This window comes from Carassius gibelio, chromosome B4, assembly GCF_023724105.1.
Source record: "Carassius gibelio isolate Cgi1373 ecotype wild population from Czech Republic chromosome B4, carGib1.2-hapl.c, whole genome shotgun sequence".
Lineage (NCBI taxonomy): Eukaryota > Metazoa > Chordata > Actinopteri > Cypriniformes > Cyprinidae > Carassius > Carassius gibelio.
In genome coordinates, this window is record NC_068399.1 from 9074012 (window position 1) to 9195619 (window position 121608).

At 37.6% G+C, this 121608-nt stretch overlaps 4 protein-coding genes and 1 long non-coding RNA gene across 10 annotated transcripts; 2 read left to right on the top strand and 3 right to left on the bottom strand.

Moving 5' to 3' along the window:
- Positions 1 to 3886: 3886 nt before the first annotated feature.
- Positions 3887 to 57906, bottom strand: LOC127956426 (PHD finger protein 21B-like). Of its 4 annotated transcripts, XM_052554303.1 has the most exons (14): positions 57755 to 57906; positions 57504 to 57678; positions 27073 to 27294; positions 19272 to 19364; positions 18455 to 18799; positions 17875 to 18000; positions 17213 to 17264; positions 15067 to 15143; positions 14923 to 14977; positions 14600 to 14622; positions 13337 to 13495; positions 10385 to 10451; positions 10179 to 10282; positions 3887 to 7126 (listed from the first exon to the last, which is right to left on the bottom strand). In XM_052554303.1, exons 2-14 carry the CDS (start codon positions 57564 to 57566, stop codon positions 6863 to 6865), a joined length of 1650 nt encoding a protein of 549 aa, XP_052410263.1. In that variant the 5' UTR covers positions 57567 to 57678; positions 57755 to 57906; the 3' UTR covers positions 3887 to 6862. The 4 variants fall into 4 exon arrangements, with proteins under 4 accessions (XP_052410263.1, XP_052410265.1, XP_052410264.1 ...); XM_052554305.1 differs by lacking the exons at positions 57504 to 57678; positions 57755 to 57906 and adding an exon at positions 49849 to 50242 and having other exon boundaries at positions 27073 to 27291; XM_052554304.1 differs by lacking the exons at positions 57504 to 57678; positions 57755 to 57906 and adding an exon at positions 49849 to 50241.
- A 422-nt stretch (positions 57907 to 58328) lies between these two features.
- On the top strand, positions 58329 to 68275 carry LOC127956427 (nuclear pore complex protein Nup50-like). The gene is made up of 8 exons (XM_052554307.1): positions 58329 to 58496; positions 59086 to 59164; positions 59629 to 59712; positions 59804 to 59996; positions 64740 to 65357; positions 66717 to 66798; positions 66880 to 66998; positions 67181 to 68275. Exons 2-8 carry the CDS (start codon positions 59096 to 59098, stop codon positions 67378 to 67380), a joined length of 1365 nt encoding a protein of 454 aa, XP_052410267.1. The 5' UTR covers positions 58329 to 58496; positions 59086 to 59095; the 3' UTR covers positions 67381 to 68275.
- A 710-nt stretch (positions 68276 to 68985) lies between these two features.
- On the bottom strand, positions 68986 to 82105 carry LOC127956428 (uncharacterized protein KIAA0930 homolog). The gene is made up of 10 exons (XM_052554308.1): positions 81839 to 82105; positions 77887 to 78035; positions 76643 to 76747; positions 76406 to 76483; positions 74818 to 74919; positions 73445 to 73585; positions 73181 to 73369; positions 72860 to 73019; positions 70953 to 71108; positions 68986 to 70867 (listed from the first exon to the last, which is right to left on the bottom strand). The coding sequence occupies exons 1-10, from the start codon at positions 81978 to 81980 to the stop codon at positions 70827 to 70829; spliced, it is 1263 nt and encodes a 420-aa protein (XP_052410268.1). The 5' UTR covers positions 81981 to 82105; the 3' UTR covers positions 68986 to 70826.
- LOC127956430 (uncharacterized) lies at positions 81506 to 92024 on the top strand. Its single transcript, XR_008153563.1, has 3 exons — positions 81506 to 81810; positions 91342 to 91416; positions 91882 to 92024. It is a non-coding gene; the product is annotated as an uncharacterized LOC127956430 (long non-coding RNA).
- LOC127956425 (xylosyl- and glucuronyltransferase LARGE1) lies at positions 83323 to 119880 on the bottom strand. Of its 3 annotated transcripts, none has more exons than XM_052554301.1 (16): positions 119612 to 119880; positions 119451 to 119493; positions 117602 to 117785; positions 112195 to 112499; positions 110455 to 110537; positions 108722 to 108845; positions 106939 to 107110; positions 106291 to 106395; positions 106027 to 106139; positions 104140 to 104265; positions 103805 to 103960; positions 103523 to 103686; positions 92646 to 92924; positions 91891 to 92037; positions 91472 to 91667; positions 83323 to 87201 (listed from the first exon to the last, which is right to left on the bottom strand). In XM_052554301.1, the coding sequence occupies exons 3-16, from the start codon at positions 117705 to 117707 to the stop codon at positions 87004 to 87006; spliced, it is 2274 nt and encodes a 757-aa protein (XP_052410261.1). In that variant the 5' UTR covers positions 117708 to 117785; positions 119451 to 119493; positions 119612 to 119880; the 3' UTR covers positions 83323 to 87003. The 3 variants fall into 3 exon arrangements, with proteins under 3 accessions (XP_052410261.1, XP_052410262.1, XP_052410260.1); XM_052554302.1 differs by adding an exon at positions 91326 to 91410 and having other exon boundaries at positions 119451 to 119880; XM_052554300.1 differs by having other exon boundaries at positions 119451 to 119880.
- Between the last annotated feature and the right edge of the window lie 1728 nt (positions 119881 to 121608).

The following is a 121608-nucleotide window of genomic DNA, read 5'->3' on the forward strand; positions in this document are numbered from 1 at the left end:
TATTCTGGGGTCTAGAGGCATCTACCATTTGCTTTCCTCTTTTATAAACAGCAAGGTCTCTGTTAGTGCTCAATGCGGCCTGCCTGAATTCCCACGGTGCACTAAATGTACATGAGGAATTGCCTAGCCCCGTGTCTGTGCTTATTATAACTTGATTATTCATATCCGAGCCGTGTTAGATCCATATGACTAATAATAACTGATTCTGTTTACATGAGCAACACTACACAAAAATAAAACCTGATGCATTTCCATTCATTTAAAATTCTTCGGCCTTTTCTTTTGTAAAACTTTCAAAACAAAGTAAAAATTGAAAAGGAAGATAATAAGAAATATATATATTAAGAATCTATATTTAAGGCTATAAATAGCACAAGAAATACAGTCTTTCCAAAATTGCATTATTAAAATTACATAAAGAAAAATACTTCAAACCTAATCCTAAAAGTGTCAAGTTCTCCAATAATTTTTTATATTTTCAGAATAAAATGTACAAAAGTTGTCACTGCAGTACCCTTTCAAAAAGTACACCTTTGTACCATATTTACCCCATATTAGTAACTTAAAGATACATGATAGTACTTTAAGAGTACATATTAGTACCTTATGAAAGAGCACCGCCGAAGGGACAGCTTGTAATAGTGTAATAGTGTGCAAAAAGATGATGAAATCATATGTCAGATAATCTTTTATGATTCGAGGTACATCACTTTGCATAGGTATAATATAATGCTTTCCTACCCATATAACGCAAAAACAAATTATGTCCTAGATTTTTAAAGCTTACCAATGTTTCTTTAAACATATACAGCTAATTTTGACTTTGATAAAAACATCTGCATATGTTGATGCTGTGACAGCTTAAAATGCGACCCCTAGTTTCTCTGCAAAATGGAGTGAAGTAATACCATGCTTTGAAATTTCCCCTTTATTCAACATGACATAATATTGCAATGATCGTATATGGTTTATAATCAGTAAGTCTTGGCCACCAGCTTTTAAAATGGTAAATGTTTAAAGATAGCATAATTATTAATAATGACTTTGACATTTGTTCTTTTATGAGTGGAAATCACCACAGTGTTTGGTTGCACATTATTTTAAGGTGTCCTTGTTACAGTGTAATTAAACATTTAAGTACTGAGTATAATTAATAAACTGCTGTATGGTTTAGGATTAGGTTTTGGCTTAGGGTTACTTGCATGTAATTATGCATAATTAATTGTCATTATAACAGTAAGTACATTTATCATTTGTAACAAGGACACCTTAAAATAACGTGTTACCCAGTGTTCTTATAGTTACTCTGCTTCAATAGCGTAATACAGTGTTTACCAAATCATTACACTGTTAATGAATACATTTTATTAAAGACTAATTTGCAACAGACTGAAATGCTTTTGCTCGTCACCTTCTTTCCATTATTTCCTGAAGACAAACTACGAAGCTACCAAAGCTCCAATATTTCCTTTTGTTATTAAGACGCGTGCATCTGGTGTGGTCACTGATATTAGGGAAACTCCGAGGGCTTATGTGAGCCTCGGCGCCATTAACTGCAGCTGTTGTACGTCTTCAGATCTGGATTCAAGCGTTTGGAGCAGCAGTCGGAAACATTCAGAAGCCACATGAAGCGGATCAACATCACAACGGCCAGATCTGAGGCTCACGAGCTCTTCTGCGCTGTGATTGGCTGTGCTGCATCAGTCACCATCCGGCCGTGGAGTCCTCTAATCAGAAGCGCAGAAGGAGGTGCTCTCGTGTGTTGCTGGGAGGCAATTGTTCATTTTGGGTTGTCACAGTGAAGTGGGTTTGTTGTTTTTGTTTGTGCATTTTTTTTGTGATATTTTGGAAATCGATGATGCAAAATGTGAGTGTCATGTAAATGCAAATTGGATAGAAAAATGAGGGTTTCAGTTAAAGCTCATTAGAATTTGTCCTTATTGATTACTTAAGATGACCCCCCCCCCCCCCCACTTAATTTTTTTTTTTCTCTTGCTCACAGATGATGGCATTTCAGCGTATTTCCAATTGTCTTAGTACAATACACACAAAGTATCACTACCAAAAATTAATGTGTCATCTATACAAATGTTTCTTTCACAGTAACTGCCTTTCATACAGCTCTTACCATCAGACTTTTCATATGCATGTCTTGTCATGCATATGAAAATGCATTTGTCTGTTATTTAGTCTAACTCCTCTCAGTGGTTAATCAGTGAATCATTTGGTGCATATATAGATATAGATTCAGTAGATATACTTTCTGTAACCCACCAAATTATTGTAACATCAATGAATGAATGAAGCCAGAGAATATCAGAATATCAACATGCCTAATAATTATACACCCAGTGTATTTGTAATATACTTTCACTGGAGGAGGTTTTATTAACTCTTGATGTAATTATTTGATGTAAAAAAGGAACACTGACTTTTACAGTGCCTGAAGGTCAAAGATAGACAGTGTAACTGTTCCAGGAGTGTCACATGATTTCTTGAAATACAGAAACTGTGTTTAGTTTGGTAGACTGATCAACTTAAACATTTTTAAATGCTTCCCATGTTTTGTTTGATGTCAAAGTTCCTGTGTCCAAACCATAGACTGTAAAAAAATATGGACGTAGTGTCCGTGACGTCATTAACTGTAGTTTAATTGCACATTTCTTATACATTTTTCATTCAACAGATTACGGTTACCTTTACTTTTGATTAAATTACGTAATTTTGTTACATGTAACACTCCCCAACAATGTTTTTTACTGTGTCGATATGCGTTTGATAAGGATTAAGCCATTTTAGTGTATTAGTACGCATTCGCCAGGGGTTGTAGGTGGTTGCTAGGGTGCAGCAATATTCGCTAAGGGTTTCTGTGTGGTTTTGGCACTGTGTGGTTACTAGTTTTCCGAGTGCATGACCAATCATTGCTACGGTGTTCTGGACAGATGCTAGATGGCTGGGTTACACTTTATTTTAAGGTGTCCCTTGTTAGTCTAATTATACATTTATTTACTGAGTAGTGTACTTACTATATGGTTAGGGTTACTTGCATGTAATCATGCATAATTATTTGTTATTATAATAGTAAGTACATATAATTTACCAGGACACCTTAAAATAAAAAGTTACGGATGGTTGTTTACCGGCTCATATAGCCTCTAGACATGGCTCGGGACCCTCCTATAGTGCAAGTCTGTGGAACTGTTTTTGTTTAAATTCAGTTATTTAATTGTTCACCGGATGAACACTGTAAAGTAGCAGCAATATCCACAATAAGCTTGTGATTTGTTCAAATCGCTAATAGTAATACTCTAGGTCCTAAAGCTGCAGTAGGTAACTTTTGTAAAAATATATTTTTTACATATTTGTTAAACCTGTCATTATGTCCTGACAGTAGAATATGAGACAGATAATCTGTGAAAAAATCAAGCTCCTCTGGCTCCTCCCAGTGGTGCTATTGCCATTTGCAGAAATACATCGCTCCCATTAAGAAACAACCAATCAGAGCTGTGGTCTGTAACTTTGTTTGTGTTCAAAATGTAGAAAAATGTATATAATAAGCGAGTACACCATGAATCCATTTTCCAAACCGTGTTTTTAGCTTGTCCTGAATCACTAGGGTGCACCTATAATAAGTGTTTATATTCGGACTATTTTAGATTGCTTCGGGGGTACCACAGCGGAGTAACCCAGTACCGTTGTGATTCTCCATTGACATAAACAGAGAGAAGTAGTTCCGGCTACAATTTTCTTCCGCAAGACGGTTCTTAACAGTTCTGTTTATTAACCGCTGGAGCATCAAAAGTTACCGACTCCAGCTTTAACTGTAATACAATTGACACAGTATATTTTCAAGAAGCACAAAAAGTGAGGCAAGTCTTACAATTGATGAACTTCCATCAATCAACTTTAATAGATCATAAGATGATGTAAAAACTACATTGGCATATGTAAGACAAACACTCTTCTATAATGTACTATCCACTGGACAGTCCCCTTCACAATGACAAAGAAAAACACAGTCCAAAGACATCTAGCTAAACACCTCCGTGTGAGTTATCTACTTCGCTTTGCTTCCTTCTCCGTTGCAAAAGGACACGTCACATATTGCAAGCTAAGTCAAAATGCATAATTAGCAAACGATAATAAAAGAAAAAAATCATTTTTTTGTCTTCCCTCATTTGTTCATTGATAAAAGAATATAATTCGATTTTTGTTCAACATAGTGTTGAGTGTAGTAAAATAGATCTGTATAAGCACTGCACAGTTTCTCCCGGAGAGGATATCTGGAACACGGGCGACAACGGGTGAACCGAAATCAGGGACGAGCCGCAATGGAGATGGAAGTGATATGAACAGAGCACAGATATACTTACGAAAAAAAGGAAACACAAGATAAATAAAAAACAATAATAAATAAATCTATAATATTCATGGAAAGGGCTGATATTAACATCACATCCCACTGCCCTGCCTTATGCTGTCATTTTCTCTTTGTTTTCCAATAATAATAAATATTAATAATAATAATACATTATAAATTAAATTAAATAATAAAACATGTAAACATCTGTAGAGTAAGACTAATTTCCTTAAAAAAAAAGCTATTTTAGAAATTGTTATTTACTTAATTTCCAGATATTATTTTCTGAAAAGTATTAAGTAAATCAGTGATGTTTACTATTATATATATATATATATATATATATATATATATATTTATTTTTTATTTTTTTTACTGATCTCAATGCAGTACTTTCCAGGAACAGCTGTTATGAAACAATATATGATATGCATTAAGTTACATTCTGAATATGATAATACAGGACCTGAAAAAAAACAACACTTTATGACGTCTGTATAAATAATGCTTCGTTTATATGTAAAACATACAACACATACTTATGGTTATAGCTTTTAAATATCTAACACAATATAAAAATGTCCTTGATTTCATTTTAATGTGTTGTACTGAGCATTAATAAGTATTAGAATATTATAAGTGGTCATATTAATTTATTTATTATAAAATAATTTGACAATAACAGTTTTTACAACATTTATCAATCTTGGTTGGTTTTAAATTTCTAACATGTACTAGGAAAAAAAAATCATATATGAAAATTCTTAATTTTAGATTATTAGAGTCTACAAATGAGTTTAATTCCGGAAATAACATTAGGAACTAACATGAGTTAACAATGAACAATTATATATTTACAAAGATTAATAAATGCTGTAATAATACTGTTAATTGTAAGATTTTTTAAAGTTAATACAATAGCATATGTTAACATTTATAAAATTACATTACATATACAGACTTCATAGAAGATGTTACACAAAAAACAATTTACAGATGCTACCGAATGTAACGCCTGATTTGAGCTGGATATAAATTCAGTAGATATTTCTTTTAAACGGAAGAAAGAAAAAACTAACTTTACTCCAAATGTGGTTAAATACAAGTCTGTTAGCCCTTAAAGGTATACATATATAATGATGGTATTTCTTATTTAAAACTAATGTTTGTTTTTAAATGGAATAGACTTTGTTGGGAACGATGCTGTAGTTAACCATGTGCGACTTATTCCTTTTGCATTTTGTATTAACTCCATCAGGGAAGTGGCGTTTGTTTCTCGAACCACACAGGAAGACAAACCATTCAAATGAACATGCTATACTTTCCCTCTAAAAAGTACCATTCAAATCATTTCCTATTTTACTCCATTTACTTGTTTAGATATGAATTCTTCACTTTTATTCATCAGGCAGTGTTCACTTCTAACATTTAAAAAATACGAATAAAAAGAATAATAATAATAATGCAACTTCTGATGATCCTGAAGTGATGTGAAAAAATACATAAAATAAAAACATAAAACACTTCAGAGAAAACAAAAAACGGACAAGAGAGCAAGATGAGATGAAAACATGAAACAGTTAACGGTACAAAAACACTCAAGGGTTTTTGGCATATTTGATATATTTTAGTGGGGAGACAAAACATAGTTTTTGGATTCCGGGATCAGGCACTCGGAGAACTCAAATGGCCTTTTCGTTTGTGTTGTTGGGACAGCCGAAATAAAAGAAAAATCATATATGTACAAAGATCCCTCTCTCCAATACTTCTTTGAAATCATTAACAGGCATCAGGATGAAAATACTAAATTCTTCACTAAAAAGGCTAAATTCTGTTGTTATCTTAAATACTTTGTTCTTTTCTCTCTATTAATACTGAAAAATTATTACATGTTGTTTTTTATGTTTGTATGCTCGCAGCTTCACACAAAATGAACAAAACAAAAACATTTCCCTGTCTCGCTTTAACCTGAATTATTATGGCAAACATTTTTCATCAAAAACTGAAAACGAACGTTTATTCCGATATATCAATGAATGTACAGTGCTCTCCCTTTCTTCAGCTATAACTACGCTGACCTTCTCAATAACTAAATGCGAACGATTATTCCCCCGATACGCACAGACACCAAACCCCAGTAAAAAAACACAAAGCATAAAAAGAAATGTTTCTACATTAACTATGCAGAATACTTATTTCATATATTTCCAACAGCATCGTAATCTATTAATAAATACATTAAGGCCAAGAAAAATAATACATTAAAAAACTGTGAATTAAAAAAAAAATTCTTGTGAGCACTGTGTGTTGCCGTAAAAAATACTTATGAATTGAGTGACACTCATAATTGCTTTTTAGTTTTTTTTTTCCTCAAACTTTCCCATTATTTTATGGTAAGACGTTACCAGGAGAAAATGCACGTTGGTTGGATATCACTGTCTGTGTCTCTTTACAAAGGCGTTCGGTGGTCTTGTAGAGAGCTGTTCTGCATGTTTGTGTGGGTTAGTTGTTGCCTTGCGGCTGAAGCGTGGTTTTGTGCAGTACTGCGGAGGAGCCAGCTGTGGGCGCCATGGTGCTGGTGCTGCTGCCCGTGGCTTTGATCCACGGCAGCGAGAGCAGCGACGCTCCGGTGGTGGTGGTGGCCGTCATAGTTACTTGGATCATCTGGTCACGCTGGATGAGTCGGATCAGAGTCTTGAGACGCTCAAGGGACGTCTGAGTCTCCCGCTGCTGACCCAAAAGACGCTCCTTCAGCTCAATGCATTTCTGTTGAACAGAGGTTTAAAAATGTATGACAGAGCAATGTCAGACACAGACGCAGTTTAAATGTTCTTCTATGTTCATCTTTTTTTCAGTTGCTTGGTTTAAAAATTAATGGACCAGTTCTCAGGTTATGCATTAAAGGGGTTAGTTCATCGAAAAATCTAAATTATGTCATTAATGACTCGCCCTCATGTTGTTCCAAACCCGTGAGACATCATTGAAAGGTAAAGTAGTCCATGTGACATCAGAGGGTCAGTTAGAATTTTTTGAAGCATCGAAAATACATTTTGGTCCAAAAATAGCAAAAACGACGACTTTATTCAGCATTGTCTTCTCTTCGTGTCTGTTGTGTTGTGAGAAAGAGTTCAAATCAAAGCAGTCTGGAAATCCAGTTCGTGAACGAATCATTCAGTTCACCAAATCAAACTGAATCATTTTAAACGGTTCGTGTCTCCAATATGCATTAATCCACAAATGACTTAAGCTGTTAACTTGTTTAATGTAGCTGACAGTTAAAACAAACCAATATCCCGGAGTAATTCATTTACTCAAACAGTACACTGACTGAACTGCTGTGAAGAGAGAACTGAAGATGAACTGAAGACGAGCCAAGCCGAAAATGTATTTTTGATGCTTCAAAAAATTCTAACCGACCCTCTGATGTCACATGGACTACTTTGATGATGTTTTTCTTACCTTTCTGGACATGGACAGTGTACCGTACACACAGCTTCAATGGAGGGACTGAGAGCTCTCGGACTAAATCTAAAATATCTTAAACTGTGTTATGAAGATAAACGGAGGTCTTACTGGTTTGGATAATAATGTATATTAATAATAATATATTCCAAAAGCTGTAAAATATAAGGGTTGCAACGATAGCACTTTTTCAGAACCGATCTGATCTGATACCAAAAATTTGCAGTATCTGTCGATACCGATACAGATACCGATACCTGTGCAGGTTTTTTTTTTTTTTTTTATTAATATAAAATTTTTGTACTTTTGTTTGTTGACCTCACTGTTACTCTTGGTGTGTTAAACACAACTTCATCTTAATGAAAATAACAAATGAAAAAATTAGTGCTGTCAATCGTTTAAAAAAAATTAACTAATTAATCGCACAATTTTTTTAAATTAATCGCGATTAATCTCGATTAATCGCAATTAAAAGACTGAAACTTTTTGGATATGTAAATGTAAAATGTAAATAATTAATGTAAACTCTAGACAAAGAAACTATTTAAATTCAAAATATGATTGTTTATTGGAATTTTTGTTTAACTTGTAACACAGATTTTCTCATGTAAACAACATACCTGCAATAAACCATCAATATCCTCCAAATTAACTGTTGGCTTGAAAGCCATATTTATTACAGAAATAAAAACACAGGCATGTAAGTACCATTTGAATTTCAAAACAATCAATGCCAATAAAAAACAAAAATGATTTCCATGTTGAATTCTAAGTGGACTGCAAAAAAATTCCAAATTATAGTCATTGCCAGTGCTTTAAGTGGGCCAGTACGCACCGGTACTCAGTACCGCCACTTCCAAATATAGCTCTTGAGTGTACCGCCACCTCTCCGTGCGCCCAGAACGTGCTTGTAGCGTACCGGTACGCTCATTTGGACATCTGTTTTAATAGAGGTTTTAATCTTTTACCTGCACTGCCGATTTTCAGAGCGCCCTTCACAATGCAAGCTTCCTAATTCATCCCACCCAGAGCAGAAACTACAAAGACAATATGATCTTTTTGTCCCCTTTTTGTTTTAAAGCTTGATGAAGAGAGAGAGCGCAAGTTGCTGCAGCTGCGAGGAGGAGAGTGATGCACGCGTACAGGAGTGATTGACAGTTCGCGGCACTGTGTACAAAAAATACTCCGCTACACAATTATTTCGTTATTTTCGTTTAAGCTTATTAACGTTAGCGTTACAGAAAGGTCTGATTTACGCACTGTTACAGTCATTGTTTTTTGTTTTTTTTTAAACAATGACATTTGAGTTCATGATTTTAATGTTGCTGTTTCTTGTGGCAGACTAAATGAAGAGTAATGTTTCTTGTGGCAGACTGAAGAGTAATCCGGCAAAGTTTTATACTGAAACTTTCCGTCTAAAAGTCCTTCCTTGGTCTTATCCATATTTCTTTGCACGTTGAACACACATAGGCCACAACTGGAAATAAAAAAAACTGCAACCGCGTTAATTGCGTTATTTTTTTTTAACGCGTTAAATATTTCAAATTAATCGAATGCGTTAACGCGCTAATTTTGACAGCACTAGAAAAAATATATAAACATGATTTATGACAAATATACTATTATAATCTAGGTAAGTGGCAGCAGCAAAAGATACTCAAAAAAATTTAACAACTTTATTTAGTGGGGAAAAACTAAAAGTTAACAAGTGTAGGAGTAATTCTGGTAAAATGTTACAGTAGCTCTTTGTATTGTTGTAAAATACATTCATGAAAAAGTAAATATATTTATATATAAAAATATATTATAAAATTGAAATAAATCTCACTGTAACGAAGGAAGCAACATATGATAGATAGGACAGAACAACAAAGACTATTAATAAATAATCTTCCATTGCGTAAAAGTCTTATAATACAAAGGCTCCATACAAAGCTACACAAAGTCATGATCACAGAGTCTCAGCATGCAGCGTTCTGCATAGAAAAGTTCAAAGAACAAAGGGAAGAGCTATAGTTGGAGGATGACAGACAGCCGCAGCGGAGAGAAAAGTTTACGTCAACTTGAATCTGTACCTTACAACGAACTATGGAACAGCTTCAGAATACTTGAATTATAGCACACAAAAACCTTATGGAGCATTGTAATGTTTTTGTGCCTTTCGTAGAGCTTAACAACAACACAATAGTATATGCACAATATCGGATTTGGATCGGTCTTGTCTGACCGATACCAGATCTGGCAGAAAATCTTACAAAACCTAAACTTTATTATATAATCAAGAATCAACAGGAAATCAAGATTAAAATTAGGTAGTCTATATTTCAAACTTGCCCTATTAAGCACAGTTTCTTACCGAGAGAGAATCACAGAGTCTCTTGTCCTCTTCACTCAGATGTTCACACTCAAGTTTCAGCTCAGTGTTTCTCCTCATAAGCTTCCTGCGTTCCTCCTCTCTCACTGTACAAACATACACATCATCACCATCATCGTGATCTTCATCATCACTGAGAATCAAGTCCTGAGGAGTGCTAGTGCATTTAAATGTGTTTGACAGCTCACCTGTTTTATGTGTAACATACGACTGGATGAAGTTCTGTGGCCAAGACAAGTTTTCTTTGTTCAAAACCTTCAAACAAGAAAACAGAACAGAAAATGAGCTAACTCTGTTTGTCCTCTTTACATGAACAAATCCTAAAGACCTGTGCACTATAGCTCTGCATTTTTAGCTTTTGTATGAATTAATAATTCACCAAGAAAACAAACAACACTTTTAACTTATATATATATTATATATATATTAAAACCTGTAGCACTTTATTGTAAAAAATTATGCTTAAAAATAAAAAGTAGTTCCATATGTTTACGGAGCCCCTAAAGGACATGGTGGTGGAAAAAAATGGGGTTGGAGGAAAATATATATTTTGCGTTCTCTTGCAATTTTTTTTTAATTTTATTGATTTCCTTCGAGAAACTTTTCATTCCCTCACAAAACTTTTGCATTCTCTTGCAAAACCAGTTCGGACAAACACTTTCTATTTAATATACAGCTTGCAGTGGTTCATTAAATGCTTTTCGCGGCTTGAAGTGAAGTTGATAAAAAAAAGACCAAATATGCTATATTATGCATCAAAAATAAGTACCGTGTAAATGGAAGCAGTTGAGCTCAAAATATGAGCTGACATGCATAAGCGTTTTCTCCCCCATTGAAAAGCGCACTTAATGTGGCTTAATATAAAAATCTGTGATTAAGACCACATTTTATTAAAAATAGCATATACACTATGTAAAGAAAAGCAATGTGCTACTTTTTTTGTCTGTGGTGGTGAAAACACGTGAAACTGCACGTTCCATTCTGTGCTAATCTGCTTTTCTGTGTGTAACATAAACTGAAAACAGATTTGGGATTTTTCTGGTACTTTGGTACTCATTTTGTTCATTAGCCCACCTTAGATGTTTTCTATGCGTGAGATAAAGCTTAACATGCAGAGCGTTACTGTTCATATTCTGGGCTATTCTGCTTTATTAATAGTAATATTATTAATGAGGTTATTAACCCTTTAACTGCCTGCTCAACCAAATGGTTGATTTGTCACTTTATGGTAAACGTAGAAAAGCTAAGCTAATGTTTTCAGATAATCCTTTCTGCTGTCAGAATGTACTATTTGCTGAGAAATATAACTTTCTGATCATTCATTATAGTTCATATTTTCTGATTTCCATAGTATGTGTATGAATTCCGGTACTTTTGCCAAAAAGTGACATATCAACCATTTGGTAGAGGCCGATATTTTAAAAATTATGGGACGTGTTGAAAACAAATACATTGAGTGTGGTAACTAATGACATAAGGAGATAAGAAATGCAAACAAAAAAATTTTCAAATGCTTTTTTCTTGGTGGGGCAGTTAAAGGGTTAATATTAGCCTAATAATGATATCAATATTTATTATTATCGAATTTAGTCCTCCAAAGTCACTGTTTTAAAACATTAAGCCACATTAAGTGTTTTAGAATGTCCCAAAACCGTCCCTTGAACTAAGGACTGACTTTATTTCTTTATACTTGAGTTCAAAATAAAACGATATAAACCGCTCCACTGTGAACATACAGAGCTGTATGAACCACTGCATGCTGTAAAGTAAACAGGAAATGTTTGTTTGAAGTCAACTGGTTTTGCTAGAGAACAAACATTTTGCGAGGGACAACAAATATCTTTGCGAGAGAACGCAAACGTTTTGTGAGAGAATGCAAATATCTTTGTGAGAGATTACAGTTATGGCCAAAGGTTTCGGCAGTGACATAAATGTTGTGTTTTGCAAAGTTTGCTGCTTCGGTTTTTGTAGATCATTTTTCCACATGTTTCTATGCTATACTGAAAAACAATGCTACTCATATCATACGTTTAAAAGGCTTTTATTGGCAAAAAATATAACGAGTCAATATTTAGAGTGTTGAATTTTGTTCTTCATAACCTCTGCAGTTAGCTCTGGCAGGCTGGATATCAGCTTCTGGGTGTTAGCTTCTCGCCTCTTGAGGAAGGACCGCAGGTTCTCTAAAGGATTGAGATCTGGGGAGTTTCCTGGCCACGGATCCAAAATTTAAATGTAATGATCTTTGAGCCACTTCTTTATCACTCTTATTCGGATTATCACCAAATTACCAATGGCTCATTGGAAGAAGTCCCTCTTGCAGGACGTTTTGTTACCATTCTTTATTCCTGGCGGTGTTTTTGGGCAGAATTATGAGAGAGCCCACTCCCTTGGTTAAAAAGCAACCCCACACATGGATGGTCTCAGGATACTTTACTGTTGACATTACAGTAGCGTTCACCTTTTCTTCTCCGAACAATCGATTTTACAGATGTCCCAAACAGTCTTCTGCTGTCCAATCCTTGAACTTCCTGTGCAATTTCAGTCGGTCCTTGATATTTTTCTTGGAGAGAAGTGGCTTCTTTGCTGCCCTTCTTGACACCAGGCAAGACACAAAATTTATGTCACTGCCAAAACTTTTGGCCATGTCTGTTTGTGTACGATCAGGGGTAAGGCAACTAAATTTAATAATGTTGACCCAATTACAGCTTTTAAATGTAGAAAATTGTAATATTTTTTATTCTAAAATGACTAACCATTTACAGTAAAGAACATAATTATTCCCAAACGCTTTTCCCCTAAATGATGTATTTGTAACAGAAGGTCATTTTTATCAATATAACTGTGGCACTTTCATCAGAAATATAAAATTTATGTTATCATTACAACATAAAAAGAGGACAGCTATATATATATATATATATATATATATATATATATATATATATATATATATATATATATATATATATATATATATATATAGTAATTGCATTAGACAAAAATTTAGTTTGTATCCACGCAGATTATTACATTGTCCAGATGAAATGAAAAAACAAAAAAAACAAATCAAATCTCCTACAGACATCCTTGTGCTGTTGGAGTTTTTATAATGTGTGTGTTCAGAGCAAAGAGGAACATACTTTCTTCTGGCACTTGGGGCACATCCATATGCCCCTGGTGGCAGTTTTGAGAGGTGGATGCAGGCAGTCGGGGTGGTAGGCGCGGGTACAAGTGTGGCATGGATGAAGATCTCCTTCCTGTTTACACACTGCACAGTGATCATCATGCTGCAGCTCCTCCTGTATCACACACACACACACATTTACAGAAACACCCCACACAACAGTCTGTCGGCAATGCTTCAGATACACTTTAAATATTATGTAACCCTTTTAACAAGAAAAAATTATCTGTAAAAGAAAGATTAGGTAACACTTTATTTTAAGGTATCCTTGTTACAAGTACTTACTATTATAATAACGGTTCACTGTATTTTACAGTATGTTTACTAACATGTACTTATAGTGTACCTACAGTGTATTTATCTAAGAAAGTTCTGGTAACACAAGGTAACTACATGGGATAGGTTTAGGTTTAGGGGTAGGTTCAGGGTTAGTACCTAGTTATTACATAGTTATTGAAATTACTATAATAAGTACATAGTATGTAAATGGGGAACAGGACTGTAAAATAAAGTGCTACCATACTGTAATTACATGTAAGTAACTTTAACACAAACCCTAATCCTCACACTAACCATACAAATACATGCAGTTAATGAATATTACTCAGTACGTAAATGTATAATTACACTGTAACATGGACACCTTAAAATAAAGTGTGACCAAATGTTAAATAATTAACATTTTAAATATTCTGAGCCCCCTTTGAGATTTCTTTAAGAAGTAAATTATTTTCGAACACGTCACATTACTATTTCCATAGCAATGAATCAAATTGGGTCACATGAAACTGTACAGACACAATACTGCTATTTCACTAATATGCTAGTTGTGTTTATTTTTTATTATATTTTATTATAATAACCATGTTAGTTGATCGTTAGGTTATAATGGGCTAGGGGTGTCACAGTGTTGGTTTATGATAGAACACATTCAGAAACATTGAAAGGTTTTTCATTTTTATTTTTGCCTTTTCAAAAAACGTTTGGGCTTTAGCAAAAGCGGATTTTGACCAAAGCTGTAAGAACTTCAGTTGTAATTTACTTAAAATGTATTTCAATTTTACTTAATTTCTAAAGTACTTCACGCCGATTACTGAATATTGTAATTTTACTCAAATGGGAAAGCACTGTAACTGTACATTTTGTATGTATGGTCCATAAAAAAAGTCATACAGGTTTGTATATTCTTCACAAACACAGAATGATGTTAAAGTCGTACCTTCCAGCAGAGCTCCTCAGAGTCTAGCGTGTGAGTAAAAGCATACAGTAGGTTAGTAGCGGTCACGCGGACAAAACTGAGTTATTAGAGTTAAACAGCAATGCTAGCGTGTAATCAGCAGGTTTAGCAATTAGCATTTGGCTTCATGAGGTCAACCTTTCATGTTAAAGTCACTGACAGTCACTGGTTAAAGAACTATTAAAACATGAGCACTTACGATGAATGTGTGAGTTTAATTTATTCTGTTCAAACATGTTTCTGTGCATTTCATGCATCATTTTTCAGCTCAACATTATGTTGACAGAAGTAGAAATCTATTTTACCTCTCGCTGACAGAAACATCGCACTGTTCAGGTAATTGGAAGCAAGCCTTTTGCGCTGAAAAGCAAGATGTAAGATGTTTACAAGTGAACATAGCAATAAAATGAACATTATTTAAAGAAACTATGACAGCCAGACAGACAGACCTCTGGTTCAAACAGTCCACTGTACGCAGGGTTAGCTGTGCTTCGCCTTTTTCTCTCCTGCCGTTTACTCTGGATCTCTGACAGAAATTAAAACATGAACTTCTTTTACTCTGGATCTCTGACAGAAATTAACTCACATTAAATACTTTTCTTATATTTTGTTTGATAATTTGCTAAATTGTTTAAAGTTGTGCAGAAATGAGAATAATTGTCTCCTTTCAAGTGTTAATTTGAATGTAACTGGTCACAATACACAGGATGTTGAATGGAATTTTGAATTTGAAATAATAACAATTTCAAACAATTCAACACAGTCATGTGCCAACACGTTTGGCAAATGCATTCATTTAGTCCCCGGGCGCCGCAGCATAAATGGCTGCCCACTGCTCCAGGTGTGTGTTCACTGCTGTGTGTGTGCACTTCGCATGGGTTAAATGCAGAGCACAAATACTAAGTATGGGTCACCATACTTGGCTGAATGTCACGTCACTCACTTTTTTTTTTTTATTCGCTGATACGTATAATGTATGGAAGCCCTGACTTCTGACTTTTTTTCTCAGAATTGTGATATAAACTAGCATTGCGAGTTATAAAGTCAGAATTGCGTGATATAAACTCACAATTTCAAGTTATAAATTTAGAACTGCAAGATATAAAGTCACATTTGCGAGGTAAAATCTTGCAATTCTGACTTTTTTTTATCACAATTCCGAGTTAAGACTCAAAATTAACTCAAAATTGTGAGTTTATATCACACAATTCTGAGAAAAAAAAGTCAGAATTGCATGTATTGCATGTTCAGATATTCATACAAACAAAATATTTTGGGGGCCATGAAATTTTTTTGAAAATCGTCAAAAAATGCTGGTGGGGAAAGAGTTAATATGTCCAAAATTTACTGGAAATAGCTTATAGATGTATTTCATTCCATTTTAATTATACTAAACTGAATTTAGATTATAATTACAATTCAGCATCTTGTTTGATACTTCAATTCAAATTCAGGAACTAAAATGGTATTCGTTTGGCACTTCTCATACAGTGTGCAACCCTCTTTATGCTTTGTTTTGTTAATATTGGATTCTCCTGATTGGAGGACATCATTTACGAATCTTAACCTGTCAAACTGGCTATTGAGTTGATGGACCCTATTTTAACGATCTAAACGCAAAGTGTAAAGCGCACGGCGCAGGTGCACTCAGGGCGTGTCCAAATCCACTTTTGCTATTTTAACGATGGAAAAACGGTCCGTGTGCCGGGCAGCATTTTTGGAATGGGTTGTCCCTATTCTCTTAATGAGTAATGTGCATAACGTTCAATACACTAATCAGAGAGTCATCTCCCATTCCCTTTAAGAGTGAGATGTGCACGCACTATGGCGAATCACTATTTACATGGAGGAATTTGTTGGCGGAAAAGATGAACACTTCTCAAGCGAAGAAACTGATCTGTTAAAGCGCGCGAGCAGATCATCTGCGGGACTAGCAGGAATCCACCAAAGCTCAGCGCGATGAGTCAGTTAATATATATGTGTGTGTATTGGCATGATTGTTCAATTCATTTCTCAATAGTTCAAGCCAATTTCATTCATCATTATAAGTAGTAATAAAATGCAAATAGGTAGCCTAATTCTAATACATGCAATGACTATACATCCTTAAATTTTTATATTTAAGTAGCCTACACAATAATATTCTTTTACAATGTAATCCTTTTTTTTTATATATTTGGCATGTTTGTGTGATTAGCATCCCTGTGTGCAATAAGCAAAATCAGCGTGCTCTGTGGACATGCCCAGAGGCGTATTTTCTACCAACGCGCTCTTTAAATAACAAAAAAATATTGACTTTAGACTTTATACCAGGTTTGAGTTGGTCTATGGCGCAATCTATTTTCAGCTCCTTAAAATAGCAATGCGCCAGCAATGCACCTGAACAGACCTCTTTTAGACCAGCATGCCCATGGGCGCACAAATGGGCGCAAATGCATTTGATAATTAAACGACGTGGCGCTGGACTGAAACTAGCAAAAACTAGCCAGGTGTATAATAGGGCCTGATATTTGTGTTCCCACCATGGCTGACTTCCCTCCGGATCTACTGTAGTGGGTTGCCAAGTGTTAGTTTCAAACCCTGAATGCAACTCACCTTCCAACTGTTCTGTAGTGACCAGGCCTATTGCGACCATGAAGGCAATTTTCTGCAGGACAGAAGGTTAATAAAGTGAATACATTCAACATTGAAATACATTTGATGTTAACATAACTCTTCAGAACTAATTTTACTTGAAAACACTTCCAAACACCGGCAGCAGTTTATGGCCGAACCAGTCACTCAATTTGACAAATTTTGAAGATAAAGGCAAATCCTGTTTTTTGTTTGAGTCATTAGTAATAAGATGTCCTCAACTATATATTTCACACGCATTAACTGTGATTCTATGATGGACTAGCCCTATATTGAGGTTATTTCTCTGCCAATGACCCAAGACATGGGATAGGCTCTAATTAGAGATGTAGAATATGGTCATGCAGAATATATGCTTCATAAATACTAATAAACAGCCAATATGTTAATAAGCAACTAGTTAATAGTGAGAATTGATCCCTATACTAAAGTGTTACCTAATTCAGTGTTGTAGTACTCAAGTCCAGACAACACCAAACTCAGACTCAAGTCCTCCACAAGTTCAAGTACTACAACACTGCTGTAATTAGTCAATGTCATGCCAACTGGATGGTCTCTTCCTGTCAAAGAACACTGGTCATGTCAACAAAGTTTATAATAGCCAAGACTAGTTGTGAGTGTACCTCTGGATCCTCCTCCTTTTTGGCTGGGGTTGAGGGGACAGGGCTCGGCTCCTTCACAGGACTGTTACTTTGTGAGGCCGGAGAGCTCTTGGAGTTGCTGGGAATCTGGGGCTGAATGATTATAACCTGGATACACACATTAAGGGCCAGTTTTACAGTTTTAAAATGTATAATAAGTATAAAATTTATTTTATAAAAACACCATATATATATATTAGAACCTGCTTCACCGTTTAAGTGGACGTTACCACAAAAGCCCAAATGGCGGCACACTTCAGCTTTGTACTACAAACCAGGAACAGGGACTATTCTTTAATCCTCCATTACTAGCAGCGAATAACGATATCAATGCTAGCATTTCCTGTTACTCTCACTGTCGTTCAGAGATGAAGACTGCCATCTAGCAGTCAGGAGGTAAACTCAAAATGAAACAACTGCCATGAATCTTGTATGATTTTTAAAAATATCGATATTCCATTTTTGAGAATCGATAGAGTATCGGCAAACAAAATATTGCGATACTCACATGCATCGATATTTCGTGTTTATTAGGTAAGTAGGTGATGAAAGATCTTCTGACCTTGCTGTCAGGGCTGAAAATCAGCGGTTGCACCTTAATGGCCTCGGTTAGTCCTGACACCCCGTGGGCTGTGGGCGAGGCTGCTGAGATGATGGCGTAAGCCACCCCTGGACTTGTGGAGGTTGTGGACGTGCTCTGAGCAGATGAGGGCGAAGAGGAACTCTCTTCCTGCCCGTTGGACAGTCTCTCGTGACTGAAGGTGCTGTTGGCAGTTGGCAAGGATGCGCCTTGGCTCTTTGGGCTAACCACAGCCATGCTCTGCGGCACAGCCATCGTTCGACCGGGCTGCTTCTCTTGGCATGGGCTGTGGGGAAGGCTGTCTGGAATAAGAGTCTTTGGCCTGACCTAAAAAGACACAGAACACAAAGTTTATCCCCCTATGCAGCAGATGTTTCTTGGCTTTGGCTTCAAATATATTGACCTCTTAAACAAAATCGTTCAATCTTTCAGGTCAAGTTTCTATCAGATTTGATTAACATTTGCTTATTTGCAGGTTACTTTTGATGAAGTTTAGCTTGTTTATGATCTCTTTTAATCTCAGATGTTTATGTGCTTATAGAATATGTATACAATTCTATATGAGCAAAAGTTTTCAAAAAATGTAATTTAAAGCAAAGAATAAAGTAGTGATAAAAAGCAATAAAATAAACAAAAGAGCGCTTTGAATCTCTCTCATACTCACAGTTAGCTGCTCCTGTTAGGGGTCACTACAGTGGATTATCTACGCTTGCTGTGTCTGTGCCTTCTATGAAAATTAGTTGTAAACAATAAGGTTTCATGAATCCAGGTTTGAGTGTTTCCTAATGTTGTGTATCACCTGAGGTAGCACACTGGGTGAGTGTCCTGCCAGCCGCTGCAGAGAGCTGATGTGAGGCACCTTTATCGGGATCGCAGTGAGGGCTCCCAACATCTGTCAGACAGAAACCAAACACACGATGAGACGGCAAAAGCAATCATTTCAGATGTCAGGAGGGCAGAATGACGAAAAACATACATAATTACGTAGGTACTTCATTTACTGTTCATTCTAAACAGCCCAACAGGACAGAAGAGCCGGATTCGTTTTCAAGAAGCGGTTCTTCTACAGTAATTGTGCTTTTTTAGTGAACTGAAACAAAAACTGGTACCAAACTCTTGGGATTGACTCATTTCAGGGCTCATTTTGAGTCAGTCATTAAGTAGTGATTCAGGAGATGACTTTTGATTTACATTTACATGTGATTTGAAAGCTTTAGTTTGCTGTAGATGCTGTAATGTCATCCCTGGCCGCAGTGAGCACCGTCACAGGGGTCTTATATAAGCAGAAGAATGCAAGACAGAAGAGTTTGAGACGTAGTGCTTTAAAATCCCTCTCAGTCACTCGTCTCAGTCTAATGTGCAGTAGTGAACCGACATGAGGAGGTGGGGCGGCCTGCGGCCTGTTCCCATGACAACGGTCCGGATGAAATGTCTTGCTCCGTCAGGGCTGTGATTTTAGTAATTGCTGAATCCCAGCAGAGAGAGAGAGAGAGAGAGAGAGAGACAGCAGTAACCTTGAGCTGCGGCATTCAGCTTGTATTTTCTGAAAGTACTAAATTAAACAGCAGGCCTGCAGTGAATTACCCATCAGCCCCTGCAGCTGCCATAAGAACGAAATGTCAGGTGAACGCTAACAATTCTGCTCTTTCCTGGAACGTCACGGACCGTTTGAGGATCCGGAGGCCCGATTAGACCTGAGTAGGAGTGAGACGAGTGTAAAAGACTCCTCACACAATGACTGAAGCATTTCCAGCAGGAGTTCATGAACAGTCAGAAGCAATAAAGCTTATTCTGGCCCGGAGCCCCATTATGTTTCGTAATGCTAAACTGAAGCACTTATTTTTAGCGGTTTAGCAGAACATTTCGAATGCAATAGTCTATTTCTGTGGTCCACAAAAGAAATGAAGTCATTTAGGTTTGGTGAGTTGTCATAGATCTTATGGCTGTTTTAAACTACTGCTGTAGTCACTGACAAACACATCAGATATTTTTATAATACTGTATGAAACATGCTGTGTGGTCTTTATTAATTTATTTATATTAATATTTATGTTATGAAAACAAAACACTTTAAGTATTTTTATGTACTTTGTTCGTTTTCCAGTAAAATAACTTAAAATCTTTAAGATTCATTTACTTGTCAAGCAACACCGCAGAAGATATTAAGCTTTGTTTAAGTTCAAAACATACCACCAAATTAATTCAAGAAAATTCTGATTCTACAATTCATCAAATCAATAAAAAATGCAAGCCTTCCCATAGAGGTTTTAGCAAAATTCTGTTGTAAAAATGTATTTATATTAACACGTTTTTCCTTGTTCAGCTGTTAAAATATCTACTGAAAACTGTTTTATGACAGAATATTTGTTCACTACTTTTATCACATAACAAGCAATATAAAAAGAAATAGCCAAAAAAAAAATGTGCATGACGAAACCAAATTAGCTCTTAACACAGAAGCTCTTATGATAAAACTTTCACATATAGAAAATAAATAAAAAGACTTGTATATCCTCTCTCGCCAGTGGTCCAATACCAGAAAACACCACATGGAGGCGCTGTGAGCAGTTATGGAAATGACACTTACGGATGAGTGTTTTATAGACAGAGTTGAAAAACTACAGTTACAGTTGGAACAAAATCATATATATTATATTTGTTTTTCCACAGATTTAAATAAGCCCTCTACTAAAAAAGGACAGTTGACTTCAACCATGGAGATAGACAAACAACCAACCTTAAAGTAACATTAATCTAACATCTATTATTTCACCGTATTATAAAAAACCGTAGCCTTACATGTTAGCTGAACCAGGATAGTAATATTCTTTTGGAAATGAAATGAAGCATTCAAAATGTGTCACCAGAACAACTCTCCGCACACGTAGACGCTGTGCAATTCAATTAACACTTGACACTTGCCGTGTCACTGGTGTGTGGGAGTTATTAGTGATGCTTTTTGGAACGGCGTGTGCTACTGTGGCTGTTTGTAGCATAGCACCCCATTGCTGACTTATCAGTGGGGCATAAATATCGGCACAGAGCCCATCTCCATTTAGGTGGCTCCACTGTAAGGCTACACTAGATACAACTGATGGTGTACACTGGGAGCTGCAGATCATGTTAAAAATGTACTATCACTAATGAATGGAAAAGTGTTTTAACATAAGTTTTAAATTTGAACTTTAAATTTGACAGCGTCTTATAGACGTGGGGCCCTATAATACACTACACGCAGCGCAAGTGTGTTTGCTAGTTTCAGTCCGGCGCTGTTCACATTTTCCCATTTTCGTATTTTTAGTGCAATGCTATTTTAAGGAGCTCAAAATAGACTGTGCCATAGACCAACTCAAACCTGGTCTAAAGTCTGGCGCGATGTTTTTTTAGTTTTGTTAAAGAGCGTACACGCTGCTTATTAAACACAGGGACGCACAGAAGCACACAAACATGGCAAATATTACAAATTAAAGGATTGCAATGCATAAGACAAAAAACAAGTCTACATAAAAAAAAAACTGAATGCAGTGGAGGGAAACACAAAAATGCATTTTGTGTGAACCAAACATAAAACTTTGCATGGTTAAAATATTTTACAGTTTAATAAGATTCTCTTTCCTTGTCCCCGTCTATTTAAAAATATAATTAATATATAAAATGACTTACAATACACCTTATGTCACTGATATTTTGCATATTTAAGCGTGTCAAATCAAAGTCACATGGTGCAAAATACAGAATACAAAAACCCATAATAAACATAGAGGACCCTCATGGGCCGAGTTTAGGACCTGGAGAGTTTAGATCCTAGCCCGGTCAAACACATGACAGTTATTTTCATATAATCCTGAAGATTTCGGTAAAGTTGTTTAAACTTTTTTATTATTGTTGGACACTGACAATGCAAAACTGTGGATGTCGAGGGCTTGATCATTTGCTTGCTCACCCCTGCTTATGATGGTGTGTCAAGTTCAATTACATAATTTAAACTTTTTTTATGACAAAGCAAGGTTATTTCAGATTGTTAAATTGTCATGTTGTGACTCGCCAAATATTTCTGATATTAATAAATAATACATTATATTCAAACACAATATTCTTTACACTGAAAAAAAAAGATTATCATATTGGTTTGTTTTAACTCAGAGGGAGTGTCAGCCACATTAAAAAAGTTAACAGCTTAAGTCATTTGTGGATTAATGGGTATTAGAGACGAGAACCGTTTCAAATGATTCAGTTCGATTTGGTGAACTGGTTCAAAAAGATCCGGTTACATCGAATGATTCGTTCGTGAACCGGATATCATTAAACTGCTTTGTTTTGAACTCTCTCACAACAGACACGGAAGAGAAGACAATGCTGAATAAAGTAGTAGTTTTTGCTATTTTTGGACCAAAATGTATTTTCGATGCTTCAAAAAATTCTAACGGACCCTCTGATGTCACATGGACTACTTTGATGATGTTTTTCTTACCTTTCTGGACATGGACAGTAGACCGTACACACAGTTTCAATGGAGGGACTGAGAGCTCTCGGACTAAATCTAAAATATCTTAAACTGAGTTCCGAAGATAAACGAAGGTCTCATGGGTTTGGAACGACATTAGGGTGAGTTATTAATGACATAAAATTTCATTTTTCGGTGAACTAACCCTATAAAAATGAGGAATACAGCAAGTGTTTCATCTCAAGGAGGTGATAAAATGAGAAGTGCTCAAAAACATTGACCAGAACAATTGAAATTATAACGGGGAAGGAAATAACTCTGTCTTACTCTGGCAGACTTTAAAAGGACCTAATATATATGCACACAAGTGAACATGAACAAGTGATTTTATGCCATTCTTCGAGTCACAAAATTGTATGTTTCAACAATGGTAATTAAATCTCTTCAACTGATTCCTGGAAACCGAAAGGCAAGAATTTCCACTCGAAATAAGTCTCTTTTGTTTGGCATTGACATCTCTCTGGGAAACAGCAGAGAAATACTTCTGACTGCTGCCTAACAAAAGTAAAGACATCTGCAGAGGCACAGTGAGGGGGAGGTTGTAAATAAGCAGACAGAAAAACGACCTTTCTGATAGATGTGCTGCTGGACTCCATTTTTATGGACTCTGTAAATAATGAACCCAATCTCTGAGCTCAATCTGTTGCCTAATATTCCTCTTTTGTGTTTCCTGTGTTAAAATACATGTTGCCTCCTGAAGCAACCATATCTCATTTGCACATGGACACTAGTAATCATGTTATTAAATGCATTATTTGAGGTCTAATTTAATAATACACGTACATATTCTTCATTCATTGTTTTACAGGCGAATAACAGGAAAAGAAACCCTAATAATAAGAATAAGTTATAACACTCCAGTTTTGTTATATACAAATTGATGTAATGATGATTTTATATAACATTTACTGTATGCTTTTTATTTGCATTTATGCAGCAAATGCTACTATCCAAATCATCTTACATGGTATTCAAGGTACACATTTCTAGCTTTCTCTCTGAATTGAACCCTTAACCTTGATATTTGATTGTGAACATGCACTGCTGTTTGGGCTACAGGAAATCCTGTTTGGTTTCATCCGTTACATAATTTGATATGCCATTCTAGATCTATGATTCAAGCAGAAATATTTGACTAAATGCTTTCGCCATCAAATTTTTCATTATGGCAAGCTATTTTTTTATCTTTAACAAAAATATTACAGCAATAATAAAACTTTTTTTTTTCATATTCCATGCAATCTTTAACTATCCAGTTCTACAAACTTTTTTTTTTTCGATTAAAAAAAAAAAATTCTTACTTGTCTAAAGCCATTTTATCCTTAAAAAAGGTATATCATTCAAAAGACTCTCAACAATTATGCTACATAAATGCTACAGCAAAATTAAATATATGTCAGGAGTGGACATGAAGACATGCAACAGTCCAATCATATAAACTTTGGTAAAGATGTTGCTAATTCTAATAACAAAACTTTAAAAATCCTCACCAACTACAACTACTGGATGTTTTACCCTTGTTGTTTTTGTAGTTTGTAAAACCGGACCACAATCCACTTATTATCCGGCTCCAAATGACTGGCCAGGTGGTCTGAGGTGCCCCCCCCCCCACCTCTCATATTCATCAACGAAACAAAAAGACTGTGACTGGTTCTCCTCCTCCAGTCTGATGGGTGTTTTAAGGTTTGAATCAGTGGGCAGCTGGGAGAGCTGAAAACAGCTTCACTCTCCCAAACAATACAGCCATAAAAGGCAGTAAAACAATCCCAGCGTTCCAGCATGAAGGAGGGGGAAGGGAGAGAGCAGGGGGAGGAAGAGTGAAAGAAGCAGTGGAGGGGGTGACTACTCATGCGAATGAAGACTCTTTTCTGTTGGGAAGGTCTTTGCTATTATTTATGAAAGACCTGCACCGGGACACATACCAACCAGAGCAGACAATCTTTTCTGATATAAACAACGAGGCAACGGGTGACTGTAAAATAGGTTTGAACATCGTACCTGTTCAACCAAACCATGAAAATATTGTTTTGTTTACTGAAGTTTGCGAACCGATTATTTCAGCGTTCCTATGGTTGACCCTTTTTATAAGTGTTTGCAGCAAAAGTACACTTTGAGTGTGTCCGGTGTTGTATGATCTCGAAGTAAATAAATCACTGAAAATATAGAGATTTTTTTTTGTTCGTAGAAGTTTGTGGACAAACATATGTTTAGTGTTTGGTTGGCGGAGCATAATACAACCAAAAACAAAAGACGACAGTACTGTAAGTGAGTGGAGAACAATACTCATCATACAGTCATACCTTTGGGTTCACAAGGGCTGCAGTTTTCAAAAAGACACATCTTCCCAAACTTGTTATGTGAAGTGTTTAATAACCCGTTTTAGCACTTAGAAATTTGTAATAAACCTCATAGAATCCAAATGATCATACTTTTGGATGAAAACGGATGTTTAGAGGATGACTCTGAGAAATGTAGAGGATATTTTTTTCTCATTGGATGTACTAGAGGCTCACATTTCATATTTCAGACATGGATGCCTGAACTCCTGACAGAAAGTAAGAAATTGTTGTCGTATAGGCCTAGTTTATAAAAATATAATATTTATAACAAAACATTAAATGCCTTTTCCCACTGACCAAAAAAAATTGGCGCGAATGTTCGGCACAATTGTGCTTTGAAATGAAACAACAGATCCCTATGGGGCTATTCACACTAGACGCAAACATTCGCGTTGCGAAAAAGCATGGATTTTTTTGTATTCGTCCCTTGTGTTTTTTTTTTTTTTTTTAAGTTAAATTGGCCATCCAATTAGATTTGAGCTAAGATCACGTGCCTGGAGAAGCAGTTCTTGCGCAAAAAGGCGAGAGGGCTGGCGCGGTTTCGAAAACCAGTGTAAAAAAACCCAGAAGAAGAGTAGACTATTCTGATAGTGGATGCCGAGTTCATGTTATCATTGGTATCTGAGAACAGATTTATTCTCGCATGCTCTTAATATCATTTCTATAAATTCTCCACTGAATTATGTGATCTGGAGAGCACTGTCCGTTTTGTGACAAATGACAAGCAGTGTATCGTTTTTAATCAACTACAAATTTTTACAAAATCACTCGATGATGGTTTTAAGAGGGTTTTAAGCAAACACTTTATATAATTATAATATAATTATATATGTATAATTACATACATTTTCAAGTGTAGCTTGATGCTTATTGTACCTCTAATTATATTTTAGGATGTATTCCTGTAAGCATCACACATATTCTAGTGTAGAACCAAACTTTATTTATCTTAATTTAATGCTGTATATTAAACAGCAGACGATGTTAAATCCGTATACCCAGTACCTATCTGAGGAAAAAAGTTTTAAGTCACATCAGCATACATTTACATTAGATTTTACATTTATCAGACGCTTTTATACAAAGTGACTTACAGTGTATTCAGGCTATATATATACTTTTACCAGTATGTGTGTTCCCTGGGAATTGAACCCACAACCTTTTGCGCTGAAAATGCAATGTTTCATTGAGCCACCGGAACTACTAGCTAACAACTAGCATGCAGGATTGAATTAGGAGAAGGCGATAGATTGTTTCGCGCTAGTTGTGAAAGCACTGTTCGTTGGCGATTCTCTTCGCTTTTTTGCCACGCTCTCAGTTTGAAACAGCCTTTAGAACATTATTATGGTTATTATAGTTATAGGACCCTCCATGTTAACAGATACAAGTTTTCTGCTAAGTATTAATTATTAATAATAATAAATAGCCCTAGTGCAGCCCTAGTGTGTGGACAGATGAATGACCAACACACTAAACACATAAGTGCAATTTTGAAAAAGTCATAGCTCGACTTTCAGATGTGTCAAATTACCCATCATCCACTCTGACTTAAGTGCACACTTTACACAGGGGGACAGTACTTCCAGGCACAACTCCCTAACATAGAGAACGCCACATGGCTGAATGTATCATTTGTCACTGCATGATGCTGTGCATTACTATAATAGTTTTGTGTTCCCGTTTCATGCCGTAGCTGTTCTATATATGTGTGGATGGATTTATTGTACCTGTGGCTGGCTGATGTTAGTATAGTGTACCTGTGAGCGGCTGATGTGCTGTCCAGCGGGTGTTTGGAGGTTGACGGGGGACGACTGGAGCGTCTCAGAACTCAACGCCTTTTGTCCATTAATGTGTGCCGTCACCATGGAAACGGGAGTCTTTGCCGGCACCACAGAGATGGCGATGCTCTGGCTGGGCGGCTTGATGAGGGCGAGGGGTTTGGCGGCCGTCCCCACAGGACAACTTCTGACGGCGAGCTTCTGTCACACAAAACACACAAACAGCAGCAGGTCATTAACCCTAAAAACACCGATAACCTATAGACCTCCAACTCTGGATTCAAACGTTAAATGGTAGATCTGACAGGAGTTTTCTTTTTGAACCAGCGCCATTCACGTCAGCTGTGTACAGGCACGCTAATTACCATGAATAATCAAAGTATTCGCCCAATTTCCAGCACACAGCAGCTTGTACATAAAGAAGAGATTAAATATACAATGCGGGGCTGCTTTGATTCTTGTTCCTGCTTTTGCATCAGCTCAAGTTCAGGGACTCGGATTTAAGCGTGCACTTTAATGCAAGTGTGTTTATTTGTTGTTCAAAGTCTTCTTCCATTTCCTCTCATTTACCGTGGGAAATAATACGGCAGATGATCAAACAGTCTTTAAAAGGCAAAAGTAGAGCAGCATTCAATTTTATCTGTGTGTGTTTGTGTAGAGTCGAGCACACTGCAAACTAAATTCTTAATCAGTGTTTTTGTCGTCTGCATGTAAAAACAACCCTAAAACAAGATAAACTGAGATATTAATAAAGATATTAAGATTCGTTTTAGAGAAAATATGTAGCTTTTGTTAACCCTTTGGTATGTGTGTAAACTTGATATATGTGCTATTTTCAAATTATCTTGAAGTTAATTCAACAACTTTTGCTTTTTACGAATTCTAGGGAAACAAGTACAAGCTTGAATTAAGCACAAGCATAAATCATATGCTTATACCATAAATACTATTATAATAATATTAATGCTTCAAAAATGTTTCCTTTTAAAAAAATATGATTTTAATTATTACAATTACAATATTACATATATTTTCTGGTATCAAATCTTACCATCTTACATAATTCTGCTTCCGATAAATGTATCTTGTTTGAAGGACACTTGAATATTTGACTGGAAGACAAGACTAAATTGATTTTTGACAGTGCGGATTATACAATCTGACGGTGCATGAGAAAGTGTCATCATCGGCCCACACACAGAAAGCCTCTTTTGCTCCGATCAGCACAGTTCACACTATAAGCGCTCTGAATATTTCATATTCCATTCCTGTTCTCATTTCTGAACTGCTTTTACGGTTTTCTTAGGACTGTGAGGGGGAAGGGAGCATATGAAAGAGAAAGATAGGTCTTTCATATTCAAAGGCTGTCTATCTGTAAAGGAGCATTTTCAATAAGTTCTTCACATGTGAGCACCTACAGCCAATAAACCCTGACTGACACGTATATTCATAAATGTATATTCAGTTTGAAGTGTGATGTGTTTGGACAAGACACACCATCAAGATTTGTTTTCAGTCATAGTCAAAGGTGCAAAACTGAAGGAAAGATCGATTGCACTTAAACTTACAATTACCCGTGACACATCGACAACCATGTTAATAAGGAATAAGGTGTTAGAGATATACGGGAGAGGATGGGGTATAGAGAAGATGGAGTGGTTCATTTTTACAAAATCCACTCAAATTAACAAATGTTAATGCAGGAGGAACACATCAGGGTGCACACTCACTTTATTTATTTTTTGTTTGGTGAAATGGGTTAACAATATATTGAATGAAATACAGTTGTTGTCGCTTGCTGATGTGGCTGTAAGCAGCCAATTTATTCTTCGATCACATAGTATGTAAACTTTTCTCAAAACCTGATTTTAATATCACACTTTTGGTGTTCAGTGTTTTGTCAGTTTGCTGTTAAATGCACAGCATTGTCACTAGGTTATTATATTGAAAAAATAAAAATGCTAAATCTGCTGTGTCGTTATAGTATTTCGAATTGTTTTGGTGTTGAAAATAGTTTTAATACATTGCTTTTATCCAAAACTTCTATAATATAATAATTTTATCAAAGATTCTGCTTTGGGACTGAATCTCCTACACTGTTATTTTTGTCATGTTTTCATGTTACACGTTACGTTTAGTTTTGTTGCAAACAAAAACTATTTCCAAATGATAATATCTTGATTATCTTTTAATACGAGTAGTTTGACTGTGAAAAGTAGGGGTGGGTGATATGACCAAAATCTTTTATCAGTATTTGAGTAATTTTCTATCATAATAACGATATATATCACAATAGTTATTTTTTATTTAATTTTTTTTTATGATATTCAAATCTCTTGATACACGGTTACACACTGTTAAACATGGACTTTCTTTTGCAACTTCTCACGTTCCCTTAAGACCTAAATGACTGTGTTTATGAGGATACTTGCAAAACCGTGCATTTGGACACACATAAGTGTTTATGCAATCGTTCAATTGTTCAAAGCCACATTACGTCATCACGCAACACCAATCAGGATTGGCTTAGTTTCATTCATACTTCAGAGGCGCTACGCTCAGGGGCTTCCCCCAAAGTGTCATTCGACGGCAGTTCAATGTTTCCTTGAAGGGGAACTGATGCCATATTTCCTAAAAATGTTTCCAAGGTGTAGTAAATAAATAATAAAAGAGGAACACCAGCTGTAACTGGTGAAACATATGATCTAAAATGTTTAAGTTGAACAAATTGAGTGTGCCCAGAGATATAAGATCTGAACCAACTAAGAAGGACACTGGTTAAATAATCAATTTAAATAAACTCAATTTAAATAGAGTAGAATAAGTATAGTTAAAAGTCCAGATTCGGCTGACGTCAGCAGATCACTAACATCTTTTACCATAGCAGTCTCTGTACTATACAAAGGACGGAACCCAGATTGGAATTTTTCAAACAGGCTATTGTTTAAAAGATTGGAATGAACCAGAGATGAAACAACTTTTTCCCAAAAAAAATTAGAGAATGGACAAATTCTCTCAAATTGGGAAACTGGGCGAAGATTTTCAAAATTATTAGTGTTAGCTCCTGGTTTCTTAAGGCTTGGAGGTATAACAGCAACCTTAAAAGATGAAGGATGCACACCAGAGGTGAGAGATGAGTGTATAATATCAGTTACTATACCAGATAGAGAAAATAAACAAGCTAACTGACAAGTGGAAGACTTAAAATCTATTGATTTCATCAATAGTTGGAAGTTCAAAACTGTAAAATAGAGAAAAATGAGAATCACGGGAAGGTAAATAGGACAGATCAGATGGCACATTATTTTCAGAAGTTACTTGTTGATGAATATTTCCTATTTAAGTATTAAAAAAGGTAATTTAATTATCACACAGATCACTAGAATATAGATGAGAAGGAAGGGTATCAGGGGGCTGTAGGATATAATTTAATGTATTAAACAAGGACCTTGTATTCCCTTCACCTAACCCAATCATATTAGAGTAGTAATCAGACTTGGCAGTTAAAAGGGAATTCTTGTAAGAGATCATATGATCTGTGTACATATCTAAATGATCTAAAGTTAAAAATTCACCAATAAGGACAGGGTGTAGAACTTTATAAACTTCCCCTTATTATGACAAAGAAACAGCACAGGTGCAGCAAAAGTAGTTTAAAATCACCACAAATGCCCACCAATGCAGTGTGAATAAGTGAGATTCTTCTTGTGTTATTCATTAATTCCCTCACAATGCACGAGGTGAGCTCTATTGTTTCTGTGGATCAATGTAATCCACAGGAAACCTCACAACCGGCATCTGGACACAACCTTTCACTGCTGTCTCATTCACCTTAAGACACCGCTGATTGTCCCAAATGTCACCATATGAACCATTTCCACCCCCACCCCACCCCACCTCTCAAAAACACAAGGAACATAGGTAAAAGAAGATAAAAACTGTTTTATGCAAGATCCATCAGTATAAAATGATGCTTTTTATTAACATGCTTTTGAAAAGTGTTTAGTATGTCAAAAATGGTGGTGTGATGTTGTGTTTGGAACTGTAGTTACCAAGTTAGTCAAATAAATTACCACTAATACAACCACCACACAACACAAAACACTGCTATCAAATGTATATAGAATTAAATTATTAAAATAGTCCTATAAAATTAAGGGTATCACACAAATATAAATACCACAAAGATGCCTGTGATTCATGTAAATCTAAACAAACTGATTCACTTAAATGAATCAGACACAAACCAGTGTAGCATTTTGTCACGCTATACTGCAGCATAAAAAAAAAATGAGTCCATTACACTATTTTTAAGAACACTTGACTACTCTCATGCTTCTGGCTGACGTTATTACGACAAATGAGCAACATCACCTCCTGAAGGCAAATCTGGAGATCAGTTAAATGTCTCAATCCGTTCATAAAATACAGTTACAATGTTTGACCTAAAAATGACAATAGTAGTGCGATGTGTATATGTATATAACATGTATTATATTTCATATACAAGGGTTATTTAACAGCAGCAGTGAGTTGACAGACAGGGGTTGGTTGACGGTCTGACATATGCACACATTAAAGACTTTTACAGCACTATAATGAAGCGCTCGGACCTCTCTTGCCTTAGGCTAAACAAATCAGCCACGTCTCTCATGTCAACACTGAGCTTCCAGTTTCATTGTTCCTGGTGAATAGAAACGCTCTCTGATATTAGACACCTTTAAGGGAGTCAATTTAATGCTCTTCTCTTTGCCAGCATCATGATTCCTGTCAGAAAACCTTTAAATTAATCAATATCCCACTGTGCTTCAAAGATTGCAATGATTTGATCTTCTAATGCCTATTCAAAACTCTTAAGACATCAGTGGTTTCTGTGTAAAGACCTTCAGGTTTTATGGTCAAAACAGTTCTGGTCTGGGTAACAGAACCCTTTTAGTGGAAAGGGGCTTAATTTGGCTTCAAACTCTTTTTGGAGAAGTTCAAAGTCCATGATTTATGGAGCCAGAGAGCCGTTGAAGATGTAGAGTAGGTTCCATCTGAACGACCTGAGCACCTCCTCCCCTCACATGGTGATCCCACTGGAGAATGGGATAATCCGGGTCGGTCTCATGCTGTGTGATTTGGCCTCAACACCAGCACCCTTCTGCCAAACAACAGGCCATGAGCCAATCCTCCACTCTCTGTGATGATAAGACTGTGTGGACATCAATCAACACATCAGAAGACACAAACCCCTCAGTAAGAGCTTTAAGATGCTTTCTCATTTTAGCTCAGAGCCTTCAAGCCACGACTATCGCATTAAATCTGGTCCACACCACATCTTATTCTAACCAAGAGCTGCCCACTTGGGCAGAAAATACAACTGAACCATAGTTTACAGTAGTGCTGCAACAACGCGTCGACGTCATTGATTACGTCGACTACAAAAATACGTCGACGTGCGTGAAATGCGTTGATGCGTCACACTGTTTGTTTACATCTCGCGTAATGGCATACTGGGAATGGAGAAAGTTGCATTCTATCACAAAAACAGAGACCACTGTTATCAAAAGTATGGGAATACTTTAAACATAGGACAACTAAAATGGCCCTTTGTTCCTTTTGCAAAACCGATATGGTGTACCACGGCAGCACAACTGCGATGCGCGAGCACCTCAGAGGAAAACATCTTGGCGCTCTCCGGTGTTACGGTTTAACTGGTTACCGTGTGATCTGGTGACCAACTTCCTGGTTCAAGTCTGATATTCTTGTGCTTGCGGCATTCTGAAAAGTTGAGATGTTTTTAACTCGATGCGGTGCGGACACGCCTGGAAAAAACTAGTGCGTCGCACCGCGTGCGCGTCGCTACTGCGTCGCCTCCATTATGAGCGCGTTTATTGCACGCCTACATTGGAAATAACGAACTTGAGCGCGCAAAAGACGTGATATGTGAATGGCCCCTTAAAAGACAGCGCGCCGCGAGACAACAGTCACAAACCACCGAGCCACCCCGAATCAGCTCCAGATCTCTGGAAACCATGCTAAACCATAGCAGAACCCTGACTACATTTTATGGTTTGTGATGCTAAAGAACATTTCATGACGTCTCAGACTACTGTAAATTTATGGCTACTGTGGTTTAATTATAAACGCTATCATAAACTCATATTTACCATAGTAAACTAATTTTATTTGCCTCTTTATTATTTTATACTGTAAAAACTTCAACCACATTGGTTGAAAATGAATAAAGGTTGAAATATTATATTAGAAGTTGTACTTATATATTTTTTTTGTAAAGTTATCCACAGGATTCATTAGCTAATTAAAAAAAGAACATTAGATTAATTATTTATTGTAATAAAAATAATTGTTAGATTAGTCGACTAATCGAAAAAATAATCGTTAGATTAGTCGACAGAAAAAATAATCGTTAGTTGCAGCTCTAGTTTACAGTTTTTAATGTTGAGGTAAAGGTAAATTCGCACCATAATAATACACAGATATACATTAACAGTTTGTGTCAAAGAATATCTGTTCAATTATTGAAAAATTTCGAGATAGGCGAATGAATAATGACCCAACAGCTCATCAGAATCTAGCATGTTTTATATTATTAGTAGCAGAATTAGCCTACTATTAGTATTATTATCTTTTCAGTATTATTGTTTTTTAGCTTATCTGAAGCATTACTACAAGCTCATAAGTTCTGTTAATATGTTAATGTCTTAAAAAAAATATACTATGGAAGTCAGTGACTTCTATCAACTATTTGGTTAAATATATTATTCAAAATATATTTTTTAGTGTTCAGCAGAAGAAAGATTCTCATACAGGTTTGGAACAAGTGGAGGGTGAGTAAATTACAGTTTTATTTTTGTTTATACTGTCACTTTAACACAACACAAGAACATATTCAATAAACAAATCAAAGTCTTTCAACTGCCTCCATTTCACTGATCTGAAATACCGAAAACTCATTTCTTTCATCACGTTTGATGAAAGCACAGCTCTCTTTAGTTTCTCAGCACAATAAAAATCAGTATCGTACTTGTATTCAGAAACTGATTCTTTCCTTGCTTTAATAAAGCTGCAGATCAATATTCAGACAGCTGCCTATGCTTCTGCATTCTGCCTGTGAGATTCACCAAGGCACTTCATCTCACTGTGACTCACTATTTCATTACACGCACACAAATGAAATGCCATATGTGAGCTCCAGCAGCCTCTATGACTGCTGGAGAAATCAATCTTTACTGAACTATCGCAGGCGTTCGCGTGTGAATGTGACGAGTGAAACTACGTCTTGTTTCTTTTATTGTGTGTGGTGGAGCACGACAGCCTGAGTTCAGTTCAGTTGGACTCTTCTGTTTGCCGTATAACAAATGGCTTGCATCATTTCAAGTGTCATTTTCCAGGTGAAAATGTGCCATACACATAACATTTCCTCAATGTTTGCTAACATTTATTTCCACTAGAAGGTACATGAAATCTTGATTGGATTTCTTTCCTAGGAAAACGGTCTTTACATTGTGAGGGGGAAAACGGTTCAAAAATATAATTCTTTCAAAAACATTTCTGCATCGACCCACATAAAAAAATTATAACTGGAATTTTACTTATGAATAATTCTGGTAACAACACATACGGTGCATTTGAAATCATGTATATACCATAAAAAGTGATGAGAAAAAAAAGGTTAAATAAACTACTTTCTGCTTTATAAAAATAAATGAATTTACACAGGACTCACAGACTGTCTAACACTTGGAAGTTGATCATTATTTCACATATTGATAGAAAAAAAAGAGTGCATGTCTTGATATCAACAAAGATTGATGCAACATTTCATCTTCAAGGAAACAGCAGTTGTAGATCTGCATCTGATTCAAGGTTATTATAAATAATGACACTAGCGTCTATTAACATTATTCTACAGCAGAATCGGAACTGTCTGTTCCACAATTGTTTTATTTCTGTGAAGCTGCTCTGACACAATCTGCATTGTATAAAGCGCTATAGAAATAAAGGTGAATTTTCTATACTCAATTTTTATTGACAGGTCAGAACAGGCACATTATTTTATCACAACACAACTTTAATTCTTTAACTAGTAGAGAGTTGGACCATTTCAAAGGTGTGTCCCTGAGAGGAGTGGGCGAAATTACCAAAATCTTATTTTATGGTTTGTATTTTATAAGATACAATATTATCTTTAATCAATGTAATCATTTTAGTTATTTTATTTTAGTTATTAGAAATAGAACAAAGTAAATAATCATCATGCTGAAGAGATTTTTCTTTCTTGTTTTCCTGTCTTTCTATGTTTGTGAATAATCCACACGATGAGGCTACATATCTTTTATGACTAAATCTAACTCATAACTGATTCATGAGATGTTAAAAACACGGTCATGCTCTTATTCAATGTTTTGTTTTCAGCTTATGGTGTTAAATAATGTTAATGGATCCCAGATCAGGATGTGACAGGTAAAACGCACATCCATAGGAAACACATCAGCCAGACAAAGCTTTCTATTTCTCCAGATGGATTATTCTCTTTAATCTTATGGTGTCTGTGCTCAGTTCGTCTTGGTAACAATTTAGAATAGAGAACACATTCACTATTAACTAATTTGCTGTTTATTAACAGTTAGTAATGTAGCTGTTAAGTTTGGGTATGAGAATGATTAAGTGATCTAAAACATGGTCATGCAGAATTAGGAGCCGTTCATATATGGCCATATGGCGTCTTTTGCGCGCGCAAGTTAGTTATTTCCAATGTAGGCACATGGTATGCGCGCTTATAATGGAAGCGACGCGCCCGTTTTTTCCAGGCGCGTTCCGCACCGCATCGAGTTAAAAACATCTCAACTTTTCAGAATACCGCAAGTGCACCGCGGGTCATGTGACAAGAGCTAACCAATCAGCTTCATCCTTTCCCATAACAACGTTGAAAGCTCAGCCAAGATGAAGGAAAAGGTGACCATAGCTGTATATGGATTGCCATTTTGAAATAAATTTAGTAGCAGAGCTACTGCAAGCGATTTTTAGAGCTGCAAATCGTTTTATTCTTTGCTAAAATTTCCGCGTCTTCATGGAGAGAGCACGTCATGGTTGCTTAGCAAAGGCAGCCACCTCAGGGGCGCAACTGCCCGAGTGCTTTGGAAGGAGAAAGCGGCGCGCCTATCGTTTTCCACGTGTTTTTAGGCGCGATATGTGAACGGCCCCTAAGACATTAATATGTGGCTCATAAATAATAATAAAAAGCCAATATGCTAGTAGTATGTATGCTAATAAACAACTCGGTAATAGTTAGAATAGGTTCTTAAAATAAAGTCTTACCGATTTGATCACACTTTATTTTAATGTGCCTTTGTTACACAAATAAATAGTAGGGCTGCACGATTAATTGAATGCGATTGTCATGCGCATCTTGTCAGTAAAACCAGTTCTGTAATCAGCAGTAAATCTCCATCGCGTGTTTTCAGATGGAGGAGTATTTACTACACAGAGCTGTAGTTCACTGACAAGCTATGCAAAATCGCGTTCAGAATCGCGTTGTGTGTTTATTAGTCACACTGAATTGTCGTTATTAGTCAGAAGTGAAATCTTCTGTTTATTCAGCAACCCCTCTTGGGATTTCCTGGTGTTCTTCTGCGGGGCGTATTTGAATATTGATCTCAATGTTGATCTCAATGTCTCCTACACGGTTTCTTTATTTGTTCTTAACAGCTAAATTTATATTTATCCATTAATCCGTCAATGCACACGCACAGTCCTTTCAGTTTTGTGGTTCAATCCGATCAAGTTTTTACATGAACTTTTAATTGTATTAGAAGAGGAATAAACCCTTCAATCCCCTTCAAATTTCATTCTGATCGAGCTCAATCGGATCGACTGAGGTGTTTACATGACGGCTTTTCAGTCCGATTGAGCCGTCAATCTGATTACAAACAGATTATTTAGTTCCATTTAAAAGTAGCCACTGTAGCCAACTCAAGATCATGATGTTGCAATGACCTTGTCAGAAAAAAAACTAAGTCTAATTCATTACAATGGGCGGCTCTTTGTTCGCTCAAGGACAGCCTCTCTGTCCTCATCTGTTTTACTGCCACCCTACGAAGACAGATCGTGACACTGGAGCTTTACAAGACACAAGCAACACCATGACTACTTTAAAGCAGTTCAACTACAGCTACTTTTCTCTGAGGGGTCTGGTGTCACCTGAGCGCTCAGAAGGAAAACGCATCTGACGGGTCGAGCTGATCTCACTTTTGATTACCACAGTTAACATGGTCAGATTACTATGGTTTAAAGAATCCTTACAGATTCCGAAGCTTCCTGGGAATTCTCCGGGGATCTGAGAGGAAGTCCAATAACCATCCACATGAGACGCCGACATCCACCGAATGCTGATCAATGAAAACGATCACATCACCCTTCAGTTGCACTGTTTTAAAAAGTGGTTTATTTTTGGCCTTGCATCACATTGCAAGTTTTGAACTTCAGCTCCGACTATCAATTCCAGTACCACCGCCATCATATCGGGATATGATTACATTTCTGTGTCTGTAATGAAGACGTTACTGTTCGTTTAAAGGTCTTCCGTCACACTTTAACCGCCATGAGCAGGGGCATGTGGCGTTTTAAGGATTAAGTGAAGTTAGATCTGCAGGCAGGAGATGTGAAGTGTCTTTGAGAGCTTGTGAGGCTCTCTTTATTTACAGTGAGTCACTCGAGCACTCTCGCGACTCTTTCCTGGAGGGCGGTGTGTGTTTAAACTGTCCTCCAGCTATTAATAGCTCTGCTGCTTCATCTGTGCATGCTGAATATGAAGTGTGCCACCTTCCGGCTACTGCACGCCAGCGACACCAGGAGAAGAATGGCATGCACCCTAAATCTGCACATTTGTTCCTTTCAAGCCGGTCACCCTTTTTTATTGTTAGTTTATATATTTTGCCTATTTCAGTTAGATTTTTAGTGCTAAAAATGACTACATCACACAAATCTATTGGACATATCTCATGTCGTTCCAACCCTGTATGACCTCGTTCATCTTCAAAACACAAATGAAGGATCCTTACATGATCATGGCTCAAAAACGCTGCAAAAATATTTACAAAAAAATCCATGTGACATCAGTGGTTCAACCGTAATTTTACAAAGCTAGTTATGAGAATACTTCTCTATTTTCAGTTTCTCTATAAAAGCAAGACAGCTTTACTAAACGTGATCAACTGCTGTTCCATCTGTTATGATACTTTGTAGTGAACTGTGTTTAATATGTGATAAACAACTCACACACATCACTCTGTTATCACCCTCACATCACTTTAAAACCTATAGTGAAGACATGATGCATAAATACATAATTCATTCATTCATGAGAAAACTGTATTTATTAGTGTTAGTGATGTAACAACCAATAACATGAATATGCAAGTGTTTCTTAGAAATGACTTGCAGTACTGCTTCTAGTTATTTATGTATTCAGACAGTATGGATCCTGAATATGTGAGCAGTTCAGCATTTTATTTAACTATTTATTAATTATATTATTATATAAAAAATATATATTTTTATTATCCCTCTCATTTTTTTTAATTTAATAAACATGTTGTAGAATATGAATCACTGCGTAATAAATGGAGTTCAGTAAAGCTGCATTACTTGGATTTATAATTAGTTTGACTTCCCAGGAATATTAGTGACAGAATGTGAAATATGAATCAGCAGTCAAGCCTTTACTTTACTAGAATAAAATCAATTCCCTGAACACTTTGTTCCGTGCAGTGAAAACTCAAATGCTGCATGTTTTCTCCAGAAATGAACCTTCATTATTGTTCATTTACTCTCAACAGAGCTTTTCTATAAGAACAATTTCCGATAGAAAAACATGCTGAGCATTTGAATACCAACGTAAGTAAGACTTTGCCATCAAAAATGTTGTACTTCCATCCCATAATACTCCAATAACCTTGACAAGAATGTTTCTGCTCTGTATATAAATCATAATGTTTTAATGGCCTTCAGAGCCACTGCTCCTCCACTTGGATACAGATGTTTTGATGCTTACTATGATTAGTCAAGTCAAGTTACCTTTATTTATATAGCGCTTTAAACTAAATACATTGTGTCAAAGCAACTGAACAACATTCATTAGGAAAACAGTGTATCAATAATGCAAAATGACAGTTAAAGGCAGTTCATCATTGAATTCAGTGATGTCATCATCTCAGTTCAGTTTAAATAGTGTCTGTGCATTTATTTGCAATCAAGTCAACGATATCGCTGTAGATGAAGTGTCCCCAACTAAGCAAGCCAGAGGCGACAGCGGCAAGGAACCGAAACTCCATCGGTGACAGAATGGAGAAAAAACCTTGGGAGAAACCAGGCTCAGTTGGGGGGTCAGTTCTCCTCTGACCAGACGCACCTGTCAGCTGATGGAGGTGGAACTTATAGCGATCGCCATTTTTCTTTATTTGTTTAATTTTTGAACAGTTATATTATACAATTCTTTGGTCAAGCTAGAGAAGAGGCCTGGTGGGGACCACAGCATACTACCATCTCATGCTAGCTGAAAACCCTTCTGAATCAAAATAAGACCACTAAAAGACCATATATTTTCATGGACTTCACAAACACATGAAAGCAAAGGCCACAAGATCAACAGCATAAGTTAAAGGCCGTGTTGCAAGGTTAATTTTTTAAAGAATATGTGCAATTTGCTTGTTGGTAATAAACATTTAAACTGTTATCCATTGTAGTTTATGTTGTTAGGTATCAAAAAACGGAATATAATACGAAAAAGTAGGTACTATCTTACAGCGGTCTCCTTTCCCCCACAATGCATTGCATCACGTCACGTTGGGGAGAGAATTTACCAAAGCCGCCTTGAGAGCATTGAGAGTGACTAGAGAGACGAGAGTATTCAGATAGCGCAGAACGCAGATTATAGATAAATAGATAAATACATATATATAGACTAGATACAGTATATAGATAGATAGACAGACAGATAGATAGAGAGATAGCGACCCAAACGCACTCACTTCCCTACAGCACAAGCTTTCTAACGCAGTTTACATGGGACGGCACCCACACAAGCACCTGCCAAACACAGCGACACACACGCGGCTACGTTTGCAACAACATTTTCACCGGAGGACGAGATAAACGCTTAGAAACGTCCATATAGCTAGCATGATGCCTTTTATTTCTAGATGACAAAGACAAAATTTACCAGTTCTACGACACTATGACAAAGGTTACCGGTACTTCTCTGAACTAACCTCATGATCACTGCCACTAGATATAAAGAAAACATAGATTTTTCACTCTGTGCTATTCAATGACAGTAAAAAATAAATAAAATCATATATGTGTGTGTGTGTGTCGTTATTGTGCACTGCTGCTCGTAAACTAGCTCCAGTGCTCATTGCTGCGATGCTAAATGATAGCAACTCACCAGGACACTTCACCAACTCTCCACTCATTCTCCTCGGACCATGCATAGGCTTTAACGGACATCAGTTCTTGCCAATTCATCATTTGCCCTCTCACGGCTGGCTCGATCGAAAATACACAGCTGCGGGCCATCATACATGTTGGCTCTTACCACCTCTTCCTCATCCCAGTCATTCGCTATAGTTCTGATGCTGCGTTCCAGGCAGGTATTGGAGCTCGTAATCACTATTTCATACCACTACTAACGACTTTGTACAGTTCCAGGCAAGTTACGCCAAACTTTCTGAGCGCAAGGAATTGTAACTAGATTATTTATTTTATTGCAACGTTGACCTAAAATCGTTTTTTCAGCGTGTACTACTTGCCTAAACACTGCATCCGCAGGCAGTATTATTTGTAGGGGCTGTCATCATTGTTTCGCGTGCTGTGTGACCTCGGAACTCGGAGGACATCGATCTAGTATGAGACACGAGTTCACGGGTGGGAAGTCACGGGTTTGATTGTCGTTCCAGTGCACTTTCATGGGTTTAAGGTTGGAAAAACACGGGTTACGGGTTGCCTGAAACGCTGCATCATACTAGACTGAGGCAACCTTTCCTCGACTTCTCCCCAACATGACGTCATCACCGAGTTGCGTAAAAAAAAACGTTTATACCAAAAACTTAAAAAAATAGGTATTTAAGCCCATTTTTGAGACATTTTAAAAATGATACACATATCTTGAGTGATTTATGTACCCATTAATCGAAAGTGGTGTTTAACCTGCAACACGGCCTTTAAGGCACACAATCCACAGAAAACAACAGAACAAATTTAATCTCGACAAACTATGTATCATTATAAAGATCTTAGCCTCAAGCATCGACGACAGATCGCTGTTTATCAATGGAAAGCTTATAAAGACTGTATTTGCTAGATTTGTGTTAGCAGTACACATAAAAACATGAACATTAGAAACGCAGTACATACCAGATTCGTCGTAATAACGAGTCATAAACACATCCACAGCTGTAAATCCCATTTTAGCTTGGAAGGTAAGGGTCCACTGAACGACATCTCATAGAGCACTTTTAGTCCAACAAAATAATAACATTGTAATATGGATGATAATTCCTTTGTTTACGTTTCAGTTCTTCAGCGACAGAACTGTAACTCATGCTCAGAAACTGTGTCTTGGTAGTAAAAAAAAACAGTATGGTTTTGTAGCGTACAGTGGCACAAACAGAATGAGACGATCCACCAAAATAAACAAAAACAAAGTGAAAGACAGATGGAAGATTGTTTATTTGAATTCTGCCACTCTCTCTTGAGGGCTCGTGATGCGCTCTGATGCACCTGTCAGCTGATGGAGGCGGAACTTATAGAGATCGCCATTTTTTCTTTATTTGTTTTATTTTTGAACAGTTTTCATATATGTGTGAGTGTGTTTTATGTTGAATGTGACTGTATCTGCATGATTAACATCTGTTTGAGTGCAAATCAGCGGTTTTATGAATCACTTATATGATGGCTAAGTTTCTGTCTATTGTTTTATAATTGAAAAACCTATGCAGTAAAAACATAATAGTGTAAGTATGTTTAATGACTAAAATAGTTTTTAGAAGCCTTCAATACAGTTGGTAAATATTTTTATATTTGTGTGGGGGGGGGGGGGGTTACTAGACATAGTCTCGGAAAAATGGTTGCAGGAATCTCATTTTCCATGGTATCTTCTTCAGATTTGAAATAGAAATGAGACATGACTTTGTAACTTTACTAGATTGCTCCAGGACTGATTTTTTTTTTATATCAAATTAAAAAACAATACAAATAATTTCAAAGGCACTTCAGTGTCTATAACTTTTAATATTTTTGAGCATTAAGTCCATTAAACCCAAAGGGTCTTCTTTTTAAAGACCCTTAAAATAATAAAAAATTGTGTGTGTAACACACTGAAGTAAGAAATTAGAATTTTAAGTTAGGTAAGGCACTTTCAGCTGCGAGTCCCATAATGGGCGGTGCTGGCTAACAGGTTAATACAGTATGGCAACTGCATGCATGTTTAATGCTTCTCATATACATTCCAAAAATAACAAAAAATATGACTTTATTTAGCATTAGCCACTTTTCCACTGACGGGCCAGTGCGAGTCAGGGCTTAAAACGGGCTGGGCAGGGCTAATAGCCTCGGGGCCAAAACAAGGTTTGGAAAATGGATTCATGGTGTACTCACTTATTATATAAATTGTGTCAATTTTGCAATTAACAACACGCAAATAACAAAGGACACAAAATCCGTACGCATGCCAAACTGAAAGACCAGAAAATTTTCAGTACAAACAAATTCGGAAAAATTAGTCACATGTACAATTTCTTTTTTTTTTTTTAGAAAGGCTCTTTTTTGGACTAGAAAGGACATTTTGAGCACCACACGTTGCTCAAAGCCTGTGTTTTATTTCATTAAGATCAATAAAATCAGTTTTTCATGGTATGACTCAAGAGCTGAATCAGCACTTCAGAAGGAAATAAGCTGATAGACTGCAGCAGAAGCAGTCGTTTTATTTTAAAGAAAGTCTGTGGCCAGTAGTAAACACTTGGACACATGTGGAAACTGTATCAACCTTTGGTGAGTGACCTACTAAAGCACTGCCCTGCCGCCCCAATAACACTAGAGGCAGCATCACAGAAGCGTAACGACACAACCTTATCTCATCAATCTTTAAACAGTCTTTATGTATTTTAAGGGCACTTCAATAATGCATCCACTACGGACGGCCTAGAAAAGCATGCAGATTAGAAGGCAGAAGAGGGTGGGACATTTGACAAGACACGCCCTCTCCTGAAATGTACACAAAAACCATCCAATGTGTGGCTAATCTGTAACTAACTGAATATTGCATGTTCAACCTTGTTCATACTCTTTAATGGAATAAACGGAATTTTTCGCCATGACCAGATTTATTCTGATTCTAAGCAGAAAATGGAGTTATTCTTTTTAATGATTATTTCATTTTAATCTAAGAGTTGTAGATAGTTCATTATTTTGTTGTGCAGAAATCTTACCTATTTCTTCATGTAGGTATGACCGGTTAAATATGCATCACATTAAGTTTATTAATGTTAAAACTAATGTTAAATCAATTCAAATATAAATCTTAAAATTAGGCAGATAGACAGATATCCTTTTGGGGCCATAACCTGCAAATCTGTTGTGGTAACTGTGAGGGTATAGGTACAAATATCTGGAGAGTAGAACCTGTAGTGCACATCATATCATAAAAAAGTGAGAAACAGGGTTCATGCAAATCACATTCATACCTTACTCTATTTCTGCTACTGATGGTCATAATCTGTGTAACAATAAATTACTGATCAAAAGAAAGAATAGCTTTGGACCAGTCATACGCTAGAGTAACACTGACAAACAAAAGGCACCATAAGTAGGTTTTGGAACAGAGCCATACAGTCATCATTGAAAGCGTTGACTTCAAATCAAGTAATCCTATTGGTCATCTAACATGATCTAATCTCGTTACCTTATTAGCTCATTACAGTCTCACAGCACAGAAATCCAAAGTGTTGAATCAGACATCAAGCTCAGATGCATTTCAATGACAGAACGAACCTCATGCACTCATGAACAGTTCTTAGTGACCGCATCTGTCAAGCTCTGAAAAGGACAAAAAAAGCACCAGAAAAGCTTCATAGAAATGGTCCATATGGCTCGTGCTCAGCATTCCAAGTCTTCTGAAGTTGTGTGAAATCTGAGTGTTAGGAACAGACTGAAATAAAGTCCTCATTCACTGAAAACATTCCCCTCGTCTGAAGCTTGTGTCTAGCTTTGGTCAAAAAAATAAATAAAATAAATGAAAATAAAATTTTAGATCCATTATAGAAAATAACATTATTTTTTAAATAACTACTTGAGTCTGTTCCTCCAACAAAACACAACAACAAAACTATACTAGGACAATTTTGAAGATCCAGAAAGTAGTACACAAGTTTTGGGGAAAAAACATTTACATTTTACAGGACTTTTGCTGGCCAAATGGGAGCCCTAAACAAAATAATATTGTTGTGCCACCTCCCTCAAAAGAAAAAAAGGAGACCCTACTATAAGGGCTCAAAATAGAACATTAAAGTCAGATGCGTTGTTGGTGATGGTGAAATTATTTCCGATATTAAAACATCTTACTAACATCAACAGTCCAAAAATTATTTATGTATATGTACATGTATATGTGAATATTAATATAGAACAAAGTTGTTGTTTTTTTTGATCAACTGGGATGGTGCCCACTGGGAGTTGGTGCCCTATGCAAACTGCGTACTCTGAGTGTAGAGAGCTGTGGTACTGGGACTAACAGTATTAAAATATTGGCTGTTCATATGTCATTATATGTTTTTATAAGAATATACATACATGCTTTTTTTATGAGATTTAAATAGAAAACACATTAAATATGTTACAGAAATATAGTTTAGTTTACCACAGAGTCAAGACCATGTGTAATGTTTGACATGTTGTGTATTTATTGAGAAGTATTGTTTTTGGTATCCTGTTTTAATTTTAGTTTTAGTCTAGTCTTTGTGTGAAGCTGTCATTTTTAGTTTTTATTAGTTTAGTTTATACACGTCTTTGCCAGCATTTGTGTAAAACAGAAGCAGTTTAATGTGAAGTTCAAACTCCATCAGGTGCTTTTTGATGGAAAATGTTTTTTTTTGCATTGTTTTGCTTAATCTGCTTACCGTTTCCTGTGTTTGATGCAAAATACAGCCAATAGTTTAAGATTATTTTAAGTTTGTTCATAAAGAAATTATTAATTTATCAACTCATTCATCACAAGGCTTAAACTGGCCATACGGACAAATGACTTCTTCTCATCAGTGATTCCTGACGGTTTTAGAGGACAGTTACTCCTCGTCACTCCCCTGTCATTTCAAAGAATAGCGCAACTGTGAACGCGACAAGTATACAAGCCTCGTCCGTTTGGAAAGGAACCTTCTCAGTCAGCGTAGGCTTGCGAAGCGGAGCCAGGCCAAAGTATAAATCCCGCTTAACTTTGTTTGTTGTAGACTTCTAAATAATGTTGCGATGGGGGCTTGAGGAAGTGACGTCGTTTGCGTCTGCGCAGTGCAACCTGATGCAGCCCCTGAAGTTAGACACAGGTAACAGAAATACTGCAACATAATAATAATAATAATAATAACGCGACTAAACAAGACAAAATAACGTAATCACATTTCATTCCGTCTTATTTTGGTGAATGAAAATTAAGAGAAATTTTAGCATAGTTTTTATTTTGTAAACCACATTTAGTCTCGTTTTTATACGTCAACAATATTGCATTATACATTTAAATATAGTAATCGTCACATGACCAGCATTTACGTTGCGTCTCGTCTCATCTCCGTCACGTGATAAATGTTCGTTGACGACTATATTTAGTCATCATTTTCTTTGACGAAAGCAACTGAGACACAAATCTAAAGACATAGTTAAATTCAATTCATAGAATCTGTAGATATTTCCAACTGGATGCAAACCACATCTTTGCAAAGCACTGCTATCTTGAGTAGAATATTAAGACAATGAAGATGACATCTTGATTACTTTGATCTTAAAACCTCTAATGCTTCACACCCCTTTAAAAAGCAAGGCACGAATCACTCGCACAACTTAATGTCTTATGAGATTGTGAATGAATGGCTATAGAAGCGTTCCACAATAATAGAGTGAAATACATCAACAGAAATAACCACATGAATGATTTACCGCAGACAGTGTTGCTATGAGACACGAGCACAGATCAAAAACAGTACAAATCAATTCAATTAATTAAAATAAAGCTGGTCATCCATCATGTGTTTTTGGATGTTTTCTTCATGTCTTATATCCTCACACGATGAGCTTCAATCTGGGCCTGAGTTTGTGTAGGTGACACAGTCATGCCTGAACTTGAATGCTTCACACTACTGCGCTCAATAATATGTGTTACCATTAGATAAGACCAGTGTGTCAAATCCAATCTGAATGAACTTTCCAAAATATCAATCTTTCCAATATAATGGATTGCATGCACTTTAAATGAGAAAGCATGTTGAAACCTCTAGTAACTGTGATATTCTGCTCCAATAAGATTTTTAGAAAAACACTGAGTGAAATCGTTTGAAGAACAGTTTCATAGATTTCCCACATGTACCATGAAGAGCCATTTCATGATGCAGGAAGATGACGGCAGGAAATTTACAAAATATCTTCATGCAACATCTTTAGATGTTGAAAAGAACAAATATTTGCTACTGACACAAACATATACCCATGCTACTTATGACTGGTTTTGTGGTCCAGGGTCACATTTCACTAATATACAATCAGATGTTTTTACATATTAAAGCTGCTGTCAGTCCGTGGGACAGAGCTACACAAATCACTTTGGACAGAACGCCGAACTGCTTTCAGGCGAAGAGATACAAGTCACTTGCATTTGCGCTAATTCAATAAACGTATGCAACCTGTAAACCTGTACTTTCTTCGCTCTCTATAAAATGAGATTTTGGGTGAACTACTCATTTGTCACATGGAAATGTGGGTTACAGCATCTGAATAAACAGACAATGCAAATGTAGCCTTTCCTTTACTATAACGAAAACTGGGCCATCTCTGCAGGACAGAAATCTCACTCCATTCCAAGAGGCAAAAACAATACAGTTAATTTTACACCGTGCGTGAGGGACAAACAAGAACACACACAGAGGGATCATTTTAGGAAGGATTTGTAAGACCACAAATTTATTAGAAGCGAACAAATCAAAGCTTAAGACTTACACCAAGTTTATGAGCGTTTCTGGATCAGTGATGCAACAGCTAGCAAGAAGACAACAACACAAAACCCTCTCACGCAATATGTATTAAAAACTCACAAGCTAAGATAGATATTTATGTATGGATAAAAGACGTTTGCCCTGCGGGGAACACAAGATACTTACAAAGGCTTCACACAATTATGATGTTCTCAGCTAATAAATGCTGGAAGGTTTGCTTCCCCTGTTCATCTGCATTTTAAACCTCCTTCAAACCAAAGTTCAAGTGAAATATAAAGAGGATGGGTCAGTACAAAATAAAAATGTTCTGTTATAGTTCAACGTATTTCTAGATAGACTAGATGTTCGCCTAATACATAACCTGAATAAGCTTAATGACATTTCATTCCGATTACATGAATTCACTCAACATTTTCATTAAAATGCTGTGGTTAGGTTTGCAATACTCTGGATTTTCTATTAAAACACTGCACACTGTCCACACATTTATAACAGCCTACATAATTCACTTCTTAATGTAAGCAGGACATGAAATTGAACAAACTGTACTGCAAAGACACAGCTTTTGTATGGGTTATGAAAGCCTGTGTGTGTGTTTTTTTTTAAAGGTTAGCAATTAGCTATGTATTAATAATACACTTTGAAATGTCTTAGTCTTAGAGCTCTGAATGCATTACATGTGTGTTATTAAAGCATTATCCATAATAGACATTATTATGATACTTGTATAATACTGTATATCCTTTGATATGATTACATGATCTATAGTTATAAATGAAATAGACATCACTTATATTAGGTAACATAACGTGTTGTGTATTTTAATGTATTTTAAAGCCTTTCCTTTAGTATTCAATGCATTATTTTACTCCTAAGAAGGAATAAGTAAATATTATTAAGCATTCTAGCTGTGATAGCCACTATTAATTACAAGAAGCTCATAATAAGTATTATAAGGCCTACAGAGGCTTGTGTGTAGTGCCTTGTGTGATGCTGACTAGTGTTTTCTCCTCCCTTCCCCCTCTTTAGTATGGCCATGAATGAGCCCTCCCCCAGCCAGAAACTCTGCAGACTTTTGCTCCATGTTAGGAAGAAACCAACACCCCTTCAGCACAAAATGGAAGCTTCCACTATCAAACTGAGGAACAGCAGAAAGCCTAACAACAAACATTTAACAAATACACAATACAAACACGCTGTGATGCTGCGTGCGCCGCTGTCCGAGGTGCTGAACGTTGCGTTCTGAATAGAACGTCCATCGAACGAACTCAAAATTCTGAGGATTCATTCTGACAGAGGAATTCAGTGCAAGATTGAGAGGATCTCTAACAAACGCTTCAGAACAAGGCCAAACAGACAAATTACCTATAAACCTATAAATAATTGCTATAGATGACCTTGCTTCTGAGTCGCGATTATAAAAAAAGTGAAAGTGAACTGCAGGGATCGAATCAAATTCGACCACGTCGTCATGTGACCAAGAAAAATAACTCCATGATAAAGACTGTCGATAAAGTATCGAATAAGTACACGCTAAACAGCGATGTTCTAATGCAACATGTCCGAGGAAGTAACGTTAAGCAACTTCCTTCACAAACTCCCAAGAAACATGTCGGCCAACTAAAATGGACGTGTCAAACAATTAACTACCGTACCAATACAATCTTGTTGTGTTAAATAAAGCAGATTGAACTTATTTCTAATAGTTTTAATCCACTTGGTGGAGGAAAATAGGTTTCTAACACGCATGACGCGAAATTTCATCACTAATTACATCGAAACATGCTTGAATCCTTACTTGTTTTTCCACTTAAAGATGTTACTCTGCCTCCCCTTTAATCTAGGCTATGTGTTTCTTAAACTCAACGTCATAAAATGATGCATACAGGATCAATACGATTCCGGACCAAAGAACAAAAAAAAAGCCAAATATTTTCAAAACTTGACAAAACCGTTTGTGTTATTTGGCAAAGTCACGTAAAGGACAAAGCGTAGCGAACGACAGTAAGAACTATTGATGCCGACAAAGTTTCTCACCCAATGTAAATGCCCCATTCTTCAACGCTTCAAATAAAATGAATTACCTGTGAGTCCTTCATTTGTGCAACTAGTTTCTAAACAAAATAAAACGACGAAAAAACGTTTCGTTTAAAGTGTTTCAAGTTAGGATATGAAGGAGGAACAAAGCGACGAGCAGCGAGTCCGTTTGAACCTCATAAATATTCAAGTCTCGTCCCGATCGCTACACAAAACCGCCGCATTATTAGTCCAAATCGCAAAAAAACACCGCACGCGTTAAAGTGCATCAAAGAGCGTTTTAACAATCTGCGCTCGAAGTGATTATGGCGTCATAAAGGCGAAAGAATGTTACCGTTGTATCACTCTAAAAAGGCTACGACTTCAGCCAAATTAAAACGCTCGCACACGGCGGATTTCTGTCTTCCAGCGTGTATTCACATAAGAAGTCCCGGGAAAGCTTCAACAAAATGCCATTTTTATTTACCTGATGACATTGGACTTCTACTTTCAATGCTTCTTGAAGGCCTTGTAGCTCCATATTTCGACTCCAGAAGCACTTTTCCCCCACTTTCGACGCGATCCGCGTTATTTGTGGCGTAATACAAATATTTTTAAAGCAACAATAACAATCGCAAGAACTACTCGGGCTGCACAGCAAGTTCTCGCTTCTTTACTGGCCGCGAGACTCATCACCCACTTTACGCCAGTGTAAACAAAAGTGCTCAAAAGGCGAGCTAAAGATTTCAGCAGTCACATAGATCCACTCCGACATCCCCACGACAAATGCCTATCCGACCTGTACGCTACTCACGGCTTTATTTTTAAGACTTTGAGTTGAAAATGTGGAACTATATTTTGTCCGAGTGCGCGGCTTGATTTCACTTTGCCTGGGGAAAAAGTTGCGCTTTGGTTGTCAATGCTAATTCGGAAAGTTCCCGGATGGAGCAGTGAAAAGAAGAACTCTCCCTTCCTCTGTCACGTGAACGCGCTCCCTCAGTTATGGAGTCATGCGCGCTCCCACACATCTATACAAAACAGCAGAACTACTGTAGTTTCCAATGCTCACTCAATTTTGTTGATTAAGATACACTCATGGAGTGTAAATCAAGTGTGTTGTTTTACTTCATGAAGAGAAGGCGGCTTGAATTATTTGGAAACCTCTATTTTGTTTGCTAAGTACCCTATGCATAAAAAGCAGAACACAGTACACAGTTAATAAAAATCCTGACATTTTGGCAAGGTACTGACTGCCATGAAATGTTTATGAACATCTATGTATATATTATTCTAGTAATAAATTATGTGCAAATCAAATACTGTGGCTGTTCTTAAATATCTTTTTTGATTATTTTGAGAGAGTTTTGATTAAGCATGAGCTGTATGAATGATGTTAAGGTTTGGGACTGTGAAAACACCCCCCCTTTGCCCCTCACAGACCTCACCCCCACATAGCTTAAATGAACACAAATCCCTCCAGCTATTAAAATGCAAATATGAGCCTCTGAACTGCTTTTATTAGTGGTCTACAACAGTGCTTCTACTTCTGTGGGTCTGCATTGCTTGTAGATTTCCTTATGTATCTCCTTATCATAACATTTTTTGTTGCTAACATCATTTAACATGGCATCTGGTGTCTATCGCTAAAGATACAATTTATTGTGTTTACTTGTTTGAATAGCTTGGTTCAGTTGCTTGTGTAAAATAAATTCTAAGCTAAACTCTGACTGTGTGTTAATATTAGAATTTCCTCTTTAAAAGTTCTAAAATGAGCATCCCTACTAATGTGTTTTGCATTTCATGGTACTCTCCCCTCCAGCTGATCATTTGTATCCCAGTTGAAGTGTTTACTCCACCCTGCCCCTGTACCAACCCCCATCCACCCCTCCGCCCCCTAAACACAAGTCACAGCATCATTGGAGCGTTGTGCTGTGTTCACGCGCTGCTCTGCTGTCCTATCAGGAGTTGTGGCTGTAGCATATGCATCCAGACAGACATGAGCCGAATGAATGAGAGCCAATCAGATTTCAGGACAGGATGAATGTGATGTGGAAGTTAATGTGATGCAGAAGGGGCAGTATAGTGCATTCACTTTCAAATGACTGTAAATCGTTTTCTTCTTGATGAATGTGCTTATGAAGGAAGTCAAAAATCATTGTGAAGAGAGTATATTTTTTAGATGTTTCAGAAGTTTTCCACTTTCACTAGTTCATTTCAAATGGCCCTGTGGTCTCTGTTTTAATACATAAAAGATGCATGCATATCTAAAACTGTTAGCAAATTTTCAAAAGAGATTTAACCCCTTAACTGTCGCCTCCCAATAGGTATGAAAGTGCACTATCTAAACTTATATTGTTGTAATTTATCAACACGTTGGAATACAGACCTTAAGATAAGATACAGATAAGGTCAGTCTCTTTTTAAATAAGAAAATCAGCAGATTATTGCAAAATGATTTAAAAACTTACAGTATTAAAAAGCTATAGAAGTTTCAATCTAATGTAAAGAAATACACTTTACTAGTTTTAGTTTATATATAATAATTTACATAACAGGTTTTACTCTAAAATTACTATAAAATTAAAGCCTAATGTCTAAATAAGTTATGTCCCAAATTTGAAGTTGATATGAAAAAAAAAAGGTTTCTTTGAGTATTTATTTAGGGCGATGTACCACAAACAGCCACTGGGTGCGATCTAAACTCCATTGAATTTTTTAAAATGTATATTAAATGCACTGTATATTATATATCAGGTCCAAGCATATTTGGACACAGGCACAATTTTTTTTTATTTTAGCTGCTGACCAAAACATATTAAAGTTACAGTTATATAATAAATATGGGCTTAATTTGTACACTCTAAGCTTTCATTTGAAGGTACTCCCATCAAAATCGGAGGCAAGGTGAAAGGTTAGGGAATTACAGCTCTTTAATATACCTCCCCCTTTTTCAAGGGTCATAAGTGTGCCATTTTAAGTGTGCCTGTGCCATTTGCATTTGGAAGCTGTTGTTGTGAACCCACATTATGCGGTCAAATGATCTCTCCATACAAGTGAAACAAAACAGATCCATCAGAGATAGCAGGGACATTTGGAGTGAAAAAAAAAATCTAGAGTTTGGTAAATTCTGAGGAAAAAACAATGCACTTGTGAGCTCAGCTCAAATGGAGCAAAGTTGATTTGGCGGTGCTATATAGTACAAATGGACGATGAACCAAAACATAAAACAAGGTAAAAAAGTGGAATATTCTACAATGGCCAAGTCAATCTCCTGATTTCAACCCAATGGATTTCAGTTGCTGAAGACAAAACTGAAGTCAGAAAGACCCACAAACAAACAACAACTGAAGTGAGCTGCAGTAAAGGCCTGGCAAAGCAGCACAAAGAAGGAAACCCATGAGTCCCAGACTTAAGGCAGAGGATTCTCAACAAAATATTTAAAATCAACATTTTATGATTATATTTATTTGTCCAATTACATCTGAGCCCCTAAAAATGGGATGTACTGTGGATAAAAATGGTTGTAATTGCCAAGCTTTTTTTCTTGAATTAAAGCTTGAAGTCTGCACGTCAATTTAAATCTTGATTATTTGTTCTGGTGGCATACAGTCAAAATGATACAAAATTGCATCAGTGTCCAAAAAAAATAAAAAAATAAAAAAATAAATATATATATTTATATAAATGGCTGTAATCAAGTAAGTTTGACTTCTATATTTTATTTTATATCAGTAAACGTTTTGTTTCCATTCAAAAAATTTTATGATATTAGTTTTAACTATGACCCTGGGTTGCACGATAGCATATATTAAGGCTTTTGTAAACTTGCATTCTTACAGTATGTGGTCGATAAAACACCAATGAAATCATGCTAAACTTCAGCTGATCACACTGATTATTACACAAACTCTGTATTTAGAAATGTCAGGTATGTGTAAATCCTGTGTATGATGTCATTGTTGCATTTTATTCTAAATCTAAATGACGTATTGTTGGTTTAAACAGACTGTTCGTGAGATTTATACAGCATCTGGGTCAGACAGTATCAACTCTGTTTATAAATCCACAATCTTATTCTGTTTACATTAAACAAACCTCTGGAGCTCACAGGTCTGTTACTATGACAACAACTCTGAGATGAACAGAAGAATCCAGGATCGGGGCTAACCCTAAAACACGAAAAAAGGCGGCGCAAAACTCTAACCATGAGAACTGGTGATGCTTATATATTCAGAGATGAAGCATTAGGTTAAACATGTAGAGTATAAATAAAATTGAGTAAATGGTCTATAAATCACATAATATAATCAATCAAGTTTTATACATTTTGTGTAACATGTGATTGGTCATGACATGAACGGCATCAGATGTTTTGGCCAGCACACTATCTTGTGACTTTCCTAACAGAATTTCCCGGAATAGATGTGAGTGTGTCACTTGAGCTCAGCTCTTACTGTAAGCAACACAGCAGAAAGCAGAGATCTGATCAAGCTGGAACCTTCATCTGCAGATGCCAGCACTATGAGTATCACCAAATCATCTCATGTGCCAGTCAGTGGGTGGAATTAACATGACAAACAAACATGAAGTGACTAAAACACATCACTAATTACTGTACTTCCACCTCTTCTGCAGAGCGGCAGTGGTCATGTGGGCTCTGCGGGTTAGAGTCTGAACCCGACGCTATTAAAATATCAAACTTTTCAATATAGAGCTGTGTCAGGTTCTCCTAAAACTAGCCTGGGGTGGTGGTTTGTGTTGCTAAACTAATTTATATGAACACGCTTCATCAGTAGGAAATCTACTAAATGGGACACGACAGGCAGATTTAGTTGAACGTATTCATCCCAGTTTTCAACATTTATTGTTCATCTTTCCTTAGAGAGGCAGAAAAGCTTGAAACATCAGAAAAGATATGAATAAAACATGTCATGGCATAGCACGCCTTAAAAAAACAATATGTGAAAAACATCGTCTAGACACTGAATATATATATTTTTATTACTCAGTATAACCACAGATGGCTAAATGTTGCATATACTGTATATATAGCATGCATTTAAATGTATCAGTAATGCACTTGTGTTTGACCTAAGTCAGTAAACGTTCGTATTTAAATTGTCGTAAATATACAGTGTTGTATACAGTGGGGTAGCTTTATGGTGCTGAAATAATGGTCATAGACATGAAGATAACGCCAGAGAGATGGTTCCATTAAGAGAAACCAATTAAATGTCCTCTTAATTTGTCCATTCACTTCTCTAATGACAGCGTGTTAACTAAATCTGCATAATTAGACTCTCACTGATATGTGCTGCCTGACTGACATTTAAATATGGCATCTTAACAAATGAGCAATTAGAGACGCATACAGCAAAAAACATGCTAATCAGCCCTCATGACTTCATTAAGAAAACTAGTGCGGAGAACCCATGACCGCTTTGAGTCAGGGTCAAAGGTGACAGAAAGAATCAGATTCATGTTTGGATAAAAGGAAAAAAGGGCTGTATTATTACTTTTAGACTGACGAAAATTCAGATTTTTTTAGGTATTTCTTTAGTCAGAATGTCTTCATATTTTCTTCTATTTATAGACTGTTCAAAAAATAAGAGTGTCTTCCTGTCTAAGTGGGTGGATCTTGGCTGCAATAGGCTGCAATATGGACTCAACCTTATGTTAATAGAAAAGGTCAGGCTACATGACAGCAGTGGAAGACTATTCCCATCGGATTTATGAACATTGTAGTCTTTCTGTTAATGCAAACTGGGAAAGTGACAAAAAGACCTGTCAAGAGGGTAAGAACGCTTTACAAATCCTCAAAAATTCTTACCCAAATCACAGCTATTACACTTTTTCTGCTGTTGTACTTATATGTAAGTCTTCATTTTTAAATAAAAAGGTTGTATTTAGATTTAAAAGTCCTGATAGTTTGGATGTCATAGAAGATTCTATTTTAGCCGGCGCTCTAAAAACAGGGGTTTTCTAACTTTTTGATGCCATTTTTTTAATGTTATGTTAACCTAACAAGCAAAAAAAAAAAAAAAAAAACATATTCACTTAAACTGAAACAATTTTTGCGCTATAAATATTATTCAAAAGCAAATTTGCAGAGCACAGTACCATTCAAACTCCCTAAGGTGACTACGGCGAGGAGAGATTTCACAGAAAGATGACAAACTATTCTGGAACGTATACACAGTACAAAGAAAAGAGATTTAAATTCTTATTTTAATACACACACACACACACACACACACACACACACACACACACATACAGTATATATATATATATATATATATATATATATATAATGTTATGTCTTAGTATTAAAAAAGGGTTATCAATAGAATAAAATAATAGCTATTAATCCTATGATGTCTGTTCAGCCTTAAGAAAGTGGCATGAAGCAGTATTCAACTTTGTATTATGTTAAAGCCATGTTAACCATTTTATTAATATCTCTAGTTGACTTTAACTTTGACTGCCCTTAAAATCAGTTTTCTTTTGGTTCTTTTTTTTTGGCAGAAATTCTTGCACCCCCTGGTGGCCCCAAGGGGGTCCCCAGACCCCTGATCTTATTTAATATCAAGCATGTTTTCAATCTCTAAAGAACTCAACCTTATACTCTGACAAAAAATATGGATGAGAATAATGTAGTATTCTAGTACTCAGTTGAATTATGGTATGTTGGCATCACACGTATTGTTTTCAATATCACTTTAGATAAAAGCATCTGACAAGTAAATGAATTTAAATTAAAGGGGCGGTCACACTAGACTTTAAACTTGCAAAATTATTTCGGACGCCGCTGCGAATGTGCGGGAGCAAGATAAAACGGTCTCAACAATCACAACATGGATTAATATGTGCTTGTACTGTGTCTTTTGCGACGGCGTCGAAAGCGTCTTATTATATTGTGTTCTCTGCATTTCTCTCTATGTAAATATATACACCCTAAGCAATAAAATATTATAAAACGTCCTCATTCAAATGTACCATCTGTTCCTGTTTCCACTGACGCTGCGAACTATGCAGCTTCTTTTTAATCTTATTTTTATAATCTTTTAAATGTGTGTTATATAAAATAGGACACTGCGCTAGATCTGAAGTTATATAGCGCTTCCTTCATTTTTGAATTTCTGTACAGAGAGGTCACGCTGTGACGTATCGATCTTCTACTGGTCCCACATCTTCACGTGATGCGAATTCGCAGGTCAGAGTTCACCAAACTTGAACTTTGGAACACAGCGAAATGCGAAATTTTTCGCATGAGCTTGCGTTTCCGGTCTGACGCATTCACATGCGTATGAATGGAAGTCAATGGAACGAAAAGTGCAGTGTGACCGCACCTTAAGTCAAGAAACCATATTAATTTCCTGTACCCCAAGCAGTAAAGCAAAGGTTCTCAACATGGCCTTCGAGATCCACTTTGCTGCAGAGTTTATGCTGCGTTCCAGGCAACCTGTAACCCGTGTTTTTCCAACCTTATACCCGTGAAAGTGCACTGGAACAGCAGTCAAACCCCTGACTTCCAACCCGTGAACTCGTACTAGATCGATGTACTCCCAGTTCCGAGCTCTGACGTCACATAAACTACGAAACAACTATGGCAGCACCTACGGATAATAATAAATTTAATAATTAAGCTAAAACTCCTTGCGCTTAGGCAGTTTGGCGTGACTTGCCTGGAACGCTACAAAGTCGTTAGTCGCGGTTTGAAGTCATGATTTACGGGCTCAAAAACCTGCCTGGAACGCAGCATTAGCTCCTAACTTGATCAAACTCATCTCCTAGCAATCCTGAAGACCTTGATAAGCTTGTCCAGCTGTGTTTGATTAGAGTGGGAGCTGAACTCTGCAGGAGAACCACTGCAATAGAGCACGGCCCTTAGCAATGCCAAGGTCACAAGATTGATTCCCATGAAATGCATGAACAAATACAATGTTTACCTTCAACACAATGCATATATGGCTTTGGATAAAATTGTCTCGCCAAATGTAGTTTTGACAGCCTAAAAATTTCTAGGGGAAAATGTGGTCTTAAGGCCCTCTATTGTTTTTAAATTAACTGTATTTTTTACTTTTAATTATTAGAAATGATTGTACACAGCATAGTCAGTTTAGTATGATGGCTACAGACCTTGGCTTTCTCGCATCCTGCTGGTCCAGGAAATCTCCTGTTGGCCGTCAGGACCTCTGGCATTACGTGCTTTCTGAAACACCTGCTTCTGAGTTGGCACAGAAGTGTGGGATCCTGAGAGATTGGAACACAGCCATCTGTTCCTCCAAGCCCTCAAACGTGTCTGTAACTGTGCCTACAGGAGGAAAAGATGCTGGATGAAATATCCACTCACACACAGAATCATATAATTAAACTGATTTATACATTACTTTTATGGAGAGAACAGCAAGTGAAAGGCAATTGGGGGTAGAAGGGGGTTCTCCTAAGGGACACAATAGGTTAATTTACATAGAAATTGACACAATGCTCACAAACAAGTTTGTTTTAGAAGGTAGGCCTACCTAAAAGCCCATGTGATTAATCCAGTTACTACTAATGTTGCTAGTCTAAAGACCAGATATTATAGTGTGAGGATGACATTTTATGAATTAGATAAATAATAAAGAACAATTCATATTTGTTTTACTTATAAAACATCAATGTGCTATTTGACATTTAGTTATAGTCTAACAAACAGACACTTTTGTGTTTGTTGTCCTTTACTGCACCTTTTTAGCGTGACTATAATAAAAATAGCAAATATATTATAACTTAAATGTAGCAAGCTGAAACAAAACAACGTTATTTATCTTAAAAGTTATTATTAAATAAATGAAAACATTCATTGCGTTCTCTTCATGACTCCATAACGTCTACGTTATGTCACTGAGAGACTACATTTCCCACAGAGCTGTGGCCTCTACTGTTTATTGCACATGCGCAATGTGAGGCTGCTTCTCTGTGCGCATGTGTAGTATGCTGCTCTGCACACATGCGCAGTGTGAGACGAGTTTGTAAGATGGCGGTGTGAGCGCGCGGCCTTCTCCTCCTATGCACGAGATTCCCGCGGTCAGCATTCAAACATCTGATACTGAGTGTGTGGCGCGAACCGTTGGCGGGAGACAGTGTGAGGTAACAGTTAACGTTATGTATAATTCTTCATTAAATAGTGTTTTATTTTACACTGGCCCGTGTTACATCATATTCATATTTACTCAACTACCGGCTGGTCATGAGCACATTTAAATAATCATAATCACATAAATGTATCGTATCAATAGATAAGCACACTATGTACGTAATATAATGCGATTGGAGTCAGAAATTAAGCGATTAAAATCATGTTTGATCTGTCTAATATTCATCTGCCGGTAGTTTGCGAAATCTGTAACGTCATTCAAATGAAATGCGTTAACCTTACCCAGACCGAATTAACTAACGTTAGTCATGTTGTTAGTATCTAAAAGATATTTGGGTGGTTTAAGTTATTATATTGAAGGTTTGAATGTTGCCTTGTCTTTATTGGGTCAAATGTAATAGTACGGTCAAGAACAAAAGACTAAATCAGGTTTCTTGTCTGTTGATATTTGAATAGCTAGTTAACAGAACTGGCCAGCAAAAATAGCCATGTTTTAAATATAACTTAATATTTGAGTTTACTTTCTGTTGTTATCTAGCCTTTCTTGCTTTTTATTTGTATTTGTATGTTTGTATTTGACAGCTGAGCTGTGATGGCCAAACGGATTGCTGAAAACGAGTTGACCGACAGGAACTGGGATCAGGAAGATGAAGGCGAGGAGGTGTGACAATTTTCAGCATCTAAACTCTTTCACTGTCAAACCACTTTACATTCCCATTGGAAACAGTCTTATCTATGGAAATCCGATTCCGCCACTGAATAAAAAAGATTATTGTGACTTTTTTTTTTTCAGAATTGCATGACATAAATGCAATTGTGGGTTATAATGTCAGAATTGCAAACTATAAACTCGCAATTCTGAGGAAAAAAAGTCAGTTGTGAATTTGTACTTGACTTGACTTTTTGGAATTGCAAGTTTATTGCTTAGAGTTGCGAGTTTGTCTCGCAATTATGACTTTATAACTCACAATTGCAAATTTAGATCTCCTGCATATTGCGAGATAAAAAGTCGCAATTACCTTTTTTCATTCAGTGGCGTAAATGGGCTTTCACACTTTTCCAAAATATCTTAAAGGTACTTAATTTTTTTATATAAATATATATATTTATATCTTGTGGTCTCAGGCAGGAATGTTTTCAATTGCGAGTGACGATGTGATGAAGAATCGCGCCATCAAGAAAGCCAGGCGTCGTAACGTAGGAGCAGAGGTAGTAACGCATCTTTTTTGTCCCAGATGACATCCAGTTATGTGTTATCCAGTAGGGTGTTTTATAGTTAAGTTTTGCTGTTTTGTCACAGGGAGAGAGTGGAGGGTCTTTCAAAGCATTTAAGGGGTTCTCTCTGACCCCGGCCACAGGGTCGACATCGTTCTCTGGCTTCGGTAATGGAGCTGGTTTCAAACCTCTCTCCAGCCTGACCAATGGCAGCGTAGCATCGGTGGCCCCATCCTTTGCTGGTTTTAATGTTCCCACATCTGCGAAAACTAACAGTGGTAAGTCTTTTACATGTACTGGGTGTGAGTGGTAAGTCCAAGGTACAAAATAAACAGTTTGCCTTGGGTAAAATCTGAGTAAAATTCGGTTGACTAAGAAATAAAATGAGTAACTGGTTGGTTTTTTAAGTTTTTATTATGAATTGTAAAAGTAGTAAATTAATTAAATTGCAATTCATAAAACAACATATAGTACATGGACTCTTTTTAAATAGCTTTAAAAAAATATTTGAGTCAATTATTACACCCCATCGCAGTCCGTTTGTATATAGGCTCAATGATGATTCGCTTGCTGACTTGGGAGCCATAGTAAACTATATGCTTAGTAGTAGCCATAGTAATCATCTCTTGAAGCATTTAATATAAGGCTATTTCCCGTTTTAGAGAAAATGTGTCCATTTGGAAAATGTTTTGGACCATATTATTTACAGGTAAATAGGCCATTACTGACTGACAGCCTGAAAGCTGGAACACATTACATGATTTTGCCAAGAATTTTCTTTTAGGGTGTACTCACACTGCCAGTTTGAACCGTGCCCGAGTGCGTTTGACCACCAAAGCGCGGTTCGTTTGACTAGTGTGAGTGCTCCGAATCGTGCCCGGGCACGGCTCGATTGGCCGGCCCTGGCCCGCTTGGAAGAGGTGGGCCAGGGCACGGTTCAGTTGGACTCGGGCGCGGTTCGCATGCAGTGTGAGCGCTAACTGTGCCGGAGCACGGAAAAGGACGCTTTGCATCATGGTTTTGCGACGCTCCAAAACCAACATGGCAGGGAAAGGGTCGATTTGGTCTATGGCAGAGGTGCAAAACGCATAAAAAAACTAAAAACTGCAAAGTCCTTGCTGCACTTCAGCTGGTATCTTGCAAACATCCTCATACGAGCAGCACGATTACGTGAAAATATTCGCGCCACTAAGGCGACACATCTGTTTAACAACAGGCTGTGAGAGGGCTGTGGACCAAACAACACAAAATTATCCACAAAGAAAACAGAGCGATGCACTCCATTGTGTTCATAGAGCGCCGCTCTTCCTGTTTATCCCCAAACCGTCGCACCATAATGACGTAAGCGTGCTCCGGCACGAATGCTGAAACCCTATATGTGAGTGCAGGCCAGAGGGGGAGTGGGGAGGGGGGACAATCGTACTCGGGCCCGGTTCATGGCAACCGTGCCTAGTGTGAGTACACCCTTATTTAAGCACTGTTCACACCGAGGATGATAACTTTAAAGATAACGATATTAGCGTCCACACCAGTGAACGATTTTGTCTGTTTACAAGCGCACATGCATATTCTGCTTTTAAAGTCTCAAGATCATTATAACAGGATGGATTCTGATTGGATGTCAATGTCTGTATCATTCATCAACTGGAAAAAAAAAATCTGAAAGTGATTACAACAATATAATTTCTCTGTGAATTTACCGTTATAGTTTTCAACCCTCTATGCACACCTTGGCAATATAATCGCCATTGCCTAATACATTTTTCAGTTTCCTCCCCAGACTGATATACTAATTTACACACACACACACACACACACACACACACACACAGTACCGACCAAAAGTTTGGACACACCTTCTCATTCAAAGAGTTTTCTTTATTTTCATGACTATGAAAATTGTAGAGTCACACTGAAGGCATCAAAACTATGAATTAACACATGTGGAATTATATATGGAATTATATACATAACAAAAAAGTGTGAAACAACTGAAAATATGTCATATTGCAGGTCCTTCAAAGTAGCCACCTTTTGCTTTGATTACTGCTTTGCACACTCTTGGCATTCTCTTGATGAGCTTCAAGAGGTAGTCACCTGAAATGACCTTCCAACAGTCTTGAAGGAGTTCCCCGAGAGATGCTTAGCACTTGTTGGCCCTTTTGCCTTCCGTCTACGGTCCAGCTCACCCCTAAACCATCTGGATTGGGTTCAGGTCCGGTGACTGTGGAGGCCAGGTCATCTGGCGCAGCACCCCATCACTCTCCTTCTTGGGCAAATACTAGCCCTTGATGCCTTCAGTGTGACTCTACAATTTTCATAGTCGTGAAAATAAAGAAAACTCTGTTTGTGTCCAAACTTTTTGTGTGTGTGTATATAACCTCCAAATACATCTAGTGAAACCCGTGCTCGCTCGTCCTCGTACGGATCGGATCATTTTTCGAATCAGCAAAAAATAAAAAAGGCCAAGACAAAAAATAAACATACATTTTTGTCTTTTTTTTATTAAAATTAAAGTATTCAATTAAAATATATGAAATCGACTTAAGTGCACATGGCATTATATCTTCTTTTTAACATAATAGCCGGACTTTCCATCTCCCAGTCTGCTTTGATGAAGTGAGAAGTTATCGTCACAAAGCTCTCCGTCCCCCTGGACGTCCACCCTTCTGTCGTGAGCACAACAGAGGATGCTCGGGATAGTTCATCCACAACTTTTTTCTTCTCCTGTTCATAAAGATCTGGCACAATCTTTTCACTCTAACCTCTTTCCTTCATCATCATATCTGACAGGGACGCCAAAATGCGCGGGGCGTTCAAGTTCCTCCGTTCGCCATGACCACTGAGTGAGGACTGAAAATTTTTTCATAAATCAATCCGCGGGTCACGTTTGTGCTGAACTGAAGATATTAATCTGAACGGATCATGATGATGATCCATTGCACCACTACTATAGTGTCTTTTGAAAACATTGCAGTTGCGTTTTAAAATACAACAATGAGCACCACAAAACCATTTAAAGATGCGCATTCAGCGGTCTCCTCAACGAGAAACAGTCAACAAAGTGAAATGATCTCCAACGTATGACATGCTCTCTTCATTTTATAAAATGATCATAAACACATCTATTCCTTTTTACAGTCCTGCTACTAGCATTTTATTCAGACTAAAACCCCTTTAATTCGGGTGAGAAAGCTTTTTTTCCAAGTGGCATTTGCACATAATAATAATAACACTGCAGACGCATTTTGCAGCATTAAGGTTATTAACTGATCATTAATTTAAACCACGATCGATCATGGAAATTATCGAATATTGACATCTCTAAATACAAATGAGTTGGGTGGAAAACTGGTTAATGTCTGCATCAAACCATGCTTCCGAACAAATTTCATTCACCATTTTAGGCAGCTCTAGGACAGCTGTCTCTCAAAGCACGCTGCTTTCTGTGAGCAAGGCGGAGTAATGTCAGAGACAGTTTGCTTTGGTAACGTCACGCTGCAATGTTTGTGAGAGCTGCCAACTTCTCCACCCTATTTACAGAGTGAAATTCTACCTTTATCCCCCAGGACTGTTGTTGAATCTTCCAAAAGTTTTGGCTTGGGGTGCTTCACATGCAGCGGCAGCAGCAGCAGCAGCACTTTCCACCGCACCAATAACAGGGGCTGCCCACCGACGTGCCTGACTTTAAATCGGCACTACTAAACATGGATATCGGCCAATACCAATATATATATAAAAAAAAGACAAATACGGCCGAGTGATATATCGGTCGACCTCTACTTCAAACAGGAGCATGTATACAGCCTATATATTTTCTGTTGGTGTGTTATTTGAGCGGACTTTGCTTTTCCGGTGAGCATGGGTGGTAGTTGAGCGGAAAGCAAATTCATAGAGCATAACATTGAGTGGAGCTTCAAACTGCACAGTGTCGAGGAGATCAAATTTGGTGCATCCCTACTTGCATCCCCACTTTGTTTACAAATCCGAAGTCCATACATCCGATTTAAATACAGAAGGGGTTTTCCTGATAACTTTCCGTGATGCCGTCATCTTTATTTTATTAACGTACTGCATGCTGAAGGTGACTCAGCAGACCTCACCGGAAAAAAAAACTCAACACCAGCATCTACTGGATTGTCAAGAAATTAATTTTATTATTCTACCAAATATTATACTAAAAGATCGATACTTGGCATCAGTGTATCGTTAAAGTATTGCCGTTGAAAATATTGCGAAACTATACTATATCGATTTTTCCCCCACCACTAGCGCATATGTTATGCCACTGTTTGCCTCAGATCTGATGGTGAATTGGTTTGAGTACTCTGACAATACTGGTCTACATTCATAAATCAGCTTTTAAATGTGGCTCTTTCAATCTTCATAAATAATCCAGTTGTTTGTCGCTCCCTTTGGATCTGGTCTTGATTCATTAGTCTATTTATATCAGCAGTGTTGTCAGCTGCTTCTGTATTTGTGCATTATTCCAGCTCTTCATTAGTCAATCACAGAGCATGCTTACCCTATAAACCACAAACTGGTCTTTTTAGGGTTGTGGCACCAACCCAGTCTGACATGATGCCCAGCACTGAGCACACTGAGAATTGTCTATCATTCATTTCATGAGTTCAGCAGTCACACAACCAAGGGAATTCATTAGTATGACACAAGTTTTGACTTGATTAATTTGGTGTGTTCATCTAGCATTGTTTTATGCAATACAACGTTTTTGGTTACACTACTTGGGGAAACAATTCTACAAATGCCATTTAGTCATTGCATGCTACACTGGGATGTGAATATATTTAAGAAAACCAGAATATTTTCTGTAGCTTCCACTTCTGAGTATTCTTATAATAGTTCAAATATCTATTCATGACTTAGCATTAAATCAGGTCATATGACTTGAGTTGGCTGCACTGAGAGGAAGGATGAGCAGTGATCATCATGCTGTTAGCAGAGCAGCATTTGTATTACAGCTCTGTAGAGTCACCTGACATCTCTCCTTTCATCCTCAGGCCCCTTAATGTTCAACAGCTCCACCCCCTCCAAACCCACAGATGGTGATGTCACCTCTAATGGCTCCGCCCCTAGCAGTAAAGAATACAACCGGCAGCTCACCGCACTAAACTGCTCTGTGCGCGACTGGATCACCAAGCATGTCAATGACAACCCCCTGTGCGACCTCAACCCCATCTTCCGTGACTACGAGCGACACCTGGCCAGCATCGAGAAGAAATATGGCAGCTGTGCATCAGAAAGCGGGGTGGAGAGCACGTCGTTTGGAGGGGAGCAGAAGCAGCTTCTGACGGGTGGAAAAACTGCTTCCGTTTCTGTTTCTGGCACGAGTGCTGCTGTGACCGCGTCTGTCAGCGGTGCAGCGCCACAGCTCTTTTCATTTAAAGACAAGGATGTTGCTGCACCAGACAAACCAGCAGCCGTGGCTCCTCCAGGCGTCTCCTTTAATTTTGGCCAGAAGGTGGACAGCTCTGTGCTAGGCACACTTGCGTCCAGCGGAGCACCGTCGTTCTCGTTTTCCTCCTCTTCAGGCGTGTCTGTGTTTGGAACAGCCGTCAGTAGTGTCAGTCCTGCGGTGTCATCCTCTCTGAATGCAGCCAGCAGCAGCCAGACTGCAGGTACACGAACAGCACACACACTCATTCACATTCACAGGTCAGCTGCACACTGTAGTGTACATGCTGTCTTTTCGTTTGTATTCCAAGTAGTGCTGTCAAACAATGAATCGCATCCAAAATATAGTGTAAATACACAAACATGCAGTATATATTTTGAAAATATTTGTTTATATTTATATAATTTAGACTATATAGAAATATTTGTAATGTACACTGAACGAAATTACAAATACAACACTTGTTATTGCTCAAATTTTTCATGAGATGTAAGACTTTATCTATTTCTCTCAAATATTGTTCACAAATCTGTCTAAAACTGTGTTAGTGAGCACTTCTCCTTTGCCGAGATAATCCATCCACCTCATGGGTGTGGCATATCAAGATGCTGATTAGAAAGTGTGATTATTGTAGACAATTTACTGGATCATTTATTCTCTTAAAGTGACAGTACTTTCTTAACATTAATCATACAGGAAATCACTCATTGCTCTTGATTGAGATGATTTTTTTTTACTTTAATAAAGATTCATGTTTTATTTATACAATCAAATATGCAATGCTATTTTATAATTGATTATTAAATTTCTGTACCTAGAAACTAATGTTAGACCTACCTAAAAAAAAAAAAAAAATTGTATTTTTTTTTTCATTTCATTAGACAGCATAGTTTTTCCTAAACGGCACATACCAAACCGTACTGAAACAGTGACTGTAAAACCGTGATAAGTTGAACTGTTCCACCTCTATTATGTTTATAGTTATGGTCTTTTTCATCATATGTTAGCCACTATGGAGAAATTCTGTGTAATGGTCAAAACATCATACATCTACATTTAAATGTGGGAGAAAATAACATTTTCTGTAGAGAATAGAGATGCTGTGGAAATGTAATTTCATGAATGTGCAAAAGTAAAAAAAGAAAGAAATAATAAAAAATTCGCTAAAAGAAATTAAGGTTAAAAAATAATTTAGGATGCAACTAACAACTATTTTAATCTGATTTCTATAATTTTTTAAATTCCAAATTTTACTGTTTTGGATAAATCTTTCCAAGTAAATATATTTAAATAGCATTTCATTTTATCTTTTATTCCACAATATTGTAATTTATACTTAAAATGTGCAAATTGAAGGTCGCAAAAAAATGTAAAGGAACAACTATATAGCATATGTGTGCAAAAATATATACATTTTCTGCTCTTTAGTGTAATTTTTTTTTTTTTTTTTTTGAAGATAGCATACGTTTTGAAAGGTTTGTATCAATAAGTAGTACTTGCAGAAGATATATCATTTCTCATGATAGCGCACTCACAGAACTTTTTTCCCTCTCCTCATAAATGTACTGTTTTCTTGTTTTAGACGAGAACGGAGAGGAATCGGAGGAGCCGCCTGTTCCTGTGGTGAAAGAGATCAAGGAGAAAGACGCCTTCTACTCCAAAAAGTACACATCACGTACCTTCACTCAATCTTTAAATCATTCATCTATCTCATATCTTATGTTTCAAAATGATCTTTTCGGCAGGTGTAAGTTGTTCTATAAGAAGGACGGAGAGTTTAAGGAGAAGGGGGTGGGAACACTGCATCTGAAGATGGTGGCTGAGAACAAACTTCAGCTTTTGGTGCGAGCCGACACCAACCTGGGTCAGTGTCTGCATCTGTGTGTCAGGGACACATTCAGTTGATCAAAATTGGCAGTTTCCATTCATAATGCAAGGAAAAATGCTGGCCTGAAGTCATGCAGCTTTAGTTTCTACATCAGAGCTTCACGTGGTGTATTATGTACATATGTGTGCTCACTGACTTCTGTTTTTGTTTTTTTATAGGGAACATCTTGTTGAACATCATGGTGTCTTCTTCCATGCCTTGCTCACGAACCGGCAAAAACAACGTGATGGTGGTGTGCGTGCCAAACCCTCCTGTGGACGACAAGAACCCCAACACACCCGTCCCAGTGCTCATACGCGTGAAAACAGGAGAGGACGCGGACGAGCTGCACCGAACCCTGCAAGAGAAGAAAGCCTAAAGCAGCATCCAGCCCCGCTCTTATGTGTTTGACTGAATGAGGCTCGTACGACTCCAGTAACACAACACACACATTTACTTTCGTCTAGAAGAGCTACTGTGAAATCACTCGTGGTCCTACTGTAAGTGCTGCTCATTGTATCAAAGATAATGGCCACATTTGCTTATAGCAAAGACACGAGTCTGGATTCATCGACATTCCTTTGGGTTTTAATTTAGCTGCTATTTGAGGAAGTCTTTGAGGTTTAGATGACAGTTTTTACAAGGAGCGTTTCATGGATTCGTTTTTAATTCTGCGAGTGTGGAGAAGATCTGTACAGTCTTCCATGTTTGCAGGAGGGATGGTTTAGAGGTCAGTATTACATTGAAGATCTTGAAATATTGATATGCTTCTAATGTTTTTTGAGGGAAAAAAAAAACCAGGCACCCGGAGATTTCCACTGCTCTAATCAAAAGTAATTCCCCACGGTTTTGAGGCATATATATGAGGAAGTGATCACACAGAAGTGGTTATTTTTTATATATATACACAACTCATTTCCTCACAGTACTTTCTGTGCGGATGTTGTGTTGTGTACATTGTATGATCTGATGTGTGTAAACCACAGAACTGCTGCTTGATGGCAGTCTGTCCTGAAAATGATCTCTGGAAGTTTTTCTTTCCCCTGTAAGTGGCCTTTTTACTGCCTTACACGATGAGGTATGTGTTTTAAGTGTTGAGCAGCACTAGATCTACCTTGCATTCATTTATTGGTGAATATATCAAATGAACCTGATATGATTGGTTTCATTTCCAGCACACGCATGATGTAAATCACGTTTGTTTTTTGTTTTTTTGTACAAATGGTTATCCTACTTACTGAATGAATCTTAAAGATTAAAAATATCGTTGACAATCTGTTGTATTTGGTACCTTTTTTAGTTTTGGTAACAACATTGTAGTTAGAAAAATGGATCTACAAACCAACATTTAGTTACAAATGTACAACTTAAAAATATATATATTGCATTACACATAAGTGAGTCTGGTTTAGAACAACTTGAGGCTTATCAAACATTTTATTTTTGGATTAATTATCCCTCTGCTTCCCTGTTACTCATTCTGGCATGGATATCAACATGGCATATAAGACATAAATATCTGTAATAAGGTTGCAAACCTCGTTTAATAAGTAGGACAATTAATATAACAGTTTATTTAGTATTTGGTCGAATGGACCGCTGGTTTTATGTATTTAACGGATGAACAATACAGTATATATCCTAAAGGTTAAGCACCTACTTTGACTGAGAGAACTATCCATGTACTAAAGCATCAGATTTGTGTTGTTTGATCAGTCATCCAGAAGATTCTGTTGGAAGTGCTGCCCCCTTGTGTTTTTACTGTTAGAACAGGAAGCACTGACTGACCCACTCCATATCACAAGCTTAAATAATAGAATTCAAATCAAATGTATGAAACGGAAAGATAGATAGAAACAAATCAATGTTTTCAAGTAGTTGCATGACCAGCAATCTTTAACATTTCCGGTAAATTACGGATTATATATATATATATATAGGAAATTGCACTACAGTCAACATCACTAGATTGTTTGATGTTGAACTTGATGTGGTCCTCCATAGATTGATTATTGACATGTTTGTGCACAGTGTGCAATATTCAGTTATGTGAATGATCTCACATTATAATCTGTCGATTTGTGAATTCTCTGTGAAAAGCACATTATATTGTGTTGTCATTCCTGACTGCATGCAGAAAACATACAGCATGATGTGCTGGTCGATTTGCTCTGTGCAGTTCTTTGAGACTCTTAACAACTGCAGAATCCAACTGATCAAACACAGGAGTCATCAGCCTCAACCAACGACAAATCAAAAACGAAAAAAAATAAGTCAAATCATGGACCGAATGCAAATTTGTGTTATTAGTGAATGTTTTAACTGTGGCAGACATGGACATGGTTGTTAATACCATTGGGCCTCTATAATGTGGAGGCCAAATCAATTCGTTTTTACACTAAATTGTATAAATTAAGAATAATTATACTTAAGTGTAAATTACACTGAACTTTACATGGTTATTGAATTGAACAGAACCAACACTATAGTGACTTGAACTAAATAATAACACTATAATATAGTTTTAGAGCGGCAGAATTTGTATTTGTCTCACATTTGAAGAAGTTTACATTAAGTGTTTCATATGAAACAGTCTAACTCTATAAAAAAAGTGATCCTACGAGTTTTGCAATCTCCAAGAATTTGTGCGATTTCCCACAACAATTATTAACTGGGCAATAAAATTTAACCAGGACCTTTTTTTATAATGTGTATTTTCATAAAGATGTACAGAAAAGGTGTATATATATATATAACAACATAAATGCGACACCATGCACATTTACTGCTAAGTTACCACTTAATAGAAAAGTGCGTGAAAAGCGTTTAACAAACTGGGACTTCCTTAAAAACAGCCTTCCACTGAAGCATTGCGCCTAAAGCAAAGAATGGAATAAACCTGAAGACGAGAGTCTTAAAATAGTTTGAACAACATCTTCAAATGCTGCTGGCCTATCAAATATCAAATAGATATTAAAGCTGTCGGGTCAGTTATTACATTCAGCCGACACACACGTACAAAACAAAATAATACTGACAATTTGGGTTGGCGTTACGTATTCAACTCCAAAAGCCCTTTAGTGCAAAAGAGTTCTCCAAACAGAAACTCAGAGAACAAATCAAAAAAACATCTGCTGGGTGGGATCATGTGATCTAGTGTCCTGTTCAAGTGTCTTTGTGGACGGAGAGGTTTCCAAGAACTGTGCTCAGGTGGTGGCGTCATCCATCTACTGGAAACGGCCTACGAAACACGAGTCTTCTCAGGAGATACGTCACATTCACTAGTGTTTGGAAATCAGAAATCCCCTCGAACATGTCCAGTAACAGACGGTACAATCGGATATTTGCGATTCTCTCAGCGATGGGCTACCTAAAGGACGACGTTTGATATAGATTGGCTGGTTAGTGAAGTATTAAGGCCTAGAGCTGCGAGGAAACGTCCTTTGGAAAATATACTACACACAAAATCATTAATATGGTGAAACCTACGAGTGTCTCCTGAAGGAGGGTTGAAAGGAGGCGGCTGTGGTCGGTACAGTTCACTGAGTATCTAAGCAGCTGTGTATTTACAAGAACGACATTCGTTTATTGGGTTTCATCTCCCAATAAACATTTCTCACAGTCTAGTGCCACTTTAGTTCCAGGTCTCAAACCATTCTGGAGGGCACCAATTGATGGAGTTTATTCCTTAGGTTTCGCTTTGCCTCTTCTCGTTCACTGTTGCGTATTGTTCATTGATTTTGGTTATCTGTCCCGTACGACACACACGTTCCTCGGGGGCCTGATGTGAGGAGGCACTTGGTAACAGTTCATGTTATGTTAATGTTATGTCATCAAAATGGGCTTTTGTCTCACCTCCAGAATATCTAAAAAGGAAACAATGGAGCCACTATAATTCAAGGCTAATAATGCAACAAAAGCATGTTTTTATGGAGTACAGGTGTGCTGTACCTGTGGTGATGCGATGTAAAGGAAGAGTCACGTAGGTGAGGTGGGAATATAACAGAAAATACTCCTCTTTTCTGTTCAGCTTGAGCCAAGAACCGACCAGTGAGTGGCCCGTTCCTGACAGAGAGCGGGAGCGCAAGTTTGTGGCGTTGCACAAGTCTGAGGAAAGAGGAAAGCACCTTTAATTTAACTTAAAAATTTCAACTATGACTGTTGCAAAGAAGGAATGCTTTTCCCCAACAAAACTGAATGTATATTTGTTTTTATTTATTCCTGTTCAAAACTAGGGCTGGCAAAGAACTAGACACAACTAATCTCACGATTACTGTCAGAATAAAAACAAATATATAAAGCAGACTCTAACAATAAATCACTAATATAATATAACATTTGAAGGATTGTCTTTCGTTATGGACCCCCACGCGTAACATGCAGGGAAAAAAAGTTAATTGTGCACACAATTTACTAATTTGTTTCCTTATTTTGTTAAATCTTGCACACAATTATTATATAGAGTACACCATTTACTTAAAATGAGTAAAATCATTTTAAGTAAATTGTGCACACGATATATTAATTTGTTCCCTCTTTTTAAGTAAATCATGCACACAATATAATAATTCAGTCCCTCATGTTAAGTAAACCTTGCGCATAATATAATAATTTGGTCCCCCGTTTTGAAAAAAATAGTGCGCACAATATAATAATTTGGTCCCCCGTTTTGAAAAAAATAGTGCGCACAATATAATAATTTGGTCCCTTGTTTAAAATAAACTGTGAGCAAAATATAATAATTTGTCATTTGTTCCCTCATTTTAAGTAAATCATGCACACAATATAATAATTCGGTTTCTTGTTTTAAGTAAATCATGCACACAATGTAATAATTCGGTTTCTTGTTTTAAGTAAATAGTGTGCACAATATAAAAATTCGGTCCCCTGTTTTAAATAAATTGTGCGCACAATATAATAATTCGGTTTCTTGTTTTAAGTAAATAATGTGCACAATATAATAATTATTTTAAGTCGTTTTAAATAAATTGTGCGCACAATATAATAATTCAGTCCCTTGTTTTAAGTAAATCATGTGCACAAGATAATAATTCGGTCTCTTGTTTTAAATAAATCATGCACACATTATAATAATTTGGTTTCTTGTTTTAAGTAAATAATGTGAACAATATAATACTTTGGTTTCTTGTTTTAAGTAAATAACGTGCACAATATAATAATTATTTTAAGTCGTTTTAAATAAATTGTGCGCACAATATAATAATTTGGTCCCTTGTTCAAAGTAAACCGTCTGCAAAATATAATAATTTGGTCCCTCATGTTAAGTAAATCATGAGCACAATATAATAATTCAGTCCCTCATTTTAAGTAAACAATGCGCATGATATAATAATTTGTTCCCTTGTTTTAAGTAAATTGTGCACTAAAAACAATAATTCTTTCCACTTCCTGTCCACATTCTCATAAACCTGTTGCTGCTATGTCATTTTATGATACTGTTACTGAAAGAGACACTTTCATTTTAACTTTTAATTTTAGTTGGGAATGAGTTCTCAAAAGCCTTGCAGAATTGTATGGAATCATTTTAAAATATATAGGCATCAATATTAGAGACAATATGGACAGGAAGTAGAACAAATTACTAGTTCATGTGCACAATTTTATTTAAAATGAAGTAATGAATTATTATACTGAACGCACAAATTACAAATTACATTATTATTCCATGTGCACGATTTAGTAAATCGTATGCACAATTTACTTTTTTCTGCATGTCATGTGTGGGGCCCCGTATTTTGTAAATATACATTTTAGACACGCAGCATTTAAATTTAGATACATTTACATAGCAAAACTTCAATATTGTTAAAAGAGTACTGCCCAGTATGTCTGTGTACCTTCATCATCCTCTTCTCTGTAAAACTCCTCACTGTCATTTGCTGAGTGGGATTTCTTCATCTCAGCAATTCGGTTTCTGGGCACTTTCCGGCGGAGTGACGGTGAGAAGAAGGAGGGCCTGTTTTTTTCCGGGGTCGGGGGAGTGCTAAATGACGTCACCTATGAGGAAAACAAGGCTTTCAGTTACTTTAAAAACTAAATTAATGGCATCATATGTAGTTACATAATTTACAATGTAATGAACAAATGCAAATGTTCAATATTTGTGCATCACTTCTAAATATCTAATGAACTGTGAGGAAAAAACGGGTTTAACTAACCCTCTCATGAAGAGGGGAGTCTTGGTCCTCTTCAGTGCCGCAGGGTGAGGTGTCTCCAGTGGGCACTCGACTCACAGCCATCTCAGCATGACCTTTCCCCTGAGGACCCTTCATCCGCACAAACTCCATGTTGTTGTACTTGTAGAAGCCGAATGACATCCGCTGGGCCATCTTCGCTGCCACACTTACCTACAAGAATGTACGGTACACCAATGAGATACAGACCAAAAGCAAATGTTTGGACAAAAGTCAAAGGAAACATACCCGGTTATCATAGACCTTCTTTAGGGCCTCGTAGCGGATGGAGCCCTGGAAGATGACGCCCTGGAATGTGTTGCTTTTGTCACTGGCCACCAGCTCCACGCAAACCATCTCACCTTCTCCAACAGTCATATCGCTGAAAACCTGCCCAACACACACAACAATCACAGCCAATGATGGCAATAACACCACTAGTTATACAGGATTACTAATTATTCGGGTTGTTAGTTAAAGAGATAGTTCACCCAAAAATGAAAATTCTGTCATTACGTTCATACATTGTTTTCATTCAAATCAAAGCCTAAACAAACACAGAAAACGTATCCTTGTGATGTACATGTCAGAACAGCAGTGGATAGGATATTTATATTTATTGGTTACTCTCCAAAATGGTAGTAGGGTGACACGGAGGAGACGAACGCTCTCCAGTGGTAAAGTATGGAAACCCAAGATTATACAGCCGCTGTAGTGACACAATGACTCTACAAATCAGGGATTGGCTCCTTAATTTCGGAAGGCAGGACTTTTCCATCATATTGCACATTGCAGTTTCTCCCCCTCGTAAATATAGGAGTGAACTGTCTTTGTATTACTATCAGTGACACTAAAATAAAACTGTTAGGAAGACAATAATAATCAAAAATAATCTGATGTCAATATGTTGCCATACTTTTTACTTCAGTGAATTTTACTACATGTACATCCCGATTCATGTACTTATGCTGTATTCTAATGCCGTTTTGTAATAAATAGTAAAAAAATAGCACCTTAAATACTTGTATGATGTACTTTACAGAAAAAAAAAGCAAAGTGTGGAACTTTGGACACTTTGATTTAAAAACTAGGTAGCAACACCACCAGAAAAACCATGCAAACCTGTTCATACAACCCTCAGAAAGATATGACTTTGACACGACCTCAGAACGTATACCGTATTTTCCGGACTACAAGTCACACTTTTTTTTCATAGTTTGTCTGGTCCTGCGACTTATAGTCAGGTGCGACTTATTTATCAAAATTAATTTGACATGAACCGAGAGAAATGAACCAAGAGAAAACATTACCGTCTACAGCCGCCAGAGGGCGCTCTATGCTTCTCAGCTCCTGTAGTCCACACTGAAGACATAGAGCGCCCTCTCGTGGCTGTAGACGGTAATGTTTTCTCTTGGTTCTTGTTTCTAAGTATTTTTGGACTGATGCGACTTATACTTAGGTGCGACTTATAGTCCGAAAAATACGGTATTTTATTTTCTTACGTTTAATGACACACTTGGGTCTTCTTTGATTAACCTGATTTTGCAGTACACCGCTCTAGAGATGACCGGCAGTTTCGATCTAGCACCATAATGTGATTTAAGAGCCTAAAAAAAGGTTACCTCCTCAAAGCTGTCAATCATGAAGAAGATGTTGGGGTAGCTCATTTTTGACTCCTCCCCTTTGCTGTCCATTGGGTGTTTGCTTGGAGAGGCAAACACTTGCTGTAAATAAAGAAAGCCACTGTTGCAAATTCACTGAAATAACATTAAATCATTTAGCTATGGTATATCTGTGTTATCAACCTTACAAGGATGCAAACTTCCTACTCTCTTTTATCAGTTTGTTTAGATCGGGTCATTTTTCAAAAATGTTTATCAGACATTTTGGAGATGTTTGTGTGCTATCTGGTTGTGTCAGTAGGAACCATGAGGTTGTGTTGTGACTGTAGTGTAGCTTGTAACTTCATAATCCTATGGTTTTTCTAATAACAGCTGACTGAATGGTTTAACTATTAACCCTGTTATGAGTATTCAGTGTAGTAAAGATCTGATGCTTCATGCTTTAAACTTTTAAGTATTAAACTACAATGTGCAGTTTCATAACCCTCACAACCTTAGCCTAGTAATAGCCAGACTTTTACTATGATTTCTTTTTAAACCAAGGCATTAGATTAAGGGGGTCATCAGATGTAAAATTCTATTTTACATGTTGTTTGAACTGAAATGTGTGTTGACAGTGTGTGTACAACACTCTATAATGATAAAAATCCACCCAGTGTTTTTATTCAATCCAGATAAATGATATCCCCTTTTTCAAACCGAGCCAATCTCAGATTCTTGTTTGTGTGACATCACACAGACCGAGGACCATCCCACGATTTTTGATTGACACGGCTGTCTTCTCTTAGACCCGCCCAGAGGGATCTGTCATCCGTCCGCCATTGTTTTGATGCTGGACAAGACTGGCTCCTTAGTGACAGCTGTTGTCATTTACTCCAGAGATCTGAGCCGCTGAAGATGCAGTTATTAGATATAAGGTTTGTTTTTGAAGGGAATGCGCCCCAATCTAAATGAATCTACCTATGTTCGCGCGAATCATACGTGATTTAGCTTCACCTCCAAAAAAAAGTGATACATTTTTTAATGATCGCCTTTCCGAATAATGTGCTAGTTAGCAGGTTTCACGATGAATGTTGCTAAAGATTACGGGCTCTCGGAGAACTGAGGGAGAGACCCCGCCCCTCACCAACAAAGCACATTAGCATTTAAAGGGAAATGCACTGAAACGGCTTGCTGTGAAAAGGGTGTTATTTTACACTACGACTGAGAATTTTTAACCAAAGTATGTTCGAATTTTCATTAAGACCCTTAAAAATCTTATCAACTTGTGGAAACTAGGCATCCGAGGACCCTTTAATAAAGTATGACTAAAACTGTCAAGTCTCTCAGTTTTTTTTAAACAACTGATACTAAAAAGTACTAAAAAGCACCTTAAATGATCTAGTAATAAACACCTTCTGGTGTCAATCTTCAGCTAAGGCTTATAATGGATAACTATAAGACTCTGAACCCTGTTGCTATGATTTTGTGCAGTAAATGCCTCATTATTGAAAAGTATATACAATTCCTTTTTTTTTTTTTTTTTTTACCTTGCATTTGAACTGCATAGTTATATCCCAACACACAAACGGCTTAAATGCTGCCTCACCTGGGACTTCTTTTTGTGGATGTGGATGTCTCCTGCATCTGAGCGTGTGCAAACTGCACATGTGACCACATAGTCCAGCTGTGGGACAAAAATACTATCAACAAAACTACACCAAAAAGACATTATGAAAACATTTATGTCGCAGAGAAAGTGTCTTTGTTTTACTGTAGATATTTTAGCGCAATTCATTGTGTTTACGTTGTGGCTCACAGCGTCTGATCACTGAGGTTTGCTTACATTCTGCAGGATGAGATTGAGATAGACGCTCTCCTCCCAGTCGATGTCAGGATCACCGAGTCCAGGCAGCTTTTTAGAGTCTCTTCTGTAAACCTCTACCTCCACCTGAAACCAACACAATCCCAATCTGTAACTATGATGTAACCTGCTGAGGTGGAGAAAATAAAGTGAGGGAACAAAACGGCCATCTTGGAAAGTCCGTTTAGCTTTAGCAGGTACTTTTAAATGTCAACTATTAGAGATGCACCGACTGCAATTTTCTTGGCTGATTGTGATTCCCAATTTTCGTGTAAGTGCGACCGGCCGACAGAGATGGACAGTAGAAGTATTTTTTACTTTACTCAAGTAAATTTAAAACGTATCTGTAGTTAATGAGTGTTTTTCTTTGGAAAACTTTACTTCACTACATTTCAAAGCATAATGTCATACTTTTTACTGCAATAAACGTTATTTGTTTTACCTTCAGTACATAAGAAACATTAGAAATGTTGTACTTGTACTCAAGTAAATCTTTGAATTACTTTTACTAGAGTGAAAGAAAGTAATAGATTTCTAATGTAATTAAGTATTTAATTATATTTATTACGAAACGTAGTGCAGTAAAAAGTACAATATTATGCTTTGGAATGTTGTGAAGCAAAGTTTTCTAAAGAAAAACACACTAATAAAATACAGAAACATGAAAAGTACTTTTACAGCAGAGTAAAAACACTTCACTACTGTCCACCTCTGCCGGCTGATACAGATTTTTTCTTTCTAAGAAATTAAATTTGACATTATATACAAACAAAACTATGTTGTTGTTTTTTTTTCTCACATGATCAATTCTCAAAAAAAAAAAAAATTCTGAGAAATTAGTTACTGTATATATATATATATATATATATATATATATTGATTTCCCAACGTTTATAAATGAGCATTTTTTCCCCCTAACTAAACACTAAAGCTTTAACACTAAAATGCAATGATAATTTTAAATATAAAAGCAAACCACCAGTAGCTGGCAACAAATTGTTTTAATAAGTAATTAATTTATTCATTCATTCAACCGATTCATTCAGAAACGCGACAAGTCTTTTTGTATGTTTTACTGAATCAACGACTCATTCAATTCGTTCAACCAATTGAAAATGCTAGAGTTTATACATTGAAGTGCTCAAAAACGCTAGGACATGCATGAAGCTCTCTCCCAGTTTTCATCTCTACACCATATTCAATGAGAACTAATAGGTTCCTCTCACCTTCTTCCCTTCTGTGTTGTCTGCACTGACGTAAGAGAGCTTGCGGCGCACATAGAAGAGCATATCATCCTGACGTGGTGCCGATTTCTCCATGAAGTATGTGGAGAACATCCATGTCCAGAACACTATGCGGTCATCCTTGAAGCACCCTTAACAAAAACAAACAAAAAAACAATACAATTAATTTTGTACATGAGTTTTAATCAAAAGGCTCCTGCGCAAAATGTCAGCCAAATCTGCTGCCTTTTCTTTGTTCGAAAGTTGCAAACTTTCTTTTTTTAGGTTTTTGGTCAGATTTCTTAGGAAGTAAAAACTGTGACCACTGTTTTCAGATTGTATTGGTGATTTTCAATGTTGTTGCAAACATATAACAGTAAAAAAATTTAATGAAAATGTATCCTATTTACTTGTTTAATACACATTCTTGAGCTTAACTCTAAAACATTATTACTGCATATTCTACAATTTTCATAATCTTTCATAAAAAAATAAACCTCTTCAAATTCTTTCAATACTTTTTTTCCACTGTGTGCTAAATATTAAACACATGAAAATTGTCATTCAGTTCTGAAATGGATACACAAATAAATGAATATATGATCACAAGGTTTTGAAAACATTCAAAAGACGAACAATATAAAACACATTTGATTCAGTGTTCCTGTGTCAGCATTAGCTGCAATAGCAATGTGTGATAGGTGACATATTTATTGGTGCAAATGAGCCATTTAGATTTGTTCTATGTCAATCCATCGAGACAGAGAGCTGTTCAGAAACATGCCACACTTCCAGATCTGCACCAGCACCTTGTCAGCTAAAAAGGTGCTACCGTAGTGCTTCAGTAACTCCTAACACCACATTTACTTCCAGGGTTATCAATCTACAAAGAGAGAGAGAGAGAGAGAAAGAGAAATGTTCACAGGACTTGGGACTTCCACATCCCCATTTCGAAAGAGGAAGATTCTGCTGATATCCGTTCACTTCTGCCTGGGGAAAAATAATAATTATTTATTACCCTCAGGTTGTTCTGAATGTAGGTAACCAAACTGCTGTGGGTCCCTATTGCCTTCTATAGAAGTCGGAAGAAATGAAATTCATAAAGATTTGGACCAACTTGAGTTGAATGATAACCGTTTTCAGTTTTGGGTGAACTATCCTTTTAAGCTTGTTGAGTGGTGGATCCTCCAACAGAACTGGACAAATATTAAAAAATCCATGAGCCGAGATTACTTCATCCGTGATAAACAAGTGAACTGACCAGGACAAGTCTGAAGACAAGATACCACGGTGAAGTCAAGTATCTCTGACCTTTAAACAGACGCTATAGCTCAACAACAACAGACCAACTTCAACACTATCTAAAAGAACTGCAACATTGCAACCTACTTTTTCATTTTACTGAGCTACTGAAACTTTTTCATTTCTTCTAATAACAAATGACAACTTCTATAGAATTGAATCAGAGTAGATTCATTTGAATTGTAGATATCATACGTAATGTACGTTTTTTTTTTTTTTTTGGAAAGACCTTAAGGTCTGCAACATTTTAAAATAAGATTATTCAGTTAATTTAGTTAATGGAGTTGGTACTGTACTTTTACAACATTTATTAATGTTAGTAATATCTACATTTTTGACATTATCAAATTTTTAAGATTTGTGACCCTGGACCTGTCTCTCTGGAGTGTATTTGTAACAATAGCCAAAAATACATTGTATGGGTCAAAATGATTTTCTTTTATGCCAAAAATCATTAGAACATAAAGTACAGGTCATTTTCAATGAAGATATTTTGTAAATTTCCTACTGTGAATTTATCAAAACATTGATAAGAATTCATATAGACTAAATCTAAAGGCGATTTTCTCAATATTTTGATTTTTTTTTTTTGCACTCTCAGATTCCAGATTTTCATACAATAGTTGTATCTCGGACAAATATTGTCATATCCCATACATCCCATACAGAGGAAAGTTTATTTAATTAGCTTTCAGATGAATAAATCTCAATTTGGAGAAAAAAAACACCCTTATGACTGGTTTTGTGTTCCAGGGACACATTTTATGTTGTATAAATTAACGTTAGGGTTCACAATCAACAATAGTATAACTTAACATTCTTCTAGAATAATAAGAGCTGCAAAAATTCATGATTAGTTTATAATATGCTTATTATACATAGGCCTGGTTTCACAGACAGGGTCTAGACTAAAGGCCCGTTCACACCAAGCACGATAACTATAAAGATAACGATAAAGATATAGTCCTAAAAATCGTTCTCAATATTAAAGAATAGCAGAGTCCACACTACAACTATAACGATAAAGACATAGAGAAACGCTATCGTTGGAATCATTTCCAGAACGATTTTTTTCCAGCTGTTGAACGATACAAACATTGACAGCCAATCAGAATCCATCCTGCTGTAACGAACTCGAGGATTTAAAGTGGCAGACGCACGTGCGCTCAGAATAAACAGACGATATCAGTTCGCTGGTGTGGACGCTAATATCGTTATCTTTACAGTAATCGTTCTTGGTGTGGGGCTTAAATCAAGATTAGGCCAAAGTTAAATTAGAACATTAAAGCAATTTTTATAAACATGCTTTAGAAAAAGAAAAAAACACTACTGGTGTCCATCTCGAGACTCAACAAAGGCATCGATATATTTTAAGATCAATCAGCGCAAGTTTATTTCAGTTGAAACAGCTCAGACTTACATTTTAGATGAGGACCAGGCTTAAGCCCTGTCTGTGAAAATGGGGATAGTGCACTAAAATACTAATGTTAATGGAACTAACCTCGTACTTAAGTTTCACCAAACATGACGTGCCATCAAAGACAGCAAGAGATACTAGACGTGCCAGTTGTACACAGAGGAAGAGGTTCACAAAAGCAGAAGTGAAGAACCGTGCAAAACGCCAAACATTAAGAGTGTGTCGCACGGAGAATTAAATATTTAAAAGGGACAAATCATCAAAGAAAGATGACAGAGAGAGAGAAAGAGAGGAGCACAAGGACCCATCCTAATCAAAGATGTTCTGAAAAAGAAAAAGCTAAAATTACTTTCCTTTGTGCAGTGTTGCTCATTTAAACGAGGAATAATCTAGAATATATAGTTTCGAATGAATAAGAGCGAGTCACTGAAACATGTTTGTTGTGAGATTAATGATAAATTTGCATGTGACTTAAGTTACTCAGTCTTCACAAGAACTCTGACCCTGATAACAAGACAGTAATAATATGAGAGCAGCTATGGGATGTCTCCTCAGGGAGTTTTCAGGATTTCAGTAAAGAAAAGCTGGTCTTAATGGAGACGAGCAGGTGCACTTTTACAATATGAACCAACAGTGTCAGTAGAACCTCGGCTTAACCTTAAATTACCCTGTAGAAATCACCTAACATGACCGGAAAATCATCAAAGCCCTTGCCAATAGGATGGAAAATCCCCAAGCCAAAGGGAACGTCAATCAAATCAATCGGCCAAAATGTAGTTCAACGAGGAATTTTATGAACACTTCGTCTAGTCGGTATTATACATTACACCACCACGCCATTTTCAACAGGTGTTAGCTAAAAAAAAAAAGAGTTGTACTGTGATTTAATCAACTATAACAGGTTAAAGTAAAACATGTATATCTTGACATGTTATCTGATTACACTGACTGACAGATATGTAGTCATGATAGATAGATAGATAGATAGATAGATAGATAGATAGATAGATAGATAGATAGATAGAAACGCTGAAAGGAGAAGATATCATGACATCACCGGCGCGAGAGAGCGGCGGCACGCCTCGTGAATTATGATGTCATAGAGGAGCATCAGCTGAAACAATAGCAGATGACCGCGGCCTGGTTTCGCCTTTAATCGCCCTGCTGCGGACGTGAATTGAGGACATGAGCCGTGACAGGCTCGATGGGTGAGTGTTGAGGGTTGAATGTACTGACCCAGTCCGCTGAGGTCCTGTCTGACGCTCAGGCGGTTCCGCTCGTCCGCGATGGCCTTCAGCATGTGCTGCAGGGACTGGTCCGGTTCGGCGGGATCGTCGCTCTGACCCGGTAGAGCTGCCATAATGCGCGCGGATGCCATGACACGATCTCACCGCTCATCTCACAGACCGCCGTACATGACACAAGCCGAGCACAACAACACAAGCGCTCTGCACTTCCGTCAGCGGCGACGCATCGCGTCAGAAACATACTACTGGGAACACCCTCGGCCTGTGATGTCACGCCGTAGGCGTCACTTAAAGGGGGCACGACCCTTCTCACCTCAGGTGTTTTATATGGAACAGACAGTAAATTCCTTACACACACACACAAACTTTTATTTCGGATGTGATTAATCGCGATTAATTGTTTGACAAACTTTTCATTAAACTCATAAACTCCCTGTAGTTCCTTCAGAAACCCAATAATCAAAAGTAGTCTGATTAGGTAAAATTACCTAAAAGGTGTAATGTACTGTATTACGTTAATAACTAGGTTTTGTCATGTCATTTGGAATCAGTAAGGGATTAGAATTTGTAAGTAGGCTCTTGAGACTGAAATTGTATTACATTAATTGTTTGCTAGATGTATTGAATGCATTTGGTATACAGACCTAATAAATATTAATACATATTTATTAATAGTTATCAATATTGCTAATAATAATAATAGTAGTGATTGGTAATTCTAATAAAAAAAAAACAGCTGTCTCTGAAATATTTAACTTTTTTATATACAATTATGCCACATTAATTCAACGAATGACATTTCAGATTCTTTTTCAACAATCTATGGTTTAAAGCTGCGGTAGGTAACTTTTGACGCTCTAGCGGTTAATAAACAGAACTGCTTGCGTCTTGCGGAAGAACATCGTAGCCGGAACTACTTCTCTCTGTTTATGTCTATGAAGAATCACAAAGGTACTGGCTGGGTTACTCCGCCGCGGTACCCCCGAAGCAATCTAAAATAGTCTGAATATAAACACTTATCATAGGTGTACCCTAGTGATTCAGGACAAGCTAAAAACACGGTTTGGAAAATGGATTCATGGTGTACTCGCTTATTATGTTCATTTTTCTACATTTTGAACACAAACAAATTTACGGACCGCAGCTCTGATTGGTTATTTTTTACCGGGAGCGCATGACTTTCTGCAAATGGCAATATGACCACTGGGAGGAGCCAGATGAGCTTGATTTTTTTCACAGATTATCTGTCTCATATTCTACTGTCAGGACATAATGACAGGTTTAATAAATATGTAAAAAATATTTTTTTTTACAAAAGTTCCCTACAGCACCTTTAAGTGGTCAGATACATTAAACAAATCCAATGAATGTATGAAATATTCAAATGGTGCGCTGCATTTGTTTGAAAAACATTGTTTTGCAATGTAACATCATGTATGCGACGGTAAAATAAGCGGTAAAGACATGACGCAATTGAATTCATAAGCAGTTTTATCAGTGTTATCCTGGACACGTTCATATTCATATTAATCACACACATCGATCAGCTAGTGTGCACATAGCTCAGCAGATCAGAACTCGCGTACAAACTCAGAAAATACTGAAAAATAACGACACCGCTCGAAGCAGCCCTCTCACTGAACACTCAGAACATCAGTTGTAACACTGCCACATCTGAAACTTGAACGCACAGAAGGGGATAAGGCTTCCACATCAGAAAATATCAGCACTTTATTTAGTACAGTAACATGTATGGTTTCCAACTGAATGAAAAAAAAAAAAAACTGGATGGTTGGAACAAAGTATCCTTCAGAAGATTTTACTTCAGAAAAGTCACGCATAAATGTTGTCCATTATTAACTTCATCTGCTGGTTTTACTTCTCACATAGTTAATACAGGAGACTGGGGCTAGTTGTCACAGGGAATATCAAGTAAACAAGTAAAATCCAAGTACACTGACATTAGTAGAATTTTTAATGTTTTTTTTTTTTTTTTTTTTTTTTTTTGTATATATGTGCATGTCAAAATACTTTAAAAAGAAAAGGCATTTATCAGACTAATATATTACTTCACACAGTGTGGCAACATGCCCCTGTAATGAATCTGTGTTGAATTTGAACTGTTACTGTTTCCAGGACAGTGTCGGTAAAAATATTTCAATAGCTTTCTCAAGACTGTATGGTTCATATACAGAAACTGACGTTAAAAAAATAAACCCACCCTGAGAAATAGTCATAATGTAAAAAAAAAAAAAAAAAAACCCACTTTTGACAACTAGCCCAGGTCTGTTCTAATGGACCTGTTGATTTGAATATGAGACGCATTCATTGCATTGTTTTCAGAAAATCTTTTTTTTTTTCTGCTCGTATTAGGCCCACAACTTACTCCAAGCAAGTATGTAAACAAACACTTCTTCCAAAAATGATCACAACGGCAATTGGTAAAGTAATGCAAGTTCAAGTGCGTTCTCAGCTTTGCCACAAGTGGCACTATAGAACATTAGCGTGGACGGTCTATGGTCCGTCCCAACCAATAAACTAACACGAAATAAAGCAGCAGTCCTGTGGGTGAGGTCAGCTTAGAAAGATGATCTCACAGGCATACTGTAATGCACACAACACAGACTGTAGCCTTTTAAAAGCACTTCATTGATACACATGTACGCTGCCGAGATGCCTGTTGAAGAACCCATCAAGTTCTAAATATTGTGTACAAACATCTTCCAAATATCTGGTTCACAAAAACTCACAGTCATAAATGTGAGAAACTGCTGAATGTCAGTATAACATCAGACAGGATGGCATTTGAGAACTAACACATAGATGTCTCTGAAAAGTTGAGTTTGTGTGCTGTCAGGATGGCAAAAAAGGCAAAATATCAACAGGAGCCTGAGTCAGACATGTTGTTGGCTGGTAGTCAGCGTACAAAGTAACAATAAAATACACTTATGTTCTGCTACCGCATCAGCATCAACTCTAAATCAACTATCTTTAACTAATTATGAAAAAAAAAATCAGTAAGTCTGTTAATTAAGCCTGTATTTAAGTGCATAAGTCTGTTAGTGTGGTGTGTGTGATGCCCTCTGATGGAGAATGACAGTCAGTAACACTTAAATAACCATCTCTAATATGTCAAGAAAGAGTTCACTTTGGCCTCTCTTTACGTATTATTGCCAGTCCGAGGAATAAAGATCCCTGTTTATTACATTTGTTCACATCTGCACTGAGAATGAACACATATCCAACTACTTCACCACACACAACCACTGTCAACACTGAGAAAGAAACCTTGAATCGAGAAAGAGAGAAAGAGTAAATAGTTTAGAAGCAAATATTTGATATAAGACAAATAGATATGAACAGATTGTTAGACAGGCAGATCACATGAAGACAGAGTGAGAGCATTTATATAAGAAGTATATAAGAGGATAGACCGATATATTTAGATTGTTAGACAGAGATATAAACTGACAGACTGTTCGACAGATAAATAAAGCCTTTTGGGCAGCGTGACGATATACCCGGGTTCGAATCCCGACTCGAGGACTCCCGATCCCGCCTCCCTTTCTCTTCCCCACTTTGCTTCCTGTCAGATTTGATCTGTCTTACTATAATAAAGGCATTACAAAAAAATAAAAAAATAAATACTGTTATAGACAGATTGTTAGATAGAGAGACTGTTGAGATAAAGATGGGTTGTTAAAAGGAAAGAGACAGAGAGATGCAGACAAACAGATGTAAAGAGATACAGACAGATTATTAGATGAGACATTGTAAAAGATCTACCCAGACAAAATGAACGAGAGATGGACAGATACTTGGATATAGTTTGTTCGAGATAGAGAGAAATAGATAGTTTAAGAATGATAACATATGATGCTACATGCTCTTATACAAGTTGTTTGAACTGAAATGTGTGTTGGCAGTGCATGTACACAACCACCCTAAAATGATAAAAATCCACCCACCCAAGATCTGCTCAAATCTTTACCCCTTTGTCAAATCAAGCCAATCTCAGATGCCTTTCAGTGTGTCTTCACATAAACACGCCCCTCCCACAATAGTTTGATTGACAGTGGCGTTTCAGCACAGACTGAACAGGTGTTTTACCTTATAGAGCCGCCCTGAGAGCTGTCATCAGTCCACCATTGTTTCACTGCCAGAGCAGATGTACACAAGAATGTCTCCTAAGCAATTGAGGTGCTCTGTTGTTGGATGTAATATTTACTTCTGAGATCTGAGCCTCTGAAGATGCATGGGATTACATTTTTTTTTGAAGAGAATGCAACCCCGATCTACATAAATGTGTCTATGTTCACGTTAATCATTCATTTTCCAGCTTCACCTACAGAAGAAGTGTTTGTAAGGTTTGTTTTTAGTGAATCTGCAAATTGTTAGCCTTGTTAGACTGATACAGACATCAAACAGAATGAGATACCGACAGCTAGAGAGGCAGATTTAGACAGATTGTTAGATGGAGAGATTGTTGGAAAGAGATAGACAGATATAGATGTAGATATAAAGATACTTGTAGATAGACAGCGAAACTGTTAGACAGACAGGTAGAGAGATAAACTGATTGTAGGGATGAATAAAAGTGAGACAGAATCGGAGATTGGGAGAAAACTAAACAGAAAGGACTGATAAATGGGTAAACTAGGTAGACAAAAAAGATAAACTGAGATATATATATATTTAGACGAGCAGAAATATAGATGGATGCTTTGAAACAGGCAGAAAAAAAAACAAAAAGACTGACAGACAGGCAGGCAAATGGTTAGAAAGGCAGAAAGATAGACAGGTTGACAAAGACAGATTCAAGGCTTTAATCTGAAGTGCATCAGTGTTGTAGTTGATCATTTAAAAGTAATAACAGACCTTATTTATTCTAGAAGTTTCCATTTTTGGGATCTGTTTGCCTTTTCAAAAAAGTTCATCAATGACTTCTAATCAGCAGTTTATTTCTCGGCACCTTTGTCAAACACCACTGATAAACGTCTTATCGGATCCCTGAATGAATGGATGATCACGAGCCATGCCTCCTAATGACCCTGCAATCTCAGTTTCACTGAACACATCTATACAGGCGCTGTCAAACAGCACTTCATCAGCTCATGGCAGTTATTTTATTGGTTTGCTGAACAATGTGCTCAGCTAGCTGTTGTTATCCACTGTCATGTATTTAAGCGCAGCGAAACCGTAGCGCCGAGACATATTCTGCTGAAACTCCTCCTTCAGTGTCTTCAGACAAGCACGGTACTGTTTGTTCGAGCGGAACTTGGTGATGTCAAAACTGGGCGCATGGGGCATGTGGATCATGTAGGCATTGGGCAGAACCACAAACTCGTACTCCTGAAAATAACACAACGAACAGCATTTATCATGCTGAAAGATTAGTCAATTCACAGCAAATAAGACCATGAACTAAACAAAAAGAGATTTAAGATATTAAATATTTCAAGACTGACTGAATCATGACCATTAACCAGTCCACTTAAACATCTCAGTTACGCATGGTAATCCTCGTTCCCTAAAGGAGGGAACAGAGACGTCAACAAATTGCGATATCGCTTAGAAAGACCAATCTACTTTGAGTGTAAACTAAATGAGCCAATGAACATTGGCATGCAAATATTGCATCAAGCTGCAGTTGATCACCGTGTGAGTATAATAAGGCAGCAGGTGCAATGCATACAAGGTTTTTGCTGAGGAGTCGAGCCGGTGACACAGCGGCTCAGCGGAAGTACAGCAACCGTGGTGATGGGTTGTGATATCTCTATCGCTTCCTTCAGGGAATGAGGGTTACCATACATAACCGAGACATTGCCTTTCAGTCAGTCACTCTCAACGAATGGGGATCCCTACCAAAGCACCATGGGTGCTGCCCCTTCCAGTGCCCTCTGCGAACCGCCTGTGCCCCTATTAGGTGTAGGCAGGGGCTCGGAACAAGTAGTTCCACTCACCATTGTCAAAGCACTACCTCACTGGGTGAGATTGGATAACACTGGAAAAACGTACCCGTTCCGCTTGGAACAGGGATGCTGTGGAAGCCCCATCTTTCCCGAAGGAGTTTTCGGAAGCAAGTACACATATAACATCCGTTTAGGTGTATATGGAGAAATGAGGTGAGGTGAAATTTCCACGGTTCTCACTGATTCATCATGAAGGCCTGGTACTGGAAGTTCCACCTCGTCCATCTGCCTAGAGTGATGGAGGACCTCCACAGGTTCTACAGTACGGACACTCTCGAGCAGTTTTAGCAAGCCGACACTAACCGGGGCCTCTCTGCACCACTACCCACTTAAGGTGAGAACACTGGAGGATACCGGCTCTACACGAAGGCTATAGAACCTAGAGAACATGTATCAGTCGCCCAGCCTGCAGCTCTACAAATATCTGTCAGTGAGCTGCCATGAGCCAGCGCCCAGGAGGATGCAACACTTCTAGTTGAGTGAGGTCGCAACCTGAATGGGCAGGGCACACCCTGTGCCTGATAAGCCAGGGTTATGACGTCCACAATCCAGTGGGCCATCTTCTGCTTTGAGACGGCATTCCCTTCCTCCTTCCCTTTAACCTCCTGGGCCCTCTAAGGAACCCGATGACGAGGTCATGCTCACCTAAAGACTTCCCATTCACAGGGTCATGGTATGCAGCAATAGTGGCTACCTGGACTTTGAGGGTGGAGGGAGACAGCCTTCGATCCAGCTCTTGCTGCAAAAACCACGATCGCAATTGGGCATCTTCGAGGGTCTTCTTGGTGAGAAGAATATCATTCGACGAATAGGTTCCACTCTAAGACGTAAGCGTGTCTCGTAGACAGTGCTCCTGCAGAAGTGATGGTGTTCACTACATCCTGGGGTAGGACACCTAGAACCTCAGCGAGGGACCTGACATGGAGTTTTCAAAGGTCTGGACATGGGTGCCATACCCCGTCTCTTAGTCAGTAGATCCTTCCTGAGAGGAATGGGCCAAGGAGGGGCTGTCGCGAGGTGCACTAGTTTGGGGAACCAGGTCTGAGTGTCGGTGCCACTAGCAAGACTTGCTCCTCGTCCTCCCGGACTTTGCACAGTGTCTGTGCGAGAAGGCTCACTGGGAGAAATGCATATTTGCGTAGGCCCCGCGGCCCGCTGTGTGCCAGTGTGTCCATGCCGAGTGTTCCCTCTGTCAGGGAGTAGAACAACTGGTAGTGAGAGGTCTTCTGGGGAGGCAAACACGTCTACCTGAGTGGCTCCGAACTGTCTCCAAATCAACTGGACCGACAGGGGATGGAGTCGCAATTCTCTCAGGAGCATTGCTCGAGACAGCTCGTCGGCTGCACGGTCGAGCAGGCCCAGAATGTGAAAAGCACTAAGTGACCTCAGAACCTTCTGACTCCAAAGGAGGAGGTGCCAGGTGAGTTGCCACATGCGACGGGACTGAGACTGCATGCCCGTTGTACGTGGCCCCCCCAGCCAGAGGTGGAGGCATCCGTGTGAACCACAGCATGCCTGGAGATCTGCTCTAGGAGCACCTCTGCCCAGAGGAACGTAAGATCTGACCACAGGGTGAGGGTATGCCCAGCTCTAAGGCACCACTTGCTTGCTGGAGGCTACTGCGAATGCGGTGCGGGAGCGGGGGCGCAGAGGGGCTTCCCTCTGCAAACGAGCAGGCTGGGGCGCTGTGACTGGTGGATGGGTGGAGGCTGCAGCTACCCGCCGGGCACAGGGGCATTAAGGAATGTTGATGTCCCTCATTTTAAACCAGACGATGCTGAGATTGACATCTGGTCAGGGGGAGGCCCACTGGATACCGCTGGTACACTCTTTGAAGAGGGCCTAGCGCGTTCCATGGGTTGCTCCACTGAATTGGAGCTGCAATAGGAGTGATGGTCCCCAGAGGGTTGGTTCCCTGTGGGGTTTGCCACCACTGTAATCCTCAAACCAACCGCGCTACTGCTGAAAGTGGTTCTCGTCTGTCGGCCGCCAGAACGTGCCCCAGATCGCAGCAGTGGCAGCAGGACTCCACCCCCCTCAAGGTAGCGGAGGCTGGTTCGCAGCTCCAAGATGGTCATCTTCCCTAAGTGGGAACATGACACATCCGCGAAGGTCACCTCAGCATGACACATGAGGCAGTGATCATGACCATCACCCATTGCCAGGCAACGACTGCACCCAGAAATGCCTTATAAGGACAAGCTCTTTTAGAGAAATTTGCTCTTTATGAAATGCTTTTTTTAGTGCTGAGGTGCACAGGGGAACTGGCTACTTGCAAGACGACAAGGGGTAGTGCAGCCTGAAGTGCACAACCCACTTGACTTGGAAATGACCACCGCTGAAGCACCGTCTTGCCAACACACGATTCTTCCGAGAGTATGCTGAACTTGTAGTTTACAGCAGACACAGTTGAGCAAAATGATACTAACGCTCGGCTCCGAAGCAAAAAGCTGGTATGCATTGCACCTGCTGCCTTATTATACTCACGCTGTGATCAGTGGCATCTGGATGCAATAATTGCATACCAATGTGCACTGGCTCGTTTAGTTTACACTCAAAGTAGATTGGTCTATCGAAGCGATATAGCAATTCGTCGTTCACTGACGTGACGTTGAGAGTGACCAGCTGAAAGGGAAGAACAGTTCTCAATTCTGACTGCCATCTCAAATCGCACATAAACACTTAAAAATAAATTTGTGTGTGTTATAGTAATAGTTCAATCACATTGTAGACAAGAAATATGCCAAATTTGCCATCCTTCCCTCAGTAGTAAGAGTATTAGAAATACTCACACAGCAGCATTAACTAGTTTCTGTAATTTAATGGCAAGTTTATATCACAAAATAAAGAATTATAAATGTGCATTAAAAAAAGATGCAATAAAAAAAAAACTTTACTACATTTACAATGTTAATAACAGACAAAATGCATCACTGCAAACTGTGAAAATGGTCCATTAAAGAAACAGTTGATTAAAAAAATAACAATATGTTGAAAATTTGCTCACTCTCAAGCAATACAAGAAATTTACTCTATATCGGAAGAGATTTGGAGAAATTAATCATTACATCACTTGCTTAGCAATGAATTCTCTGCATAAAGTTTCAACAGCTGATAAAAACAACTCAAATTTATCAGTTAACATTTTATAATTAACATCTTGTAAATGGAAAAGCATTGTTTGTAAGAAACAAATCCATCATCGAGTGTTTAAACGTTTAAACCGCCACCCTAAGTCAATCCCTTCGGTCCTCTCACCTCAAAATGCACTGACATGTTTGTTTCGAGCTGACCTTTTGGACTGTTTTTGCTTGTAAACAGGAGCTGATCTGTATATATTTCTCTCCTGATTCAGATGAGATTTGAATTTAAATTATTTGAAGCAATGATTTGTAATGCCTTGATGGATTTATTATAAACATGCAGGTTTTTATTTCACAAGACATTAACTTATGAACTGAAGTCATGTGGATTACTTATGGATTGTTGCGATGTTCTTATCACCTATTTGGACATTCAGACGGCACCCATTCACTGCAGAGGATCCATTGGTGACATCGATGACAAAAAACTCTACATCTTGGATTGCCTGAGGGTGAGCAAATTGTTATTTTGGGGTGAACTATTCCTTTAATGAATATAAGTGTTACCTGAGCGTCCAGCTCCATGATGTGAGCTACTTTATTCCACCCAAAACCCACAAAGCGCCGGTCGTACTCTGGGCTTTCTCTTCTGACCATAACATATGGCTCAAAGTCGGCCTCCCACTGAACTCGGTATGGTGTTGTAGCAGTTCTCCATTTGGCAAAGTCTGTTGGAGCGTGACCTTTTGTCCAGACATGATATCTGTGGACAAGCAAATCACTTCACTTTAGTAAATCAATATTAACTTTAATAAGTAAAACTGCCAAGAATTCTAAATAAATACTATTCAGATTGGTTGGTTCAATCAAATTATTTATATTAACTGTTATAAAAGCAGCATGAATGACTCCATCACATCAGAGAAAATCTGATCTGCCATTACTTTTGAATTAATTCCAGTTTTCTTTTTTCTTAGATTAATCACCTGAATGTGAACAGAGTGCCCATGTCGAGTTGTGACAGGAGCTCTGCTTTTGATTTGGGAAAGGACAGCCGATAGCGCAGAGTTTCAAATGCTGGAACCACAAGAGCCTTTTTAGTGTTCCCCATATCAAGCTGAACAACCGATTTCCTGAGACAGAAAAAGATGGAATACTCGTGGAGTGGATTGTAATGGATTGTACTCTTGTACACATCTTGTTCACAACCTAAGAACATTTTGTTGGCACCAAAAATGAAAAACATGCTTTAATATACAGTAAATGGGTTGACACACTAATATTTGTTCCAATTTCAGAGCAAAATTAGTTTTGCATATTTAAAAAAAAATCTAAATCTAACAAAATGTTTTTTTTTTTTGTTTTTTTTTTTTGGTGGGGGGTGGTTTAGGCACATTATTTAATCAGTATTATCATCATTATATTGTCAAGGTCAGTCATTGAACACTGTTTTAGACTATTTTCCTTAAAGAAAGAAAGAAACACAATACATTTTGACAATATATGCAGGGCCTTAAGTGGAAAAAGATGATTTTGTTGAAATAAGTAACATTTTCAAACACTAAATGATTCACAAAACATTCACAAAATGCACCTTAGAATAATCAGTTCTAAAATGAAATTGTGTACAGTACAAAAATTGATTCAGTTCCTATGAAAATGATAGATGTCAGTTCTTCTGATGAGATGAAACATAAAATGACCAACAATGTTTTACCATTGTAAATTTGGGTTTTCTCACCTGAGGTACTCATAGAGTCCATACATGGGCAAAAAGTCAATATCCGATAGAAACATGTAAGGTGTATTGACCTGCCCCATAGCAACATTACGCAGCAGGTTAACAGGGTAGAACTGGCCTTCTTTATAGACTATGTGGTATCCCACGTTGCTCCTGCTCATCAGGACCTCAGAGCCCTGAGCGTATCGCAGGAACTGCTGGGCTTCAGCGTCTGAGAGGTAGAGGGCCAGACTGATGGGCCCTTCCCAGTGTTTACAGATGGCCTCTAGCATCTGAAGTCTGGAACAAAGAAACACTCCAGTAACTGACCAAAAATATATAATATATTCAATTTTATACGGTGGCTCTGAAGCCACAATCATTTGGTTTATATCCTTCTGCTTCAATGACAAAAGCACTGGTGCTGACGTGAGCAGTTTTGGAGCTTATACTGGATATATTTATCTTATTTGTCAGAATATCATTCCTATGTACCTTATGTTGTTTACAACTATTGATAAATTTACATTTATTTCACATAACGTAAGTGCTCTGATATTTTAGAGTGTGGTTCATTATGATGCAGCATAAGCAAGTTTGTGCAGCATGTTAATCGGTGTACCAATAAGTAATTTTATACAGAATTCATTTTCATTCATTTATAGTCAAATATTTTTTTTTCATAACTAAAACAATATATATAAATCGCTACAGATTTTAAAGACCTGATCATACCCTAGTATTTCCAGGTTATCTCAAAACTGTGGAAATGTATACACAACAATTTGACATACTAAATACTAAATGTCCCTCAGAGTATTACTTTCAGTAGGTTATCTGGGGTTATTCTGGAGTAGCCCATGCATGCCTGACTAAACAGCAAACACTCATTACACTTATCACATAAGATGTGGAGCTTTGACTCAATATATTTGAATCAGGTTTATTTCCAGAAGCAATTTGCCAGTTTATGTCATCAGTGTGATTAATGATGACAAAGCAGCTTATTTTAAATGAGTTCAGCCTAAAGCGTGCATGCCACAGAGTATGATCAGAAGTAGATTATAGGATACAGTGTGGTTCCTTTTGCAGCAAACTAATCTCAGTGTTCATTTACAACATTTACACAGCCACTGTTACAGTTGCACGTTTATTCAGTTTAAATAATATTCCATTTCCTCTACATCAACAAAACTGTAGCACGTATGATTAAAAGAAACATTTTGGGCCCCTAAAGTGACATTTGGCATTAAGGACCTTTGAAAGCTCTTAATATCTTCAAAGACATAAATTTAAAACACCAATAATATATTATATTATATTTTAAGTCATGTTAGAAAATACAGAACCCTTAAAGTGAAACATTTTCACATGTGCACAAGAAAATTTCACACAAAAAAGAAAATGTAATAAAAAATTATAACTTTATTTTATTTTAAATATCTGACAATTTTATTGAGATTAATTCCAGAAATATTTTTTATGAATTTATGATGCAATTGAAAAACATGCCATTAAGACCCGGCCGAAGTCTTTCTCAAGGAATATTCAATAAGTTCGACTGACAGCACAACAGCGAGCTGGTGTATAACAATATTATTAGTGTTTACATTATGAAATTTTCAAGGAATGATACGGTAACTCTCTCAGAAAATACTGTTGTCACTGATCAGTGTTTTTTTCACTGACTGAACATCTTCAAACAAAAGTCTGGTGAAAGCCAGTGTTGGTCCGTGTCTGTCAAGTGTGGTGTGAATTAGTCTAATGAGCACCAAAGGGACAATTATTGTGTGTTGTCAAGTCAACAAGTCTGAAGGAAAGTAGATTGCCCAGGTTGATATAATTCTTTAGGTTTTCAATGAAAAGACTATAACATACTTTTGGTTAAAAGTTCTCAATGGTACTGTAAAACATTTTTTTTTTTACCCTTTCAAAAACACCTCTGTTTTCAGCAACCCATTTTGGTGCATGCTCCTTTAAATGCTAATGAGCCCTGCTGACCCCACCCCTCTCTTCCATGGGATGACAAGCAATTCTAATGAGACTGTTTACTTTAGCTGTGGAATGTGTTAACCAGTGTTGGGGAAAGTTACTTTTAAAAATAATGCATTACAATATCGCGTTACTCCCTAAAAAATAATTGTTACTTTTTATGTAAAGTAATACGTAACGTTTCTTTTGCATTACTTTTTAAATATGACCAGGGCTTGATTGTTTTTAATATAAGAAGTTCTATTTATAGCAAATGTGAAAGCCCTTTCACACCAAAATGTATAATGCATCATGTTCACACAGTGCACACAACGCCTCTGTACTTACGATTTCTCCCAATATGGAGATAGGAGACTTGTCAGTCAATAAATGGAAAAACAAAGGAACTGGTGTTACTTTTTTGAAAAAGTAAATTAAAAAGTAATGCATTACTCTAGTACTGCGTCACTTTACTCCAGCTGCTGGAGGCGGGGTTTAGATTAATGTAAACATGACTCGCGACTCTTGCACGTATCCCCTAAACACAACAACGATTAAATGATGAAGTGTAGGCAATCTAGGAGTGAGGCGGGCACCAATGGTCAGAATATTATAGACAAAAGAATAATGATTAATGAACTTTAGCATGATGCGGAAAAAAAAATATCGGAGTCAGTTTGTTACTTTATTTTATTTGTGTTTTAATTTATTATATTAAACTGGATAAATTGTTACACCTTTTTATATTTTATGTGGTGTCATGATTTACTTTTGTTAAAAACAAAGGTTTATTATTGTATGTTTGTTTGGCATTTTATTTATTGTATACCCTTTAAATACGCTTATTGAAAGAACAACAGCAACAGCAGTATGGTGTAACATTTATTTAAAACATGTATTTGGTACTTGCTACCTTATATATTTACTCTTTCCTTTCGTGGCTTTGGAAAACTTGTCTCAAATGTTTCTCTGCGTCACTTTTTGCATTAACTCCTGGTCGTCAACACCAAGTTTTGTTCCAATTTTTTTCTAGGAATTAAATGCTTTCTCTGAATCTCTGCAAACGATCGTACAGGTGCGAATATATTTGTGCCAGCTCAGCTATTTGACACTCCAGTGTAGTTCACTCCAATTCATGTTGCTAGTGACTAGGCCGGAGACATTGTTCTTTCTTGCCTGACCTCCGTTGAATTAGAAAAGAACAGAGAAAAAAAAATTGCATGTCAAAGAAGGTGGAGGTTTAGAACACACACACCGATTGCGTAACCGCCACAGACCAATAGAAGGTGTTTAGAAGCCAAACAAACTCCCCCAGAAATTTCACCTTGGTCAGCTGTTTCAAACTGCCGAAATGAACTCAAAACAAACTTCTTTTTTGCCTGATTTTGTTTGAAATGACTAGGGGTGTGCCGGTTTCAGAATTGGTGATGACGGTTATGACGTGAGTCAAATGTGACGGTTCATAACATAACCGTCGGGGGAGGGGGGGGGTCCAAGTCAATTGGTTGTTCTTGGAGATAGCGGGTTAACTCCGTGTCAGCGCGCGCTCTGATCGGTAAAGGGGCAGAGATTTCAGACCTCCGTTTATTAAGGAGATCTGTCACAATACTCATCCGCGCCAACGTTTTTTGAGCAAATTTCAAAGCCGCACCCGCCCGCCATCCGCTGATTGTTTTGGGGTCTATGGCGATGCAATGCTTTGCTGATGCGAGCCGCAAAAAAAAGCCATTGTCTGTTCATGAAAGGATGCAGCAAAGATATTTAATGCTAAAGTATGAGGCATAGGCCTACGCTGAGTTTCATTTACGATGAGATGTGCTCTAGGTCACAGTGCAGTGCAAGTGAACGCGGCGCGCTGGTGCTTCCATGTCACGGTTATCATTGTCTGCTTTACTTGCTTTTTATTTATTAAAATACATGCAATTGGTTGATGAAACATTTATTAAAATTAAGATAAAATTTGTACAAAACGAAATTCGTTTTTAAGAAAGGTTTTCTACAAAGCAAAGTTTTATGAAGTGGTAAATATCATGTCTGACGATTTACAAAACTTCATTAAGTGGTAGACCGATATATTGTGGTAGACCGATATATTGCGCATCTTATGATCCTATCTAAAAAATGAAAATAATTTTGATAAAAAATGTTTGTAAAAAATATTTTAATGACACGGTTTTGGCGGTTATAGAGTTCTAATGACGGTGTTCAACTATAACCGTCGGTCTCACGGTTATATACTAACCGTCACACCCCTAGAAATGACAACATATCAGTTCGTACTTCGATTTCATTTGAAGTATATCGGGGCCTTTTGTTCTGCTAGCTCCTGAAGCACTTCCCGGAGGGCAGGAGATTAAACAGTCAATGGTCAGGGTGAGAGGAGTCCTTAAACCCTTGTGCGGTCTTCGGTCATTTCCGACCGGAATATTTTACGTTTTGAAATGTTAAAAATCACAGCTTCATCGGAATGATATGAAATGCGGTGACTTTCATGGCATTTGGGGTGTGAACATACAAAAAAATTGAGGGCATGATTCGAACAGTCTAAGTGGGCGTAAAAAAAATAGTAACACTCATGGTCTTCGGTCAAAAATGACCGTCCATAGGAAATGAATGGGAAATAGACAAAAATACAACAATTCAGAGAATATTTGTGTAAACAATCTACAAATCGATCACAAAACTGAAAAAAAGTGCACAGCAGTGAAGGGATAACACTATAAAACATCAAGAGTGTGATATTGACACATCCAATCACACACAGATGCACACACACACACACAAACACACACACACACACATACTTACACATAGACACCTATGAACTACTGTGTCTGTAACACAGAGCAAAGTTTTGAGAATGTGAAATCCATTCAATAATTCAGTCATAATGCAGAGAAAATCTAACAGCAGTGAAGGTATGACACTCTAAATAATCACATACACACACACACGCGCGCGCACACACGCGCGCACACACACGCACACACCTATGACCTGCTGTCTGTAAAACAGCGATGAGAAGCAAGCGCTGCCTCTTGGGTTTGTCAGTGCACTTAGAAACTCAGACTTGGTCCTTTGCACCATTCTGAGGATTCTTATTTTTTATTTTTTTGCAGGAGCTCTGTGCCACTGAACAATATGTTCAGGTTTGATTGCAATCATAATGCAAAAACTTTAATGCAAATAATGCATGAAATCATTATTTATAACAGAAGAAATATAAAAAAATATACAAAAAGTACTCTTTAGAATGTATTAATATATATTCAAGTCCACTACTTAATATGAGTAAGCAATTATGTCTAAAAACAATAAGGGAATTCACAAGCCTCTCTATAGATTCCTATACTGGTAATAAGTGGTTGCACCATGCACTTACATGTTTTTCTTTCTTTGCTCTCACCAGGTGGCGCTAAAAAATCTTCAAAAAAAATGTATTTGAAAGGCCTAGTCTCTGGTTTAATCTGAAATACAACATTAATTCGAAAATAATTTAGAAAAATTAGAAAAAAAAAATTATGTACTATTTTCTATGAGAAAAATTGTTCATAATTATTGCATAAATATGAATTAATACCTTAAAATTTTCTCAAAATACAAAAGAAAAAAGAAAAAATATTATTGAATAAAAATATATTCCACTGATTTTACTGGGGGGCAAAAAAGTTACATTTTAGGTGTCCGGTCACTTATGACCCCTGAAGACCCTGAGTGTGACTCCCAAATGAGGGCCGCACAAGGGTTAAGAATGCTGCAAGCTTGAACTAAGCATATTCTCTGGATGTCTTAAAAAGTAGGAAGTATGAGGCGTTGGGGCAGTTTTCACAATCCTCAGCAGTGCCTTGCGGTCAGCAACTGTGCAGTTCCCATACCAGACTGTGAAACAACTGGTCAAGATGTTCTCGATCGCACACCGGTAGAAGATCACCAGGATTGTTGAAGACAACTGGTTCTTCAGTGTCCAAAGGAAGAAGAGGTGCTGGTGAGCCTTCTTGACCAGGCTGGAGGTGTTTGTGGTCCAGGACAGGTCCTCCAAGATGTGGGTTCCCAGGAACTTGAAGCTGGAGACACGTTCAACAACCATCCTGTTAATGTGGGCAAGTTCACGCGTGCTTCAGTTCTTCTTCCTGAGGTCCACAACGAGCCCCCTTGTCTTACTGGTGCTGAGGAGCAGGTTGTTTTCATGGGACCATGCGGCCAAGTGCTGTACCTCCTCCGTGTAGCCAGTGTCATCATTGTATTTGATGAGGCCAATCACCGTGGTGTCATCTGCTAACTTGATGATGGTGTTGGATCCATGCACAGGCTTGAAGTAGAGGAATGGGTTCAGCACACAGCCCTGTGGTACGCCAATGTGATGAAGGTGGAGCAGATGTGGCCTGAGCTAACATGCTGAGGTCTGTTGATCAGAAAGTCCATAGTCCAGTTGCAGAGGGAGGTGTTAATGTCTGCTGGTCTCCAAGTTTTGTGGTCAGCTTGGAGGGAATGATAGTGTTAAATGCTGAGCTAAAGTTGACAATCAACATCTGTACATATGTGTTGTTATTGTCCAAGTGTGTGAGTACCGAGTGCAGCACTGTGCATACTGCATCCTCTGTGCTCCAACAGTTACGATCCCAGTGTAAAGTCTAGTGTGGGTGGGAGGCAGTTCTTGAGGTGTGCTAGGACCTCAAAGCACAAAGCACTTCATGACAATAGGTGTGAGTGTCACAGGGGCGGTAGTCATTGAGGTACATCGGGGAGGAGTGTTTTAGCACTGGCACAATGGACATGGACTTAAAGCCTGTTGGCACAGTTGCTTAAATGAAGGACAGGTTGAAAATGTCTTTGAAGACCCCTGCAAGCTGCTCTGCACATGCACTAAGCACGCATCCAGGAAAGCCGTCAGAGCCAACAGCCTTGCGTGCGTTGATCCGGCTCAATGCATTGTGGAGGTGAGTTTGAGGGGTGGTGGTCTGCAGAGAGTGTGATCTTGGTGGCCGTCTCCTTGCTGTCACTGTTGAAGGAAGCATAAAAGTAATTTAGCTTGTTAAGGAAGGAGATGTCTGTGACTGTTAGAGTGGAGTTGCTTGACTTGTAGTCACTGATGACCTGGATGCCCTGCCAACATGTGTCAGGGGTCAGAGTTGGAAAAGTGTTCCTCTACCTTTAGCTTGTAGCAGTACTTGGCCTTTTTGATGCCCCTCTTCAGGTTAGCCCTGGATTTGCTGTAGGCCTAAGCGTCATCTAATCTGAAGGAAGTGTTGCGGGGCATTCAGCAGGAGTCATACCTACCTGTTCATCCATGGCTTCTGATTAGGGTACGTTGTGATCTGTTTCTCTGTTGTAACACTCTCAATGGTAGTGTTGATGTAATCCAGTACAGAGGAGGTATAGGTATCAATGTCCGTGTGAGAGCCACAGGCAGGCTGAGAAACAAACCTACTTCAGTCCATGTATTGAAACCTGTCCTGAAGTAAAGAGTCTGCTCCATTTGGCCACACTTTGATGGCACTCACTGATGGCTTCATACAGTTGATGAGGGGTGAATACTTAGGGATGAGAAACAAAGAAAAGTGATCAGACTGTCTCAGATGGTGGGGGGGGGTCAAGATGTAAGCTCCATTAGTGTTTATGTAAACATGATCCAAAGTTTTGTCTTCTCTAGTGTGGCAGGAAACATGTTGATGGAATTTGGGGAGCACTCTCTTTAAAGGGGGGGTGAAATGCTCGTTTTCACTCAATATCATGCTAATCTTGAGTACCTATAGAGTAGTACTGCATCCTTCATAACTCCAAAAAGTATTTAGTTTTATTATATTCATAAGAGAAAGATAGTCTGTACTGATTTTTCCTGGAAAAACACGAGCGCCTGGAGGCGTGACGTGTGGGCGGAGCTAAAGAATCACGAGCGCCAGTTGCGTTGAGAGCGTTTGGAAGCTGTGACAGCTGTGAAGGCTGAAACTGAACGAGAGCAGCAGCAGCAACGACTCGCTCTGAGCGGGGCTCGAACCCGGGTCTCCGATGTGAGGCGGACGCACTAACAAGGAGGCAGAGATATTTTAAGCAGTTTTACTCACCGCCTGTGGTTCCAACACACAATCGTGACCCTTTTTCGTTGGGACTGCATTATCCTTAAGAAAGAAACGATACGCAAATCCATTGTCAAACTGGGCTTTGTTTGTAAAACAAGCATTTAGAAATGCAGGGAACAAACACAAACACTTGCACAACTCCGTTGATGCTCTGTAAAAATAAACTCCATCCACTGGTCCCTTAATGCTGTTTCTCTTTTGGTAATCTGTGCAGGGTTGTCTTGCCCTGGCAACCAAAAACACACTCCTTTTGTGACATTTCGCGACGCTCTCGCTCTGATCAGTGATTGTCTGTGCACAGCCTCTCTCTGCTCTGCTATATGGGAGCGCGCGCTCTTCCAGCAAACGTGCCCTCAGGACCCATATAAGGAAATTCCGCTCCATCTAACGTCACACAGAGCCATACTCGAAAAAAACTTTCCGAAACTTGTGACAAACCGGAAGGAGTATTTTTGGAACAGAAATACTCCTTCAAACGTACAACTTAATTTTTGAAACTTTGTCCATGTTTAGCATGGGAATCCAACTCTTTAACAGTGTAAAAAACTCAGTATGCATGAAATAGCATTTCACCACCCCTTTAAGTTGGAGTGAATAAAATCACCGGAGACAATAAAAGCAGCCTCCGGGTGAGCATTGCTCACTAATGGCCGCATGCAGTTCTTTCATAGCAAGCTTGGCATTAGCATCTGGTGGAATACAGGCTGCAGTAATAATGATGGAAGTGAACTCCTGCGACAGATAAAAAGGTCTACACTTAACCATGAGAAACTCTAGGTTAGCTGAGCAGTGTCTCCCACAACCCGCAAACAGCTGCAATTGCAGGTGTTCAAACAGAGGTGGCAACAAAGAGGCAAAACTTACATACTACAGCTTTAAGTTTAGGTGCTGGGTAGAATTAGGAATATAAAATATGGTCATGCAGAATATGTGCTTTATAAGTACTAATAATCAGGCAATATGTTAATAATAGGCATGCTAATAAGCAAGTTAATAGTGAGAATTGTTCCCTATACCAAAGTGTTACTGTTTTTTAGTACCATAGCAGTCCACAGTATGATAACTATCCATTATGATATACCATGATATGCCAGAAAATCCGCTTCATCCCGCAGTGTTAACATGACTGTGTAAAACTCCCAGTAAATTAAATCATGATTTACACAGCTTTAATAAACAAATTACTATGGGCTTTTATAAAATTACAAGCTACACATTTTTGCTTTAAAATACTCCAATTTTCTTTAAACAAGGGACAAATAGAAATAATTTTTTGTTAACATTATGCCACAAATGCTGTCGATTGAGCTTAACTTATTCAGTCCCTCCAGAAAAACGCGATTATGCGATCGCGTGATTTAATGCATAATCAGCAAAGGGCTGCATATTTATGCGGGGGTCACATTTTTTTCAAATACGCCGCACTTTCGCCGTATAAATTGCCGATTTCAGGAAGCAAAATATGCGGAGGTAGCATGATTTCATAATAATAATAATTTTCGTTGCAAAAAAGTCACATATATCTTAGCAGAAAGTTGAAAAATGTTGCGTTTACTTCAGGCAGGTAAATCACCATTATTTTCCAATGGGAACCTTATGAAGTGACGTAATAGCGCGACGTGAACATCATCTGTGAAGCCCGCGGTGAAACCAGGGTGAAGCACACAAATCATTCTCATCTGCCAACAAAATAAGCGCAAAAGACCGCTCGAAGCACTTACCCGGTGTGTTACATGACAGTGGGGGCAAATTATTTTGAGAGAGGGATGAGGATGAGGATGGCGAATGATCAGTCCCTCCAGAAAAACGCGATTATTCGATCGCCTGATTTAATGGATAATCAGCCAAAGGCCACATATACGGGGTCTAATTTTTTCAAATATGCCGCTCTTTTGCCGCATAAATTGCCGATTTCAGGAAGCAAAATATGCGGGGCTAGCATGATTTCATAATCCCTGTATTTTCGTTGCAAAAAAACTCACATATATATTAGCAGAAAGTTGAAAAATGTTGCATTTACTTCACACAAGTAAAGCGCCATTTTTCCCCATTGCCATGGGAACCTTATGAAGTGACGTAATTACGTGACGTGAACATTATCTGCAAACCCCGCGGTGAAACCAGGGTGAAACTTGAAGCGCGCAAATCATTCTTATTTGACAACAAAAATAAGCACAAAAGAACGTGTGAAGCAGTTTCCCGATTTGTTACATGACAGTGAAGCCAAATTATATTGCGAGAACTTGCGAAAACTGCGGTTTGATGAAATAGAGAAAAAAAGGTGATTCCCCCAACACCCCCTTCTCACTAGGCTACTAACACTGTTGTAGTTTCATTCAGAAGTTTACAGTTGTAAGATTGCACTTTTTTGAACAGTACCCAAAAACTTATATTAGTAGTATGTAAAATAATTTACGTTGCAGTAAGAGATTGCAACTTAAATATTCTGTGATTTAGTATGGTCGCTTATCATAGGAAGTAATAAGAAATTACTCTTTACATTAAGATAGTAGCCTAGTGAGAAAAGGCTGTTGGGGACATTTTTTTCACATTTTCATCAAACCGCAGTTTTTGCTAGTTCACGCAAATTCATCGCATAAAATTGCAAAAATATCCCGTATATTCCATCGCATTTTTTAAGAAAACGTGCCGCATAATCAAGTATTTTTGCCCGCAACAATCACAAAAAAATCCTCGTTTTTCTGGAGGGACTGCTTATTAAGTATTGAGTAAGTAAATATTCTCTTTTTGAGCCTCTTTTTAGCATCATGTATTAAATATCTGTTGGTGAGGTGATTTGTGCACTATTGGTGTCTTTATAGAAAGTGAATGCAAGTTTGTTTTCTTTACCTGTCCATAGAAAGCTGGGCCACCAGTGTCACATCAGTGTTATCTAAGGCTGGTTCATACTCATAGTGCAGGAAATAGACATGTGTGCGGTGGACTGTGAAGCGCTCCCGACGAAACTCATAACATGGGTCATCTTCATCCAGCTCAGACAGGGTCTTTTGGAGCTGCAAGGACATTTAAGAAAACACGTGTAACTCCATAATCCTGCCTGAACAAATGAATCATTGCAGGCCTCTGCAACAATAAAAGTAGCAGTTGGCAACACAGTGAGGTGAAACTCACATTCTCTGAGTTGTGGTCTGTTTCGCTGGGACAGCCAAAGAGCTCTCTCCTCAGCAGATTCCCATCATACTCCAGGAATGTCAGATAGAGATTCCTGAAGAACTCCACGTGTTTGTTTTTTACACGCAGTTTCTTCGGAGAGTTCCAGTGAATCACCTGCAGAAGTTCACAAATGTAGACTTTGCTTGACCTCTGTCTTAAACTGAACTGCTTGTAGAACTGAACTGTTTTTTGTAGTAAAAACATTTCTACATCAAGCACACATTTATACGAGGTGTTTGTCCTGGCAGCTAATCCTAAAATTGTTGTTTGTGTCAGCTCCACAATGATGTCACCTTGAGGTCAGACACATCTTTGTAGCACTTTTCGGAGCGGGTGTGATCCGACAGCTGAACATTCCAAAAGCAGGGCAGCTGGTGCACCAGGAATGGGTTCTGCTTGATCACAGCGTTGAAGATGTCCTGCAGGCACAAAGTTATTCTAAATGACTCATAAAACAGATTCTATAGCAGCTAATTTATTAGATCTTTTAGCTAAAATTTTCTTCATTTTCTAAATCAACTTGATAAAATGGTCCTGATTATTTACCCACAAATCTTTGCTGACAATCGAATGCACAAAAACAACTTTCACTGTTATATGAGGTTCCTACATAAAATTATTTTCATTAAAACACATTTCACCCAATGTTTGTGTTCCAAATGGTTAAGTATTGTGGGTCTAGCTTAGCTACATAACATAAAAATCAATTGAAATCAACACATAGCAGAGAAACTACCAATGTCCCTAGTGAGTTGCTCATTAAAGGGTTAGTTCACCCAAAAATAAAAATTTGGGTGAATTGTCATTAATTACTCACCCTCATGTCGTTCCAAACCCCTAAGACCTTGTTTATCTTAGGAACACAAATTAAGATATTTCTGATGAAATCTGAATTTTATGAAATTCTCGGAAAGTACCCCAGAACGTAATCAACTTAATCAGCGTTCAGCATGCACACGCTGTCTACTGAATGCAAACAACACTCATTACGTTGATTACAATCTGGGAAACTCTTTAAAATGGCAGAATAGAGAATTATTGAACAAATTATGTTATTATTGTTTTCTTTGCGCACAAAAAGTATTCTCGTAGATTCGTCAAATTACGGTTGAACCTGTGATGTCACATGGACCATTTTAATGATGTCCTTGGAACATTTCTGTGCATTGATCGTCATAAGCCCTATTCGGACGGGACTAGTTTTACAGGGGGTCGTTAGAGAAATCTGCGTTTCACAGACGTACTTTGTGATTTTAATCCCGTCCGAATCTGCCACGTCTGTGTTTTTCTCACACAACCTCTGTGATAATTCCAGAGCAAATTACCTACCGTTTTTCAGCAAACTCAGTGATCCTCTGAGAAAACTAATCCCGTCCGAATGCGAATGTCTGTGATTGCCGGTGATATTTTATTTCACAACGCGTTTCCTTGTGTGTTTTGGCCAACGTGAATTACCGTAGATGCTCTTACCGCGCGGATGTTTCATATATTTGCTTAGCGGCAAATAAATAATAATAAAAAAATAATACAAATAATAAAATCAAGAGCAAGATCGCGTAAACTGTTAATACCGGCTATTGTAATATCAGCATCAGGTAAGATTACTCACGTTCATTTATGTACTCAGTTACATAATGTTTTAATTACATTTAATAATAAAAAAAGGAAAACAAGTTAAACTAAAGGAACCACACATTAACATGGTTTTGCTATACTAGCCATTTAGTATTTATTGTGTAATAATACTAAGGCAATCATTCTGAATGAATGCAATGCACGCATACAGAGCGCGTGATCTCTGTGACGCCCAGATGCACAAATCAGACCCTCCCACCTCTGTAATAAACACGGAGATACTAGTCCCGTCCGAATTGGTACATGAAAATCACAGACGTCAGGTGGTAAGAATCGAAACTCAAACGTAGTTTAGAAAACTAGTCCCGTCCGAATAGTACTATAGTATCCCTGCAGTCTATGGAGGGTCAGAGAGCTCTCAGAAAAAATATTTATCAAAAATATCTCAATTTGTGTTCCGAAGATGAATGAAGGTCTTATGGGTTATACCGACATGAGGATGAGTAATGAACGTCAAAATGTTCATTTTTGGGTGAACTAACACTTTAAATTGTTAATATCTAAGTAGATAGCAGTGCAGATTAAAGCAGAGCTCATGTGTTTACCTGATCAGCGAGTGATGTAGATAGCATGCTCATGAGCTCTCTTTCTGCCGTCAGCCGCCACATCTGCTCCCACTTTAGCTTCCTCAAACGATCCAACAACAGCAGAATCACACCTTCAACACACACATGACATAATTGCCATTACTCTAATTCACACTTATAATATATAGTTTCCAGTTCAAAATCACAGAAACATTATTAAACATTCTAAAACTAGTTTTCTCCTTCAGGAAAGTCAGATACTTAGAAACCTGGCTGGCGTACCTGTGTTAAAGCCTCTGCCCAGCGCTGGCCACGGCCGATGGTTCTTCCACAGGTTCCCAAGGTACCAGTCACTCTGATTCTCCACCAAACCAAGAACCTGCTGACCTTAAATGCACAAACACCCCCCACAATGATATTAATGCGTCTGTATTCAATGACTGGTAGCATCTAAGCTATGGTGAACTATGGACTAAAATATGTGCATTTCATTTAAAGCTTTCACAAGCATTTTGGAAAGGAAATCTTTTGATTTAAAATGGATGCACTCTTTTTGTATTCATGTTAGATTCATATGGTTTTGGAAACTTCAATACATTTTTCAATATCACTTTCTTGATAGTGGTGCCCAGTATAAAGTAAAAAGGTCAGTGTCCTTACACATTGAATTAGAGTTATTATTGGTTGGTGATATGTGTATTTTATGCAAATCACGGGGCATTGCCCTGTTGATAAAGCTTCAGGCATTGGATCAAATGTAGTTAGTCACAAAGGTTGGTTCATTACTGAAATCATTGACATCTTTGACTGTGGTTGCTGCAGTAAGTGTCTGGTGGAAGTTCTTGCATTATTTAATTCAAAGCATTAGTGGAGTACAAATGACAAATTCACTTAATCATTTCAATCATTTGAGTGTTAATTCAAAAATACCCTTGAACTTGTGGAAGACGGCCCATAGCTCAGCGATGTCCGTGGCAAAGGTGATGTCAGTATCCAGGACGATGACCTTCTGTAGGTCAGAGGGCAGTGTCTTGGTCAGCACCAGCTTCATCAGGCCGTAGATGCCAGAATAATGCTTGTTAGGGATCCAAGACACCTCAGACTGACAAACACAAAAAAGAGCAAATATAAAAAGAAAGCAATAAAGAAAAAAGCAGGGGACAAATAGGTTCTGGGAATAAAAATTCAATTGTTTTTTAAATGTCTGAAATTATTTTTTAAAAGTCTTGCATGTTCCTAGCCTTGTTAATACCAAACTCTGCTACTTTGCTGTGCTTCGTAGACAGAGTCTGGAAAGGCATAATTGACAAGCATTTTTTTTCTCTCGCTTTTCTGAAGGTTGAAATCATTGGTTAACCATAAGCCAATCACATAACGTTTAGTTATGAAGTGTGTTAATCGCTGGCTCAGCTGCCTCGAACTTCCACTGTAAACACAGGATTGCTGTGAAAACAAAACCATTGAACGAAACACCGGAGCTGTTTTGGAGCCGGAGGAAAACTGGGAGATGGTTCTCTATCTCAGACTGAGTACAGAAGTGAACAGAAATTGAGTGGAAGTACGAAGCCTGGCGTAGTCAGGCTAGCATGTTCCCACCTGGACTAACAAAAATGGTTCTCATGCCATAGCTGGTCTCTCTCAGGAAAATATGCAATGAAAGCAGAAAAGCATGTTAAACATGGACAAGCCATGTACAGGTTTAAAGTCTCTCCTGTTTGTGGTAAATACCATTAATTGCTACAGTTTCTTTACATCTCAGACGTTTGCATTCTAATTATCGATGCACAAATAAGCACAATAAGCACAAAAGATCTGATCTCTGTTAGAAATAGCAACTGCTATCCCTCAAACCACAATTTATAATTTGTGATATTGGTTATATTGAAAGTAGCAGTAGGCAAACAGTTCTTTTTTATGAAAAAAGTATAATTTTAATAACAATTGCTGAACCCTCAGCAAAGAACCACCATAGTCCTGCAGAGTAATCTACCAATTAAGGAAATTACCCTGGAAAACAGAAATGCAAAAAGAAATCTCTGAATTCCCATGAAGCACATTGGATAATTTTGTCAAATCCGGCTCTTTAAACTACTCTTTATGAAGTATTTTATATTTGTACACCAGTTTCAATTTCAACTTCAATGTCTCAATGTCTAGAAGTCAATAGTTTCATAGTTTTATGTTGTTATCGTAGTTTATTTTTATCGTCATACCAGCATCTATGGCTATTATGGGAAGACCCATGTATAAGTAAAAGTAGTAACATACAGTAGTAATGAAAAAAAAATCACTTCAATATTTGATAAAAAAGGAGGGTTATTCCTAGAGCTTAACAACGTTGCCTAATGGAATTTTAAAAAGTAGTACATCCCAGCAAACTAAACTTATTAGACAGCAGAGTCTGTCAAAAATGACACGTTTTTGGTACATTACCTTTCATTAAAAACAAATGAGTAAGTCTGAAATGACCAACTTGGCAACTAGTGGGAACAGAGATTGTTATGACTATATAATATGCACTGATTCAAGAGATATTGTGTTATTCATTCATAAACACTGCTTTAACTCAGGGATGTGATTCATTTCAGAGCTGGTAGTTTAAGTTAAGGAATCAAGATCTTTAAGAATCTTTTGAAAACCCAACTCATAAAATACTTTCATCAATTCTGCTGAAAAAGTGAGCTCTACTGAGCGAAGCAGTAGTCGCACAAACCTTCAGCTCATCAGCGTCATAAAAGTTGACGTGAACGGCCGGCACCATCCATGTGTGGAAGAGATCGGCCAGGATCTTTCGAGCGATGGAGTCCGTGATGATATGGAAGTGGAGTGGGTTACGTCTGACACACAAAGAGAACAAACATTTCCTGTCATTTAATATTGACTAGTTCACCCAAAAATGGAAATACTGATATCATTTACTCACTTTTCATTATATACAAAAAGCCAGGATATTCTGAAATTCACCTTCTATTCCAATAAGGTCATTAGTTTGAAATAGCATAAGAAGTTATCAATGTCATTGCTTTTATCCTTGCAAACTAAGATGAGTGTAATACTGGTACAAGGAAGCCATTACAGCATAATCAAGTTATTTCACTGTGTGTTTTATACACTACCTTAGAGGAGAGTGTATAAGCAGAGAGCAATATCAGTCAAGCTGACGATGAGACCTGATTCTAGCTTTACTACTTTTACACTGTATTGTAGAATGAAAGAATGGTAGTTTCCATCGGGTCAATAAGACTTGCAAAGTACTTGGACACTCGAGCTCTGTTCAAAAACTTACTGAGCTACATTTTTATCTAAATAAGCAGCAACTTTATAATGTAGCATCCTAGTTGATTACAAGAGTGAGTAGTAATGGTATTTATCCTTGCAGATTTAAGAATGTAATGGGAAATCTTGGGAATTATTTTCTTATATACTAGTTCTGTTGTAAGGAATGAATTACCTGGTTGTATTAAGTTACAAGCTTACTGTATTTTAAGAATGCAAGTAAAAGGGATAGTTCACCCCCCCCCCCCCAAAAAAAAATTAAATTCTGCTATTAATTACTCACCCGCTCCCAACCATTAAGACCTTTGTTCATCTTTGTTACACAAATTAAGATATTTTTCTGACCCTCCGTTAACAGCATCTGTACTGAAAGATTCAAGGCCCAGAAACCAAGCAAGAACATTGTTAAAATAGTCCATGTGACACCAGTGGTTCAACTGTAATTTTATGAAGCTATGAGAATACATTTTGTGCACAAAAAAACTAAACAAAAATAATGACTTTATTCAATGATTTCTTCTCTCCTGGTACTATCCTCTGCCATTATTGAAAGTACCACGACACATACCGCGGGATAAGAAATCGTTGAATAAAGTCTTGTTTTTTGTTTCGTTTTTTGCACACAAAAAGTATTCTCGTAGCTTCGTAAAATTATGGTTGAACCACTAACGTCACATAGACCATTTGTTCTTACAATGTTCCTGGGCCTTGAATGTTTCAGTTCTGTTGCTGTTTACAGAGGATTCAGAAAGCTCTTAGATTTAATCAAAAATATATACATTTGTTTTCCAAAGATGAACAAAGTTCTTACAGGTTTGGAATGACATGAGACTAATTAATGACAATTTTAAATTTTGGGTGAACTATCCCTTTAAAAATTAGCTTTTTTATCATTGATGTATAGGAGTAATTCTTTGAGTTCCTGAACTTGATTTTGATTGCACTCCATTTATTATTTGTTTGTCCATTTTTTAAATACCGATAATCACAATGGAAATTAGCTATATATTACCCTCGATAATAGTTTTTGAAATGTGTATAAATTAGTCTTTATGGGTTTGTTTATATTGTGTGTCAAGTTTAGTCAAATAAAACAAACAAAAAATACTGCTCAATGTAAGGAGAAGTGAATATCCTCTGAATGTAGACAGACACAGACTCTAAATTTACCTGTGGAACAGAACTGACTTGACCAGTGTGACAACATCTCTGCTCGCATTGTAGCCCGCGCACACAATGGCAATATGGATGCTCTGTGATGAGAAAGACAAGTAGTATTTAGAACAATATGAATCAGCATAGACCAATTTCAGGCGTCAGTTACGTCACTTGCAGCTGCGCGCGCATTGTGGTGGCAGATAAACACTGCTAAAAGGTGGAAACAGGGTAAAAAAATTGTTTTATTGTTGTGCCTTTGGATGTCAGAATTGTAATGCAAATAATTTGATAGAATACTATCATTAAACACGCGATTTGAAGCTAAACAAAGATGTTTAAACAGACAGATTTTGATTTAAACAATAGGTCAACATAATATTCACGTATGCAGTTTATAGGGGACATTGTATTAGCCCTACATTTAAGCATTAAATACTTTTTAAACCTATAAAATGTTACATAACAATTCTGACCTTTTTCCTCGCAAATGAAAGTTTATATCTGCTAGTTCTGACTTTATTACTCATCTTAATTCAACAATAGTGAGTGTGTAAATTCTGAAAAAAAAAAAACACAGAAGTGTGGATTATAAACTCATGACTGTGAGCTGAGGGGAAGAGAGAGAATAACGAGTTGATCAGAAATCTTGGATTTGCGAGAATAAAGTCAGAATTATGAAATATACACTCAAATGTACTTTAAAAAAAAATATTTTATTTCATGGCTTCCATAGACTTCTACTGTACATGGCAACTGTCATTTTCTGCCAGCACACCACAAAAAACGATTCATCACTGTTTACAAACACCGAATTGGTCTATTGATGCAATCAGTATCGCCGCCACGAGCGGGGTCAATGGGGTTTCGTCCGGCCACTTCCGTCCATTTGCTCCCTCACCTTCGGTTTCTCGGTTTTTACCAAGGGTTCTTCTAGAAACACAAATAACCCCTAGTTTGTATGGGCTGTCGCCAACTCTGTATTTCAGTTCATAATTTTATAATTTCTACAATTGAATCAAATCATATCATAGTTAAATTCACAAAGTAGGAAAATACTAATTAATTTGTTTTATGAAAATGTGGGCTCTCAGTTGTCATTAATGTCCGACTGTATGAGTCAAGATGCGTTAAAAACAGGTGCATGCAAGGAAACATCTTAAGATTTACATTATCAACCTATAAACTTTTAGTGACTGCGAGCTGCATTACACAACAGGCTGAAATGCTGGCTATCATGAAAAATACATGAATGGCAGCAATACCGTCATATTTAAGGGGATTAGTTTGAGCAACTCTACACAGCCACATAAAAACAGCAACACAACCAGTGATTATATAGTAAAGGCAACATATCGTATGATTTCCGTGAATGAAGGATGGGAGCGCTGGAGTATATGCAGATAGAAAAAATCTCTAGCATTAATTCTTATCATTGCTTGTCTTGAAAAACAAAGACAGTTTGATGTTCAGTGTAGGAGAAGTCACACTGTAGGACTGTGCGCTAAACCTTCTGACAATGTCAGAATTTCATCGGAGGTCAAATTTGATTGCACCGGTCATTAATCGGCTGTCGGTGAACATGTCAAACCAGCGATTAAAGACAGATTTTAGCCTAGGATTGTGGGAATTTAAGATTTTCAAAATTTGTCTGAGATGACCGAATCATGGCTAGAATCGCAGTGTGAGCCCGTCTTTAGGGTCGTGATAATGTGTGAATCTGTTCAGCGTAAAGTCTTGATTTAGAATACTAACCTCACATTTGTTCACCACAGGCTGAGGTACACAGTCCGAGCGGTTGCCCGAGGCTGCTCCTTTTTTAGCCTCGCTATCACCTGTACCTTCTTCTGTAGAATGTGTGTGTAACTGGTTGCCTTGGCGACTCTTGCTATGATGGCTGCTATGGGTTGGAACCCTGGGCAGCAGGCTAATCTCTCTCCGCAGTGCATGGTTATGTTCCTCCACATCTCGTAGCCGCAGCTCCAAATCCTGATGCTCAGCGACCGCTCCAATCAGCAGAGATGACTGAGGATCCAGTGGCGACAGAGGCAGAGGTTTGACTAAGAGGAATTCACAGAGACAGTTGATGATCGCTACACATCTCTCCAGCAAAACCGTAACTACTTCACCAAATCTGACAACTTTTCATTTTTTGATTGCAGATGTTTTTTTTTTTTTTAATGAAATAAAAAGCAAATACAGCATGACCAGTGTTGTCTGATTCACAGATTAATGATATTCAAATATATATATATATATATATATATATATATATATATATATATATATATATATATATATATTAGGGGTGTAACGGTTCACAAAATTCACGGTTCGGTTCGATACGATACACTGATGTCACCATTCGGTTCGGTACGTTTTAGATACAGCAAAATGTAAAAACATCTCAACTTTTCAGAATTCCGCAAGCGCTCCGCGGGTCATGTGACAAGAACTAACCAATCAGCTTCATCCTTTCCCGTAACAACGCTGAAACCTCAGCCAAGATGAAGGAACAGCTGATCATAGTTGTATATGGATTGCAGTTTTGAAATAAATTTAGTAGCAGAGCTAGCCTACTGCAAGCGATTTTTAGAGCTGCAAATCCATTTATCCTTTGCTGAAATTTCCGCGTCTTTATGGAGAGAGCAGCACGTCATTGTTGCTTAGCAAAGACAGATGCCTCAGGGGGGCAACTGCCCGAGCGTTTTGGAAAAGAGGAGAAAGACGCGCCTAGCGTTTTCCATGCGTTTTTAGGCACGATATGTGAATGGCCCCTAAGGCGCTCGCTCACTCAGTACGCGCTGAAGGCTCGTTGCAAAATGTCGAATGCATTTAACAGACCAGAAATAGAAGATCCTCCAATAACCAACAGGTCTGGTGTTTGGGTGCACTTTGGATTCCCTGTAAGCTATAATGGTGATGATAAAATGAATGGTAAATAGTAAGGTCTCATATCCGCGGCTATAATGTAAATGTAACGTAAATGAAACCTACCAATCGCCGCGGTGATGTCTTTTGCCCTGTTTGAGTCAGTTGCAAATGTCTGACTAAATGCTGCGGGGATAGTTTGTTGTAGTATGTTTCTCCTTTTTTTCGTCTTTTCCCAGATACTGACACACTAAGGTGATGTCGGCGTAAATGAGTTGACATGTTTCAAGTATTCCCGCTGGTGTTTTTTTTTTTTTTGGTATTCCCGCTGGTATACCCTATTGTCATGTAGCAGATGCGACATACCGTTGTTTATTTATCCACCACTCTCTTGCCATCACCATTATAGCTTAAAGGGAATCCAAAGTGCACCCAAACACCAGACCTGTTGGTTATTGGAGGATCTTCTATTTCTGGTCTGTTAAACGCACTGGCCACCACGTACCGTGCATGAACTGCTCGCTCACTCAGCGTGTACTACTGAGTGAGCTAGCGCCTGACTGAGTAGCCTAACATAAACATATAAGTTGGTGTTTTTTTCTTCTTCGGGGGTGTCAGGGGCGTTGCCTGTTACGTCGTTTGGGTTATTGGGCTACCTTGTTGAATGCATATCATTATATTTCACTTTTTTTTTTTTTCAAATATAATTAATTAGTTCAACGAACCGTTCAGTACATAACGCGTACCGAACCGAAAGCCTCGTACCGAACGGTTCAATACGAATACGCGTATCGTTACACCCCTAATATATATATATATATCTTCTCGGCCGGGCCACTGGGCTTGGCTCCTCATCGAATACTTGAGTGTTAGTTGCTCGCGCTGCTCCTTATATACCCACTCTGCGGGGCGGAGCTTGTGATGCAAATTCCACAGACCAAGGTACTCCGTGTACCATTGGCTCGTTTTGTAAACACTCGAAGGTGATTGGGCTCTCTGGTGAAATCCCATTCGTCAGTCTCTTTCTGACGTAACATCTCCGTTCCCTCCTTCAGGGAACGAGGGTTACATAAGTATCCGAGACTTTTCTAATGCAGAAAAGCTAGTTCATGCATTCATGACCTCTAGACTGGACTATTGTAATGGACTTCTAGGTGGTTGTTCTGCTTCTTCAATAAACAAGCTACAGGTCCTTACCAGGTGAAGAAAATATGATCATATTACCCCAATTTTACAGTCTCTGCACTGGCTACCTATTAAGTTCTGTATCAGTTACAAATTATTATTACTTACCTATAGGGCCCTAAATGGTTTAGCTCCTGCATACCTAACTAGCCTTATTTCACGCTACAACCCATTACGCTCCCTAAGGTCACAAAACGCTGGACTTTTGGTAGTTGCTAGGATAGCAAAGTCCACCAAAGGAGGTAGAGCTTTTTCGCATTTGATTGGTTGGAACAGCGGCTACGTTAATTATGTCTATATTTGTTTCTCTGTTTTGCCACATCCCGTGGTAACTAGGATTTACACAAGCTCCAGTCTGGATCTGGAACACATGAGAAGAGATGATGCTGACCCTCAGAGGACCCCAGATGATGCTAACCTTGAAACAACATACAGAACTAACAAATATTGCTATAAGTGTGATTGCATCAAATAATAATTGCTGTTAATAGTGTTCATCGTCTGTTTGACTACGTCTTGTATTCATTAGAGTTGGGGTACTCGAACTTGGATTCGGACTCGAGTCCGGACTCGAGTCCAATTTTGAACGAACTCGGACTTGTCACACACTCGGGTGAATTTGTACTCGGACTTGACACGGACTTGAACATTTTGGACTCGGAAAATATTCCGAGTACAGTCGAGTCCGCGTCATATGTAACAATAAAACCAGCATAAAATTGAGATGAGAAATTAATGAATGTCTCCCCTTCTGTCATTTTACTGCACCACACCGGCAGGCAACAGTGGCATATCATCTAATGCTTGCAGACCAAACACACGCATCACTCACTGGATATCAATGTGGATTAGTGATGGGAAATTCGATTCTTTTCCGCGAACAAGGTTCTTTCGGACGGTTTGATTCAATAAACCGGTTGAAAAAAAAACGGTTCACCGGTTCTTTTACGTCATTGGCGATTAATCATAACTTCAGTCAGTTAAAAACCTCATAATCATGAAAAGTTTACAATTAAGTTTTGTAACATCACACCCAAATACAGTAACAGCAATGTGCACACAAGGATTTAAGTCTTGAAGATATAAAGTAAATAAATTAGGTGTCATCAGCGCAGAAACCATGATCCACTTACTATACATAATCCATTGCGATGTATTTGTTATGACATGAACTTACGTTTCGCCAGATTGCCCTTCATTCAAGCCCTCGGTTTACCCGCGCTCATATTAGCACAGTTCAGAATCAATCACCAAAAGAATCAGTTCGGTTCAGACGCGCTATGAGTCAGTCGGCTTTACGCTGAATCACACATATGCAGTATCATCAGCTCCTCTGTTCTCGAATCGGACGCGTTCAAAAGAAACATAGAAGAAACTGTTTTCGGTTCAGTTTACTTATGATCCGAAAGCCGATTCAACCGGTTCTTGACTCGAGAACGAGAACCGCTAACCAGCACGTGCTGCAGTTCAGTATCATCAGCTGCTTTACTCGTGTTCGCGTTCTGTTTACTACAAACTCAATTTGTGAATGTGTCATCATTAACTATAAATACAGTACTGATATTTCATAAATCATCCCTTATTGCTATTACACATAGAGTCTTTAGAGATTTAATTATTGTCCAACTTCCCTGAAAACCCCTTTGGCCCATACATAATCTACAATATACAGATTAGAAACATGCATTAAAAAATAAATAAATAAAAATTATATAATATATTATATTATATATATATATATATATATATAATTTAGTTATTTTAGCACACTTTCCGATGTTTAACAAAATACTTGAAAAATTACACGCATGCGCAGTATCATCAGTTCATCGGTTCTTAAATCGGACGTGTCCGAAAGAAACTGTTTTCGGTTCAGTGTACTGGTGATCCGAAAACTGATGCAACTGAGTACCAAAGACAGCAGCAGCAACGAACAGATGCTGCACAGCTCAGCATTGCAGGATTTGCAAGACCAGAACTGACCAAACAAGCAGTGCAACTTTATGATGCAAGGTCTCCAAGACAACAAAAAATTCATAATGTCATCATTAAGGATCTCCTCATTGGCTGCACTTTACCTCTGTCAGATGTGGGGGAGAGGCAGTGAATAATTGAAATGTCAGCTTTAACTGGAGGACAATATAGTGTGATACAACAAAAAAACAGGTTCATTTGTATTTTCATGCACTTGTAATACAATAAAACTTTGAAACCTTTTTTGATAGGAAACTAGTTCTGTTGACATAAAATAAAAATGTTCAATGGCAATGACTAGCTGTAACAGTGGTATTTTTTTATTACATTTTTATATTGCCATTGGTTTAATGGGTTGAAAGGTTAAAATATTAATAGAATGTAAAAATTCACAATACCAATTTATAATCTTTTTTAATTTAATTACTTTCTGGACTCGGGCGGACTCGACTCGGACTCGGCCTTTAAGAACTCGGACTTGAGTCCAACTCGGACCCTTTTGGACTCGGACTTGGACTTGGACTTGATGTTTGAGGACTTGGTCTTGACTCGTACTCGACAAAGGTGGACTCGGACCAGACTCTAGTATTCATTTTTCTGAAAATTCCTGTCATTTGCACATTAACTGACAGTCACCACATAGAACAGTTAAGGATCATAATGAATAGATAGTAATTTGTCATTTTATCTTGTATCCCACTTGCAAAGTGTGCCTGGAACCCTTGTAACCCTTATTACGATTGTGCTGTTGTATGCATGCCTGCTAAAAACTTTAATAAGCAATAAAACACTTAAAACACACACACATCACATAGTAAGATCTGACCCTGGTTTAATTAAGTAAACATTTGTTACAAACATCATGTGCAAGAAGCAGCACATGTACATATATTGTGTTCAATAATATATTGTTGTTTCTTAATAGAACTTCTTATTATGTTTATGGAGAATTGAGTAGAATAGTCCCATTACCATTATTCATGTTTCATGAATTACATTATTATTTTGTATCCATCTAACGTAATGTAACTACTTCCCAAAAATTTACCTTAATGTTTAATTTGTTATATTCGTATCAAATAATTTAAGTTGGAGACCTCATAAAATGTGTCTGTCATGTGCAATGTCATACCTGTGAAATGTGCAGACGACAAATAGAGCCAGGTGAGGGCTGGGATAAAGATCAGGGCGAGGGAGGCAGCTACAAACTTCCTGCGCCCGCGACACATTCCCAGCATCCTCTGCAGCCAGAGGGTGTCTGATCAGAGACCTCTATGTGGGCATCAGCTCTGTGGACAGGGGTGCATGGCACTGCTCTGTCAAATAAAATACAAAAAGTGTTAGCAACAGCACAAATATGTTCAAAACAACAAAATACAAAGAATGCGTAAAACTGTGTGCAAATGTCCCCAAAATTATTTACATGTGAATGTTTCAAACAGAATTTTGCTTTGAAATCAAAAGATTCATAATGTGAAGCCTTTTGCTCAAGCCATTTTCAGATAGTATATTTACATGTTGTTTGGGACAGGGCCTATGTTCCAAATGAAAGAGAAAATAATCAAACGAACCAGAAAATTAACAATATTTTGACACAGTTACTGTGTCAGCAGCCAAGTTCTCTAAAAAAAAATAGACTGAAACATTGATCATGAGGTTGGTTTTGCCTTAGATTCAGCAGCTGCTGTGTCAGCACTAAAGACAACATTCAAGCTGTGGAAATGCAAAACATCATACTGCATGATCATGCTGCTGAGACTAATAAATCTGCTCAAAGTAAACTCTTCATAAACCCAGCTTATGAACTAAAAATGCAGATAAATGCTGCTACTTTCTTTCATTATACTAATAATAAACACCAGATATTCCTGCCTGCAGTACAGTTCACTACATTCATGACAACAGTAATGTCATAGTAGTGTCTTCTGTCTTCTACTTCTACTATATGTCGTGCTTTAACAGAAAACTGGGATCATTTTCAATCTTGTTTCTTTATTAACCTTCATTTCAAAAACAGTGCTATAAAGAATTAAAATAAAGTCTGCTTTGCATTAAGTTGAAAATCTTTGCCTACTATTTTAATGTAAAAGTTAAACAATGTAGATATTGTTATCAATCACACAAACAAATATGAGTAGATTTTAATTTCCAAATTCAATCTAGAAAAAAAAATTGTATAGCCTATAATAATTAGAAGGAACATATTTTATAGTAAATAAATAAATAAAAAACAGTAAAAATATGTATAGCCTATTCTCAATCAGAATAAAAAGAAAAAAAATCCAAACCAAAGCCTCCTCTGTATTGGCAGTTAGAAGAGCCCTTCACTCAAAAAACAAAAAAACAAAAACCCTTACCTCCTACAGTGAAGATTTTATTGCATGATTATTTTACCGAAACAAACACTATTTCAGCAGACTGATTTTGTACACTTAAGAACTAACATGATACCCACAAAGTCTGAAACTACAAATTACAATAGCAACTAAAGCAAAATGCCACGAATAGTATTAATGCAGTAAAACTGTGGTAAATTAACACTTTCTTATTTAACAAAAAAAAAATGGAAGAATTATGTTGAGATAACTCAAGTAGTAAACACTGTGTTTCTAAACTATTTTAATATTTATTTTGTAAAAACAATACACAAATTAAAATGTTTCAGGTAACGTTACAATAAAGAAATTAACCTTAGCAAGGTAATTAAAGGAGTAGGACATTTTTACAAAAATGTTCAAAATGTATTTTCCTCACAAAATGAGTGGTGATTTGAGATGTAACGGTTCAGGGGAAAGACGCAAACATGTTGAACAATGTTTCAAAGCGAATAAACTAAACTAATGAGAGGTTGAAAACAGTTTTTTTTTTTTAAATAGTTTTTAAGGATGAATCCACGAGAGCCATATAACATGAGGAAACAACAATTTTATGATTCAGAGGTGATTTTGTTGTAGGACTGTTCTGAGTGTATGCCGTCTCACCTGTGACGTTGGATCGCTTGGCTGGACGAGCCCGTTATTGTCACTAAAAACAAAACAAAATGACAGAAAAAAGATATTCTTCAGTGTCCGTGCGACATGTGCATGAATGAAGAACTAACGCCTTTAATGTCAATCGTCTTTACAAATCCAGTCAGATTCACCATGAGAGATAGCACAGATATGTCAGTGTCTCAGGACGCGTTTGTGTTCATTTCAGATTCAAGATCAGCGCATAAAATGCCGCATGCTGGATTTGATTGATGTGGTTTGTATTTATAAGATCAGCGGGAAATATCGTCTCCTTTTCCCTTGCATACAGTTGTGCATTGCGATCCGCCAAATGCGCCGTTTTATTCGATCGTTTTTTGTGATATCGATGCGTATAATATGAATACTGCGGCCTCTAGTCCACACAACACTCCCTGTTTGTTTCCCAGCCTCCTCCGGTTCTCTTTCCCAACATATCCTCCAATCACTGCCTCGATCCACAATCCACAATCCAGTCCAGGCGAATCTTTTCTTGGAAAGAATGGATTGGATTCAGTACAGCAGTAGTAGTATACTGGACAGGCTACACCAAAATGTAACTTATGAGCTAAACTAAACTGAATGCTATGTTCTTGTCTACATTTTACGTTTACATTTATGCATTTAGGAGACGCTAAAGCGACTTACAGTGCATTTTTACCTATCATGTGTTCCCAGGGAATCGAACCCACAACCTTGCGCTATAGCTTACTTGCTAACGCAACACTTTATCAGTTGAGCTACAGGAACACATGTCTATAATGAAAAAAATTCATAATGCTACCACAGTTATTTATAGCTATTTAAAAAAAAAGTTAGATTGTTTTATCAAACTAATTACACAATTATTCCCACAATTACAACTTTATTACAAAGATTTCATGACCTGCAGCATATGCACAGGGATTGCAAGCATGTCGAAGAAGGAGGGTTTTTAGAAGGAGAAAACTGTTTTATAAATGAGTGGAAAACGTGTTTATTTTTGTCCGTTTCATGCATGGACTTTCTTCAAAGAAGAGGAACTCAATGACTATAGTGTGAGTTAAATGCGAGTTTAAATGTGGGTTAAATAAAAATTGGTTAACCAAAGTAGGATAGAAATCAAGCCTGGACTTTTTTCCATAAATCTATTAAGACATGATTTCATGAACCAGTCATTCAATAATCCAGCAATTATTAAATTTAATTTGAATTGATGCTCATTTGGAAAATATGCAAACATAAACACTTAAAAAACTGAGGGGAGGAAAGTTTGTGTTTTAAACTGGTCTTAAGGTTGTTCACTAAACTTTTTGTTCACTAAAATTTTGTTTCATTCATGCATGCAAATACTTTCTTCGGATACTATTTACAGTACTTTTTTCTTTTACTTTTCTTCTCAGCACTACTGTAGTAGGAATTTTTCATTTCATTTTTCTTTTTATTAGGCTATAATTGAGTCTGTCTCCAATGACTGCATGGATCTGTATTCTCTCTATTCAGACATGACTTGCCTTTATTTTCCAAAAGATTTGTTCACTATAGGAATTTCATAATTACAACATAAAACTACGATGGGAATTCAACAGGAAAACAAAAATAGAATACCATGTACTACACAGAGTGTGTTTCTCTGCAAGAAGTATGCTAATGATGAGATGAGGACATCCTCCTACTTACATCACTTCATTCACCTGCCCTCATAAGAGGAAGGAAGGGGGGAAAAATAAGTTTTTACTTGCAGACAGAAGATCAAGATGATAATATGCTGACTGAACCCAAGGCGAAAACTTCAGCATTGTCTTTTCATGTTTAATGTCAACTGCAGAGACAGACTACATCAGTGCAAAGGACTTCTGCAAAGTAAGTTTATTTGTCAGCTTATTTGTCCTTTTTGAAAATAATTTTATAAATGGGAGGAAATGTAATGTTTTCATGTTTTTTTTGCCCCCAGAGAAATGGGATCAGATTATGGTGTCATGGACCGAGTGTCTCATCCCTTGACATTTGGCTTATCATTAAACCACCAGTATTCCCCCTTCAAAGATGCACTGAAAACTCCCCAAAATTACCAAGAGCAAGTCAACAGTCAACGGTACTTTGGGTGCTTGTCCTACCTGTCCTACCATGGGAACGTCAGTGTGCACAACTA

Coding starts and splice junctions, on each gene's coding strand:
- LOC127956426 (XM_052554303.1), bottom strand. CDS start 57,566: ATGCCAGAGGTCCTGACGGCCAACAGGAGATTTCCTGGACCAGCAGGA. Junction 10,283..10,384: donor GTATGTTACACATAAAACAG/GTGAGCTGTCAA, acceptor ATGTTTGTACAG/TGAGAGAGGAGGAACGCAGG. Junction 7,127..10,178: donor GACTCTGTGATTCTCTCTCG/GTAAGAAACTGT, acceptor TCTGTTCAACAG/AAATGCATTGAGCTGAAGGA.
- LOC127956428 (XM_052554308.1), bottom strand. CDS start 81,980: ATGGCATCCGCGCGCATTATGGCAGCTCTACCGGGTCAGAGCGACGAT. Junction 73,370..73,444: donor AGAAGGTCTATGATAACCGG/GTATGTTTCCTT, acceptor ACATTCTTGTAG/GTAAGTGTGGCAGCGAAGAT. Junction 70,868..70,952: donor TTTACATCGCATCACCACAG/GTACAGCACACC, acceptor TTTCCTTTTTAG/ATATTCTGGAGGTGAGACAA.
- LOC127956425 (XM_052554301.1), bottom strand. CDS start 117,707: ATGCTGGGAATGTGTCGCGGGCGCAGGAAGTTTGTAGCTGCCTCCCTC. Junction 107,111..108,721: donor ATGACGCTGATGAGCTGAAG/GTTTGTGCGACT, acceptor TGTGTTTGTCAG/TCTGAGGTGTCTTGGATCCC. Junction 92,038..92,645: donor GGACTCTATGAGTACCTCAG/GTGAGAAAACCC, acceptor TTTCTGTCTCAG/GAAATCGGTTGTTCAGCTTG.
- LOC127956427 (XM_052554307.1), top strand. CDS start 59,096: ATGGCCAAACGGATTGCTGAAAACGAGTTGACCGACAGGAACTGGGAT. Junction 59,713..59,803: donor GTCGTAACGTAGGAGCAGAG/GTAGTAACGCAT, acceptor GTTTTGTCACAG/GGAGAGAGTGGAGGGTCTTT. Junction 66,799..66,879: donor GACGCCTTCTACTCCAAAAA/GTACACATCACG, acceptor TCTTTTCGGCAG/GTGTAAGTTGTTCTATAAGA.